The sequence below is a fragment of the Sus scrofa genome, chromosome 6, assembly GCF_000003025.6.
Source record: "Sus scrofa isolate TJ Tabasco breed Duroc chromosome 6, Sscrofa11.1, whole genome shotgun sequence".
Taxonomy (NCBI): domain Eukaryota; kingdom Metazoa; phylum Chordata; class Mammalia; order Artiodactyla; family Suidae; genus Sus; species Sus scrofa.
Genome location: NC_010448.4, coordinates 83,628,382 through 83,768,226, shown reverse-complemented (window position 1 = coordinate 83,768,226; position 139,845 = coordinate 83,628,382). Strand labels below are relative to the sequence as shown.

Genomic DNA, 139,845 nt, shown 5'->3' with positions numbered 1-139,845 from the left:
CAGGGCCACTGGCTATTTTGTTGTTGTTGTCTTTTTATGGCCACACCCACCACAGATGGAAGTTCCAGGCTAGGGGTCAAATCAGAGCTGGCCTACGCCATAGCCACAGCAATGCTGTATCTGAGCCACATCGGTGACCTACACACACCACAGCTCACAGCAATACTGATCCTTAACCCAGTGAGTGAGGCCAGGGATCGAACCTGCATCCTCATGGATGCTAGTTGGGTTCATTAACCACTGAGCCACAACAAGAACTCCGCTGCTGGCTTCTGGTCACGGTCTGGATGAGCACATTTGATCTGCCTGGTCCTTGTTATGTGGCTCCATCTCGTATTGCAGCAAGGAGTTCGGAATTAAGCATGTGTCCATTTTGGCTTCTATAGTGGGATATGCCTTTGGCCTCCCTCCCGATTCTTGTGGGAGAAAGTTCCAGATGTTGGGCATCCAAAAAAACCTAACAAATGTCTACATGGGAAACAAGAATAAGTAGAGAGTTGTCCTTGCCCTGGAGATACAGACACAGAGGGCTCAGTTACATGGGCAAATGATGGTAGGAAGTGATGGAGGCCACAGTCGAAGTGGGTACACAACAGGGGCTGAGCTGGCAGGGCAACATGCCCTCGCCCACAGAGGAGATGTCCTTGTGGATTCCAGGCCACCTGAGTGCCATGGCCAGTGGAGTCTGATCCTGGATGGGGCTGTCAACCTGGGCAGACACTGCGGACACAGCCATTGGGCGGAATTTGAGTGAGGCCAGGGGCGAAGCCTGCTCACAGGAATCATAAAATTGCTCAGCCTAAAAAACTGTTTCTGGGAGTTCCCGTTGTGACTCAGTGGTAATGAACCAGACTAGTATCCATGAGGATGTGGGTTCAATTCCTGGCCTCACTCAGTGGGTTAAGGATCTGGAATTGCCCTGAGCTGTGATGTAAGTCAAAGATGCGGCTTGGATCCTGTGTTGCTGTAGGCCGGCAACTGCAGCTGTGATTCGACCCCTAGCCTGGGAACTTCCATATCCCGCAGGTGCAGCCCTAAAAAAAAAAAAAAAAAAAAAAAAGCCGTTTCTGGCCTAAGGAGCCTCCCTTTCGGTAACTAGTCATGCCTTACAAGCATTTTTCTATATCCTTGAATCATCTCTCGTCCAGTGGGGGCCTCTGCGTTCTATCTGAATTAGAGAAGGGATCCTGGGATAGAGAAGCCAGAGCTGGGACCAGGAGGAGGATGACACATACACCGCCTCCTGGGCCTGTGCTCTGTGGTTTCGGACTCCTGCTCTCTCTCCACTGCCTTACCCTGTATCCCCCTGTATTGCCTGCTCTTGTCTCTGCCCATTCCTGTCCCTCTTGTCACCACCGTTGTCTTCCCTGCCATCATCACTGCCCACCCCTGTCTCGGGTGGGCCCCCAGCCCCAGAAACATCCTAGCTCCAGCCTTTGAGCCCCGTTCTGTCCCTCTCCTGCTCAGACATCTGGGTTCTCAGGGAACCCGTGCTAACACCCCCGCCCCATGCCGCCTCCACAGCTGAAATTCCAGTAGCCCCAGTTCACTGTGGTCCAAAACGCCTGCAGAGCTGCCTCAGGCAGGTGAAGGCTGGTGGGTGGCCCACCCTTGTCAGGCCCCGTGGGGCCCCCTGCCTGCCCCCCTCTTCCTATTTGTGGCAACTTCAAATGTAGCGCCTTCCTGTCATCTCTCACACCCACGGGGGCCTCTGCCACAGGCAGAGGCTGGCAGCTGCCTGCCCACCTGCTTCCTTCCCCAGCCAGAGGGGCTTCTGCGGAGCCAGGTGAAGAGCCTTGCCCAGGCCACCCCTCCTCCTGGGGCGTTTTGGGACCTGGGGCCAGCTTGGGAGGAGTCAGGAAAGGGGAGAGGACCGGGCTTTGATGGGCTGAGGCTGCCAGGCTCCAAGGGGCCCTTGAGGTTAAGGGGGGAAGGGTGGCTGCGGAGGGGAAGGGCTGTGGGGCATTTGCTGAGCTAGGTGGTCCCTGTGCTGTGCGGCCTACAGTGACAGTGGCAGAGAAGCGGGGTGCCAACCGAGCAGACAGGCAGCTGACACAGGGCAGATTCCTGTCAGGCCAGTCAGGACCAGGAACTCTGGGCACCCCCTTTCAGACCAGGCCAGCTGAGGAAGCTGAGCCTGGGAAGTCCAGGTGGCTGTCCAGAAAAGCTGTGTGGATGAGCTAGGATGCAGGGGCGCCCCTCTGTGGGGAGCCTGTGGTTGGTGGAGTCGTGAAGTCATGAGTATCCCCCCACCCAACCCAAGGAAGGTAGGGTGGGCGTCAGGCCAGCTCTGTTCCTCACATCTGATTGGTTAGTCTCCCTCCTCTTACGCCTGTCGGGAGCATAAGAAGCACCCCTGGCTTCTGAACACAGCACTGAGAGGGTCCTTTCACAACAGCCAGTCCAACTCTCCCATTTTGCAGATAGGGAAACTGAGGCCAAGAGGGGGATGACTGGCTCAAGGTCATACAATGGTTTTGTGGGGGAGCTAGCCCTCAGAGCCGGGCTCCTGTTTGGAGCGATTTCACTGCTTACCTGTGACTGATTTGTCTTCCCTGCAGGCAGCCGGAACATGAAGGAGGACCGGCTCCAGAGTTGGGTTGTTGTCGCAAGACCAAGCCCGCGGGGAGCACAGGAGGCTCCCTGTCCCCCGATGTGGACTTCCTGCTGTGCCAAGGTGACCAGGTAAGGTGAGGTCCCAGCCCTGCCTCTGAGGCCAGGCTCCTTGTGGAAGGAGGGGGTGTTAGGAAGAAGTGGGGGAAAATACGAAGGGACCTAGATGCCCCTGGTCCTGAACATCCACCCCTACCCAGCCACATCGTGGGGATGTGCCCTTTGAGTGCCCGAAACCGTCTCCCATGTCCCAGGGGCCAGACTCTCCTATGGGCATGAGAAGGGCCAGGGCCAGGCAGGGAGCTGACTGTATGACCGTGGCCTGGGCCTAGGAGGGAGGAAGCTCAGGGCCAGCCCGTGGGGTATACAGTCTTTGATGAGGGTTTTCTCTTAAGTTCGTTCACCTTGGCTCCATTCAAAACTTAGTAGAGGGTTGAGACGCGGTGGGATGAGGGGGGTCAGGAAGGATGGGTGGGAGGAAGAACGGGGCTAGGCGAGGGCTCTAGGGGCAGGGGGAGGGCCATCCTGGGAGTGGACGTGTAAGTCCCTTGGGAAGGAAACGGATGAGGGAAAGGGAAGCCGTTTGAATGAGAGACGTGGTAGGGGGTGTGTGTGCATTGGGGGCGGTCCTTAGATTCTCCCCTTTGGAAACCAAACTAGGGGTGGGACCATCCCAGGGGACTTCCGGTCCCCACCAGCCTGCAAGCCGCTTCCCCCTGCCCTCCAGGTCTTCCCAGCCTACAGACCACTTCCAGACACAGCGGATGCCCACGGCCTGTCCTGTGCCAGCTGGCTATGTCCCTTGCCTCTGGCACCGGCTGGGTCTGCCCTGCTGGCCTGTCCCCAGGGCTTGGACCTGTACCTGTGTGCCCTGCAGTCGGCACCCTCGGGCACAGCCCTGAGGGGTCTCAGAGAGGATGCCTTGAGCCCAAGTAAGCCCAGGGCACCGGCCACGCCTTGGTGGAGGCTGGAGGTGGGGGGGCACTGTCAGGTCGGAGGATGAGAGACAGAGGGGACCCAGTGTCGCTGCTGAGAACAGAGCCTCGACACAGTTTACTTCCACATTCTGGCCTGGAGCGCTGGCCTGGGGGTCGGAGGGGCTTTCTGGTGGTGATACTTGAGCAGAGGAGGCGGGCAGTGGTTTTCTCAAGTGTGGGTATGGGATCTGGGGCAGGTGTAGTCAAAGTCATGGGGGTGAGCTTGGCACTGTGTCTGCCTAGAACATTTGAGCCAAAGGGTCTATATTGTAAGACAGGAGCCCTGACTGGGAGTCAGGGAGTTGGGTGGAGTCCTGGTTCTGCTCTTCCAGCTCTATGACCTTGGGCACATCACTGAGGCCAGTGTCTTCTTCTTTGTGGGATCGTACAGAAAAGTCCGATCTTACCCCACCTACGTTCTACATCTCCTGCGTGCAGTGCACCATTGTCTTTCTCAACTTGACCTGGAGGGCAGGGACCATGCTGCTGTGTCCTTTCTTTTCCCAGCACAGAGTAAAACAGCTGAGTAAAGTGGGTTGAGTGAATAAATGAGAATCCAAGCAAATCTACTTCTTCGTATTTAACATTTCTAGTATTTCACTCGACATCACTCTTAGTTTAACTCCTATCCCCCTGGCGGTTGCACTTGAGCCTCTCCTGCTGGCTCTTCTCTACTTACCTTCTAAGTCTTCCTATCCAGAGTCACCTTCTCTGTCCTAACCCCTCTCCCTCCTCTCTTGCCCACTCCCCTCTCCTAGTTTCCCCCGCTGCCTCCTCTCCTGTTACCTAGTGTAGTGTTTTGATAGAATTCCTGCCATAAGGGAAATGTTTTATACGTGTGTTGCTGTCTAATACCATGCCTGCTGAGCCTGTTTTTTTTTTTTTTTTTTTCTCTTAAGGGCCACACCTGCAGCATATGGAAGTTCTTGGGGTAGGGGTTGCTTTGGAGCTGGAGCTGCTGGCTACACCACAGCCACAGCAACTCTGGGCCCGAGCCGTGTCTGCAACCCACACCACAGCTCACAGCAATGGTGTGACCCCACACTGAGAGAGGCCAGGGATTGAACCCCCATCCTTATGCATGGATACTAGTTGGCCTCCTAACTCACTGAGCCACAGTGGGGGCTCCTGCTGAGCCTAGTGAAAGGGAGGAAATGAAATGTTTTTGTTTTATAGCCATACTCAAAGCATATGGAATTTCCCGGGCCAGGAGTCAAATTGGAGCTGCAGCTGCAGCCTGCATCACAGCCACAGCAATGCCTGATCTGAGCCACATCTGTGACAAGTGCCGCCACTGGCGGCAACACTGCATCCTTAACCCACTGCGTAACCTCAAAGAGACAACGTGGGGCCTTAACCCTCTATGCCACAACGGGAACTCCAGGAACTTTTTTTTTTTTGTCTTTTTGCCATTTTTTGGACCGCTCCTGTGGCATATGGAGGTTCCCAGGCTAGGGGTTAAATCGGCGCCGTAGCCACTGGCCTACACCACAGCCACAGCAACAGCAACAAAGGATCCGAGCTGCATCTGTGACCTACACCACAGCTCATGGCAACGCCAGATCCTTAACTCACTGAGCAAGGCCAGGGATCGAACCCGCAACCTCATGGTTCCAAGTCAGATTCATTAACCACTGAGCCACGACGGGAACTGAATTTTTTATTGTACTTATTTTAATTACCTTAAATGTAGTCACGTGTGTCTAGTGGCTACCACTTTGGCACAGCAGATCTAGCGTTGCCCTTTATAGGATCTCATCCGGGCCCAAGATACCCAAATTTATGTCTCCAGCTCAGATCGCTCCTTTTAACTCCAAACCAGTTCAGTTGCCCACTTGACTTCTCCATCTGGATGTCGAATAGGATCCTGAACTGTTTTCTCCCCCTGGAACTGTTATACGCTGCACGAGTGTAGTCTCTTTTGCTGGCTAGGGAAATCGTAGACCAGGAAAGCCTGGAGAGGGGAGGAGCCCAGCAGGCTAGTACTCTCCCGGCTCCGAGCCAGGCAGGTTAGATGCGGAGCGGAACTCTGCCCCAGGCTGTGCAGCCCTGACCATCTTCCCTTTTCTGCTCAGGGCACCAGCCACTAAGGCCATCTGCCAGCTCCTCCAATGATGAGAAACTCCGAGCCAAGGACCTTCTGAATAAGGACAAGATGGGAAGCCAGTTGGAAAAAGCTGGCGAGGGGACCCCCTGCCCATCCTTCTCTTCTCACAACAGTTCTTCCCTAAACCCCTGGCAGAATAAAAAGAACCCCAGCCCTCTGGCTTTCTGCTCCTGCCCACCGCCCACTCCCATCTCCAAAGAGCTCCCATCCCACCTCCGCCCGTTCTACCCTGCCTACCCGATTCTCCTGCCCCCACCTTACCTGGTCACTTGTGGGGGACTACCTTCTGTGCAGTGTCCCCCTCTCTTCATGCTGCCCCAAGACACCACCTATGCCACCATGGCTGTGCCCAACTTGCTGATGAATGTCAATGAGCCCAGACAGCTCAGCACCCAGGGGGAGACCCTGCCCCCCTACGCAGGGACCTCTCAAGCCTCTGGCCAAACCCAACCCTCCCCGTCCCGGAATCTAGGCCCTGCAGCCTCCAGGACCTACTCCACAGGGCTGGAGCGTGCTAGCAGGGCGGTTCCAGCAAAGCGGGCCCCGCCGGGCTCCCAGGCCAGCTCTGCCGCACTGCCTTACCCACTGAAGAAAGAGAACGGCAAGATCCTATATGAGTGTAACGTGTGCAGCAAGAGCTTCGGGCAGCTCTCCAACCTCAAGGTATCTGCCTCCAGGTTCCGCTGCTCTCTTTGGCATCCTTCAATGACCCCCCTTGCCACCTTGCTTCTAGAATCAAGTACTTCAGCCAGAAGGAACTCCTGGGCAACCTCTAGGGCCTGTGACCTCCTCTGGTTCATTTGGCCCCTCAGTTTCACATCCATAGAGAGGAGGCTGCTCCACACTAAAGGCTGTCTATGAGATCGACTCATTGAAGTTAAAAGTGGGGAAACTGAGGGAGGGTTTAGTCAAGGCTACTTTGATTTAATGGTGCAGTTAGGCTTTTCTTTCTTTCTTTTTTTTTTTTCATTTTGTCTTTTTAGGGCCACACCTGCCACATATGGAAGTTCCCAGGCTAGGGGTCGAATCGGAGCTGTAGCTGCTGGCCTATACCACACCCACAGCATTGCTGTATCCGTGCCGCATCTGTGACCTACACTGCAGCTCACAGCAAGACCGGAATCTTATTCCACTGAGCAAGGCCAGGGATCGAACCTACATCCTCATGGATGCTAGTCAGATTTGTGTCTGCTGAGCCACAATGGGAACTCTTTTTTTTTTTGGTCTTGATATCAGTCTTTCAACATATAGTGCAAACCCTGTCTTGAACAGCATTCCTCTCTGTTTCCAGTTAAGCCTCCTCTTGTTTTTGTTTTTGTTTGTTGTCTTGTTTTGGTTTTTGTTGTTTTGGAAGGTCAGGTTGGGGAACTGGCGGATGGTAGTGAGTCTAGACCACAACTCTGACAACCAGCCTTTTTCAAGTGGGATCCTACGCATCAGCACCGTGCTATCGACATTATTATAGGCATTTTCCAGCAGGGGGCGACCATGGACGCATCGCTGTGTATCAGCAGACGGGAAGCTAGGCGCAAGCTGGCACCTGCTGAAGTTGGGAAAAGTTAGGGTTATTGGAGACCAGCCCTTCTGGTTCCTTTAGAGCATGAGTTATTAATGAGCCGTGAACCACCTGGAGACCCAGAAAACGTGCAGATTCCTAGTCCCCAGCCCCAGAGATTTTAATTCTGCTGGGCTGGGCCCCGAGAATCTGCATTCATAACATGCTCCAGGTGATGACCGTGACGCTGGTCTGTGGACCCCAGTTGAGAAGCACTGTGCAAGATATATGGGGCACCTCTTATCTGACCTGCTGCTGACTACTGCCTCCCCTCTCCTGCAGGGCAGCAGGGAGAGTGAGGAGATCCTGGGGAACTGGCCTTTGGGAAGTTGATACAGAGTGGGGGGGGGTGTTGAGGGGACTTGATTTCAAAAAGGAGTTCTGTGGGATGGGGGTAGAGATTTGAAGAGGACCCCTGGCCCTGCTGGGGGACTTTGGGCAGTTGGCATCATTTCTCCACACCTGGCTCAGGTCCATCTGCGTGTGCACAGCGGGGAGCGCCCGTTCCAGTGTGCCCTGTGCCAGAAGAGCTTCACCCAGTTCGCCCACCTGCAGAAGCACCACCTGGTGCATACGGGGGAGCGGCCTCACGAGTGCCGGGTGAGAGCTTCCTCCCCCCTCCCCTGTACCTCTGCAGGCTGGTGAGGTGTCCCAGGCACCTGTAGCCTCCATTCCCCAATCAGCCGGAGCAAGTGGAACAAGACAGGAGGCAAGGGTGGGGAAGAAGAGGGAGATGGAGGGGATGGGCCAGGATGTGATATTGGAGGTCACTCCCTGGGCCTGGAGGGGAGAATAGAGCTGTAAGTCTGCGGGGGGGGGGGAGAATGATGAGGTTGGGGGTCCTGGGGAGAGGATCCCCACTACCTACTTCCCAGCATGGTTGGAGGAGTTAATGCTGTAATGTGTGCCAAGTATCCAAACGCTACTTATAACATTGGTTCAACGTTAGCTCTCTCCCGTTTTGATCCTCACCATATCCCTTGGGAGGTCGGAAGGGCAGGGACTCTTTCTCTGCTTTACAGAAGCAGAAACAAAAGCAGCATAGTTGTTACAGTCTAGGCCACCTGGGTTCAAATCCTAGCTCTGCCTCCAACTTGCTGTGTGAGCTTTGGCTGGTGGCCTCACTCCTCTGAGCCTCTGCTTTCTCACGGTATTACAGGAGTAGTACTTAGGAAGCACTTTGTCCTGCTTCTCCAGGGTCCTGGAGAAGACTGCCCGAAACAGTTCCTGGCATGTGGCAGCTCCCAAATGTTAATCATGCCTACTGAAGCTGCAGCTCCAAGCATAAGGGTTCTATGTGATTATCTCATTCAGTCCACCATACCTATGAGCTTAGATCCATGTCCCCAGTAAGAAGAGCAAGGCTCAGAGAGGGGAAGTCACCTGTACAGGGTCATGCAGGGAGTAAATGAACCAGGATCCTAACCTGTCTGCCTGGCTCCAATGTGCCAGACACAGTGGGTCCCAGGGAGAAATCACAGGGGAAAATCTTCCAGGCCTGCATTACAAGGAGGTGGTGTCGGGGGGTGTTTCCAAGATGGGGAGGGAGAACAGAGATCCTGAGTCACCCAGGTGGGCAGAGCTGACGCCAGTGCTCATTCCCATCAGATGTGCCACAAGCGCTTCAGCAGCTCCAGCAACCTCAAGACCCACTTGCGCCTGCACTCCGGGGCCCGGCCCTTCCAGTGCAATGTCTGCCCAAGTCGCTTCACGCAGCACATTCACCTGAAGCTGCACCATCGGCTGCACGCCCCACAACCCTGCGGCCTCTCTCACACCCACCTGCCCCTGGCATCTCTCGCTTGCCTTGCCCGATGGCACCAGGGGGCGCTAGATCTTGCGGCAGCACCATCAGAGAGGCAGATGGGCTGGGACGTGAACAAGGACAAGGTGTCCTTGGCATCACGGGGAAAGCAAGGGCAGCCAGCCTGAGCAGTGGTGCCAGGACTGCCCTGGGGAGGGGGCAGGGGCTGAGCAATTAAAGGATATTGCTCTGATGAGCTGAGGCCTCCTGAGCTTCCACAGTGGGGGGAAAGGTCACCGTCTATTTGCCAGACTTCACACTGCACCTGGGAGCAGGTCAGGGGACACAGGCAGGAAGAGACTGTGCTGCACACCACGTGGGGTGGGTGCCTGCAGCCATCTACCTCTGGCTGGGTTTGGGTTCCTCTCTCTGTTTGGAACTATCTAGGACCAGGTCCTCCTCCTCAGCTCACCGATGCAGGCTGTGCTGCCGAGCACGGGACTCATTGCCCTCTTTTCTGAATAGATGCTCCAGCACCCGCCCAGATGCAGATGGATCACCTTTGGGTCTCACAGTTCCTAGAGGCCACTGTGCCCACTCAGCTGGTACTCCCAGCCAGGGTCAGGTGGCACATGCTCATTCCTCTGTACCTGCAAGGGTCTGAGCCCCCTTTGGGAGGGGCAGGGACACAAGGATGTCAGTCTTATGAGCCAGAGGCATGATGTCTCCCTGTGTGTCAGGACCTGTCATCATTAGAGGACCAAGGGCTAAAGGGGTACCATGCTTAGGGAAGGGGTAGAAGTTCTACAAGGACTACAGGCAGGAAAGAACTGGCAGAGCCTGGGGAACTGGGACCCTCCTGATGATCTTTCTCTCTGCAGTCCCAGATGATCCCCTCAGATGTGCAAGGTGTGCCACACACACACCGCTCGAGAGTTAGAGAGCATCAGGTGGGAAAGGGTACTGCCCAGGGCGGCCGGAGGTCCAGGCTCTAACCACAACCTTAGCTGTTATTAAATAATAGCTGGCCAACTTCCAGCAGGGGGCGCCGTTCACACCCCTGTGGATTTCAGATTGACTTTCCCACCAGGGTACGGGGCGAGATTCCCGCTGTGTCGTAGGGTCTCAGTGACGCAGAGAGAGCGCACTCATAATAGGGGTCCAACATGCAAGGCAAGGGCAGGGTCGGCTTCGGGCCTCCCCAGTTATCAAGGTCCAGGCTCCAAACCCACTCAGTCACCCTTTTGGCCCCGCCCAACATGCCCACCACTCGGGCTAGGCCCCCGCCTCTAGGAGATTATGCTCAGTCCCGCCCCTGGCCTCGCCCTCCTTCCCCAGGGATGGGGGTTGGGAAAAAGGCCCTTTGCTCCATCCAGCCTTCAGGCTCCCACTAGCCCCAGGCTTCTCTTTTCCGACCCACCTCGTGCAGGCCCACTTGGGGGCTGCCAGCAACCCTGTGGGCCCCTGGCGCCTCTGGAGGCCTAAAGAAGTATCATGGACAGAGCCAAGAGCAGGACCACAGAGAGCGGGACAGGGGGGCAGGGGGATGCGTGGGGGGGGGGGAACGGGGATGGGGAAGGATGATCCCTGCAGAGCGCACCCCCTGCCCTGGGCGTGGGCAGCATCTGGACCGGTTCCCCGTCTCTGGTATGGACGACGGGCGGGGCACTGTTTGCTCGAGGGGGGGCGGGCCAGAGGAGGCGTTTCTCTGCAAATGAGCGGGATCCGGGTATCCCCCGCGGTTGCAGAGCGGTCAGGTGCCCTGACTCCCTTGCCTTTTCCCTGGACTTCGCCTTTGCCATGGCAGAGCGGCGCTGGGGCCTGGGGGCCCGCCTGGCTCGCCGACTGCCTGTGCTAGGCGTCCGGAGGGATCGCAAGGGGAAGAGGACCCCGGAGAAGGCCACATCCCAGGATAGGTGAGAGGTTTGGAGGAGGGCCGCGCGGGGCGCCCCTGGGCCCATAGGTGTGGGTGTGTGTCTTAGAGTGTAGTGGAGGTTCAAATTAAGTGTGTCTGAGTGTCTGGGAGCATAGAATATACCTGTCAGTGTGCCACGATTTTGGATGTGTGGACTTTATAAAGTTGCTGTGTTTTTTTTAAACTTAAAAAAAAAAAAGGTTTGCAATTTCAGAGTCTGGCAGAGATAGTTGAAAGGCAAATATGGTAGCTCCTCCTGCCCCTGTGGACTTTGATTCTCACTTCGCAGGCCGGTTTAGCTCTGCTCTTCATGTCCCTTTGTCTCATGAGTATGACAGATTCCTGCATTGGCTTAAACTGCCCTGCAATGCTTAAACCCTTAGATGCCATGAAGACCTTTTTCCCTGTCATCCCAGATTGTAACAGCAATAAACTTTTATTTGCCACTTGCTCCGTGCCTTACCTGGATTATCTCATTTAATCCTCACGGCAGCTGTAGGAGGCAGGTACTGCGTGTGATTCAGATCCGGAAATGGAGCTTCAGAGAGGTGAAGTCACCCCCCCCCCAGTCACACAGCTGGGAAGTGGTGGAGTTGGGGCACATAAGCTTAAGGAGTCTGACTCCAGAGGCCACTTCTGGAAGCACAGTCCAGTCTGTTGCCTGGGGCCAGAGCTCTGTCTTCACCCTAAGGGCCACTGGCCATGTGACCTTGAACAAACTGCTTCATCTCTCCTGGTTCACTGAGAAGAAGGGAAAAGGCTCCCAGGATGGCCACGCTGAATGGCTGGGAGGGACAGAGCAAAGAGCACCCCGGTTGCTCACAGGCCCTGTATCTGCAAAGAATGTAGGGTGTGCTTTCTGGCACGGGGTGTTTGTGTGTCTGCATAGTTACTGTGCAATTTGTTCTGATCTTATCGTGACATAGCTGTCTCCAGCTTGCCCTGGGAGGGGCAGAGGCGTCTTGGGACCAGAGTGAGGGAAGGGGTTTGTACTGCTCCTCCGCACCAAAGAGAGAAGGGAGGCCCAGCCACGCTGCGCCTGAAGTCCTGGGTACCCACGGGTGCCCACACCCTGCCAGTGCCCTGCCTGGTAGACACACCCCCTCCCTTTACCCTGTCTAGCAGGAACCTGCCCTATAGGCCTGGATGGCACTGCTCCTCCCTTTCCACATTTGAGAGGAGGCGGGGTTGGGGTGCGGGTGAGTCAGGGGTGGGGAGGGCAGGGGAGGGGCTGGGCCTGTTCCTGGGCCAGCACGATACATTCCGTGTGTGTGTGTGTGTGTGTGTGTGTGTGTGTGTGTGTGTGTGTGTGTGTGCGCGCGCGCGCGCGCACGCTCAAGCACTTGGACTTGGTTTTCCCTGGCCATGGGAATGGCACAATCACCCAATCCCTGCTGATTGCCTGGAGTGGGGGGCAGAGTGCAGAGAGCACAGCCAGGGACTCCCCATCTTGCCCCCATCAGGGTGGCGATGTCCAGTCTGCCTTAGAGTGGGACCATCCTAGTGTCTTAACTCCAAGGCTTGCTTTACCTCAAGAGTGACTACAGGCAAGTCCCTTTACCACTCTGGACCTCAGTTTCCTTATCTGAAATATGGGGACACTGATATCCACCTTTTAGGGTTATCGTGTGGTGTAAAGGAGATTATGTAGGCATAATACCTAGTGCAAAGCCTGGCATAGGGAGGGCCTCAGCAAATGGCGAGCTTTTGAATTATTAAGGTACTGTCCTTTCTCTGTATTCTGGCCTTGACACAGCCAAGTTCCCATTTTGGAATGAAGCCCATCTCCGTCTCTCTCTGTCTCTGGGGGTGGAGTGGACAGCTGCGGGAAGGAGCAGAGAGGAGGCTGCTGCTTAGACACCCCCCTCACCGTCAAGGTTTCAGGAGCTCATCATGCCTGACAGAAGAGGGAGGAGGGCCAGCAGGGGGTGGGAGGGAGGAGGCTACTTCACTTCCTTCCCTGTGCTTCTTTCCCAGGCCCTGGGGTGGCCGGAGCTGCCCTGACCTGGCCCAGAGCCAGGGCAGTGCCAGCAATGTCAGCCTTGAGGTAGGAGAGACTCTGAGGGTGAGGGAGGGGAGGGGAGCAGAAGCTCTGGGAGGAGCTGGGCTGGCCCTGGGAACCCTGACTGGCAAGTCAGGCAACTGGAGCTCTCTTGTCCTTCCTCTGCCCCAAGGGTCACGTAGATCTCTCCCTGCCTCTGAAGCTCAGCTTCCCCATCTGCAAAATGGGTACAATAATGATTGTTGTGCAAAATGAGGTAACACATGTAGAACATCCAGCATAGGGCCTAGATGCTCAGGAAACAGCTTCCTAATTCCAGGGCCCCTGGGGGAGGCGTGTAGGGGCAGGACCTGTTCTCAGGACCCCTTTTTCCGCACTTCCACCTTTAGCCTGACCTCCCCTATTTTTGACCCCCTTTCTCCACTTCCTGCATGGCCCCCAGGGGGACACTGGGCCAGTGGTTTCACCTTCCGGTCACAGTTTTGTCCTCTGCAGTGGGGACCTGAGCCATGGATGGGACAGAGACAGGCCCCCACCCTACACTGTGGAGGAGCAGAGGGTCCTCTGGAGGTGCCTCAGGCAGCTATGTGTCCGTGGTCCTGAATGCCATCGATAATGCTGGAGTATCAATGAGTACTCATTATCCGCCGGGCATTCTGCGTGGATCATCTCATACAGTCTTCACAGCACTCCCAGCACTTATCACGCCCATTCTACATATGGGAAAACTAAGACACAAGAAGTTATTGCAGCTAGGAAGTAACAGAGCTGAGGATCAAGCCCAGGTGGCCTTATTCCAGCACCCACATTAATCACCCAACCTTCTTTCTTCTTCTTCTTCTTTTTTTTTTTGAAGGCCACACCTGCGGCATATGTAAGTTCCCAGCCTAGGGGTTGAATCAGAGCTGCAGAGGCCAGCCTATGCCACGGCCACACCATTGGGTCCCTAACCCACTGAATGAGGCCAAGGATCAAACCCTCATCCTCATGGTTACTAGTTGGGTTCATTACCACCGAGCCGCAATGGGAACTCCCCTCCTGTTTCTTGAGATGTTCGGCCACTGGGGAGTAAGAGGCTGCATTTACTTCACAGATGAGTAAATTGAGGCATTTGGGGTCAAGGGCCCTTGCTAGGAGCAATTTAACCCTAGACTTGGCTCCTCTGTTGCCAAGGACACAAGCCCATCTCCAAAAAGTGGTATTTTAGGGGAGAGCGTCCATAAGGATCTGGGGTCCTGAGCCCTCTTCCCTCCCCTCACAGCTAGGCTGGGCCCCAGGGGAAGGCGGCAGACAGAGGTCAGGGTTGTCCCTGATCTTTCGGGGAACCCTCTTCCCTGGCTCCGTCTTGTCCTAAGGACATCTCCACCCAGGTAACTCCTCCTGGTGTGTTTGGGAATCTCAGGCTGGGAGGGTCCTGGGGAGGTGGCTGCACGCTCTCTGGAAGCCTGGGGTGGGCAGAGGCCATGGCACTTGAGGCAGGAATGCCCACGCAGCCCCTAATCCCCATGGCAGCTGGCACCAAAGGGCTGGAGGCAGGCGGACTCCTGGGAAATCAGCAGTTGCCCTGAGAGCAGGAGCCCTCCCTGTGTGACTTCAGTCATGTCAGTGTCTCTCTGGGCCTCACTTTTCTCATGTGTAGAATGGGAAGGGGTGAGTTAAATGCCAAAGGGCCTTTCCAGAGCTCTCGCTCTTTGTCCAGCTCTTGTGGCCCCAGCAGCCTCTCTGTAGGGCAGCGCTGCTTGGTGTCAGAGCTCTGGTCAGCTTCTCCTGTGCCAAGAAGGGCAGCCTGGAGGGTCAGGGGTGCGCAGAGAGCAGGGGAGAAGTGCTGTCACCTGGTCTCTGCTTTCCCACAGGCCCAAGCCCAGAGCGGCTCAGAATGGGACCTCTGGGCAGGGAGCCGGCCCTGGCTTTGGAAGCGAGGACACAGCTCAGGGGGCTCCGCCGAGCCTCTGGGGCGCCTGCAGAGGCCAGCTGTGGGCAGCGCCTCTGACCTGGCCAACTATGCCTCTGCGGGACCAGAGAGCCTGGCAATGGCGGTGACCTCAGCAGAGCCTGCTCGGGCCAGGTGCCCCTCATGCCCTCTGCCATCTCCTGGACATTCAGAACAGGGGTCTCCAGGCTGTGCCTGTCTGCAACCTGCATACGTAGCCCCGGAGGTTCCTCGGAGGCCTGAGCCACCCAGCAACCTGGAAGACACGCTGCCCCGCCCAGCATCCTTCCCCAGGGCAGAGGGGACAAAGGGCAAGCCTGCCAGCCTGGGGCCAGCCCTGCCAGAGACCGCCCAGACCCTACTCAAGCGTCCCTCTGCCAGGAGGACCCGCTACCACATCACCGTCACCCTGCAGGGGCGTGGGCAAGCACCTGGGGAGGAGAGTGAGGAGCCCAAACCGGCCCAACCAGCTCTCCACCCCTGCGGCCCTGAGGAATCCAAGGGCTGGCAGGAGCCTCCCGAGGGGCCCCGCCCCATCACAGGGTGCCTGACTGACCTGCCTCAGGAGCCCCGGCTGAGAGCTCCACCACATCAGGGGAGCACGGCCCAGCGGCAGGAGCTCCAGACTGGCCAGACCCCTGGATCCCCGCAGAGACGGTAAGTAGACTTCGGTCCCCACGTGGGGCGACTCGGGGAGGGGACACTGGCCTGGCTGCCCTGTCTTGAGTCTCGATCTTGTCTCCTGACCTCTTTGACTCAAAGCCCATTCATTCAGCTCCCTGGTCGTGAGCTGACTCTGCCATCCCCTGCCCTTCCCAACTCTGCCCTCCTTTCGCTCCCCTCACCCACAGGCTACCTCCTGGAACCCACTGCTGCTCTCCCCCCTCCCCCAGCTCCCATCCACCTGAGGAAGGGGGTATCCTGTCGAGGAGAGGATGGAGGAGGGGTCGCCTTATCCTCAGCAACACCCACCACTCCCTCGTTCTGTTCAGGAGGCCATATTCCCAGCTGCCGAGGTTCTCAGCCAAAGTGCTGGATGTCCTGGGGCAAGTTGCTTAACTTCTCTGGGCCTTGAGTTGTCAAGTAGATTTGGTAGCTGGAGATGAGGAAGTAAGAAGTCGTTACAGGAAAATACTTTGAACTCCAGAGAGTTGGGCTGCCGAAATGCCAGGGATGCTTGTTAACAACGCCTCAGTCGCAGCAATAATTACCCCATCTGGCTCTGTGGTGGCGGCCACAGGGAACAGGCACTGAGGTTCCCAAGCATCAGTTTTTATTTGTGTTGAAGTGATGCTCCTGAATCTGTCTGATGGGCTTGAGGTGGAAGGAGGGGACCCCTAAAACTCACCGAAGAGGGGGTGAACATGGAACCTCTCTAGAAGCACCAGGAAGGGCACTGGGCCATAACAGGGCTCTGAAATCTTCAAAGCGTGGCTGTCCTTTATGGTCTGTTTTCTAAACATAATTCTCTTTAATCCTCATGACAGCTCCATGATGTAGGACTGCTCTTCACTCCCTCACCCCAATTACAATAGAGAGGCCCAATTACAAGGCTCAGAGAGGTTTCATCACTTGCTCAAAGTCAACTAGAAAGTCAAAGGGCCAGAATTGGAACCCAGGTGCCTGTGTTCTAACTACTTCTCTCTCCTATCCCTCCCGGAGGCTTCCGTGGCCCTGTGCTGACAGTGGAGGGTTGAGTGTGGTTGCTGTGCAGGCTCCAGAGCTTTCTGTAACCTTGTGGAGGTGGACTTGGCAGCTCTGTGTTAGCAGAGGCAGCATCAGGAATGCCCAGGGCTCTGGGCAGAAGGCAGGGTAATGCTCCTGTGGCAGGAAGTGGGGATGTGGGACCCAGGTTGGCTCAGAGACCTGGGAGGTGGGGGTGTGCCCCCACTGGGGGAGAAGGGCTGCCGAGAGAGGGAGGGCGGGTGGGCAGGCAGGCCTTGGAGAGGAGAAGGAAACAGCATTAGGTTTAGCTGGGGGACTCGGGCTCCCTCTGCCACACCCTGACTATTTTGGGCACAGGTGGATAATAACAGACTCGCAGGAGGGGAGGGCCGCTTAAAGAGAAGGAAGCAGACCTCCAGGGATGTCATCCTTCTCTGTCCCTTTCTGGGGAAGGGTTCTCTGGGCCAGATTGGCAAATATGGGGGGGGGGGAGGGCGGGGCACCGTTGGGGCCACAAATGGGAATGCGTAAGATGTATATGCATCCAAGTCTGTGTGTTTGTTCAAGTGAGGGTAAATTTCAAGGAGAGGAGGGTTGGGGGCTGTGAACTGACCAGGGTGTGTGTACTGTGAATGTGTGTGCATGTGGCATTGTGGCTCTGTGTTTCTGTGTGTGTTTCTGTGTGTCTTACCTATCTGCTGTGACTCTGACTGTGTTTGTGTGACTGCGTAGGTCTGGGTAAGTATCTGTGGGTGTTTTTGTGCCCATGTGGTTCTGTGCATCTGTGCTGTGTGTGCCAGTGTGACGTGGCATGTGCCTGTGGGCCTGTGGGCCTGTGGACCTGTAGACTGGTTTGGCCTAGTTTGGGGGTGACTCACAGGTAAGCGGGGAGAATCCAGGACTTGTTGGGTAAGACAAGGCTCTTTCCCACACTCCCCCCGCTCCCAGCCTCTCCCTTTCCCAGCCTCACACACCTAGTTTAGAGGTCACAGGTTACCCTGCTGACAAATCCACCTCTGGTCCAGGGTCCCTAGAGAAAAGAGGGCTCTGGAATGGGCATTTCTGCTGGCCTAGGATAGGCCACCTGGGTTATCGGGGTGTATCTACAGAGCAAAGACAAAACCGGGGAGCTATCGGCAGGCAGATTCTAGCAGAGTATGAAGAACATTCTAGCAGTCATGACTATCTAGGGATGGGTCAAACTGTCAAATTGCGACCTCCCTAGAGGTATGCAAGCAGAAATGAATGACCACATGCCTGTGGAATGACTATCAGGGGTGTTGTTCAGGGGTTGGGTCGAGAGAGGCATAGAATTTTGAATCTGATTGTTGGGAGGTCACTGACAATATCTGATCTGATTACCAATGATTTCCTTTCTTCTTTTTTTGTTTTTGTTTGTTTGTTTCATTTTAGGGCCACACCCATGGCATATGGAAGGTCCCAGGCTAGGGGTCGAAAATGGAGCTGCGGCTGCTGGCCTACACCACATCTCGTGGCAACACAGGATCCTTAACCCACTGAGCAAGCCAGGGATCAAACCCGCGTCCTCATGGATACTAGTCCGATTCTTTTCCACTGTGCCACGACGGGAACTCTGCCCATGGTTTCCTTTCAAGCTGCTCTCCTGTTGCTTTGCAAAAGCCTTTGGGGGCCCTCCCGAATGTGGTTCCCGTTATTATGCCTAATTCTTTGCCCCCTGGACTTCTAGGATACCAACTTCAAGAGAAAATTGGCTTTGGATGAACTTAATCAGGTCTTCGGGCATCACCTAACACAATTAGTATTAAATGAATGAATGAGTAAATGAATAACTACAGGACCTACAACCCAGGCTTCACCCCTTACCGTCAATGCCATCAGAGACAGAGAATCTCAGTGAATGGCAGTTGTTATTGTTAGTCAAAAATGGAGATGCTCAGGAGTTCCCGTCATGGCTCAGTGGTTAACAATCCGACTAGGAACCATAAGGTTGCGGGTTTGACCCCTGGCCTCGCTCAGTGGGTTAAGGATCTGGTGTTGCCGTGAGCTGTGAGCTGTGGTGTAGGTCACAGACGAGGCTCTGATCCAGCGTTGCTGTGGCTCTGGCGTAGGCCAGCAGCTACAGCTCTGATTCGACCCCTAGCCTGGGAACCTCCATATGCTGCGGGAGTGGCCCTAGAAAAGGCAGAAAAACAAAAAACAAACGAACAAACAAACAAAATGGAGATGCTCAGCGGTAATGAACCCAACTAGTACCCTTGAGGACGCAGGTTTGATCCCTGGCCTTGCTCAGTGGGCTGGGGATCCCACGTTGCCGTGGCTGTGGCTTAGGCTGGCAGCTGTAGCTCTGATTTGACCCCTAGCCTGGGAACTTTCATATGCCGCAGGTGCACCCCTAAAAAGTAAAAAAAAAAAAGAGAGAGAGAGAGATTGGGGGAGGGGGGCTCAGCAAGGGGTGAAGCTCCCTGTTGAAGGAGTTCCAGCAAGGAGGAGAGGAGTTCTGTTGGAAGAAAGGGGCTCCTTGGTGCAAATAGGAAAAAGAATCAGGCCTCAGTGAAGGGCTAGGATCCAGGGCCCCAGGTATCTGTGGCTCTCAGGAATTCTGGCCTGGGGAAAGAACTGGGCATCCAGCCCTGCCCCTCCCCTCCCTCCTACACAGGACTTTTCTGGGGCAACTCAGACCCTTCCCCAGGCCAGGTCACATGTTGTCACAACCACCAGTGGTCCCCGAGTTAGGTCAGGCTTCCCTGGGCCTCAGCCCCATTCATCTCTGCCCCTCATAAAACCTGAGTCACTGCTGGGGCCACAGAACAGGGTCAAAGTTCTGGGTCCTGCCAACCTCTTGGGAGGGAGGAAAATAGAGAGGGGGGTAGGGAATTTGGGGGCATGGGTCCATTTCTGGCCTTTACTGTCCTTATAATGGTCTGGGGGGCTGGCTCACAGAGAGGAGGAGCAGACCTGAAGACAGGCTGGCACTGAGGCTGGCAGAGCAGACTCACCTCTCTGGTCCTTTTGACCTGAGAATAGGATTGCCCTGCTCAGTATAGCCTGGGAGTCAGAGTGGGGGCTGCTTGGCCCCTCCAGGACTGCTGCGGCCCCCTTTAAAAATAAGTCTCCAAACCATGGAGTCTCAGTTTACCAAGGAGATCAAGAGAGGGTCAGAAAAGAAGAAAGACCCAGGCTTCCTGGGTAAGATCCATGGATATGGCAGTTATGCACTTGGGGTTGGAGTTCAACTTTTGCCTCTGCCGCTTTGTGACTCTGGGCAAGTTTCCTAACCTCCCTGAGCCTTTTTTTACCCTCATCTGCAAAGTGGGTTGTTTGCTTGTACTGTATTAACAGTTTGTTCAAACTGTTAGAATAGATATCAAATTGTTAGAGTAGGTATCAAATGCACGGGATTCTCTTAAAGATTCAGTAGGACAATGAGCTAAAACAGTTTGCAAGGCGTTTGGCGCAGAGTAAGCTCTCAGCCGACAGCTGGCGTTGTTCATGTTATTATTACTAAAACAGAGGAATTCCCTGGTGACCCAGTGGGTTAAGGATCTGGCATTATCACTGCTGTGGCTTAGGTCACAGCTGTGGCGTGGTTTCTATCCATCACCAGTCTGGGAACTTCTGCATGCCATGGGTGTGGCCAAAAAAAAAAACCAAAAAAAAAAAAAACCACAAAGAGATTCTCTGGAGAGTTTCTAGTGAACTTAGGGGTCTTCTTGGGCAGGTGTTATTATTATCCCGCTATTTGGTAAAGAAGAGTAATGGAGATCCAGGGAGATCAAGGGAGGGTCAGAAAAGAAGTAAAGACCCAGGCTGCACTGCTCAGGGAGTAGAGGTGAGATGTGTGCTGCCCAAGAGGGTCCCAGGAATTGCCGGATGTGCTCAGAGCCTCGGCCTCCAGGGCAGGAGGGAAGATGCCTGCCTGTGGATTCAGATGTGAATTCAAACCCCCGACTTGGCAGCTTAGCAGCTGCATCACCCTGGACCAGTCATTCCTCTTCTCTGACCCTCAGTTTCTTCATCTGTACAATGGGGGAAATAATTGCAGAGGAAACAATTGAGGGAAAATACATTCAAGTCCAAAGTGCTGCATCCTGTGGTGCTTTAGCCAGACCCACAGATGCGCAGACATGCACTTAGGCTCCTGTATAGGTTCTGACCACATGCTCCTCCTGCTCATACGCTTGCGTTCACACCTGTTACTGTTTGGTCTCAGTTCTCCCAGGTGACAGTGTGAAGCTTAGGAGCCAGCATTTTAGTTTATAAAGCAAGTTTTCATTCTTTCTCTCCTACTGGATCTTGACAGTAACCCTGTGAGGCGCATATTCTTGTTCTTCCAGTTTTGTCTGGGGGCCCCGAAGCCTGACAGGAGGTGGCTGCCCAAGGTCATCCTGCTAGTAACAAGGCCTGGGGAACCCAGCCTTGCTTGAGGCCAGAGCTGTCTTTCCTTACCTTCCTTTATAATGGCCAGAAACAGCGTCAGAACATTGCTTGCCTAGTTTTCAGCTTTCAGATTTTCTAGTTTTCAGCTCCTGGAAGACTAACCTCAGGGCTCCTTAGGTAGAGTCCACAGATCCATCCACAGAGCAGTGGGCCAGACCCATATGCCTTTCAGCTTTCTCCCTTCTCTCTCCTTCCAGGCTTAAGCCTCAGCTTCACCCCTTAAAGGCATAGGAGATCACCTGAAAGTGGGGAGAGGGATGGGAGATCTGAGAGTGTTGTGTCCATTTTACAGATGAAGAAACAAAAGCCCCAAAGAGCAAATGACTTGCCTGAGGTGACTCAGCCTGACCTTGGCAGGGCTAGTTATTCTGCACTGCAGGGAGCCACCCTTCTCCATCCCCCTGACCCTGTTTCTCTTCTTCCCGCACCACCTGCAGCGAGCTGGACCACGGTGAGCCAAGGACCCCTCAGGACAGGTGGTCAGGGCCCAACATGGAGGAGGCAGGTGGGCCCCCGGCTCAGGCCAAGGCCCGAGTTGTGAGCGCCACGCTGACATGGCGGCAGCGGCCCCCTGCCCAGGAAGAGATCAAACACCATTTTCACAAGGTGTCCCTGGTGTCAGGGGCCCCGTTGGAAGCCCCCCAGGAGGAGATGTTTGAGAACAGCCACCATCGAGAGGAAGTCAATGGCTTTGCTGCACGGGAAGTGGGGACCATGAGTCAGCAGGGCCCCTGGGATGGGGCTGGTGCCAAGAGCTTCCAGAGCCACGGACCCATCTTTTCCAAGAAGTACACACTACCCCGCAAGGAGAAAAGGCCAGTGGGAAGGCCGAAGGAGGCTGTGGGCCAGGGTGATGGCAGTCCCCTGGACCCCAGGACTGAGCCACCCGGCTCAGGAGCCATGGCCAAGACTGAGTTTTTGGTGCCAGTGCATGGGCCCCGTGAGCCAAGTCCCCACCCAGGTGTGAATATCATCAGTGAGAGCCCCCCGAACCCTGAGGAACGGCGGGTGACACGCACTGTGCGGACCACAGTGATGCTGGGAGGCCACGTGGACCGACGCGTGAACTACTCTGTGACCAGCTCAGGGGGGCCAACGCTCTCGGGCGAAGCCCTGCGCAGGGGCCGCACTGTCGCTCGCACGGTGCGGGCAGTGGTGTTGAGCCCCCAAGCAGAGGGCTCTCCCAGCCGCAGTCAGGCCCTGGAGCTGCTCAGTAGCCTCGTGCCCGCTGAGCGTAGCCTGCCTGCCAGCCGGCTTCCCAGGCCTATTGTGCCAAGGAGTCCAGGTCCAGGCAGCACAGAGGGTGCAGCCCTGGGGCAGCTGCCTGACATGGGGACAGCAGAGCCAAAGGACAGATCTTCCCTGGTTCCTGCAGGCATCCCAGAGGATGCTCACCCACCTCAGAACCAGGATGTGCCGGCAGCCCACCCAGACCAAGACCAGGACAGAGCCCTGGATGCCAGGGTCCATGAGCTCCCGACGGTGCAGAGAGCCCCCAGCCCCACCCAGCTCCCTCCCCAGACCTCTCAGGGCCAGGCATCAGTACCCTCCTCGCCCAGACTCCAGAACCACAACCCCCCCTCCCTGGACCGAGTCCACCCCCCAGAGCAGCCTGAGCTACCTACTCACCCTAGGGCCCAGCTCACTCTCGAGCCCAGGGAACCCCAGGTCCTGCCCTCTGTAAAAAGGGAAGAGCTTCCAGATCCCCCTGCTGCCCCCATCCTGCCCATGGCGAAGACTGAGGTTGTTATAGTCCCTGGACAATCTCTTGCTCCACCCCCTACAAAAAAGGCTGTCACCAGCCTAGATGATCTTTCTGCTCCATCCTCCCCAAGGAATAAGGTGGTTCAGAACTCCGGAAATGTCCCTAACTTCTCCCTTCCTCAAAAAGAGGTGGTACAGGATTCTAGTGCTCCTGCTGCCTCATCCTCCAAACGAACCAAGGTTGTCCAGGACCCAGCAGGCAGCCCTAGCACCCCAAAAGAGGTTGTCCTGGGTATTGGAGGCAGCTCTGCCCCTCCCCTCACCAAAGAAGAGGCTGTTGAAGGCCTGACAGCTCCTGCTATCCCATCCCCCAAACAGGATGAGGTTGTCTGGGTCCCTGAAGGGAGCCGCATCTCATTTCCTACCCAAAAAGAGGTTGTCCAGGGCCCTGGTGCTCCTGCGGTCCCGTCTTCCACCCAGAAAGTGGTTGTCCAGGGCCCTACTGTTCCCCTTGGCCCCTCCTCCTCAGTAGGCAAGGTGTCCCTCAGCCCAGAAGGTCCCCCTGCACCAGTGCTGATGAGACCAGAGGCCAGCCGGGAGTCCCAGCATGTCCCTGACTCCGCCAAGGGCAAGACGTTCCTGGAGCCATCAAGGGAGGAGGAGGAGGTGGCCTTGACCGCTGACCTGGAGATTTTCCTGGATACCCTGCGGAGCATGGAGCCCCCTGAGATCCTCCGCACTCACCGGCTTCCACGAGCCCCCCGGTCCTCCTACCTGGCCATGTATGCCACGCTGCCTGCCATCGAGGAGGACCAGCCTGGGCCGTGGATGCCGGGACCCAGCCCCCAGGAGGTGCCCACACTAGAAGAAAAGGGGGAGAGAAGGGAGAAGAGGAGGAGGAGGAACCAGAGAACCCCTACCTGAGCGATGATGAAAAGCTCCAGCGCAGGCAGGAGAAAGCTGGGCCCAGCTCCTCCAGGACTCCCAACCTGCCCGGCCCCCCCAGGTCTCTTACTCTCCCCTAGAGATGATGAAGAAGCATGTAGCAGGTGCAAAGGGCCCCTACTCGGAACTGGGGCCAGAGCGGCACGCAAGCAGCAGGCCCACTTCCCGTCTTGGAGGCAGCCTTCTCTTTGGGGGTCTGGTACCTGCCCCCAAGGAGGCCCCTGCCTTGGAACCACTGGGCACAAAACTGTCTGCTCTGCCACCCCACGGGGCACCGGGACTCAGGAAGGTGCCAGGACAGCTGCCCCTGCTCTACAGTGAAAAGTCGCCTCCAGAGAAGCCTGCACATGCCCAGCCCCCAGAGGGGTGGGTGAGTGAGTCCTTGGGTGGGCAAGGGAGGGGGGCATGGCTTCATCTGGCCCAGGGTTCGGGTGGTGAGAGGACCATGGTGCTGGGAGGCAGAGTCTCCAGGGACCGGAGGCGTGAGTCTGCGGTCTAGTTCAGTGTAATCACATTTCTTTGGGCCTCTCTCCCTGTCCAAACAGCAGGGGATTTGCACTGTGGATTCCAAAGGGCTTGGTGGCTCTGTTATCTTGGAAGCTGGAGAAGGGGAGTGATAGGTACCTAGCTCCTGGGTGATAAGCCCCTGGGGGTTAGGAACAAGTGTCGCAGCCTCTGTGGGCCAGCTCTTCAGGGGTGGAGTCCAAGGGGGAGGATGTGGGGTCCCTGGAATGGCAGGTGGTGGGAGGCAGTGAGGAGGCAACCCCGTAAGGCACATGACCGCTCTCCATTCCAGAGCCCAGCACTGAAGACCCAGAGCAAGCCGAACACCAGGCCTGGAAAGGTAGGGGGCGGGGGGGCCAGGTGGGTGGGGCAGCAGGAGGTGGGGGCCTGGGGACAGGGCCTGAGGACCTCCTCTGTGCCTTCTCCAGATGATCCTCTTCTCAGAACCTGGCTGCCAAGGCAGCAGCAGGGAGGTTTGGGGAGACACTGCTGATGCTTCCAGCTGGGCCCGTGTGGCCTCCATACGAGTAGTTCGAGGCTGGTGAGTGCCCAGGGGGGTCCGGTGTGTGATGAATCTGGGGGATGTGAGGGCAGTGAGAAGGGCCCCAGTCAACATGGCAGAAACCCCCTCAGCCACCCGGAGGCCCCGCCTTGTGCGGACATCCTTTCCCCACCGGTCACCCTGGTCTCTGTGCCCACAGCTGGGTGCTATACGAAGAGCCGGAGTTCCGGGCCGGAAGCTGGTCCTGCCTGAAGGAGACGTGGAACTCAGAGCCCCGGGGCCGGCGTGGAGTCCCCAAGGCATCGGCTCCCTGAGGAGGGTTGTCCGGGTGAGTGGCTGGGTGGAGGGGACCAGATGTTGCCCTGTCTACCCTAAGCCCCGGGCCCTGAGGAAGAAGACAGCCTTGGAATTTCTGGGGGAGATGATATGGGATCAGAGCCTGACAAGGATTTATTGTGGTCTCACCTGTAGATGTCAACCTCAAAGCCAACTGGGGAAGAAAGGGATTCTAGGGTGTTCAGGGGCCGGGCAGAGGCCAAGCCCCACCCACGAGCTCCAGCTAGTGCTGGAGAAGGATTCAGTTTGAGCGACAGAAATGGGTGGGGGTGGCTGTGGGTGCTCACCCCTCACCCAGGGCCCAGGCTCTCAGGCCCACAGCCAGACCCAAGGTGCCATGGATGCATGTTAATTTGTTTGCTGACAGATGCTCGTCAATATCTGCTGTGTGCCAGGCTCCATGCCAGGCAATGAACAAGTAGGGGAGGGCTGCTCTCTGCCCTGCAGGACTCACGGTCAAGCTAGGGTATGAGGGTTGGGTTTGAAGCAGGAAAGCCATATGAACAGATTAGAGATTTATAAACATCCCTGTGGTTGCCAGGAGAAATAGAAAAGACTTGACGGGGATTCTGGAGGCAGGAAGACCAGGATCGGCTGTGATTTCCAGTTGAGGGGCACCTCTGAATTTTGAGGGAGGGGTATGTGGATTGAAAAGGTGTAGTCAATATCACAGTTTTATATCTGTAAAGTGGAGGGAGATAACATTGTTTTCATATCACAAATTTACAGACTACTAAAATTAAGCTTGACAAAACCATCTTGGCTACTAAGGAGATCCAGAAGAGAAAGCAAAAATCTAAAGTCTAAAATCCCAAAGCCCGGCCTAGCAGATGTTTTTATTTTGTTTTGGGAGGATTTTGTCTTCTTTGGTGGTTTTTTGTTGTTTGTTTGTTTTAGGGCCGCACCTGCGGCATATGGAAGTTCCCAGTCTAGGGGTCGAATTGGAGCTACAGCTGCCGGCCTACGCCACAGCCACAGCAGCATAGCTGCAGCAACGCCAGATCCTTGACCACTGAGTGAGGCCAGGGATCGAACCCTCGTCCTCACAGATCCTAGTCAGGCTTGTTAACTGCTAAGCCACTACGGAAACTCTTGTTTTGGGGTTTTTTTGAGCCACATCCACAGCATATGAAAGTTCCTGGTCCAGGGATTGAACCTGTGCCACAGCAGTGACCCAAGCTGCTGTAGTGACAATACTGGATCCTTAACCCACAGCACCACAAGGAAACTACTGGGTTTTTTGTTTTGTTTTGTTTTGTTTGTTTTGCTTTTCAGGGCCACACCAAGGCATATGGAGGTTCCCAGGCTAGGGGTCCAATCAGAGCTACTAGCTGCCAGCTCCGAGTCACATCTGTGACCTACACCACAGCTCACTTCAACACCGGATTTTTTAACCCGATGATCGAGGCCAAGGATTGAACCCACAACCTCACGGTTCCTAGTCGGATTTGTTTCCTCTGCGCCACAACAGGAACTCCAGTTTTTTTCTTTTTTTAGGGCACCACCTGTGGCATTTGGAAGTTCCCAGGCTAGGAATTGAATTGGAGCTGTAGCTGCTGGCCTACACCACAGCCACAGCAACACCAGACCCAAGTGGCACCTGTGACCTATGCAACAGCTTGCAGCAACACCAGATCCTTAACCCACTGAGCGAGGCCAGGGATCAAACCTGCATCCTCATGGATACTAGTTGGGTTCTTAACTTGCTGAGCCACAATGGGAACTCACGGTTTTTGGTTTTTAATGGAAGGACAAATAACTCTAGAGCTGTTGCAATCCTCCCAGTTAGAAAGGACGAGCGTCTCGGAGTTCCCGTCATGCTCAGTGGTTAACGAACCCAACTAGGAACCATAAAGTTGTGGGTTCGATCCCTGGCCTTGCTCAGTGGGTTAAGGATCCAGCATTGCCGTGAGCTGTAGTGTAGGTTAGCAGACGTGGCTCGGATCTGGCGTTGCTGTGGCTGTGGCTGTGGCTGTGGCTGGCTGCTACAGCTACACATGCCGCTGGTGCGGCCCCAGAAAAGACAAAAAGACAAAAAAAAAAGAAAAAGAAAGAAAGAAAGAAAGAAAGAAATAAAGAAAGAAAGAAAGAAAGAAAGGGCGAGCGTCTTAACTAGGGCAGTGGCCCAGCGTGCAAAGGAGGGGACAAGAGTTTTCAAAGCCTCTCCAGAAACACACAAACACTTGTGGACAGTTTATTGTGAGCTTCTCACAATAAATTCATCTTCGTGTGGGAGGTAATGAGGTACAAGGGGAAAACAAGGGCTTTGAAGTCATTCTATTCATTCAGCATTGATGGGGCACGGAGTTAGTGTGTTGCAGGCACGTAGGAGGTGCTGGGTTGCAACAGTGTATAAAAACTACACTGCTCTGTGCTCAGCTCTGCTGCTTACAGGCTGTGTGCCCTCCGGCAGGCCACTTCACTTTGCTGAGCCTCACTTTCCTAGTCTGTGAGTGGCATAATAACATCCGCTGGGAAGAACAAATGAGAGGGGCAGCACAGGCCCTTAGCATCTGCCTTGCACTCAGTAGATGTGTCAGGAACATTTCATGAAGCAGTGAGGGAATGAAAACGGTCCTGGTGAGGCAGAAACACCCAGCAGGCAGAGAGGACCTGCAGCTTCCTGGGATGAGGTGCAGGTGGAGGCCTGCCTGGAGAGGGACAGGAACTGTACCCAAAGGAAGGGTCAGAGTTAGACCTCAGCAAGTGGCTGTCCACCCCTCCCGTCCCTCCACCAGGCTGGAAATGCGGCTCCTGGAGGCAAGGCAAAGGGTATGGCACTTGGCAGGCGCCTGGCGGAGACTTTGGTCTCGGATCCCCGAAGGCCAGTGTGGGACCAGCAAGGGATTTGATCTCAGGCTGGTCTGGCTGACCTTGCAGAGAACACCTCCGTTGCCTTCTGGCTTCTGGGGAGAAGCCCCCAGGAGCCCCATCTGGACAGACTTGGGGAAGCACGTGTGGGCAGGTGTTTCTCAGAGGTGCTATTTTATGCTTCATTTTCCACCCCTCCCCTCCTGCAGGACTACATTATCCCAGAGATCAGCCTGTATTCTGAGGAGGGCCTCAAGGGGGAGCAAGTGAGGCTAACCAAGGCCTTAGAGGACCCCCAGGGCCTGGAGAAGCCCCTGCAGGTGGCATCTGCCACTGTATCCGCAGGACTGTGAGTCTGGGATGTTTTGGAAACCCTTCAAGTAACCTTCACTGTGCTGGATGCTGGGGACACAGAGGTGACAAGAAGTGTTCAGGTTACTGGCCAGGCAGGCAAGCAAGCAGACAGTGGCAATTCAGAGCTCCAGGATGGAGGAGCATGGGGCTGGGGGAGCATGGAGCAGGACCACACCAGCCTGAGATCAGAGAAGTCTTCCTGGAGGTGGAGATTCCTCAGCCGGGATGAGTCAGCCCCACAAACATCTAAGCTCCACAAGGGCAGGGACTTTGTATGTTTTGTTCACCACTGTGTCACTGATGCCTGAAGCAGGCCCTGGCATAGGGGAGAAGCCCCTAAATATTTGTTAATTGAATGAATGGAGAAAAGAGTATAATAGCAGAGAGAACACTACCTACAAAGGTCTAGAGGTGAGAGAGCTACTCTTTGAAAGTTCAGTCTGGCCAGAGAAAGCAGCCAATGGGGAGATGTGAGGCCCAAGAAGAAGGGAGGGAGGGGACAGATGGAAAGTCCTCTTTGTGCAGCTGGGCTGTATGGCGAGGCTAATGGGAAACTACCTGGGGTCTTTGAGAAGGTATGGGTGCTAGAAAGAACTCTCCAGCTGCTGTGTGAAATTAGAGAGGCTCAGATCAGAGGAAGGGAGATGGATGAAGTGGCCACTGCAAGAGATTATGAGGGCCTGAAATGTCCTTCAGAGTCCCCTTGATGGGGCCATCTCCCCCAAACCTCCTTCTCCCCTCTACATCTTCCACCCCGACCACCAATCTGTGTTCCTGGGAGTCTGGGTGCAGGTGCCTCTCTGCCTCCCCCCAGGTGGCTTCTATACCCCAAACCCTTCTTTGAAGACACCCCCTGCATCCTGGAGCCTGGAGAGTACCCCAACTCAGAGGCCTGGGGTGCATCAGACCCCAGCGTGGGCTCCCTGAAGCCCATGAGATTGGTAAGGAGCAGGTGGTCCCAAGTATCCTTGTCCTATAGTCTGAGGGAAGAGGCAGGGCTTGGGAGCTCCTACTAGGAATAGGATTAGAGGAGAGGGAGGGCTAGTCCAAGGGCCGGGGGAGAGGGAGGATATGGGGTTGGCCATTTAGTGGGGCCTCAGGATCAAATAAACCCTAGTCACCCGCCCGTGGGTCTTGTCCACCTCTGGACTCATGTCTCAGCTCTGTCTCCCCTGCAGGGCTGCCCAAGTGTGGAGAAGCCAGGTGAGCCCAAGGTAAGAGTCTGGGCTTCATGGTCAAAGAGTCTTTGGGTGGTGGGTGTGTATGTGCCATGGCTATCGTGGCCCGGTCTAGAAGGTGGGAGAGGAGACTGGATCTGGGGGGGAGTGGTGTGGAAGCCAGTGGGCTCACTGGGAGCTACCTTTTGCTGTATAAGGACCAGATCAGAGGTCAGAGAAGAGGCAGGAGTTAGCTAAGGACATGGGGCTCAGTGAGGGAGGGGGAGGGTTTAGCTCTGGGCTGATGCTGGGTCCAGCCATCCTGGGGTGGCGGGGCGTGTCTGGGTCCAGATCACTTCCCAGGAACCTCACACCACTCTCCTCCCCTCCAGGCCGTGGTGTATGAGGCCCCAGACTTTCAGGGCCAGAGCTGGGAAGTGAGCCGAGACATCTACAACCTTCAGCAGCCAGAGGACAGCCAGAGCCCCAACTTGGCCTCTGTGGGGTCCCTGCGAGTTCTTGGGGGCTGGTGAGGACTCAGGACCCTTCCCTCCACCTCACCCTCTCCACTGGCCTCTACCCTCCAGGGTGGGAAGTCACCTGGGCTGCCTAGGGGTGGGGGCAGCTGAGGGCTTCCTGTGACTGAGTCTGTTTGTCTGCCTCCCCTTCCCCCAGCTGGGTGGGCTACGAGAAGGAGGGCTTCCGGGGCCACCAGTATCTGCTGGAGGAGGGGGAATACGCTGATTGGTCACACTGGGGAGGCTATAACGAGGTGCTGACCTCCCTGCGGGTCATCAGGACGGTAAGCAAGAGCAATTGGGACATTGCCTCTGGCCACAGCCGTAGTTCCCCTGAGGAATCTGCTGAGGGAAGAATTTATGCCTCCTTTCCCTGTTCTCCAGAGCACCTGGAAGTGTTTCCCTGAGGTCTAGCCTCTCTCCCTCCGCTGCCCTTCCCCAGGCCACACTGATCACCTCACCCCAAAGTCCCTTGGTGGGCTGCGTCCTTCGGGTCTGGACACTCCCTGGGGTTTACATCCGTGGGCGGGAGAAACCTGACTGTCCCTGGGGCACAGGACTTCGGGGACCCGGCCGTGGTGCTGTTTGAGGCCATGGACTTTGAGGGGCAAGGCGTGGAGGTGAGCGAATCGTTGCCAGACGTGGAGTTGGCGGGACACGGCCCCCGCACGCAGGCCATCCACGTGCTCAGCGGCGTGTGAGTGACCTGGGCTCCGGGAGTAGGGCGGACTGGGATGGTTCCCACAGAGGCCCCGGCTCCGCCACGCTGACCCGGTTCCCCTCAACCCCTTCCTGAAGGTGGGTGGCCTATCAGGAGGTGGGCTTCTCCGGAGAGCAGTACGTGCTGGAGAAGGGCGTGTACCGCAACTGCGACGACTGGGGCTCGGGCAACAGCGCCCTCGCCTCGCTGCAGCCGGTCCTGCAGGTGCGTGGCGGCCGCGGGGGCGGGGCCTCCCGGAGGGGCGGGGCCTGGAGTCTGAGACGCGCTCGCCGCAGGGGGGCGGGACTGGAAGGACCCGGCTCAAAGCTCGTGGGGGCGGGCCCTCGCGAAACAAACGGAGCTGACACGGACTTGGAAAGTGCCAGAGCTTCGAAAAGGGTCGGGAATATTGAAACCAGAATTGAGGCTAGGGGTTGGTACCTTCTTGAAATCTCGAAATTTTGGTCCCTCCCTCCAGGTCGGGGAGCACAATCTGCACTTTGTCTCCAAGGTAAGGAGCTGGTGAGGCCCCATGCCTCCTCTTCCCTCGTTTTAAATCTTTCCCCCTCGTCCCCATTCTCTCTATCACTCCATCACCCCCTTTCACTCTCATCTCTTCCCGTCTCCGCCGCCAGATTCAGCTTTTCTCCGGCCCGGACTTCCTGGGTGACCACATCTCCTTCGAGGATGACCAGACCTCTCTGCCCTCCTCCTTCCAGCCCCAGTCTTGCCGTGTCCACGGCGGCAGGTGAGGACGTGCGTGGGGGAGGGGAAACGGGGCGCCTCTGCCCCGAAACGCTTAGCTCAGCTTGGAAATTGGAGCTGCAGGAAGAAGATCTTTATTTCACGTTATTTCCTTCCTTTGGCTTCCTTGAGATTAGCTATTCTGTCTTGAATCAATCCTAAAACAAAGCAAAATAAAGTTTTAGTGGAAAACGGAAAACTCGTAGACAGTGTAAAGAACCTCACTCTTGTTTCATCTATCCCTTTGCCTTTTTTCTTTTTTTGAGTGGAATATTTTAAGTCTCCAACCCAACATAAAGTTTCACAGGTAAATTATTCAATATGTATCTCTAATAAGAAAGGACTTCCTCCACACATAGCCTCAAATGATCACGTCTAATAAAATTAACGAGAATTTATTATTACCTAATACCCAGTCCCTGTTCAGACTCCTCCCATGGTCTCCAAAAATGCCTTTGTGAAATGGGTTTGTTTTTCTCAGGATCCAGTCAAGGTCCATACATTGCATTCGGTCCATTTGATCTCTAATTTACAACAGTCCCCTGCTCTTCCTCTTGTTTTTTGTCATTTATTCGTTTGAAGAAACCCAATAATTTGCCCAGTAAGTTTACCATCCTCTGTATTTGGCTGATTGCTTCCTGGTGGTGTCTTTTAACTTGTTCCTCTGTGCCCCATCTTTCCTTTAAACTGGTAGTTAGATCTAGAGGCAAGATGAGATTCAGAGTGTTTTGTTTTGTTTTCTTGGCAAGAAGACTATATAGGTGCTGTGTACACTTCCCACTGCATCTCATCAGATGGCTCATGTCTGCCTGTCCCATTTTTAATGATACCAAGGTCCCTACATTGTAAGATTCCTCATTTACCTTTCACCTAATGATTTTTAGCATCCATTGATGGTAATTGCCTAGACCCACTATTTCTTCACAGGTTACAAACTGATGATTTTCTAATTTTTGTTATTCTTTCTATGTATATTAGCTGGACTGCTTCTGTAAAGATGAACTTTCTCTTTTCGATTTACCAGAAAGAGTTTATCCAAAAAAGGCCGTTTGATGTTTTCCTAAGCTTTCTCTTTATCAGTTTCCAGAATTATTTCTGTATTGGTGCCCTAGCAGCTGCCAAGGACTTTTATTTAAGTATTGTTAGGAACACGTGGGGTTTTATGTATTTGGAATGCTCTGGCTCATTGGAGTCACTATTCTCTTGTGTGCTCAGATTGTTTTATCTTTGGCAAATGAGAATCCCTTCAAATTGCCTCCTGGGTACTTTTTTTTTTTTGGTGGCGCCCACAGCATGTGGAAGGGCCAGGGATCAAACCCACACCAATCAGCAACCCCACCTGCTGCAGTGACAATGCCAAATCCTTAGCCTGCCATGCCACAAGAGCTTTTATTTTTTTTAAGAGCCACACCTGTGGCATATGGAGTTTCCCAGGCTAGGGGTTGAATTAGAGCTGTAGCTGCCAGCCTACACCACAGCCACAGCAGGATCCAAGCCGAGTCTTTGACCTATACCACAGCTCATGGCAGCACTGGATCCTTAACCCACTGAGGGAGGCCAGGGATTGGACCTACGTTCTCATGGATACTAGTCAGATTCATTTCCACTGAGCCACAATGGGAACTCCTTTTTTTTTTTTTTGATAACTTTCTGTTTTTTTTCTGGTACAGTAAGATACTACAGGATAATTTTGTATTTTTTTTTATTTTGCCTCAAACCTATAATCAGTCATTTCATAAAGAACCCTGCTTGCTTTTGATGGGTGATAGAGACCCAAATCTGCATGGTAGGTGTTTCAAAATTATACTACAGATGTTTCTACTAACAGTAAAAGCCAGTGAATGCTGTTTAAGGTTTCTCTGTTCTTTTTGTCCTCAGAACATTCACCTACATCCCATTAGGTATGTACAGTTCCAAATACTGTGTTCTTAAGACATTTGAAATAATTCTTTTTTCTCTATGGTTATGCCACCAACCTGATTTTCACTTAGTTTCATTTATTTTGTTTAATTTTTAGGACTATGTCTCATTTTTATTTAATTCTGTTTTTTAGAATATTTCCTGATGTCCTTGTTTTAGTCACCTTGGGTAGTGATAATAAAATAGCATGCACTGGGTGACTTAAAATATTTCCTGATGTCGTTGTTTTAGTCACCTTGGGCAGTGATAATAAAATAGCATGCACTGGGTGACTTAAACAACAGGAGTTTGTTTTCTCACAGATCGAGGAGCTGGGAATCCTAAGATCAAGGTGTTGGTTGATTCGGTTCCCTGATGAGGGCTCTCTTCCTGGCTGGCAGATGGCTGCCTTCTTGCCGTATCTTCACGTGACTAAGAAAGAGAGCTCCCATCTCTTCCTCTTCTTATAAGGCCACACATCCCATCACAGGGGCTCTGTCTTTTTGTCCTCATCTAAACCTAGTTGCTTCTCTAAGGCCATCACATTGGCGGTTAGGCCTTCAACATTTGAATTTTGGGGAGACACAGACATTTGGTCCATAAAAGTTTTGAAGTCAAGACTTTAAAAAAAAATAATAGCTTGGAAATTCTCTTGTGGTGCAGCAGGTTAAGGATCTGGTATTGTCACTGCATAGGCTCAGATTTGATTTCTGGCCTGGGAACTTCCATATAATGCAGGCCACGGCCAAAAAAAATAGCTTTTATCTCTGTCCCTGCTGCCTTTCCCCCTCCTCCTCCTATAGGTCATTTTTTTTTTTAAGTCCCTACCTTATTCATTCATTGTTTCTTTTTGAAGAAATAAGCAAATATACACTCATATAAGTTTACATATTACTGTGGAAGTCAAATATATTTTGTTTTCCTCCTCCCCCATTTTCTTACAAAAAGAAGCATACTGCAACCTGGTAAATATACTAAAGACCACTGAACTGTACACTTTATTATTATTATTATTTTTTTCTTTTTTGGCCCTTCACGGCATATGGAGCTCCCAGGTCAGGGTTCAGATCCGAGCCATAGTCACAACCTGAGCCACAGTCACAACCTGAGCCACAGTTGTGGCAACACTGGACCCCTAACCCACTGTGCCAGGCCAGGGATCAAACCTGTGTCCCAGGGCTCCCAACACACCCCCTATCCTGTTGTGCCAGAGAGGGAGGTCCTGAACTCTACATTTTTTTTCTTTTTTTTTTTCGCTTTTTAGGGCCAAGCACCCGAGGCATATGGAAGTTCCCAGATTAGGGGTCGAATTGGAGCTACCGCTGCCAGCTTACATAACAGCCACGGCAACGCAGGAACCGAGACGTGTCTGCTACCTGCACCACAGCTCGTGGCAATGCTGGATCCCCGACTCACTGAGCAAGGCCAGGTATCAAACCTGTATCCTCATGGATAATAGTCGGATTCTTTTCCACTGCTCCAGTGGGAACTCCCCTGAACTTTAAAAGAGTGAATTCTAGAGTTCCCACTGTGGTGCAGTAGGTTAAGAATCCAGCTGCAGTGGCTTGGGCCGCAGCTGCAGCTCAGATTTGGCCCCTGGTCTGGAACTTCCATATATGGCAGGTATAGCCATAAAAAGAAAGAAAAAAAAAAAAAGAATTACATCTCAATTTTTTTAAAAGGGAAGCATACTCTAAATTCACCTTGGTTTTTTTTTTTTAACTTAACAGTTTGGAGATCACTTTATATTCTTTCATATTCTTCATTCCTTTTGACTGCTATATTATACTCCATATTCTTAGTTTATTCAGCCAATTTCCAGTGGATAGACATTTGGCTACTCTCACTCTGCCACTTCAAACAGTGTGTAGCGAGTAGCCTTGTGTATGTGTCATTTCATAGTTTTAAAGGGTATCCTTGAGATGGATTCAGTGAAATGGGAATGCTGAGTGATCGTGTGTGGGGTTTTGCTTGATGTTGCCAAATTGACCCCAAAGGGGAATGTGATTTCGTTCAGTCCTTTTTTTTTTTTTTTTTTTTTGTCTTTTTAGGCTGGCACCTGAGGCATGTAGAGGTTTCCAGGCTAGGAGTCAACTTGGAGCTGTAGCCACTGGCCTACGCCACAGCCACACTAGATCCAGGCTGCATCTGCAACCTATGCTGCAACTCACGGCATTGCCAGATCCTTAACCCACTGAGCAGGACCAGGGACCAAACCTTCATCTCTCGTGGATAACTACTCAGATTTGTTTCTGCTGAGCCATGACAGGAACTCCCATTCAGTCCTTTCTTAAGTCTGACCTTAGTCTCTGCTGCTGCACTGCTTATTCATCCTTGGCCTCCACTGGAGTGGGAGATCCCCAGCAAGTCTGCACCCACTCTGCTGTATCTTGGGGATGCCCTGGGAGGCCAAGGACAGGGTGGGCTCAAACACCTACTCACAACCCCCTGCTTCTGCTTCCTTCCCCAGCTGGATCCTGTTTGATGAGAAGAACTTCGAGGGTGAGCAGCACATCCTCTCTGAGGGCGAGTTCCCCACGCTCACGGCCATGGGCTGCCTGGCCTCCACAGTCCTGGGCTCTCTCCGGAAGGTGCCACTGGTGAGTGTCCCTGTCCAGTTCCAGGTGCCTCTGAGGCAGGTCCCCACACACAGAGCCTCTTCTCACTGCTGATTGGGTTGTGGGGCTTGAATCCAGCCTTCTTCAGAACCACCCCGGGTCCCCTTGGCCCCAGGGCTTCAAAGTCAGGTCAGTTTACTAGGGATTTATTGAGCCTCTGCTGAGGTAGGTCTTGGGACCCTGAAATAAATCAGACATAGCCCTCCTTCAAGGAACCCAGGAGGATTACAGGACAGAGTGGTATATCCTGATAGCAAGGTGGGACAGGGCCAGGAGGGGCTAGCCCTCGGGGTGGCCTGGGGGTTGGTTCTGGGAAAGGAGGAGTGGGACAGAAAGATGGCTCTGCTGCATGGGGGGTACAGGTGGGTGGGAGAAGGCAGTGGGGCTGCTGCTGTGATCCAGAACAAATTATATCCACTATATTAAGGAGCTGGAATATGTAGGACTTGGTGACCAGCCAGGTGGCCAGAAGGGGTAGCACAAACAGAGCAGCTGACATTTACTGTGCCATGCTCCGGCAGTGGATTTTGTGTGTGTGTGTATGTGTGTGTGTGTGTGTGTGGCTGCACTTGCGGCGTATGAGAATTCCTGGGCTAGGGATCAAATCCGAGCCACACTGGGCCAGGGTTTGAACCTGCACCGCTGCAGAGACAGCACTGGATCCTAAACCTGTTGTACCATAACAGGCGCTCCTCTGGGCAGTGTTTAAAAGGCTTCCCATAGGAGGTCCCTTGTGGTGCAATGGATAAACTATAATCTCCCTTTTTGCAATGTGAAAACTGAGGCACAGAGAGGTCATGTGACTTTCTCCAGGTCTCACAGCTGGTAATAGACAGAGCTACACACTGGGCTCTGAAGACAGTCCAGCTTTAGAGCCTTGAGCAAGTGGTTTACCTTCTTCAGCCTCAGTGTCCCTCTAAATGGGGCTAATAATAGCACTTACTTCTAGGGCTGTGGAGAAGTTATGATGACATCAGGTAAAGCACAGAATCTGGCATGTGCTAAGCCCCAAGTACATGAGAACTGCTGTAATGACCAGGAGTATTCTTTTTTTTTTTTTTTTGCTTTTCAGGGCCGTACCCACAGCATATGGAAGTTCCCAGGCTAGGGGTTGAATCAGAGCTGTAGCTGCCGGCCTACGTTACAGCCACAGCAGTGTAGGATCTGAGCCATGTCTTCCGCCTACACCACAGCTCACAACCAGATCCTTAACCCACTGATCGAAGCCAGGGAGGGAACCTACATCCTCATGGATAGTAGTCAGGTTCTTAACCCGCTGAGCCACAACAGGAGCTCCCACGACCAGTATAATTCTTACCACTCTTCTCAGAAGTGCTGTTTACTGGGCAGGAGGTTTTGGGGCAATGAGGCCCTGTCTGGCACACGTTGCATCTGAGAATCTAGGGGACAGCCAGCTGCGTCCAGGAGTCAGGGACCCTGTGGGGTGGAGCTCAGGAGGGACGAGGGCCTGAAATACTGATATGGGAGTCAGGGTTTTGGACCTGGGGACTGAGTCTGGGGCTCTCGTGGCCTCACCCCTTTTCCGTGCCCCCTGCCCCCAGCACTTTTCAGAGCCATCCATTTTCCTGTACGGGCTGGAGTGCTTCGAGGGGAAGGAGATTGAGCTCCGCCGGGAGGTGCGGAGCCTGCAAGCCGAGGGCTTCAACAACCACGTGCTGTCCGTGCGGATCAAGGGGGGCGTGTGAGTGTCTCATGGGGGTGCGGGGGCTGCTGATGGGGGCGGGGTCTCTGGGTCTTCTCCCCACCTCACTCCCCTCCAAGCTGGGCGGGAAGCAGGGGAAGTGTGGGCCGAGAAGGGTCCCTGGCCCTCAGGGTTTGGACCCCAGCCTGTGTGGCAGGGGTGAGGGCGGGCTCTCCAGGACCCTCCTCTGCCCTGCAAACCCCAGGGCTCCTTCCCAGCCTCCCTGTCCACCCCCAACTGGGACCCGAACCCCAGGCCGAGGAGTCATGAGAGAAGAGGAGGTGGAGAACGTTCTGACGGCTCTGCCTCCTCTACCCGTCTGTTCATCTGTCCGACTGTGTGTCTGCCTGTCTTCCTCTCTGTGTCTCTGGCACTTGTGGGACCCAGCTGGGTGCTGTGTGAGCACAGCGACTTCCGGGGCCGCCAGTGGCTGGTGGGCAGCTGCGAGATCACCAACTGGCTGACGTACAGCGGGACCCAGAGGGTGGGCTCCCTCTACCCCATCAAGCAGGTGGGTAGCGTGTCTGGTTGCTCACATCTGGACCTCCTGTCTGCCTGTGTGTCTGTGAGTTTCCCAAACTCAGCCTTTGGGCCCTTTTGTCATGTTTTCTGTCACACTATCCTTCCTCTTGAACCATTATCTCCTTAATATTTTCCTCTCATCAACACATTTTTTTTTTTACTTTAACCTTATCATAAGGGATAATATCTATATGATCATAGCTTTGATGTGTATGCATGATTTCTCCTTAATAGACATTGTGATAAATGTCTGTGAGCACGTGTCTGGACACGTGTCCCCTTTATGTGCCTATATGTAGAGGCATGCTGTGGAGGGGGTATGCGTGTGCATTTCTGTGTCTGTGATGTCCTTTGTATCCATGTGACGTCTGGAGGTGACCTTGTACAGTCCATTTGTGAGAGTGTATTTATGTCTGCCTGCACCTGTACATGGGACACTGTTGAAAGCGTGTGTCTCTGTGTGAGGATATTCGTGTGGCCCCTATTTCAGACTCTTGACGCATCATTGCTAGAAAGCTTGGAGACTATCTCCAACCCTCACATTTTACAGATGGGGAAATAAAGGCCCAGAGAAGTGGACAAGGATTTGCTCAGCAACCTTGGGCAAGTACTTTATAACCTCCATGGCGCTCAGTTTCCTCATCTATAAAAAGGGAATGCTGTGTGTGCTAGAATTGTTTTCGGGTGGAAGATAAGGATGAATGGAAGTGGTTAATTACTCAACAGACATCAGCTGTGATTAGTGTCATTGTTACGGTCACCACCACCCGAGACCCCCAGGTGATGTGTGGCAGAGCCAGGTCTGATGTCTGACAGCCCAGGGTCTGCCCTGCCATGGTACCTCTTCAGCAGCGGTAGTGCGTGCATTTCTCTCCCTAAGTCTGGGGGTGCACATCTGTGTTCCTCTGTGCATCCAGACTTTTAACAAAATAATGCATGGGGTCAGCTAAGGGAGCACATAGCATGCGTGTACATGGCTGCGTGAATCCATGCGTCTGTGTCTGCTGCGGACTCCTGTACACCCATGAGGACCGTGGGCGTATCTGCCAGTGTGTCTGGGTATCTCTACAGATGTGGAACTGTTGGATGTGCAGTGCATAAGACCTCCCGGTATATGCGTGAGACAGAAGGGGTGATTTAGGAGCAGGGTTGAGGATGGTTTGAGGCAGGAGGGAGAGCTTGGGTGCTTGGGATACTGGAGGGTCCGGAGTTAAAGGCGTTGAAGGTCCAACTGGGGAGTATCCCTACACAGAGACCCCTGACTCTCAGCTCTCCCCATTTCCCAGCGCCGGGCATACTTCCGCCTCTGGAATGCGGCACTGGGGGGATTCCTAGCAGTGCCCGACCATGTGGAGGACATGAAGGCGGGCCGTGTGGTGGTCTCTGAGCCCCGAGCCGGAGGCAGCTGCATCTGGTACTATGAGGATGGGCTGCTGAAGAACCAGGTACCAGTGTGGGGACTGGGACAAGGACACCAGGGCCCCAGAAACTTGCAGGCCCACCTTTGAAAGTCTCAGTCCAGTCAGGAAGAGGACCCACCTTGAACCAGAGAGACAGATATGCAGACACCAGGACCCTGGGGAGGTGGGAAATGCAGGCTCTGCACCCCTGGGCAATTCAGGCTCTTCTCTGGGTCTCTGTCTCCCATCTGCAAAAATAAGAGCTTTGAACCAGATGCTTCTGAGGGACCACCTAGCTCTGCTATCCTGTGACAGACTCGGATCCTATTGATAATGACAGATTCACTCCACAAACATTTCCTGAGCACCTGCTGTGTGCCAGGCACTGTTCTACGTGCTGGGAACATAGCAATGGGAAGACAGAAACAACTCCTGCCCTCCTGAAACTTGCATCCTTATGGGGAGATAAAGAAATAACATAAATGAGGAGTTCCTGTTGTGGCGCAGTGGTTAACGAATCCGACTAGGAACCATGAGGTTGCGGGTTCGGTCCCTGCCCTTGCTCAGTGGGTTAAGGATCCGGCGTTGCCGTGAGCTGTGGTGTAGGTTGCAGACGCGGCTCGGATCCCGCGTTGCTGTGGCTCTGGCGTAGGCCGGTGGCTACAGCTCCGATTAGACCCCTAGCCTGGGAACCTCCATATGCCGATGGTGCGGCCCAAGAAATAGCAACAACAACAACAAAAAGACAAAAGACAAAAAAAAAAAAAAAAGAAATAACACAAATGAGTAAAATATCTTGTATCTTAGATGATGAAAAATGCAATAGAGGGAAAATAAGAAAGAAAAATAGGGGAGTTCCCTGGTGGCCTAGTGGTTAAGGACCTGGTATTGTCTCTTCTGTGGCTCAGGTCACTACTGTGGTGCAGGTTTGATCCCTGGCCTGGGAACTTCTGCATGCCGCAGGTGTGGCCAAAAGAAAAAAGAAAAGGAAAAGAAAAGAAAATAGGGAGTATCAGTAGCTCTGACAAGGCGAGCCCTTGCTGAGAAAGTGGCACTTGAGGGAGGCACAGTCCAGCTGTCTGTGTGAATGCCTCATGTAACCCCTAGAGGGCACTGGGGGGCAGGTACTATTAAACTTCCGTTTTGTAGGCGAGGAAGCCAGAGCAGAGAAGTTAAGTAACTGGCTAAAAGTTGCACAGCCACTAAGTGTGGGAAGGCTTGTCTGCTGCTAAAGCCTGTGCTTCTGGAGTCAGTCGTGGAAGGCTTCCTGGAGGAGCTAATTTTTTCCAGCCCTTTTATGGTTTCTCACATTGAACCTTTACAACAACCATCCCCAAGGAAACCAGAGCTCAGAAGGAGATGTGCCCAGAGTCACAGTCCATAAAAGCCAGGATTCAAAGCTGGGTGTGTCAAGGGTGTCTTGGGTTTGGTGGAGTCCCTGTGGGAGGGCCAGTGCCTGATGACCTTCTGGGGCCTCAGGTGGCCCCCACCATGAGCCTGCAGGTGATTGGGCCCCCCAGCACAGGTTCCAAGGTGGTGCTGTGGGCTGAGAGCCGCCTGCCCCGCCAGATGTGGAGCATCAGCGAATCGGGCCACATTTGCAGCCAGATGTTCGAAGGCCGGATCCTAGATGTGAAGGGTAAGTGGGGCGTGTTGTGGGACAAGGCCCCTGAGGCCAGTGGTGTCCCCGGCTCTCTCTGACCATCTCCCCATCTCTTATGCCCTCCCCCAGGTGGCCGGGGCTACGACCGGGACCACGCAGTGCTGTGGGAGCCGGCCAAGGACAGGGCCACCCAGATCTGGACTGTCCATGTACTTTGAACTTCCCCCTCCACCCCCAGCCCTGGAGGCTTTCCCTGGGATTGTTTTTATAGGGTTTTTTGGTTGTAACATAAATCTGTTTTCTAATATGCTCCCAGGTATCTCATCTCTGTGCACCTTGATTTGAGGGGTGGGAGTGAGAATTTGTTCACCTGCCTTTTTACCTGCCTGCACTTCCTCCTCCCAGCTCCAGTTCTGGGGCTCAAATGTACGGCCTCCCTCTACCACCAGAGGGAGCCCTGGGACCAGACTAACTGCTGAGCATGGCCTTTCATGCAGTCACCCCAAATGACTCAGAGCCAGCTCTGAGCCAGGTCTGGCACTGGGCTGCAGGGGCGCAAACAGGAACCAAGCCCCTTGGTCCCCACCCTCAGGCAACTCCCAGTCCAGTGGAGGATTCCTGTGGGTAGGGCAATACAGTGACAGGGTAAGAACAGGAGTGCTGGAACGCACAGGGGAGGATCCTAAACCATTTAGGGGCACAGGGCAGGCTGCTCGGAAGAGGCGGACCTTCAGCTGAGATGCGGAGGCTGAGAAGGAGTCAGCCAGGCCAGGGTGTGGCGGAGGGAGGCAGGCCAGGCCAGGGATGGAAAGTTGAAAGTTCAGTGTGATGGGGGCCCAGCAGGCCCAGTGGGAGAGGCAAACAGGAGCCACACTTCAAAGGACCTTGCTCACCAGGGCGCCTCTCAATTCCCCCCAACTCTGGTCTCAAGGCTTAAAGGTTTAGCCTCAGTCAAAGAAGCCAGGACAGAGGGTCTTGGTCCCTAAACCAGCTCAGAGAGGGGAGGACATAGTCCTTAATCTAACAGACACTTGGCCCCTTGGCCAATGTCCTCCAGGAAGCGGCAGAGATGGTCAAGGCCCTGGGGGGCCACTCCAGGGTTCCCTTCCCTCTCTGAAGCTCCCAGTTCCACCATCCCAAAGGCAGGAGGGGTCAGAGTGGTTAGAGCAGCTGTTTACCCAGTGCGGGTAACGGGGGCAGAAATAGGCCTCTTCATTTTTCTCAGCCCCCAGTGGCCGGAGACATGAGGACAGGAGGATGGCTGTGAGGTCTGGAACCCCTGGAGACTGGGGGGCTTCTCTCTGAATCTGTCATTCTGAGGACACCAAGGTAGTGGAGAGGGGGTGAACTTCTGAACTTCTGCAACGGGGATGTCCAGGGTCTGAGTGGGGGTAGGGGTGGGTCTTCTGGAACCATCATTCCCAAACACCCGGGGACAGGGAAGGCAAATGCAACTAAAGGAAGGGTGACGATGGCTGGTTCTGGGCCATGTCCCTGCTAGGTGATCTGAAGGGGTTTGGCCTTTGGGGCAGGGAACGTGGGTTGCGAGATCCCTGGTGCCACCTCTCTTGCTGATGGGAACATGGGCAGCTCCTTGGTGCAGCTGCAAACCTGGCTCTGGGGGCCCAGTGATGTCCAGGGACCACATGCAGGACCCCACTCCAAGCACACATCAACTTTATTGACGCCGGGTTGGGTGGTGCTTGCCCCTCCACATCAGTACCTCCCTGCATCAGCCATCACCCCCAAGGCACTGCCTGTCATTCTCACAACCTGCTCATCTCCAGCATCAATCCCTCCCAAGGACTGGGGGGCGGCTTCTGTTGCTGGAGATGGTGGCAGCTGTCTCAGGGGCACAGGGCTAGGGCTGGGCCAGGTCACCTCAGCTGAGGTGGAAGAGCTGGATGAGGACATTGGTCAAAAAGAGAAGGATGCCGCCGCTGCCCAGGCCGCTGAGGGCTGGGGCTCCACCCTTGGGTTTCTTGGTGGTGGTTCGGTTTCCCAAGACTCCAGTTTGTATCTGCAAGAGGAGAAGTGGAGCAAGCTCAGGAGGCTTTTGAATTGCATGGGGTTTGTTTGGTTGATTGGTTTTTGTTTTTGTCTTTTAGGGCTGCACCCACAGCATATGGAGGTTCCCAGGCTAGGGGTCAAATCAGACCTGCAGCTGTTGGCCTCCACCACAGCCACAGCAAAGCCAGATTCAAGTCACATCTGCAAGTCCCATCACCACAGCTCACATCAACGCCAGATCCCTTACCCACTGAGCGAGGCCAGGGATCGAACCCATGTCTTCATGGTTTCTAGTCAGATTCGTTTCCGCTGAGCCACAACAGGAACTTCTCATGTTTGTTTAGAGACACAGTGTCCCCCACCCCAGTACTACAGTCCTCAGTTCCCTTGTCCCTATGACCACGACTTCTTTCACAAGGTCCTGTTGGGACCGTTGGCTGCTTCCTGCCTTGGCATGGGCAGGGTCAGAGGCGGTCCCTGGTCCGCCTCCCATGGAACCTTCCTTTCATGTCTATCAGGCCACCAGCTCCTCCAGCAGGTAGGAGAGAGGGGAGTCTGTGGCCCCAGCCCTTGACCTTAGCCCAACCAGGGGCTTAGCCGCTCTGAGCCTCAGCTTCCTCATCTTGTCAATGGGGAGAAGAGCCCACTCCAGTCACGAGGGTCACATGAGACAGTGCCAGTGGGTGGGTGAGGGGGGTGACTTCTTCCCCTGAGGAAATGGCCAGATGGTGATCAGGCTGTTCTCAATGCTTGATCAAGCTGCACCTAAAGCTGCCCTGGATGGAGACTGAGCTGTTTTTGGTGGTGATCAAGCTGTTCTTGATGCTTGATCAAGCTGTTCTTGATCGAGAACTTGATGGCTCCCATCTCCTATACTGACTAGCATGTGAGATGCTGCCAAAGCTGCCTCCTAGAATAGCAGTTGGTCTCAAGAGTCTAGCTGTTTCTGGAGCAGGAGATTTCTATCTTCTTAGCGTTGCTGAACACCTGGGCTCCTCTCCTGGGGGGTTCCCTGCCACCTCCAAACTGGATCAGACTCCCTGTGAACATTTTCTGGTCCCCTCCCAACAGGACCGTTTCCCCAGCTTCCCTGTGGGTTGATGCCATCCTTACTCAGGGCCGTCTTCCCAAGCCTCTCAGTTGACTATTACTCCACAACACGCTTGGGTGCCTCATTGTGCCTTGTAAGTGCTCCCCAGCCTCGGGTACAGGAGGCAGTCGGCTCAGGGGCAGCCCTCAAACAGTCTGACCTCAACCAGAAGGGCTGGAAGGTTGGGAGCCAGGCCCCCTGCTGGAGCCTCTGCTCCCATGGGAGAAGGCTGGGTGCCGGGAACCTGCATGGCCTCAGGTCTGGGGACTCCTGGGCAGTGGTGCCAAGGACTCCGAGGAGCTGCTCTTACCTGAATCATAACCAGGAGGCTGATGGTGAATAGGAGGAAGAGGAAGCCTTTCATCTTTGGAGGCTTGCGGTGGCTCTCTTGGTAGCAGCTTTTGGCGATGAACGCAGGGCTGTGTGCAGGCCCCTCTTGGCTTGGCTGCTTATGAGTGAGGAGGAGGCCGGGAGGCGGGGTGGAGAGGAAGGAGGGCCTTCGGGGTGTGGGTGGGGGTGCTGCTGCTTTACAGACCTTGAGGTTGAGGATACCGGGAGCTGGGTTCTACAGCCCTGGCAGAGGATGGGTTCTGGAAAGGCACTGAGGCAGATCCTGGGGATGAGATTTGGGCAAATTGGGGGGGGGGGGCAGTAAAGAGGGCCCTGGGCTTGGAGTCATGCACGGTGGGGACTGACTCTTGGTTTAATCCCCTGAACTCTGAGACCCTGGGCCAGAAACTGTACCTCTCTGAGCCTTTAACAAAGGAGCTGCCAGAGAATTAAATATAGTATAATTAAAAGGAGATGGAGAGATAGTGAAAAAGCTAGTAATAATTAAAAAGGTTGTAGAGATGAAGTGGGGAGTTCCCGTCGTGGCGCAGTGGTTAACGAATCCGACTAGGAACCATGAGGTTTCGGGTTCCATCCCTGGCCTTGCTCGGTGGGTTAACGATCCAGCGTTACCGTGAGCTGTGGTGTAGGTTGCAGACGCGGTTCGGATCCGCGTTGCTGTGGTTCTGGTGTAGGCCGGTGGCTACAGCTCCGATTCAACCCCTAGCCTGGGAACCTCCATATGCCGCGGGAGCGGCCCAAGAAATAGCAACAACAACAACAACAACAACAAAAAAGACAAAAGACAGAATGAAGGCTTGGGGAACATTAACATTTGCCGGGTGGGGGTGGATTTCTTGTGAAAATCTAGAAGCACTGCATTAGGAAGCCCTCGCCTCTGGGTCAGCCCATTCCCTCCAGGCCTCATGGGTCTCAGGTCAATGAGAAGACTGAAGTGGATTATTTCCAGAGTTTATTAAGACTTGGCATCTGTGATTTGGATCAAGCAAATAGCAGATACGTGGTGTGTTTCCATCTTGGATGGGTGGGAGGAGTGCTAGTGGTGGAAGCAGAAGGTGACTACACTGCCTGGAAGGGATTTGGGGTGGGGGTGGCTGTGAAGTCCCAGCTGCCCAGGCCTGGGGGATGAGGTGAATCACAAAGCCCCATTCTTTACACATCTTCTCACTGTATTTTCTTGGTGGGGCTCTGCAGTGGATTTTATAAGCATCCCCATTGTCCTGATGAGGAAACTGAAGCTTGGACATTAAGTGACTTGTCCAAGGTAATAAAAGTCAGACATGAACTTGAATCCAGGTCTGCCTGAAGCTGCACCCAGGTGTGTAATGTCCAGGGTGCCCTAGAAGTCATTGATTGTCTTGGTTCCCTGTCCCCCTCACTCCCAGAAGAGCCAGGGCTTGGCTTTGCAGCCCAGCTCCCGCCTCACCCACTCTCCCTTCCCTCTTTTATTCTGCGTCTCATTTGCATGCCAGGTAGTGAAAGAAATCCCACTCTCACTTCCCTCCTGTGGTTTTGGGCTTTGTGTTGCAAGCCTCAGAAAAACCTGAGTGGGCCCTAGAGGGGCCACTGGCCAAAAAGAAACAAAGAAAAAAGAACTGAGAATCAAGGCTGGTAAGAGAAAGCCAGGAAGTGGAGAGGAAGGGGCAGGGATCTTGTGCCCCAACACCCACACCCCCACCCCCGGGCACGAAGGGAAGGAGGTGGGGAAGCCTCTCACTGCCACACTTGCCAGCTCCTTCACCAGAGGCCCCCCCTGACATTCTGTTCAAGTCTTTGCTGCCTTTGGTGCACCTGGAGGGGTGGTTGATTCTGGGGGCTCATGAGAGTCTAGGAAGCAAAGCAGCAGATGCCAGAAGGGCACTGGCCCAGGAGACGGGAGGCCCCTAAGTCCAAGACGGCTCTGCTGGAGTTCCTGTTGTGGCTCAGCGGTTAACGAACCCGACTAGGATCCACAAGGATGTGGGTTCCATCACTGGCCTCACTCAGTGGGTTAAGGATCTGGCGTTGCCATGAGCTGTGGTGTAGGTTGCAGACTTGACTCAGATCCTGCATTGCTGTGACTGTGGTGTAGGCTGGCAGCTATAGTTCCCATTGGACCCCTAGCCTGGGAACTTCCATATGCCGTGGGTGCGGCCCTAAAAAGCAAAAAAAAAAAAAAAAAAAAAAAAAAGAAGGAAATCACTCTGCTGAAAATCAGCTCCATCACACTGGGCAGTCCTCTCTTAGGAAGAGGCAGCTGGACGGGATGAACCCTGTGGCCAGCTGAGTTGTCCTTTCTCCATGCTGTGCATTTCTGTAAGGATACTTAAATGCCAGGCTCATATTTGCAAAAATATTATTACAAACTCCAGAAATTTCATGTCCACATCTTGAGCCTCTGCTGTGGTTTGAGCTCACAATGGCGGTGGGGACCTGGTGGGTGCTGGAAGGGTTTTTTGGGTCCTCAGGACCAGGAGGGATGCTGGAGTCTCGGTACCTGAGAGAAGTGGGGCTTCAAGCCTTTTCCTCTCCTGCCCTCTGAGCAGTTTCATTCTGTTTTGACACCATCTACATAGACAGGACTCTGGTCACAAAGCTTAAAGAGCTTAGACCCCCATTTTACAGATGGGAAAACTGAGGCCCCCAAAAGGCAGGTGAATGGCAGAGCTATAGATAGAACCTGGTCTATCTTTTGATTTCATTGTCCCAGTGAACTCTTTCTCCAAACCTGACTTCTGAACCTTCACTAGCGAGATGGGAAGTCTCAGTCCATAGCATACCCCCTTACCACTCTCCCCAGCAATCAGGACCAAACTTCTCAGTGTGACATTCAAGGCCCCTGCCGTCCTCCTCAGCCTGGTGTTTGGGTTCCTTAACCTCCCTCCACCTACACCCATACCAAACCTTAGGCCTCGGCTGTACCCACCTTGCTCTCTCCAGCTGCCCAGCTCCTTTACACCCCATGCGTTTGCCCAGCAAAAGACTTTCATTGGTTTTTGTTGTTGTTGTTGGGCCGCTCCCGCGGCATATGGAGGTTCCCAGGCTAGGGGTCTAATCGGAGCCGTAGCCACCGGCCTACGCCAGAGCCACAGCAACTCGGGATCCGAGCCGCGTCTGCAACCTACACCACAGCTCACGGCAATGCCGGATCGTTAACCCACTGAGCAAGGGCAGGGACCGAACCCGCAACCTCATGGTTCCTAGTTGGATTCGTTAACCACTGCACCACGACAGGAACTCCACTTTCACTGGTTTTTTTTGTTTTTGTTTTTGTTTGTCTTTTTGCTATTTCTTGGGCCGCTTCCTCGGCATATGGAGGTTCCCAGGCTAGGGGTTGAATCGGAGCTATAGCCACCGGCCTACGCCAGAGCCACAGCAACGCAGGATCCAAGCCGCGTCTGCAACCTACACCACAGCTCACGGCAACGCCGGATCCTTAACCCACTGAGCAAGGCCAGGGACCGAACCCGCAACCTCATGGTTCCCAGTCGGATTCGTCAACCACTGTGCCACGACGGGAACTTCCTCACTGGTTGTTTTATCTGCAAACTGTTATTTGTTCTTCAAGGCTTAGCTCAGCAAACTCTCTCCCCCCACGCCCCAGAAATTCCTTCCAAGAGAGGGAGTTCCTCAGTATTCCAAGAGCTCCTTCTGTGGCCACTGCTTAAAGACTGAGTCTGCTAAGGGTATGATCTGGTCCCTTGACCCAAGACAAGATCCCTCTAGATCTTGTCACCTCTCTAACCCAGCACAGAACAGAATTCAGTGCAGTTAGATGTCTGGGACAGCTGAACAAATGGGTGAATATAAGGTGTTCATTCCCAGAGTTCCCATCGTGGCTCAGCGGAAAGGAATCTGACTAGGAACCATGAGGTTGTGGGTTTGATCCCTGGCCTCGCTCAGTGGGTTAAGAATCCAGCATTGCCGTGAGCTGTGGTGTAGGTCACAGACGTGGCTCAGGTCTGGTGTTGCTGTGGCTCTGGGATAGGCCAGCTCCAGCTCCGATTAGACTCCTAGCCTGGGAACCTCCATATGCCACAGGTGTGGCCCTCAGAAGACAAAAGACCAAAAAAAAAAAAAAAAAAAAAAAAAAAAAGATAAGGTTGTCATTCCCACCTCCAAGCCTTGCATGCCTGTATTCATTAAGCATTCAGTAAATGCTTAATATGTGGCAAGAGCAGACAAAGTCTTGAGTTTCCAATGAAGAAGATAATTAAGGGGAAGGGAGAGGTGAGCCTTTTGTTTGGGGCTGCTTCTCCCCTAAAAGTATTTGCCACTTCCAGGAGAGACAGCTGAGAATCTGAGCAGCACTTTCTACACATTTATGGGGCTGGGGGAGAAAAACTCAAGCCCTGCTAGGAAAGGGGGGCCCTGGTAAACTCTCCCACCCTCCACTCGGCTTTAGGTTGGGACCGTGAAAGGTGGTACCTGAGGAGTAAGAGCGAACAGGAAACAACAGCCTAGCCCCTCATAGAAATTAAAGACAACACAATCAAAAAACCAAGAGAGGAGTTCCCGTCGTGGCGCAGTGGTTAACGAATCCGACTAGGAACCATGAGGTTGCAGGTTCGGTCCCTGCCCTTGCTCAGTGGGTTAACATCCAGCGTTGCCGTGAGCTGTGGTGTAGGTTGCAGATGCGGCTCGGATCCCGCGTTGCTGTGGCTCTGGTGTAGGCCGGTGGCTACAGCTCCGATTCAACCCTAGCCTGGGAACCTCCATATGCCGCGGGAGCGGCCCAAGAAATAGCAACAATAACAACAAAAAGACAAAAAAAAAAAAAAGAAGAAAAAAAAAAAAAAGAAGAAGAAAAAAAAAAAAAAACCAAGAGAAACAGCAGATAACAGAAGCAGTTACACGGAAGATCCAGATAATGGAATTATCACCCAAACTTTTAAATAGCAATGCTTGGTGTCTTCAAAACATATGAGACAAGACCAAAACCCAGAAATTATAGAAAAGAACCAAATGGAAATTTTAGAGGTTAAATATACAATCATAGATATTAAGAACTCAGTGGAGGAGTTCCCATCATGGCTCAGCGGAAATGAATCTGACTAATATCCACGAGGACACAGGTTCTATCCCTGGCCTCACTTAGTGGGTTAAGGATCCGGCGGTTGCTGTGAGCTGTGGTGTAGGTCGCAGACACGGCTGGCATCTGGCGTTGCTGTGGCTGTGGTGTAGGCTGGCGGCTACAGCCTGGGAACCTCCATATGCCTTGGGTGCAGCCCTAAAAAGCAAAAAAACCCTTAAAAAATAGTGATAATTTGAGATTTCAGTAGACGTGAGAAAGTCAAAAGGGTAATGTGAGAACAGAGAAATGGGGGACGACATGGTGTGGGTTCCTGTTCAGGGAAGACCACTCACAGGGAATGCTTGGACAGAACAACAAGGACCTGGGTGTGCAAAACACCGCAGACCACTCCCCGGCCCAGTTTCACAGTGTTCTTTAGTGACCGTTCCCAGGGCCTAGCACGGCCCCACAGGGTGCAAGTGCTCAGTGTACTTGAGGTTGGTGACAGAGTGGAACACAGCAAGGTCGGGGGGTGCGGGGTGGGGGCGCATATTACAGTACGATCTGCCTGCAAGCTTTCATCCCCACTGAGAGAGGGCTGTGATCCAATAGCACCACAGAACTTTCCAAGGGAGATTTTCATCTGTTTGTCCCTCTATCTGTCCGTCCATCCACCCATCCGTTTATTTCAGGCAATTTATGGACACCTACTGTGTCAGGTAGGATGAACAAGTAAGGATCCCTGCCCTTGAAGAGTTCGTAGTCCAAGAGAGAGATGCATACTGAAAAAAAAATAAAAATTACAAAACTGAATAAAGAATGCCATGGTGGCATTAGGATTCTGAGAATGTAGAGTGTGATTCCTGGTGGGAGGAGTGGGGTATTCATGGAGGAAGGGACATTTGAACCAGTTCTTGAAGGATGGAGGGGGTTCTCCCAGGGGGAAAAGGCAAAGGAAGAGTTCCCGCTGGAAGGAGAGGCCCGAACACAGGAGAGCATGATAGTTTCTGGAACACCGAGAAGAGTGAAGGGCAGGACACATAATACAAAGGTCTTATAAGATATAGGGAGGGCTTGACCCAAGGCACCTGTGATGTGGGTGGAGCAGGGAAAGGTGAGAGAGATAGCCAGGTTCTTATTCTAAAGGAATGCTCGGACTTAGAGGACCTCTTTCTCCAGTATTAGTATTAACATTAGGTTTTTTTTCTTTTTTTTTTTTTAGGGCCGCGCAGCTGTGGCAAATGGAGGTTCCCAGGCTAGGGGTTGAATCGGAGCTGTAGCCGCCGGTCTACGCCGCAGCCACAGCAACGCCAGATCTGAGCTGCGTCTTTGACCTACACCACAGCTCACTCACGGCAACGCCTGATCCTGAACCCACTGAGCAACCTCATGGTTCCTAGTCGGATTTGTTTCCACTGTGCCACAATGGGAACTCCTCTCCATTATTATTTACCTCTCTCTCCTGAGCTGCTAAGACTTGATAAACTCTTTAGCCCCAAAGGGGTCATAACTGATAAGGGTCCTTCAGGAAATGACCTATAAGCAAAGTGGGCTCTGTCTATTCCCAAGAATAGAAACCTTGCAGTTCCTGCTGTGGTGCAATGGAATTGGCAGCATCTTGGGAGTGCTGGGATGCAGGTTTGATCCTCACTGGGCACAGTAGATTAAGGATCCAGCGTGGCCACTGCTGTGACTTAGGTTGTAACTATGGTTCGGATCTGATATCTGGCCTGGCAGCTCCATATGCCACTGGGCCCATGGGGGTGGGGTTGGGGTGGGGGAATAGAGACCTCCAGAACTCTCTAACTCCAGGCCTGGGGTCTACTTCCTCACACCACAGGTGGGGAACAAGGAGTTCCCATTGTGGCTCAGCAAAAACGAATCTGACTAAGAACCATGAGGACTCAGGTTCGATCCCTGGCCTTGCTCAGTGGGTTAAGGATCTGGCGTTGCTGTGAGCTGCTGTGGCTGTGGCATAGGCTGGTGGCTAAGACTTTCCATCTGCAGCAGGTGCGGCCCTAAAAAAAATAAAATTGAATAAAAAAAGGCACAGGTGGGGAATAGGCCCAGAAAGAGCCTCCCTCCTGTCATTCAGCACCTTCCCACCATCGTCAGGCAGTGGAATCAAGAAGAAGCCAACTGGCGGCCATCTGGGAAGTCCAGAGGGGATCCTGGGTGAGCTTGGAAGCTGGACAGATTGTCCTCCACCATCCTTCCAACACTCAAATCTTATGTGAACCTGGAGACCTTAGAAAAATTTCCAGAACCATCTAAGATGGGAGATAGAAAAATATAAGTCAGAAAAATAACTATTAGGTGAATTTAGACTCTTGTTTCACTTTTGTAACTTTTTGTTTTTGGTAAACACCTTTTCCAAAACAATAATACAACAGTGTTACAAGAAATTTAATTTGGACAGTAAGCCTACTGGGTTCAATTAGTATCTCTCTTTTCCAGATACAGAAATTAAGGCTCAGTGGAGTATCTGGAGCAGAAACAGCCAGCTAGTAAGTGACAGAGCCCAGCCCCACAGACTTTAAATTATGCTGACCCAGAATGTAGTCTCAGTAAGTCATGGCTATTATTATTTTCCAAGTTTCTATGATGAAAATGTACACTATCATTTTCATAATACAGCTCTGACTTTTCCTAATAAATGTTATTTTAAAAATAAACTGCCTGCTAGGTTAGAGGATTCCTGCCTCTCTCACAGGAACTAGATTTTTGTTGCATGTCAGCCTACTGCAGAATCTCAGGCCAGGCTCCCAGCTCTGGGTAGGAGGAAGCTATGTTGTAAATCCTGGTGCTTGGGTAAATGCCAGTTCACTCCCCAGTCTTGCTGAGGTGGGAGGCAGTCGAAGGAGCACCACAGGGCCCATGAGACCAGAGCCCCCTGCTTCCCCTGCTGTTGGTTCTTGTTTACCTTCAAGAGCAGAAGGAACAGGAGCAAGGTGACAGTGTAAGATTGCCAATCCCCTGACTATGGCTCCAGCCTCCCCAAACAGTTGGCCTAGCATGACCTCAAACTTTCTCATCTCATATATATCAGGCCTCAGAGAACTTTCTGGGAGAAGCTCAGTGGCAAGAGAGCTTTCAGTCACACCTTCCACTTGAACTGTTCCCCTGGCCATGGACCTGAACCACCTGTACCCTGGCTTATTTTTGCTTGCATGTTTTACTTAAGTGGGAGCTTCTAGAAAGAGCACAGATTCTGGAGGCAGAGAGTCTAGATTAGCATCGACTTTTGCTGCTTTCTACCTGTATGGTCTTGAACAAGTCACTTCACTTCTCTGAGCTTCAGTCTTCTCTGCTGTAAAGTTCATAATGCTGACAGTGGGCACTTGAAAGACACTCATTAATTGGTAGTTCCCCTCCTTCTCCAATTGGTGTGTAAAGAATGCCTCAAGGAGCCTGCTCTCTCCTAAATGCAGTAGATTAGAGTCAAATGGAAAATACTACGTGTGGTTGAGACATGCAGAAAAAGGGCTTTGGTAGCTGAGCCAAGGCATAGACTCTCAGAGTATCACAGGTGGAAGGTTGTGAGATAACGGTAGTTAAAAGCAGGAAATGTTTTGAAAGCTTACTCTGTATAGCTATTGTGACAGGCACTCTGCATACATTATTTCATTTAATTCTCACACAACCCTATAGGGGTGGGTATTCTCCCCATTTTACAGAAGAAATTAAGGTGAATAACTTGCCCCAGGACGCACAAGTCAGGGGCCTGGACTCCAAAGGCCAAAGTCCATGCTCTTAACTAAATCACCTTTTGTTGCTCTAATCCAATACCTTATTTTTTTCATGTGAGGCTCAGGAGGGGAAATGTCTCACCCAAAGTCACAAAAAGAAAAAAGTGTTTTATCCGAAGGCAGGGGGAATCTTACCTGAATTTTTACACAAAGGAAATAGAATCTGAGCGCCCCTTTAGGGCACCATTTGGTCAAGAAGTTAACAGAGGTTTTCAGATTTAAGAAACATTTATTAACTACTTGCATCATGTCAATTCATACTCCAAAGAACTCCCCCTTAGCACTGTACTGATCAGACGAGAAAACAGAGAAACGTAATTTCTCCCCAAATCAATTTAGCAAAACAACATTGTCGGGATTACAGCTATGGATCCAGCGACTTCTAATGGCTTCGTGAATCCAACCCCAGGCCCTCCACTTTCAGTGCCTTGGGGTGGTAACAAATAGACCCTCCGTTCCCCCAAACCCAGAGTCCGCGCAGAGCGGTGGATTCTGGGATTTGCATGTATCCCGCGAGGAGTTTAGACTCTGTGGGCCAATAGAATTCGAGTACAGAAGGCTGTACCCTCCTCCGCTGCCTGCTGGTTGCTCAGGACCCCACGTATTAGCCAATGAGAAGTGCACTGGTCCTGGTTGCCTGGGAAACCGCGTGACAACAAGATGGCGGCGCCGCGGGGGGCTCGGCCGACCTGCGTGGTGAGTTCCAGCCCCGGACCTTTCTGCCCGCAGAGCCCCCAACGCAGGCTGGGGCCCTAGCACAGAGAGCCTCGAGGACAAGCGAGCCCGGCGGATCAGCGGGCCCTCAGCGTTCTGGGAGCAGATTAGGCCCCCGCCTACTTTGGCAGCGCGTGGAGGGGGGAGGTGGCGACGCGGCTCCCTGGGCGGAGCTGGTGGTAGAAGTTGCTAGGTGAGCGCTTCCAGCTGGAGATTTGGGGAATGAAGGCGTGCAGCTGGCTGGTCTGTGTTGGCGCTGTAGAGCACAGAGGCCCGTGGAGGGACAAATTTGGGTCCCCAAAATAAAGAGGCGTAATACAAAGCCCAAATTTTAGCCGCCCCAAAGTGAAGGCAATAGTGGTGGCTCTGTCCTCAGGGTCCCCAGTCTGAGGGAAAAGACACAGCCCTGCGCTCAGGAGCCCCCAGGCTGATGGGAGGATACAGTTGTCATCCGTAGGGGTCCTCTATAATCCATGGGGAAATCGATCCGGAGTCAGTGTGTTGGGCTAGAGTGAGACTGGAAACTGGGAAGTCAGTTTGGGGCCATTGTGACAGTCCCAGAGAAGGGCAGTGAGAGCCCCACTCTAGGATGGCCAACAGTGGCCATGGAAAAAAAAGGAGCTATGTATGAGAGAAATGCAGAGTTTACCCTGCAGGGGTAGGATAGAATTAAGAGGGAAAAGAGTCAAATTTTTGCCTCTCATTAAGAAGGAGAACGTGGTGGAGTTCCTGTCGTGGCACAGCAGAAACGAACCCGACTAGGAACCATGAGGTTGTGGGTTCGATCCCTGGCTTCGCTCAGTGGGTTAAGGATCTGGCATTGCTATGAGCTGTGGTGTAGATTGCAGACGCGGCTGGGATCTGGCGTTGCTGTGGCCCTGGGGTAGGCCGGCAGCAACAGCTCGGGTTAGACCCCTACCTGCGAATCTCCATATGCCCCAGAGTGTGGCCCTAAAAGGACAAAAGCCAAAAAAAAAAAAAAAAAAAAAAGCAGGAGGAAGTGGGAGGAATTTATGTTGAGGGAAGATATGGGTTTGGCTTGGAGGCCAGGTCCCTTTTTTTTCCTGTGATAGCTTTATTGAGATATGTCACATACTATATACTTCACCCTTTTAAAATGTAAATTTCAGTTGTTTTTAGTATATTCATAGAATTGTGCAGCCATCACCACAGTCAATTTTAGAACATTTTCATCAGGAGTTCCCGTCGTGGCGCAGTGGTTAACGAATCCGACTAGGAACCATGAGGTTGCGGGTTCGGTCCCTGCCCTTGCTCAGTGGGTTAAGGATCGGCGTTGCCGTGAGCTGTGGTGTAGGTTGCAGATGCGGCTCGGATCCCACGTTGCTGTGGCTCTGGCGTAGGCCAGTGGCTACAGCTCCGATTCGACCCCTAGCCTGGGAACCTCCATATGCCGCAGGAGCGGCCCAAGAAATAGCAAAAAGACAAAAAAAAAAAAGAACATTTTCATCAGTTCCAAAGGAAACCCTATACTCTTCAGCAGTCCACACACACACATGCACACCCCACCTCTCCTTAGCACTTCCAACCCTAGGCAACCTCTAATCTATTTTGTGTCTATAGGTTTGTTCACTCTGGATCTTTAATATAAATGGAATCGTAACAATTAGTGGTCTTTTGTGATGGACTTCTTTCCCTTAGCATATGTTTTCAAGGTCCATTCATACTGTAGCATAGATTTCATCCCTTTTTCTTTTTTTCTTTTTTTTTTCTTTCCTTTTTCTAAAAGGGCCGCTCCCACGGCATATGGAGGTTTCCAGGCTAGGGGTCTAATCTGAGCTGTAGCCGTGCTGGCCTACGCCAGAGCCACAGCAACTCGGGATCCAAGCTGCGTCTGCAACCTATACCACAGCTCACAGCAACGCCGGATCCTTAACCCACTGAGTGAGGCCAGGGATCGAACCCGAAACCTCATGGTTCCTAGTCGAATTCGTTAACCACTGAGCCACGACGGGAACTCCTCATCCCTTTTTCATTGCCAGATAGTATTCCATTGCAAGGATATATCACATTTGTTCATTCATTGGTTGATGAACACTTGGGGTTGTTTCCAGCATTATGAATAATGCTACTTATTGAACTGATATACAAATTTTTGTGTGGATGTACGTTTTTATTTCTCTTGGGTATATACCTGGGGTGTGGAATTGCTGAGCCACAAGATAACTGTGTTTAACCTTTAGAGGAACTGCCAAACAGCAGCCGTGCCATTTTATATTCAAACAAAGTTTCCAGTTTCCCTGCTCATCCTTGCCAGTGTTGGTTAATATCTGTTTTTTTGACTAGTTTCTTTTGAGGGGTCATTATGGTGACTAGAATTTAGAGAAGAGAAAGATAATCAGGTCTGGTGAAAGTTCATGCAGGGCAGTCTCAGCCACTAAAGGCCCAGTGCCTGAGACTTGAGTGTGGTGATTGTGATGGGGGTTTCATGACTCGGAATACACTAAGGACCAGTGAATTATATACTTTAAAAGAGTTGGAATCCCTGCTGTGGTACAGTGGGTTAAGAATCCAACCATAGTGGCTCAGGATGTGGCCATTAAAAAAAAAAAAAGAGTTAAGTATGTGAATTATACTTCAATAAAGTTGGGGGTTTCTTGCATTTTTTATTTTTATTTTTTACCTTAAAGTATAGTTGATTTACAATATTGTGCCAATTACTAGTGTTTAGCAAAGTGACTCAGTTATACATGCATATCCCAGGAGATTGGGTATAGTTTCATGTGTTGTACAGTAAGACCTTGCTGTTTATCCATCTAAATGGAATAGTTTGCATCTACTAATACCACAATCCCTCTCCATCCCACTTCCTCCCCCCACCCCCTTGGCAACCACAAGTCTGTTCTCTATATCTGTGAGTCTGTTTGTTCTATAGATAGATTCATTTGTGCCTTATTTATTTATTTATTTATTTTTGCTTTTTTTAGGGCTGTCCCTGTGGCATATGGAATTTCCCAGACTAGGGGTCAAATCAGAGCTATAGCTGCTAGCCTACACCGCAGCCACAGCAACACCAGATCTGAGCTGTGTCTGCAACCTACACCATAGCTTAACGGCAATGCTGGGTCCTTTTGCCTACTGAGCAAGGCCAGGGATCCAACCCACATCCTCATGGATACTAGTCAGGCTCGTTACCGCTGAGCCAGAACAGAAGCTTCCTCTGCCGTATTATAGATTCCACATGTAAGTGTATCATGTATTTGTCCTCTTTCTGGTTTTACTTAGTGTGATAATCTCTCATTGCATTCTCATTACTGCAAATGACATTATTTTGTTCTTTTTTATGGCTAGGTAGTATTCCATTGTATATATGTACCACATCTTAATCCATTTGTCTGTTGATGGACTTTTGGTTTGTTTCCATGTCTTGGCTATCATGAATAGTGCTGCAGTGAACATAGGGGTGCAACATAGTTTTGTCCACATATATCCCCAGGAGTGGGATTTCTGGATCAATAAATCTGTTTTTTTTTTTTTTTTTTTTTGCCACACCCAAGGCATATGAAAGTTCCCTGGCCAGAGATCAAACCCACACTGCAGCTGTTACCTGCACCACAGCTATGGCAACACCAGATCCTTAACCTGCTGTTCCATAGGGGAACTTCCAATAAAGCTGTTTTTTAAACACATGGATTTCCCTGGTGGCTCAGTGGGTTAAGGATCTGGCATTGTCCCTCCTGTAGTATGAGTTCAGTTCCTGGCCTGGGAAATTCCATATGCCTCAGGTGTAGCCAGAAAAACAAAACAAAACAAAACAAAAAAACTGGGGGAAAAAAAAAGGAGTTAGCCAGTCAGGGGAAGGTTATAGGTGGGAGTAGGGAGACCTTTTTGTGGGGGCAGCTTCCAGGCCTGGCGAGATACGCGTGCAAAGATCTGGTGCACTTCAGGGCTGACAGTTCAGAGTGGCTCGAGGGTAGGGTGGGGTCCAGCGACACAGGCTGGGACCAGATGATCCATGTTAAGGAATTTTGAATTTTTTTTCCGTGGGTGTGAAGGAGCCACTGGGAGTATTTAGCAGGCAAGTGACATGTCAGCTTTGTGTTTAAGATCCCTCTAGAAGCGTGTGGAGACTGGCGAAGGGAACCACAGGGGCTGTCTTGCAGGTTCACATGAACCCTGAGATGGCAGGAACGAGGCAGGGCGGGGGCAGTTTGGGGAGGCTGGATGCTGGAGGACAGGGGTGAGGAAGCTCTGGGCCTGATCCTTGGCTGCACCTCTGGAGAAGGCGTGGGGCACGCGTCCCAAACTCTAGAATGAAGACGGGAAAGCTGCCTCCTGGCAGCCCAGGTGCCCTTGCTGGGCAAATTCAGAGGCAGGGTAGAGACCAGTGCCACGCATTTCCAAAGTGGAACAGAAGACTCCATTCAGGAGATCCTGCTGTGATGCAACAAGATCAATGTCTTGGGTGCCTGGGATGTTGGTTTGTTCCTCTATGGGTCACAGTGGGTTAAGAATCCAGCGTTGCAGCAGCTGCAGCTTGGGTGGTGACTGTGGCTTGGATCTGATCCATGGCTCGCGAATTCCATATGCTTCGGAGCAGCCAAAAAAGAAAAAAAAAAAAAAAAAAGAGAGAGAGAGAGAGAGACTTGATTCAGGCCCTGATAGAAATCCTTTGAGTCTAAGGTTTCTAGATATTAGCCACATAATATACCTAATTCACTGAAGAGAGCAGTGGCCTTTAACTGCATCCCCAATGTAACATTCATCTTTCCAGAAGGAAGAAGAAAGGAAGGGAAACCAGCATTTGTAAGTGCCTTCTGTGTGCCAATAACAGCCATGGTTCACATTTTAAAAAAAATTTTATTGGAATATAGTTGCTTTACAATGTTGTGCCAATTTCTTCTGTACAGCAAAGTGACGCAGTCCTATATATATGCCAAGTCCCCCTTGGCAACCACAAGTCTGTTCTCTATGTCTGACAAGTCAGTTTCAAGTACTCCCTTTGAGCGTGACACTGGCCTAGGTGCTTTATGTGTGTTAACACTACCTGGCTGGTCCTGTTTTCATTTCCCCTTTACAGTAGAGGAAACTGAGACCCAGGCCACGCTAGTGGATGGCAGAACCCATCCAGAGCCTGGACTCTTGACCTCCCTTCCATGTAGATGGTTGTCTTGGTGGAATCCTGCCTTGGGGTTCCTCTCTCTGCCTCTGAGATGTTGGGGGTGGCACCTGGGTTCTGGTGGGAGAGAATGGGACACTTGCACTTTGTATTGACCAGCTCCTGGGTGGTCTTGTGCCCGGGTTCTAAGTCTGGGTAAGCCTCAAGGAAGCTCCCTCTGCACCCCATCCCACCCCCGTCACCCTTTCCCGGGCATTACTAGGCCCGAGGCCTCCAGGAGCAGAGCAGAGAGCTGAATATCCAGTGGAGCAGGTGGACATCAGCACAGGGATCCTGAGGCCAAACTGCCTCCAGAAACTTCTGCAGGGGCTGTGGGAAGAAGGGAGGGGGTGCCACTCCCCGGACAGTGCTCCCTCCTGGGAAAAGTCATCAGGAAAGAGAAAGGCTCAGGGCACATCCTGGTCCTGAGGGACGGATCCCAGGAGTTGACTTCTTTCTTCTTAGGGAGTTCCTGACAGCTAGAATCTAGACGTAGAACTATGAGCTCACCTCTGGCCTCCCTTGGCAAGACCCGGAGAGTGCCTCTGCAGTCGGAGCCTGTGAACCCGGGGTAAGGAGCCCGCCTCTGGGGTCTTTGTGTCCGTGCCCCTGCCTCCTCCTGGCCCTTCCCGTGGACTCGGAGATTGACTCCTAGTGTCTTGGGGAAAACAGGACGCAGTTATGTAGCTTTTCCCTGACAAACCTTATCCTTGTACCCTCTTCTGGGAGGCTCTGCCTGTGTCCAGGCACACACTGGGCAGTGCCCTCTAGTGACGTGTGGGCTGGGGAGATGGGGTGGCTCAGCATCCAGCTGTCTATTCATGAATTTAGTTCTGCACACACTGATGGTGCACCTATTCCAGGCCCTCAGGAAAGGGAATCCTCTTTCATCTGTCTATCACTTTCATCTTTTCAAAGCATTTTTTTTTTTTTTTTTTTTTTTTTACTTCTCTCCTTGCTCTTCTGAACCCTGCTTTGAGTCATAGGCATCATGATAGGATCTCAGGGGGATCAAGAGAAGTTAAGGGGAGTTCCCGTTGTGGCTCACTGGTAATGAACTTGACTTGTATTCATGGAGACTTGAATTCAGTCCCTGGCCTTGCTCAGAGGGTTAAAGATCTGGCATTGCCATGAGCTTTGGTGTAGGTCGCAGATACAGCTTGGATTGGGTGTGGCCGTGGCAGTGGCTGGCAGCTGCAGCTCTGATTTGACCCCTACCCTGGGAACTTCCAAATGCTGTGGGTGTGGCCCTAAAAAGACGAAAAAAAAAAAGAAAGAAAGAAAAAGAAAGTTTAAGTGACAGGGCTGGGGTGCTACAACCTTTTCAGAGTAGAGCTGGGGCTGGGCTCCTGGGCTTGGGGACTCTTGTAGTCTCCTCCCTGAGCCCCTGCCCTTCAGCTCTTCCTCATCTTCTCTGCTGGGAGGAGCTGGGTACCCCGAAGCATGCCCCTGCGCTCACCCCTGGGCCAGGATGGGATTCAGGGGTAGGCGTCCTTAGGAGGTGGAGGCCCAGCCATCTTCTTTAGGCTCAGCTGGGAACCTGGTGCCAGAGCCTGCCCCTGATGGTGATCCAGGGGGTCCTAACTTGTCTGTGTTCCTTCTCCTTCCTGCCTCAGGCGGCGAGGGATAAAAATCTACGGAAATGGTAAGTGCAGGCCCCGCCCTCGTGTCCTCTTCGCCCACCTGCCTAGCATCCTTGTGGTTGGGCGGATGGAGGAAGACTGCCTGACTCCCCTGACAGCCAAGTAGCTGGCCGGCCACAGTGCTGCCTGCAGCTCTCGGATGGGAGACCCCACACCCTTAGTAGAGGTGTCCTCACTAATGTTTGAACCCCTCCCCCCACTGTGCATTTGGCCAGACCCCCGCCCTCCTTTCCCTGACAGCCACCTCCAGCCCATTACAGCCCAGCCCTCATATTGCCGCCCTGCCTCCTGCAGGCTCAGGCCTTTGCATCCCATCCCCACTCTAGCCTCCACCCTGGTGCTGGCATTGCCCACCAGATCTCCCCAGGAGCCGGGCTGGGGGAACTCCAAGAAGAGGCCTGGTTGGATCCTTGCTCCCCAGCACCCTAGTTTTCTGCTTGGGGACAGAGTCAGGCTGCTTCATCTTGGCTGGGGCTCGGGGCCCCCTTTCCCCTGGGCCTCAGCCCCAGAGCAGTGACCCACACGTCCCTGTCTGCAGAAGATGAGGTAGACATGCTGAATGACGCACACGGCTCTGAAGAAAGGATCTCTGTCCCTTCCTGCTATGGCAGCGTAGGTGCCCCGGTGAATAGGCAGGTGAGAGCAGAGGCCCAAGGGGTCTGAGTTTCCGGTGGCAGCAGAGGCCCTGGGGAAAGGGAGGCCCTGAGAGGCATAGCACCTGCTCCTACCCCTGGCTGACTGTGGCCATGCGCCTGCACCCCAGACCTGTCTGGAGCCTGGCTTAGCATAAGCCACACCCTTAGCTGAGGAGGTCCAGCCAAGCCCCAGGCCAGGCTGTGGCTGGCACCTCTGAAGTGGACCCGGCTGGAGTCACCATTGAGGGTGATGGCAGCGGGTCCAAGATTCAGGGTCTGAGAGGAATGAAGGGCCTGAGAGTGAAGCTCAGCCTCTAGGTATCTGTTACCTGCTTCCACGGGGCTCAGGTCCCCTACACAGCCCCTGGCCTGGCCCACAGCATCTCCAAAGGGCTGTGGCAGCACTGCCCTCAGGGAGGGGCCCCTAGTAGGACGGGGCTCCCTAGGGCTGCTTCCCAGACGAGGTAGGACTGAGCAGGCCTGGGCAGCGGGGAGACGGGGCCGGGCGGGGTAAGCTCCGTGGAGGGCTGGGCCGGGTCTGAGCTGGGAGACCGGAGGAGCTGGGGATGAGGTTAGGATTCCCCGTTGGCTGTGCTGTCGTGGGCAAGCAGCTCCCTGTCTCTGTGTCCATTCGCTCCTGTGTGAGGCGGGAACAGGAACACCTAGGCCAGCGTGTTGAGGTGAGGATTCTCTGAGGCAGGCCATTCTCCACCACCCACTCTGCCCGCCGTTCAGGTAGGGAGGGGGTTGAGGGGGAAGAGGCAGCGGGAAGAGCCTGGCCCAGCACTGTTGGGCCACTGAGCCAGCGTCTCCCCTCCCCCAGCTGGGGACACTTCCAGCATCAACCCCAGCCCCCGGCTCATCCCCATATCCTTCCACCGCTCCCCTGTCCCTGCTCCTCAGCCCACTCTCAGCCAGGGTCTGAGGTCACAGGCGAGGACTTGCCTGTCTTATCTCGCTTCCCTCATGGGAACATTCCACACGGTTCCACGCTCCCTCTTCTCAGAACACCCCGGGCTCTTGGCTTCCACGACACGGCCTCCCTGGTGTCCTCCTGCCCCTCAGGCTCCTTCCTCTCAGCTCTCTGCTCGCTCTCACTTTTCCATGTGCTGTGCCTCCCACCTGGCTTCTCTCTCTGCCTCGTCCCTGTGCTGTCATTTACCTGCTGACAGTCTCCAAATGTCTAGGTATCAGTTAAGAAGGTTTAGACTGCAGTCAGAGAAAACCCTGACTCAACCAGTGACCCTCAGGGAGGTCTATTATCCCACATACCAAGAAGTCCTAGGGAGGCAGCTCAAAGACATGGTCAGAAGTTCAGGTTTCTCCACCTTTCCACTGAGCCACCCTTGGGCACGTCAGCCCCACATGGTTGTGTGGTGACAGCTATGTTTCTGGCTTCACTCAGACGACATCCGGGGGAAGAAGGGGTCTGTTTCTTCCTATGTTTCTTATCTTCTTTTCTCAAACTTTTTCATTTGAAAATTTTTTAGGAGTTCCTGTTGTGGCTCAGTGGTTAACAAATCAAACTAGGAACCATGACGTTGCAGGTTCGATCCTTGGCCTTGCTCAGTGGGTTGAGAATCCAGCGTGGCCTTGAGCTGTGGTGTAGGTCGCAGACTCAGCTCAGATCCCACGTTGCTGTGGCTCTGGTGTAGGCGGGCAGCTATAGCTCTGATTAGACCCCTAGCCTGGGAACCTCCATAAGCCATGGGTGCGGCCCTAGAAAAGACAAAAAGACAAAAAAAAAAATAATTTTTTTTTCAGCAAACAGAAAAGCTGACATAATAGCACAGTGAAGACTCCTCTGTCCAACAGTTGGTGACCTTTTGCCATATTTGCTTTCTTTCCCTATACACACATAATGAACACAGATGTATTTTTTGGATGAGCCATTTTTTGTTTGTTTTTGTTTTTGTTTTTTTGTCTTTTTAGGGCCCCACATGCAGCATATGGAGGTTCCCAGGCTAGGGGTTGAATCAGAGCTGTGACCACTGGCCTACGCCACAGCCACAGCAACGTGGGGTCTGAGCCATGTCTGAGACCTACTACACTGCAGCTCACAGCCATGCCAGATCCTTAACCCACTGAGCGAGGCCAGGGATCGAACCCGCATTCTCATGGGTACTAGTCGGTTTGTTAACTGCTGAGCCACGACAGGAACTCTGGATGAACCACTTAGAGATCAGTCACAGGTACCATGACATTTCACGTCTAAATATTCCACTGTACATCTCCTAAGAGTAAAGAAATACAGAGCCCCCATACTGTGATCATACCGAAGAGCGTGAGCAGTTTCACTGTTCCCAGATATCTCCTAGCTTTTCATTTTTTTGCCCCGATTTAGGTGCTAATTGAGGATCTTGCACTGCATGTGATTGTTACACCTCTGTAGAGCAGGGTCCCTGCCTTTTTAAGAAAATGGCACTGCCTTTTTGAAGAGTCCAGGCCCCCTGAGCTGCAGGATGTCGCACGTCTTTTGTCTTGGTGCCCTTTAACTTGTCCTCTATCCACCGTCTTTCCTGGGAATGAGGGCTGAGATTAGAGAAGTGATTCAACAGAGGGTGACCTTGCTGAGAGTGCTTCACGGTGATGTGACCCGATGTCGTACTGCTTCCTTGTACATCTTAGGCACGTTACTGAGTCTCTGTGCCTCAGTTTCCCGAAGCAGTTCATTCCCTCAGCAAAGCTGATCTATGAGCACTGTTGTAGGCAGTCCCCGTTATCTAGGTGGCAGCGGTTGTAACCAGGCTTATTTCTGCTGTCATGGAGCCCTCTCCCCCAACCCTGGACCCCCATACCCCCACCCCCCCACCCAGCTCTAGGCCTGGGCTCTAGGACTCTGTCTGGTTGGCAGTCCCTGTGTCCCACGACTCGGAGCTGGTGGCCACCATGATGAAGAAGTTGCGGGATCTGGAGCAGCAGGTGAAGGCCCAGGCTGACGAGATGCTGTTCAAGGTGAGGCCCCTGCCGGTAAAGGGCCAGAGTCCGGTCTAAGGGGCAGAAGGGCCTGGGCTGGGGAGGCTACTCATAGTGAGGCTACTATTGCAATGGGCCAGGGTGGACAGGTTCTAGAACCATCTCCCTGAACAAACCGCCCAACTCAAGGGCTAGTCTGACTTGGAACTGATCTGGGTCCCCGTGACCTGAGCAGAGGGGCTAAGGGGTCTCCTCCACATCTGAGCAAGTCCTATAGACCTCAGATTGGGTGGTAGCAGTGGCTACGGAGTACTGGGCGCCTGGGGGTGCTTCCCACCTCGGTGGAACCACAAGGGTCAGTACAGGAGTGGTGGCGGTACCAAGGCGGGCGGGGACTTTATGCTGCATCTCCCCATCTGCAAGGGGCTCCCTTGGGCTCTGGGAACCACCATGCCTGCTCCCTCCCGCCTTGCTGCAGGATCGGAAGATACGGGCCCTGGAGGAATTGGTGGAGACCCTCCAGGAGCACCAGGGTAAGAGACCCTCACAGCGGGCTGGTCAGCCCTCCTGTTGTACCTCCCCTGGGCCGGTGATCCCTGGGCAGCAGGGCTCCAAAAGCATCAAGCTGAGTCCTCGGTGGGTTTTGGACAGCAGAGCCCAGAGGGGAGCCGTGACACACCCGGGGCGGTGCTCTGCTGTGTGGGACTGAGTCCTCTGAGCTCAGGGTTTGCCATCAGAAGCCTGGAGGAAACCAGCCCCCTCAGCCCCTCGCTCTGGGGGGAGCGGGGAAGTGAGGCTGGCGGCCTCCTGAGAGTCAGTCAGGGCACCCCTCTCCAGGTCAGGTGGAGAGGCCAAGAGGCGGTTCTCAGGGGACCCCCTCAAGTTCTCAAGGGGCAGCTTCTGCAGGTGACCCTCAGGCCAAAGCTCTGGTCACGGTCAGAGGTGGCCTGGCAGCCTCCGAGCTGGGGCAGAGGAACCCCTCCTGTCTTTCCCTGAAGGCTCAGTGACCCTGCGGCGGCAGGAGGAGCTGGAAGCAACGTGCACTCAGCTGCAGCGGCAGGTCGGGGAGATGGAGGTGAGGGAGGCGGTGGCCAGGGCCGTCTGCCCCCAGGGACTGGGTCAGAGCCCACCTCACTGGACCCCTCGCCCCACCCCACACAGGGTTTCCCCAGTCAGGACTCCCCCAGAGCTCCAGGAGCCAGGGCAGGGCCGGGGCCCACCCCCACTTCAGGCTTTGGCTGCCCCCCCCCCCACCCCGTCCTGAACCATTCTCCCCTCTAGTCCTGGGGACCTGCCTCAGGTTTTTGACTCCATCAAGCCCTTTCCCACCTCGGGACCTTGGTCCGTGCTGTTGCTTCCACCCCAAGTATTTTTTTCCCCTGGTGAACTTTCACTCATCCTCTGTGTCAAGTCCAAGTAGGGGGTCCTTCCCCGGGGGACCCCCTTGGACCCCTGACGAGGGCAGGGTCTCCATCATGGGCCTCCTTAGCACCCCAGCTCTCTTCCCCTGGGCCTGTGGGCTCCGTGAGGGAGGGGCTGCTTTTCCCGTGTTCACTGCCCTGTGCCCGGGACCTAGAGCGGGGGCCTGGCCATACATGTTCACTCCATTGGGCAAAACCATTCCCTGCCTCTGAACGTGGAATCTCACCCATTGTCACCTTTCTTGCCCCCATTCACAAAACATGGCTTGAACCAGAGGGTCTCCAGGCTCAAGGGAGGGTGCTGGGTAGGCCCCTTCCTCAGCGCCACCCACACTCCCTTACTGGACCCCCGCCCCCGCCAGAAGCTCTTCTTGGGGTCTAACCTCTCCTTCACCGCACAGTTGGTTTTCAAAGCCCCAACCTCGTTTAAGACCACAGAAGCACACCGCCCCCTCGGCCCCCCACGGCCCCCCAGCCCCAGCTGCAGCCGAGGAGCCCGCCCACCCAGCCTGTTCCTACCGGGGCTGTGGGAAAACAGCTGCTCCCCGCTGGCAGCCAGTGGGGCTTCTCTGAGCAGCTGCCACAGGGCGTGAGGGCCGCCCCCCCAGAGCCTCAGGGCGGAGGGCATTGCAGCTCCTCCGATCATATTGTTCACACACTTAGGGCGGCATCGATTTAGCAAACGCATACAAAGTCTCCTGTGTGCCCGGCACCCTGCCAGGCCCTGGGATTAGACAGGGTTCCTGGCTTCAGGGGGCTGACAGGCTAGAGGGCCAGTACAGAGGAGGACACACAAGTACGGAATATGGTGAAATATTTAAATGGGTGACACAGCAGAGACTAGCCTGGGCCTCTCTGTGGGGTGACATTGGGCAAGAGAACTAGATGAGGAAGGAGCCAGGGAATGAGGATCCAGGCTGAAGAGATGAGCCTCCACCTCCTGCCATGCAGACCAGGCTTGGGTGGGTGGGGTTGTTGTGGGGAGCGGAAGGAAGAAGAGGCTGCAGGGACCACATCCTGGGGGGCAGGGCAGGGGGCAGAGTCCCTGAGAATGAGAAACCATAGGAAGCTCTCAGGTAGGAGAGTGCCGGGGGACGAGGCAGGGAGCAGCGCGGTTTGTCCAAGATGGAGGTGACCGTGGCCCGAACCAGGGGAAAGGGAAGAGAGTGGACAGATTCAGTCTGCTTGGGAGCTGGTGTCACGGGCCCTGTGGGTCCTGGGGTGCAGGGAGAGGAACAGTCCTGGATGAAGCTCCGACGGAGGCAGTGCCTCTCCGTTGATGGCGACAAGGGAGCCTGGGGGGAAGAGGTGTGGGAGACGTCGGGGCGAGGAGTCATGACTAGGCCGGGTTCACTTTGAGATGCCTGTTAGCCATGTACGTGCGGATGGCTGGGGATTTGAAACTGAAGAGGAAGAACACGTGTCGCGGGCGATGAAGGCAGACTCGCGCCCACTGGAATAGGCACGAGGCAGGTTGCAGGTGGCTGCGTGTATGCAGTTGCAGTGAGCTGTGGAGTTGGAGGCTGGGTTGAGGTGGGTCGAGGAGAAGAATGGAGATGAGGAAGCTGCAGCAGGAAGTGTAGACAACTCCGTTTTCCTGGGAGTGGCCGTGGTGGCTCAGCAGGTTAAGACCGCAACTAATCCACGAGCATGTGGGTTCCATCCCTGGCCTCGCTCAGTGGGTTAAGGATCTGGCGTTGCTGTGAGCTGTGTGGTGTAGGCTGCAGACATGGCTCAGGTCCTGTGTGGCTGTGGCTGTGGTGGAGGCTGGCAGCTACAACTCCGATTCCACCCCTGGCCTGGGAACTTCCATATTCTGCACCTGCAGTCCTAAAAAAGAAAAAAAAGTTTTCCTGTGGCAAAGGGGCTGTGAGGCCAGCCCTAGAGGGGCCACATGTGAGTGGACATGTCCCCTCAGACCTGCCAAGTGGGGTGTCCCTGCCCCTCCTGCTTCTCAGGCCAGACCCACCTGCCTTCAGCGAGCTCCTGCTTGTGCCAGGCCCGGTACTAAGTACATGACATGAATTATCTTAGTCTTCCTCACAAGCTTCATTTCACAAGGAGCCTGAGGCTCTAGGCAGCGAAATGGCTTCCCAAGGTCACAGCCAGGAAGTGGTTCAAGACCCTGGGGCCCATCCCCCCGATCCAGTCAGCTTTGGGAGCCCAGGCTGGAGGCTGGGCTGGTGCTGCCTTTTCCCCTGGAAGGGGCTGAGCTGACAGGGCCCTGGACACCTCCCTTCTCTCTCCCCGCAGCGGTTCCTTGGGGACTACGGCCTGCAGTGGGTGGGTGAGCCCGTGGACCAAGAGGACTCTGAGGATAACGAGAGGGACTGGATGACAGCCAAGAAGTTCTGGAAGCCAGGTAGAGTCAGGGTCTACCCCAGCGCCCCCTGCAAAGGGATTTGTCCAGCAGCTTCTGATGGTGCCCAGCTGTCCAGAGGCCATCTCATTCACGCCCCTCCTCCCAGCACGAGGAGGTGCCCCGAGGCCTCCCACGCTTTGCCACTGACACAGGGACAGGAGGGAAAGGCCTCAGCTTTCATCACTGAGCACCTAACCTAGACTCTGTTTGCTCACCTTTCTAAGGCTCCGGGGACCCAGAGATACAAGATGTAACAAGATCTCATTTGTCTCAGGCACCACAGTTCACAGAACATCCCCCCTCCCAAAGCTGTGGCCTTTGAAAGCAGTCCCTCTGCTTTGGAAGTGTCCTGTGGTCCCAGGGCTTGGCCTCCTCTTCGGACTCTTTTTCCAGGTTCCCTTACAGCAAACTATTGAAATCTACCTGCTTTTATGGGACGCCATCCCCTTTTATTCCTAAGTCGAGTGCTGATATCCAGAGGGATGCACTCCAGAGATTTGGGCCCATAGAACTGGCCCCTTCTGAAAGCCGGGTCCATTCTCCACAAAGAATGGAGGTCATTGCCCTGAAGGTTCTTCTCTGGGCTCTGGAGATGGTCACGGCTGGGTCCTCATTGCCACTCTACCCCCAGGCGTGACTTGACTCGGGTTCTGTTCTCTGAGCCTCCAGGTCCTCTCCAATAGATGGGGGTGTGTTCTCGCCCACGCTGGGCTGGACGCAGCACCTCCCGCTGACCTTGCATGCCTTCAGCCCCACGAGTGGGAGCTCTCATTGGTCTCCACAGTCAGAGGCAGTGACAGTCCCGTGGGAACATGAGCGTGGCTCCCGGGCTGACTCTTTGGAAGATGATGGCACTCTCTTGGTTTCACAAGTTTCCAGCAGGGTAAAAACCGAAACCGAAAACATGGGAGTCCCACCTTTGGCCGGATCCCCCTAAATCTCCAGGCACAACCCTCTCATCCTTGTTCCAAAAACATTACTTCCCATTTGGACCACACTTAACTTCCTTTAAAGCATTTTCATAAATAGTCTTGACATGAGCTGGGGTTATTCCATTTTACAGATGTGGAAACTGAGGCACTTAAGACGTCCGAAGCCTGTTGAGTGGAGGGGGCAAGGCTTAAGGCTGAGAGCCCATTGGGAGGTGGTTACAATCATCTGGGCAGAAGATGAGATGATGCCCAGCATAGGGTGATACTGGTGGGGCTGGTGAGCAGGGGCAGAGCAGAGAGATTTATTGGAGATCGCTTGTTCATTAGGGAGGGGGCAGGAGGAACCTGGGCTGACCCTGGGGAGCACGAGTGGGGGGACGATGCTGAGTCCACTTGGGACATAGCAAAGCTGGGGGAGCTTGGTGGCACCTGGGTCATGCCCGGAGCTGAACCCTGGGCTGAGTCCTATGGGAAGTTCTCCAGGGACACCTGCCCAGATGAGAGGCCAGACCCTGGCAGGTGACTGCCAGAAGCTGTAAGAATGTCTGTTCCTGGGCTCTAGGGCCAAAGGCCTGCCAGCACTGCCCCTCCCCTCCCCTCCTTGTCCCTGAGCTGGGCTCAGGCCTCCTTGTTGGAGGAGAGTCATCCTCTTGGCCGGAGGGGGCTGCCCTGCCCCTTTGGGGAAGGAGTCAGACCAGACAGCTGCTTTCTGGTCCTGGCTCTGTGGATTCCTACCCTCTCCCTCCAAAACAGAGCAGCCCCCCTCCCCCCGGCTCTGTGCTTTACACACAGAGTACGGCCAGCTCAGAAGCCACTTGTAAAAGCCACCCAGCCACAAGCTCCCTCTGTGTGTCGTCTTCCTTCTTTTGCTTTTTGATTCTTCCACACGGAGGGACCTTGATTTCACTCTCCTACCCGATGAACAACATGTTTTTCACTTCCAGCAGCTTTTCCTCCTGGAACCCTCCCACGCTCTTCCCTTCCTTTCCCCATGGCCTGGTCCCCAGCTGCTAGACTGCTCCCGCCCCAAGGACCCTTGGGCCCATGGAGGTAGCCTCTGGCTGGCCCTGATGCTCTGGCTCCTTTCTTTGGCTCTCCCTCTGTTGGGTACCACTTCCCACAGGCCCTGGGGCAGCAGGCCAGGGGATAGGTGAGCTGGGGCGTCTGTATTGGGCAAACTGGGGCTGATTCTAATGTTCTGGAGCCCGGGAGTCCTATCTTAAGGAGGAGGCCCCTGCAGGGGCCCAGGGGAGAGGAAGCTCAGCCCCTCCCACCCTTCCACCAGCGGGGTGAACATCAAATCGGGTGCCGGGTGCCAGGTGCCTCAGGGTACACGCAGACCTGAAAGGGCGGCTCTGCTCTGGCCATGCTACTTTCAGGTCAGATGTTGCTCTGGCCATACCACTTTCAAGTCAGGTGTCGAGCCTCAAGGCTGAAAGCTCCTGCCAACTTTGAGCTCCTGACCCCTCTTCCCCATCCTCTCTGACCTCCTCACCTCCCTTCCCCCATCCCCTCTGTGCTTCCCTCCCCTCCCCCATCAAGTTCCTGCCCTCCTTCTCCATCACCCTCCCCTGAGTCCCCCCACCTCCCCCAGCCCTTTCCCCCAGGCCCAGGCTCCTGCCTCTTCCTTCCACTGCTCAGGATGCTACCCTGACCCCTCTGTGGGCTGTAGCTGGCTTCACTTGTCCCTGGGCTGCCCTTGAGCCCCTGGGACTGGCCTGGCCTGGACCCCTGGCAGGATTAGCTCCTTCCAGCTGCATTCCCATTAGCTCCAGCCTGTGCTGTGTCCCCTGGGTGCCTTGTCCCCTTTCCTCCCCTCCTTTGGAGCTCAGCTAAACCCGACTTGCTGCAGCTGCCCCGGGCGCGTGGTTAGGGGCTCTGGCTGAGGAGTGGGGCCTGGTCAGATCGGACCCTGCACCGTGTGTGGAGAAATTGCTTCACCTCTGAGTCCACATCCTTATCTGCGATGTGAGGAGATGCTATCTTTGATCCCTAGGCACTGAGAGCACTGAATGCCCCAGCATATGTGGAATGTTCTCGCCGGCTGTGTGGTCAGTCAATAGTGACCATGTCCATTTGCTTCTTGGCGCCTCCTGTGCTCGAGTGCCCGGCACAGGGCTTGACCCAGAGGCCAGCGCACGTGCACAGGCAGGTGATTGGCGGGCGGTGCCCGGGTGCCCTGGCCTGGATGACCCGAGCCTGCCGGGACATCCTCTGCGCAGGATGACGTGGGGACGAGCAGCGCCGTGCTCAGCAGCAGAGGCCGGAGAAGGCAGATCCTGCCTAAGTCACAGGCTGGAGCTAATGGGGGGCCTGTGTTCTCTCCTCTGGCTCCTCTGAGGGGCAGAGTGAATGTAGGTGAAGTCCTCAGAGCAGGGCCTGGCTTGCAGGTGGATGGAAATAGTGGGTCTGTTTCCTGGTCTACAGCCTTTGGCTGCGGTACCCAGTGGCCGGGTACGGCCTTGAGGTAACTAACAGCAGCAGGTGGGCTTCCTGTGACAGTGCGAGGAGCCAGCCCAGGGTGGGCTCACCACTCACCTGTGCCTAGTGGCAAGGTCTGGCCCTCCTCTGGGTCCCTGGCCCCCCCAGTGGCAATTACCACATGCCATTGTCACTGTTTGTCACCCTGTCTCCTTCACTCAAGTAGGAGCTCTGGGCACAGGCATGGCCATGCATCTCAGGGCGTGGCAGGGCATGGGTGCTCCAGGCATACTTGCTGAAGGGACGGATCCACTGCTTCTTGAGCCCCCACTGTGGGCCAGGCCCGTGTCTAGCCTGTGTTCAAGGCGTGCCCAGTGTACTTGGTAAGAGAAGTAAGCAAACACAGTGACACCAGCCTGTGACAAGGGCCCAAGGGCTCCAGGAACCCAGCAGGAACAGGGCCCCAGGCCCAGACGGAGGGGGCTCCTGGGGAGGCCTCTCCAAGGAGGTGATAGGAGAGGGCGCTGAGCCCTGTGATGAACAAGGAGGTGGGCTGTCAGTGACAACAAAGCCATTGTTTGCCAGGCATTTCCTGTGAGGCTCACCAGCCTGTGAAGAAGGGGCTGTTATTGTTCCTCTTCCATTTTACAGAAAAGGAGGTTGAGGCCCAGAGACGCTGGCCCACATGCCCAGGATCACACAGCCTGGAAGTGGTAGCACTGGCCATGTGGCTCCAGAGTGTGAGCAGAGGAGCTTGTTGAGGGCAGGCTGGGGAGCTGGTGCTCTGAGGGTCCTGAGAGTTGGGTCAAGGAGCTTGGACCTGACCTCTATGCCTTGTCACTCCCCTTTTAAGTAAAATCCTGGGCTCTCAAAAGTTGGATGAGGCCCCAAAGGTGATCTCCCTGCACTGCACCCCTCCTTGGAAAGGAATCCCAATGAGCAGCATCTGAAGAACCAGCCCTGAGAGGCAGCCTGCGTGGTCATGAAGGACAGAGGCTTAGAGTTACCTGGGCCCTGCAAGCTGGGTGACCTGTTGCACGTCACCTTACCAGGCCCAATTTCTTCATCTGTTAAGTGGGAGCAGCAAGACCTATTTCTAGGTGCCTGGCACGTAGTAAAGACTGAGTCGGCATCACAGTCAGGTCACCCCAGGGTCTCGGCGGCATGAAGTTTCCCCGGAAAGGAAAGCTGCTGCTTGGAGAGGAAATGCCTTGCTTGACCTCTGCCCTGCCTCCTCGCAGGCTGGCTGTGCGGCTGTGCGGGCCAGGCTTCTGTTAAGCTTCCCTGCTGTGAGGTGGCCATGCCAGGCTCTTCCTGCCTCATTCAGTCCTGGTTTGTCCAAAGATGCTCTTCCTTCTCTTGGGCCCTTTGTCTTGCCTCCGCTCTGCTGCCTCTGATACCAGCCTGACCTCTTGTACCCCACCCCCCCTTTCACTTCTCCACACCCGAAGCCTGGCTGGGAGCCTTTGGGGCTGATTTTCTCGGCACACTTTTCTTTTCCCTTTCTTTACTTCCTGGCATCCTCCCTCGCGCTTCCACTTGCCCTGAAAAAAGCCCAAGCCTGGGAGGCAGCTGAATTAGCAGTCCATGCATCTGAATGGTCCTCTTGGCTCTGCTCCGTGTGGCCTGCTTGGGCCAAGTCATCTGCCTCTTTAGGCTTCACTTTTGTCCTCTGTAAGAATGGAGGGATGGGGGCAGTTGTTGAAGGAGATGAGCCTTTTCTTTCTTTTTTGGCCACCCTGCGGCATATGGAATTCCCAGGCAGGTATCAGATCCGAGCCGCAGTTGCGACCTGTGCCGTGGCTATGACAACACCGAATCCTTTAACCCACTGCCAAGGATTGAATTAGTGTCCCAGCGCTGCAGAGACATTCCAAACCTGTTGCACCACAGCAGGAACTGCGAGATGAGCTTTTCTGTTGTTATTTTTAGGTTTACCAAGGTGTTCTGAAAGTAGTTAGTTGCTAAAGGAAAATAGTGTCTTGGTATCATTTTAACTCATGCCAGGGATGCCCAGGATGTGATGATCTGTGAGTTTTTCTCGGGGATCTCAGGGACTCCAGGGGACTCCAGGGGACCCCAGGGGGAAGTGGGAGACAGGTAGGAAATGTAGCAGCAGGGAGGCCAGCTGGGCTTACTGTTTCAGCAGCCACAAAGGCAACAGGAAACCCACATCTGTACTTCCCCAGTACAACCACTGCACCGGTGTAGGGAAAGGAATTGGGTCCCCAGAGCTCTGACCCACATCCTTCCGCAGCCTGGCTGTTCTGGTAAAAAATAGCTTCCATGAAGGCCCAGGAAGTCACTGGTGTTCTGTAGGGTTACACCCTTGTAGATTCTGGCTTGGGGGCCAGATCCCTTCAAGGCCTGAGAACAAGCCCCTGGCCTGTCTCCCATCAGCGTCCCACCTGCTCTGTGCCCTTTCTGCTCTGGCATCTGCCCTGGCTGTCTCCACCACCCCCTCTGACCCCCTGAAGCTTAGGAGCAGCTGTATGTACAACACATTTTTCAGAAGAGGAGCCCACAGCTGCCAGTTTGTCAAAGGGGTCTCTGACCCAGAAATGCATGCACAACTCAAGGTCTGTCCCATATGTGTTCTGCCTAGCAGCTTCCCTGACATCCTCCCTAAGAGCCATCTGTCCCTGCCCTGACCTCCCTCTCCTGATGGTGCAGATGGGTGGGAAGAACAGGCTCCAGGATCAGTCCCCTCTTCTAACTTGCCAAGTGGCCTGGGGCCAGTCATTTTTCATCTCTGTGGGCCTGTTTGCTCATGTGTGAAATGGAGATAAATAGCCCCTGCCTCATGGCCTCCGGGTTAGCTCGGGGCCATGTGTGCACGGTAGAGTTGGTAACGGTAACTAAGGTGGAGAGATGCTTGTTTGAACCCTTCCGTGGTCATCTTGGACCCTCCCAGCCATCGAGGAATTATCACCCCCTCCTAGAAGAGAATGTCATGCAGAGCATTAAGTGACTTGACCAAGGTCACATATGTAGAAGCAGAGGAGCTGGAATTTGAACCCAGACAGCTGGCAACTCTGCACTGTGCTCTTCAGCTGCTAACCCAGCGCCTGGCACATCTAACCTGGGGCCCTGCTCCTGCCACTTAACTGCATATGCCCCTAGGCCAGCCGTGAACTGCTCACCCTCAGTGCCCTAATTTGAAAAATGGGGACGGTTATAGTCTCTACAGCATAGGGTTGGTCTGAAGAGAGAATGGGGTAGCATAGCAACCACCTGGCACAAAGTAAATGCTCAATAAAGAGACAGCCATTAGTATTATGTGGTGGAAGTTGCGTTCCTCCCTGGGTGGTTGCTTAAGGAGGTGCTGGGGCGCATGCCCGGCTCTAGAGCACACAGCAGCCAGGAGGAGAGGCTCATGGGTGTCTGTTCTCTTTGCCAGGGGACTCATTGGTACCCCCTGAGGTGGACTTTGACAGGCTGCTGGCCAGCTTGAAGGATCTCAGTGAGCTGGTGGTAGACAGTGACACGCAGGTGACGCCAGTGCCCAGCAGAGTGCCACACCATGCTCTCGAACCCATCCCACTGAAGCTCTACCGGAACGGCATCATGATGTTTGACGGGCCCTTCCGGCCCTTCTACGCGCCCTCCACACAGGTAGGAGTTGTGGGAGGGGAGACAGGCCCGTGCACCTTCAGGCTGCTCTGGTGGCCCACCACCTGCTCACCATTAGTTGGAGATAATGGGGTCCCAGCACACCCCTGGCACCCGGGCTCATGCACAACTTGCAGAGCACCCCCTGTCCAGGCCCTGGGGCTCTCTTTCCAGAGTGTGATCCACAGAGTCAGCCTAGGGCCCAGGGCCTGCCTTCTAGGCAGCAAGCAGGGTGGAGGGTGCCGCACAGATCCAGCCAGGCCTCACCCTACCTCTTCCCCTGCAGCGCTGCCTTCGAGACATATTGGATGGCTTCTTCCCCTCAGAGCTCCAGCGGCTGTACCCTGATGGGGTCCCCTTTAAGGTGATGGGCTGCTCCTCAAACCACTCGCTCCTGGTATGGGGATTTTGGAGGGGATGGCGATGCTTCCTCAGGCATCACCCAGTCTGGGATGGGAAGCCACTGCCTCATCTCAGGGGATCCCAATCTGATGACCTCCAGGAGGAGGATGAGCCTGAAACCAGGCTGGGAAGGGAGTGGGGAGGCTGCGGTGGCCATAGCTGCTACATCAGCAGTGGGGGAGACACACGGCTGAGCAGCAGGCAGCGCCCCCTGCTGGTGTCCTGAAAGCACAGTCTTCTGCTGCGTGGGACCCCTGGCCCTCTTCCCCAGCACTCAGGACACCGGGACAGGCCTGAGAACAGGGCACAATGAGGAGTCCATGCGAAGGTGGCCTGGCTTCCCCCAGAGCCTCCTGGAGTACCTGGTTGGGGTGGAAGGCAGTGTCACGCGGAGGGCAAGTGTTGGGACTAAAGGACGCTAAGTGGAGTCAGCCCCCTGCTGTGGGGGCGGTGGGCGGTGAGGAGGGTGCTGGGCTGGGAGCACATGAGGCGGCGTCCCAGAGGGTGGTGAGTTAGCTCCACAGTGAGGGCATGCGAGGGAGCGTGTGCCACCACGGCTTGGAAAATAGCATGAGTCATGACCGGGGGTGTTTGAGGCGGTTCATGCTAAGCTGGGCTTGGCCCTCTCCTGACACCTTCACCCCTCCGCTCCCGCTCTGCTCCTGTGAGGAGGGGCTCTGTGAGGAGGAAATCAGTACTGTGGCTCCAGCTGGCATGATGAGGGGAGCCTGCGGCAAGAGCAGGGCCCAGGTGGGTGAAGGCAGCGTGAACTGTAGCTCTCTTGCTTTCTCCCTGGGCCTCAGTTTCCTCATCTGTAAAATGGGGATTGCATCAGACCATCCCTTGGGCCTATTCCTGGGGCCTCTGTTTGGGCAAGCAGGTATGGGGCTGGAGCCCAGGGCTGAGGAGCTGTGTCAGCCGCTGCTTTCCTTCCTTCTTGCCAGGTGAGTGACCTGCGCGATCAGGTCTACCCAGAGAATGGGCTGGACCCATTCCCAGGTGAGGGCCGCGTGGTAGGCCTGCAGAGGATTCGAAAACCCTGGGACAGGACGGAGCACCCAGGTGAGCTCAGCCCGAAGGCAGGTGCTGGGGTGCCCTGAGCTCCAGGTGGCCTCCTCCACTGTCACTCACAGTCCCTGCCCTGGCCAGGCTCCATTGCCCTCCCTGCAGGCTCCAGGATGACTGCAGAGAAGTTTCTGAACAGGCTCCCCAAATTTGTGATCCGACAAGGCGAGGTGATTGACATCAGGGGTCCCATCCGGGACACCCTGCAGGTGAGGCCAGCCCTGGCTCCCCCAGCCTTTTTGGGGGGCTTTATCATCATCCATGCCCAGCCTACCAGAGTGGCAGCTTATCTGGAGGCTCAGGTTTGGGGTCCTGAAGACGACCTGGATGGAGAAGTGAATCCCTCAGAGCTATTCCACTGTCTCCTGGAAAGGATGTTGCTGGTGAGGGCTCTGAGCTGGGACCAGAGAGCAGATGGCCAGTGCAGGGGTATGGCTGGAAGAGGGGAAAAATCAGAGGAGTCTTGGCTGGGAGTTAGCTCAAGTCCAATCTGAAATACTCCTTCCTGGCCTTCACAGAACTCATCATCCTCTCTCCTCACTCCCTGTCCTGCTACTCGCCCCCCCATCCCCCGCCCCGGTCTCCACCTGTGAAAGGTACCAAACCCGTCTCTCAGGACTCTGCCTTCACCGCACAGGGCTGAGTCCTGTCAGATCTGTCGATCCCCACAACTTCTCCTGAATCCAACTCTTCTCTCCATCTGCACCACCTACCATCCTAGTCTGGGCTCCAGAGTGTTTCCCAGACAACTGCAGTGGCCCATCACTGGGCTCCCACCTCCACTCCTGCCCTGCCATCATCCTCCCCCAGCAGCCTCTGTGCACTTTTAAAAATAAACTGGGGAGTTCCCTGGTGGTGTAGTGGGTTAAGGATCTGGTGTTGTCACTGCTGTGGCACTGGTCACTGCTCTGGCGCGGGCTCAATCCCTGGCCCTAGAACTTGCGCATGCCAAGGATGTGGCTTAAAAAAAAAAAAGTATAAACTGGATCTTGGCTCTTCCCTGTTGAAACCTTCCAGTGGTTATTAGGTAAGGCCTGTCATACCTTTCTGGTCCTCTTTCTACCTCTAACCTTTTCTTTCTTCCAGTCCAACCTGATTCCCGGTTTCAGCCACTTGAACTGCTGACCCTTTCCCAAATATTTCACCTCTTCTCAGAAGCTTCCCTGAGCTATCTGGAATATCTTTGCTTCCCATTCCATTTCTAAGGACTCCTCCTCATCCTTCACTCACTGCTCAAGTGTCATTTCCCCAGGGAGGCCCCCCCTGACCCATGCTGGGTTGGGCATCCAGACTGGTCACTGTGTGGGGTTCTGTCTCCCTCACTAGGATGAGGGAAGGGAATGATGGGATTCCCAAAGTTTCCCTTCCACTTTCTCTCCTTGGGCCCCAGTTTGCACAGAACAACCCCTCTTCTCCTGGGCTCATTTGTCTCATCCATCCCTGGTTAGGGAGAAGTCCCTTGTAAGGGTTGGGGGGAGGGTATGACTCTGGCAGGGCCCAGGGCTCTGTCCACACCATCTATGATGCTTTCCAGAACTGCTGTCCATTGCCTGCCCGGATCCAGGAAATCGTGGTGGAGACGCCTGCCTTGGCTGCTGAGCGTGAGAGGTAAGGACCCTAGGATTGGGCCATTGGGAGTGGGGGTAGGGGGAGGCATTAATGGCCTCTGGGCCTGCAGGAGTCAGAAGTCGCCAGAGTCGCCGGCGCCCCAGCTCTCCATGCTGCGCATCAAATCTGAGAATGGCGAGCAGGCCTTTCTGCTGATGATGCGGCCTGAGGACACCATCGGAGATGTGCGCGTCCTGCTCGCGCAGGCCAGGTGGGTGTGGGGCGCGGCTGGCAGCCCGAGGGAGCGGTAGCCCCGCCTGATCCGTTCTTTCCTGTCCCCAGGGCCGTGGATGCCACCACCTTCGAGATCTTCAGTACGTTCCCGCCCACAGTCTACCACGACGCTCTCACTCTGCTGGCCGCAGGCCTAGTGCCCAGCGCCACACTGCTGCTTCGGGCGCACCGGGCCCCGCGGCCCGCCCCCCGCCCCGAATAAAGCACCCGCCCAGACACTGGCTGCTCCCGAGAGGCTCTCTGGGCGGGGCAGCCAGGCTTCGCCAGCTCTGCCGGGGGAGGGGGCGGTGCCGACCCGCCCCCTCCGTAACTCGAGCCCAGCTGCGGGCTAGGCCGCTGGGTCTTTGTCCTCCAGGTTCCTCTTTCCGCCCAGAAGGGCTGGCTGATCCTGGGGAAGGAGGGCCAGCCCCAGCCCAGCCTCTGTTGGGGTAGTAGCGCCTCAAGTGCAAGCGTGCAGCCAGCGTATCCCTGCCAGACATGCACAGAACCACCGGCACATGGGGACAGTTCCTCAACACTGTGCACCAAAGCCACTGCCCCCACCCTGGCAGAACTGCAGCTGGGCATCCATTTCCATGACACACCCACACCTAGCTGGTCCACTGGGACACAGGCAGCTGGCCACAAGGCACAGCCATGTTACTGACTGGCATACAAACATGCAGTAGACATGAAGGCACACACGTGTCATGGTCACCATTGTATGCATGTGAACTGGTGCGTGACCCACACTGTCTCTAGAAACCATTGGTCCACACAGGTATGTATGTGCTGGACACATTTCCAACACATGCCTTATCACGCACGCAGGTGCCACACAGAGGACAGCCAATTGACCTGCCCACAGGAGCACAGCCTCAGCACAATCACATCTACCAGCCTTGCTCAGGGCAGGGACCCAGAATGCCCAGGCACACCAAACAGACACAGTGCCAATGGAATGGGACATTTAATTGTTTCTGCGGTGCTCCCAGATGGGGATTGCGGGGCATTTGGCAGAGCCCTGGCTAATGGAACCAGCAAAGGTGCCCATTAGCCAGTGCCAGGCAGGGTGGCAGTCTCAGGACCTGGCTGACAACAGCCAGCACTTGGGCTGTTAATTTCCGAGACTAGTGGGTAAGGAATGTTGCCTTCGAATGGAGGAGGGGGCTACAGTTAGGAGAGGGGAGAAAGGTCATGGGTTAGGGGGAGGGGCTCCAAGGTCAGAAGGTTAAGAATACCAGGCGGTTGGTCACAAGGTCCTTCGTGGCTGGGTGATTGCTAAGGGGAATGTGGTGACGGAGTCCGGGCGCTGGCTTGGTTCAGGACAGTTTCAGGAACTCCTGCAGTGTGTTTTGTTCCACAGCCTCCACGAAGAGCTCATAGTCCTGGGGGAGGGGAGGAGAGGAGGTCACCTGTGTCCTAGTATTTTGTCTCAGGTCTGACTCTGGCTGGCAGTCCTCTTACAACATTCCCTTCACCCCCAACCCCTGGGCCCGTACCCCACAGTACTGGTCCCCGTTGACAATCTGGGGTGGGGTGGCCTTGGGGTTGCCCGCCAAGGCTCGCATCTCATCCCGCAGGGCGTTGTCCTGGGAGATGTCCACTAGTTGGTACTGGATGCGCTTCCCATCCAGGATGCGGGTCACCTCGCTCTGCTGGGACTTGATCTGGGGGCAGAGGGCGGGCAAAGGTTAGTGAACAATCTGGAGGTTTTGGGACAGTGGCCAGGAGCTTTTGTTTTCTTGTCCCCCTCCATACCCTAGGGGAGGGCTCTGGCCATTAGGAGTTGGGAGGATGAGTCAGGCTTGTGGTGGTGTGGGATGAGAGAGGGACCACCAACCGTGGGGAGGAGAGTCAGAATGAAGCTAAGTGGGATAAATTCAGGGTGGGGAAGCCAGGAGCTCAGCAAGAAGAAAGCAAGGCATGCCTGAGTGGAGGCTGGTAAGGGGCCACCCCGGCCCCAGGTACACACATAGTGGAGAGGGAGGGCAAGATGAGGACATGGTCAAGGATCAGCCTGGTAGTGGGGGTGCAGAGGACCCAGGAGGCCGGAAGGAGGTGTTCAGTGTTCAGGAAGGGGCCGCGAAGCCTGCCCCCGCAACCCGACTTAGGAGGCCTTGCCCAGCACCTCGCCTCCCCCGCCCTGGGGGCGGGTCCCAGGCGCTGGTCCCGAGCACCAGGACCGCCGCCCGCGCTCTCCCCCAGCGCCGGGCCCACGGCGCGCACTTACTTCGCGGGAGCCGGTGACCGACGTGCTGTAGACGCGCAGGCCGCTCATGCTGCGGGTGGACCGACAGGCCGAGAGACAGGCAGACGGGTAGCGGTAGCAGCAGCTGCACGGCCTGGAGACGAGGCCGCCGCGCTCGGGAGCGGTTTCCTTCCTGCTCAGCCCGCGAGTCACCGCTCTCAGGACCAATGGGCGGCGCAGACAAGCGCGCGGCTGGGGCGGGGCCTGCGCGACCCCGCCCCGCGCACCAGCGGGCCCCTTCCCCTCCCCTTCGGGGTCCCAGAGCGCGGAGGACCCCAGCCCCACGCAGGGCCGTCCCCTCCACTCCTCCCGGTTCTAGGGCTCACAGTGTGAGGCTGCGGATCAACCTGACAGTAGGGTGGGGCAGGGGCAAGGGTTTGGCAAAGGCCTCCTCCTCCGCCTCGCCCGCATTTGCTGCACCCAAGTAGCCACCCCGTGCCACGACAGCGCTGCTCAGGTCCGGGCTTTGAAGTCTCAGCTGTTTTCAAACCTAAAACTCTCCAGCTAGAGGCCTCACCCCAAGGGACCACCGCCCCATTCCCCCAGGGGCCACCCACACAGAGCTAACCCAGCAGGCACACCACAGCAGGGACAGCCCTTGCTTAGACATTTTCCCCAAAGTTCCTCTCTGCTCAGATAGGCAGGTTTAGACGGGTGTAGCAGCAGATGGGGCCACACCCTCAAGGAGCCAGACGGAGATCAAGGTAAGAAAGAGGCTTCTACTTCTGGACTGGGTGGAGGCAGAGGTTGGTGTCAGGACTCCTAAGTCTGGGACCTTGTTAAAGACCCACAGTTGGTCTTGGGGTGGCCCCAGCTTCACCCCAACTCCTTGCTGTAGGTGGTACTTCAAAACTCCAACTCCCAGCAAAATGCAGGGAGTTCAGAAGGAGCAACCAGCCCCACTGGGGTGACTCAGCCATCTGTCTGGGGTTGGACATGACTCCACTCTGAAGTCCTCCCAGGTCCAGGGCTCTGAGAATAACCCAGGAAGACAACCCTAGCTCCTTGAGGCAAACACAGTGCCACTTCCTCAGAGCGACCCACAGGCAGCAGACTTCCTCCTCAGAGGATTACTGAAACTCAATGACAAACTTGCTTCAACTCAGGGCAGCTTCACCCAATCAGAAGTGCCATGGGGAAAGATCTCATCTGTCCCCACAGAATGAAAGAGGAGCAGAAGCAGTAGAGATACAGACACGAGAGGCTTGATCTGCCAAAGTTGCCTCCTTGCTGCTGTTTGGAGAACTTGGCTAAAACCCCATGCTTTGGCTCCAACAAGCCAAAGTAAGGGGTGGAGTACGAGATGATGGTAATAGAAGGCGATGGAAAACTGAGGACTTTGTTAAATTTTTATTTTGTAATCAAAATAGGCAATACAAACCAGTTGACATAACAAGGGTTCATATAAATAACTGCTTATAAATTCTGAGGAAAAATACCCGTGAGCATGGTGGCTGGGCTCCCAATACAGGGTGGAGGCCAATCAGGCAGCTCTGCTTTTAGGAGGCAGAAGTCCAGAGACGGCTGGGTGGGGCTGCTCTAAATGGAAGGGATAAGTCACTCCATAAATAAAACACAAACTTGTAAAAACATTTAAGAAGGGTCTCATTCAGGCCCAGGAGTGAGGTCCAGGACGCTGCCCCGCCAGCCCAAAGCCCAGCAAGAATCCACTGGCTAGATCTGAACTCCTGAACAACTCAGTGCCACCCCACCCACCTATGGCTCTGGCTTGGCCTGGTTCCAGATCTAAAGGAGGCCTGGGGCTGGCCCAACAACCAGATACAAACAACTGCAAGATGCTCCCTCAATGAGGAGGCAAGAGAAATCAGAAAGCAGAGGGTCCAAAGACCCCAGAAAAACGAACAACAAAAAACACTGAAAGCTGTACCTTAAAGCTGACCTGTACTGGGTACTCTGAACTCTCAAGGAGCCCAGAACAGGAAAGGACCCCCATCCCCAAACACAACAGAGGCACAAATCAGAAGGCTGGGCACCGCACCCAGCCCTAGGGGGAGGGGGTAAGCAGCTTGACAGTTGCCCTGTGGTATCCTGGGAGAAAATCCTGCCCAAACCCAGAACCATAGAGTAGAGTTTGCACTTAAAGCCCAAAGAAGGGGGCTACCTGGCCGGCCTGAGAACAAAGAGGAAGGGGGCTCTGCTGACCTTATGATCAGGGCCCCAAGGACACAGGGCAACTAGAATGGAGTCTCCTGTAAAAGAGCATGGTAGCACAGATGAAGGAGCTCTGGTTATAATCCCTAGGCCCCCAGTTTTAGTGAGTACTTTGCTAATGAAGAGATTACCCTGAGGCATCTGTGAGAACAAGAGCCCTGAGGAAGCAGTGAGATTGGGCCTAAGAAAACCCAGAGCCAGCTCAGGTCCCAGGAAGGCTGGCACATGGGGCCTAGGAATTCTCAAATGGCCATTGCTACTGGTACTCAGCCTTTCTTGGGCCCTCTAAGGAACTCTGGGCATCAGTAGGACCAAGATGTGGAGTGGGAATGAATGTGGATCCAGCCCAAAGGATGGAGCAGGAGGTGAACAGCCTGTTTGCCTTCGACGTCAGCCTACAGCTGGAAACAGTCTATGAGGACTTACCAGTCTACCTGCAAAAGTTAATTAGTAACTCACCCTCAAAGGGTGAATCAGGATGACAGAACAAATGCAATCCAACAAGGCAAAGCCAGTGCGGGGCAGGGCAAACAAAACTCTCTAATCAGCCCTTGGCCCCAGATGCAGGCTCACACCTCCCCTCCACTCCTCTCTGGGAATAGCAGCAAATAGGAGGCAAAAGATTGTCAGAGCAGGACCTGCTGGACCGGGCTCTCAGCAAACCAGATTCTCCCTGGGGGAACACAACCTGTCCCACCCCCAGCATTCCTCACTGTGTGACACAGTTTTCTCCCATGTCCTGGGCGTATCTGTCTGACATGGTGGTCCTTAAGTCTTCAATATCTCGGCGTAGCTGTTGAACCTCTTCTAGTTTCCTTCTGATCACATCCGGCTTCTGCAAATCTAGCTGAATCCCTGGGTGCTGTGCAGCTGGGGAAGAGAGCATTTCAAGAGAATAGTAGTAAGTCAGTCAGGGGATGCTTTCATGTGGAAGGGGCAGTATGGATAGGCAGTACTCTAAGGCCCGTGGTCTTGGAACATGGCACTTTTTTTCTTTTGGCCTCACCTGTGGCATGTGGAAGCTCCTGGGCCAGGGATCGAACTGGCACCACACAGCAACCTGAGCTGCTGCAGTGACAATGCTAGATCCTTAACCCACTGAGCCATGTGAGAACATGACACTTTTTAAAAAACACCTAGTGATAATGGGCTGAAAACTTGTGCCTAAGGGCCACTTTGTCTTGCATTCAGGTACCCCCATAAGAATGCCTATTTCCAAAACAGATTTACTGAACATCTACTTTGCAAAACATAAAAACTCCCAGATGGTGGTGACCAGGCCTAAAGAGCCTAGTTCACACATTACCCTCAGGATGGGAAAGGTGAACAGGGGTGAAAGGAGAATGAAAGCCACTCTCTCCTGGGTCCAAAACTGGCCTGAGGACTCACAGTGAATGCCTAGGAGCAGGGAGAGATTGGGGTCATGACCCTGGGCCCTCTGGGTCACAATGCTACAGACAGCCTGCAGATCCTGAAGGCAACTGGCCAACTCCTGGTGCAGCTCAAATGCCAGCTGAGCTGTGTCTGATGAAGATGGGGACCCTGGTTGAGCCTGGCGCAGGTGTTCTTGGAGTGTCAGATTCTTCTCAATGAGGTCCTGGTTCTGTACTGAAAGCTGAGCAGATAGATAGGCAAGCACATTAACCAAGGCCCAGGGAAAAGTAGAGTATCTGTGCATGAGTGTGGGTATATGTTATATATGTGTGTGGAGGGGAAGCTATGAGTCAAAGGAGATGTCCCCCTCTCCAACCCTACCAAAAGGCTTTGCACACCTGCCCTTCCCCCTCAGTATCAGGCCTAGTTTCTCCTGCAGGTAGGTTGTGCCCACAGGGCTGCAGCACTGGAGGGTAAACTTGCTCCCCAGCAGCCTGAGTCATCGGCTTCCAGGTTTCTGTTCAGGAACCAGAGAAGATACTCCTGCCCCTCGGAACTCTATCTGAAGCCAGTCCCTCAGCCAACTCTGTTAGCCAGGCTATTAGAGAAGGCTTAACGTGAACTGTGAAATCTGAGGAGACACTGGTTTCAATCTCTCCCTGCCACCCTGACAAAAGTGGCCACCAGCCAGCCTGATCAGTGTGTGTCAGAGGAATAAAGCGGGCAAGAAAGACAAAATGACCCTAGTGGGCACTGGAGAAGCTGGAGATCTGGAGGACACAGTGCTGGAATGTGTCCTGTCTTTTCAAACCATCACCTAGGTGGAGCCAAGCTTCAGTACAGAGACCAGATATTCATGTATATTTGTGGCTCTTTCCCTTTCTTTCCCAGAACAGTTTAACGCACTCTCCTTTCCTTCTTACTTCTATTCTGTTTTAAAGACACCAAACAGAATTCCTCCTCCAGTCTCAGCCCTTCACCCACACTGGGCCATGTTACAATCCTAGGTCTGGGAGACTCCTCCTTTAGCACTTGGCCACTGAACTTGGCAGCTCTGTTTACTCCATGAGGATCACCAAACCTTTAATCTTGAAGCCTTTATCCCCAACCCCAAAAAACTGTGGCTGCTGAAAGACAAAATGAGAATGATTTTCCATATCCAAAAAGCATTCCTAGATAATTATGGCCACTCAAAGACAGGCTTAGGACTTTTAATATAAAGGATGATACAATGTCCCTCCTTATTCCTCTACCAAAAAAGTTTAGCAGGGACCTCTCAAACATGGGGCTCTCATGGGAGGAGGTATGGGGAGGGTACACAGAGAAAGCAGGTTTGTAAAGGCAATACCAAGAGGCCTAGTTGATGCTGCTCACCTCTTTCACGGCTGTGCGAAGCTGCTGCAGGGCTGTCTCCCTCTTTTGCGCCTCTTCTTTCAGGGCCTGGCTTGTTCCTTCTTCTTGAGCCACTTCCTGCTCTAGGCTCTGAATCCGATGGCAAGGAGTATGGGAGAACACACCAGGAGTAACAAGTCTGGTTCAGACCACATTGCCTCTGGTCCGAACTATATACATAGTAAAGCTCCCCACACCCACATACCGCTGCTAAGAGATTATTTTAGAACAGTCCTGATCTGTGACTTCCCATCAAGACTCTCCTCTAGGCCCTGACCATGTACCAATAGAGGCCTGCTCCTCAGCAGAGCATTCCAGGCCCTTACCTACTTTTCTATCTATACTCTTTTTACCCTCCACACAGCCTCCCTCCACTCCAGTCATACCAAATGACTAACTGGATTTCTCTCCCAAAGTTTCCAGGTTCAATGTTGTTGCTCCCTCTTCTTCTCTTTTGCTCAGAATGCTCCTCTGCTCTGCTGGTCGCCTGGGAAACCTCCACCTGAGCCTTCCTCAATCCAATTAATCCTAATCTTGCCCTGATACTCATATATCCATCATGGCTCATGAGCACATTTGTTGGTTATGCACATGATTCCTCCCTCCACTAGACCATAACTTTCTGAGGGCAAGAACGTTTCTTGAGTTTAATTATTAATTGACCACTTAATGCTAACAGGCACTGGGGATAATGAAAAAGAATACCAGACAGTCCCTATCTTTTGAGAAGCTCACAGCCAAATGCCCTCAACGATATTGTATATTAAATGCTTTTGACAGCAGAAATTATCACAACATTGTAAATCAACTATACTTTAATAAAACTTTAGAAAAAAAAAAAAAAGATCATACAGCTAGTAGGCGAAAGGGCCAGTATTTGAACCCAACCAATCTGGCTCCATATGTAAATATATATGTGTGTTATTAAAAGAGAAACAGAATCTCAATAAATAAAAGGTTTTTTACTGGAATTTACACATATACACATAAAAAATGCTTTTGACAGAGATGAGCAGGGGCCAGAGAGGACTCTCACAGGCACCTAATCAAGTTATAATGTGTCTATATGTATATGTGTGTGTTGTGTGTAGAGGTAGTCAGGGTCAGGGGAGGGAGGTATTTACAACTCTTATCTTCTGCTCCTCATTCTGTTCATTCCAATTTCCCAGTTTTATTTCCCCCCCTTTTTCAGCTGCACCCAAGGCATATAGAAGTTCCCGGGCCAGGGATCAAATCCGAGCTGCATCTGCAGCCTATGCCACAGCTGGGGCAACACTGGATCCTTAATCCACTGTACCGGGTTGTGGATCAAACTGGCAATGCCACAGAGACAAGCTGGATAATTAACTACTATGCCACAGTGGGAACTCCTCCCCCAGTTTTTAAAATTGGAGTATAATTGATTTACGACATTGTGTTAGTTTCTGGTGTACAGCAAAGTGAATCAGCCATACATATTTCCCCCAGTTTTGAAACTAATTTGAACAAATCAAGTATAAGTAAATTTCTGTATTTTTCCATTTTGTATTAATGAAAAATTTTAACAGTCAGGGAGAACATCTCACCACCATGCAATACCCGAAGTGACCGTTCTGAATCCACCTAATTCCACCAAATTCACCTGATATTTTAATTTGCAAAGTCTCATCACAGGTAAATGCACCATCTACGATGTTGTGGAACCTCAGGGTTCTAGAAAACATACTTTGAGATCCATTAAAAACTACTAAAATCTTGGGATTTTAAATGGATATAAACACTCACTAGGCTTGACTATCTCCTTACAAGACTTGAAATACATGAACTAAATAGTACAGACCCACATAATAACAAAGGTAGGCCTGCGGCTTTCAGCTGTTCCTCAGAAGGAGTGCATTTCACCTGTTTTGGGTCCAAAGAGTACCTGAGTGAACCTACTGATCTCCTGGAGAATCCAGTTAAGGACACTCTCAACTCTGGCCCAATCTAGAAACTAGGAGTTATCTTTGGTTTTTCCTTATTCTTCAAGCCCCTACACTCTGTGAGTCACTAATTCCTCTCAATCTTACCTCCTAAAATTCATTTAAATCTACCCCCTCATATCTCCTCCTTGCTATGATGCATCATCCTTCAACATCTCTCGCTAGGATTTCTGCAACAGTCCATTGGCCTCCAGCTTGGACTTGTTCCAAGTGTCAATCTTCCACACTCAAGCCTGAGGTGCAAACTGACCACATCACACCCCAATTAAATGTCACAGTAGATTCCCATGGTCCACCTAAAGATTGAAAGCTAACTTAGCTGGATAGTCTGACTCCTTCCATAGCCTAGTTCTTCATTTACCACCTCACTTCCACAATATCAAACTGCTTACAGCTCCATACTGTTTCATGCCTTCATGTTCCTACCTATGCTGTTCCTTCTGGCAGGTATTCCAATATCATCCTATCTCTCTCCTCATCTTTGCCTGGCTAACTCCCTCCTTCAAGGCTCATGATCTCCGGAAACACTTCCTCGGCCTCTCTACTTCCACTGGCTCTTTTATACTCCCCCAGGGTAATATGGACATTACTCTCACAATACTGTGCTGAAACCTCTTCGCAATAAGACTGTAGTCTCATCTTTGTACTCCTAACATGAGCAAACTGCATAGCAGAGAAAAAAAGGGTTGGCTGAATTCTAGAATTCCACCATGAAGGCCTTCCCACCATGTCCCAAGGACTCAAGCTCACCTGTACTTGTGAATGCAACTGATCAATCTTCTGTTGTTGCTTCTCCACAATCTGGAAGGCAAAGTTATCAAAGACGGCTGTTAGCACATGCTGACAATGAGGTCAGAGGGTGAGAAGTTGCACTAGGATCCGTGGTCTGACTATTAGTCAGTAGCAAGAACAGGGTAAAGACAAGTTAGTTCTACCTACAGAAATATAACCCAGACTCCCCACCCTGGCTAACTAGCTTCACACTCTTATGCTCTAGTCACAAAGAGGTTTAAACAAAAAGCAATGTAGTGTGGACCTATGACCACCATGGGGAAGTCAAGTGGAGAGATAACCTCATCCTGATAAATGTAGACCAGTGGAATCAACTTCATACAAAGTTATTGAGCATTCTGGTTCTTTGGTAAAGGACATGACTAAAAATTCAGTTTAATGAATCCTGCCCTATCTAGGGTTATGATAGTTATCACATAGCTTTGGTCACACTGACATTTCAAGGAGATGGAATTCCCTGGCAGCCTGGTGCGTTAAGGATCTGGTGTTACTGCTGTAGCCTGGGTCACTGCTGTGGCGTGGGTTTGATCCCTGGCCTGGGAAACTTCTGCATGCTGTGGGTGTGGCCACTGAAAAAGAAAAAAAAGGCGGGGGGGGGGGGAGAACTTAAACAGGCTCAGTTTCCTGTACTTTGAGAACTCAGGTACTCTCTGGACCATTTCTGGGTCTTCTTTTTTGCTGACCTTCAACCAGTCTCACTGGCAGGCCCTGAGCTGCTGCTTCTCTGCTCGATTAAGGCCATCTCACTGGTGAGAACTCTGCCTAATACAAGAAGTTCTGTAGAAGACCTGAGCCATGAATGAAGTGCACCAAGCCTCAGTGTGCCATTTTGGAGCATCTAGTTTGGGTGTTCAGAGGCATGTCCTTCCCTAACTTTGCTTGCCTATCATAAGGATGAATATACAAAATGCAAAATGCTGGTGCAGGGGAGACTTCTTGGAAAAGAAAGAAAAACTCGAGGTGGTAGATCCTAGGGGGCTCAGGGCCAGAAATTCATGGTTCCTTATACACAATCTTCTCTTTCCTCTAAGCCTACCCCATTACAGCGCTCAGTCACCTTTCGAAGAGAATCACATTCCTTCTGCCAGGACTCCATTTCCACTTTGGAACCTTCTCCCTGTTGAGCTGGATCTTCTCCAATGGTCTCCTCCACACACTGCTTATTCTGCAGGCTGAAAGACAGTGGCTTTTTCAAGTCTAAAGTCAGAAAGATGTGGCTTTGACTCCTGATTCTGCAATTTACTGTGTGTTTGGGGGCAAGACACTTAGGCCCTTCCAAGCCATAGCTTGGAATAATAGCCATAGCTATTATATCTGTTTAATGTCAGGAGTGCCACACGGAAGCTGCTTGCTCAGTCTAGGTTAGTTCCCTTCCTTAGAGGCCAGCATCTATACAATGTGCCACCAATTCTCTACCAGCCCAAGGCTCTTTTATTCTTTGTTTTGATATTTAAAAAAAAATATTCATCACATGTATTTAAATTATAAGTCACACATGTATACGCAAAAATTCTACAAAATACCAAAAGAAAACTTTTTTTTTTTGGCACATATAGTCTGGGGCAAGCCCAACTCTGTCCCCTAACCTCACTTCTGACTCCAACCAGTGGTCCCCTCCCATGGATTCCCAATCTCTTTCATCATGGCCCATCTGCTGAGATAAACAACAGGGTTGCTGTGGTTGAATATAGGATGAGAAATCCAATCCATCCCATTAGAAACTGGATTTTGTCCAAGAGGCTGCTGAAACACAGCCACCACATTTTCAGAAACTGCTATTAATATGGAGGAGGCTCCCAAGACACCCTGAGAGTACATTATAGCATCTTGTTTTGTTCTCAGAACCTGCTGTGGCAATCGAGAGCAATCCCTAGGGCTGAAGAGAAACAGATGCTCCTGGTAGCCTTTTAAAACGTGGATAACCCCCAGTTCTCAGCACCAGGATCTACTTTTGCAAATATACAGATACTCATTTACTAGTTTATAAAGTGTCTGCACTCATTAAACTGTTTATACTCAAGGATTATTATCCAGTATTATTATACCAGGTCCTGCGTTGTATTCCAAAGAATACAGCAACAACCCCCACTGCACCATTACACTCCCCACATTCCATGTCAAAGACACGGTCCTTGCCCATAAACAGCTTTCCTATTACTTAAAATCCAAAGAAAATGAAGCTTAGAGAAGTAAAGGGATTTGCCCCAAGTCACAGAGGTAAAGAGTCGGGTAGCCAGGACCAGAACCTAGTTCTCCACTCCTTTCCTCAACCCCACGGGGATATTTACCTATGTCTAGCAGGGGAGAATTCTGCTTCCCTCTGTTTCAGGCTTTCTAGTTGAACCTCCTTCTCTCTGTAGGCTGCCTGGGTCTCCTCCAGCAAACTCTCCAGCTCAGTCACTCTCTCCTGCAGCTCTGTGCTCTTCAACTCAGAATCCTTAAGCTGAGAGACAGGATTTCATGCTTAGGTCAACAAGCCAAGGAAGACTGTGTATGAGTATCTCAAAAAATCTGTAGTTCAGTTGTGGTGTGAGTCTGGGCCTGACTCTGTTGGGATATTCCTTTCAGGAAGCCACAAGGTAACTGCATACAGCAGAGGCTCAGAAGTCCTCCTGCTTGCCAGGTTTGCCTAGACATCGCTGTTACCTGCTGGCTCTGCTTCTGATGGTCTTCCAGAGTAGGCAGATCAGCCAGGTAGCGCTCCAAGGTCTCGATACGCTGTTGCTTCTCCCGGTTCTGCTCTGACTCCTTCTGACATTTCTTTTTCAAATTATTGATATGTTTATCACGACCCTTGACCTATTGGAAAGAAATGTCAAGAATCTGTCTCCACTAACTCCTCTATGACCCTGAACATTAACTTTTTTTTTAAAGTAACCACTGCCTTTGCCCTTAGGGCTATAAATGTTTTCTACTACAATGAAGGGAAGAAGCTGATCAAATTTTGCCATTTGAGATTGGGGTATAAACTGGAGAGTTAACCCACAAGAACTTTTCAATCAAGGGCAAGGAAGAAGGGCTCATTGGGCAGTTTTTAAAAACTGGTAGCTCTACTGTATAATAAAAAATTTGTCTGGAGTTTCCTTGTGGTACAGCGGGTAAAGGATCTGCTGTTGCCACCGCAGTGACCCGTGGCCTGGGAACTTCCACATGCCTCAGGTGTGGCTGGAAAAAAAAAAAAAGAATTTGTCTGGTCTTTGTCCAGGTTCCTGGGAGGTAACTTCTAAACTCTAATTATTTCCCAAATAATAGGAGTGTTTTTGTTATTCATTTTGGGCCACAGCCCACCATAAAAGGACTTATGCTAATGAGGATGACTCAGAATGGAGACTGGTCACCTAAAAGACCAATGAAGTTGAGCCCAATTACCTGTGAGGAGACAAGGACGGGAGACTGAATTCAATCATACCTACATAATGAAACCCCAAATAAAACCCTGGACACTGGAACTCAGTAGAGCTTCCCGGTTGGTGAACACATAGATGTGCTAGGAGGTGACAGGCCCTGATTCTAAGGGGAAAAAATTATGGAAGCCCGGCTTTCAAGACCTTCCCAGACTTTGTTCTATTTGTCTCTTTGTTTCACTTGTCCTGATTTATATCTTTAAAATAAAACTGTAATCCTAAGTATAGGATTTCCTGTATTTCCTTGAGTTCTGAGTTGTTCTGGTGAATTAATGAACCTGAAGGGGTCATGGGAACCCCTGGATTTGTAGCCAGTGGGTCAGAAATATAGGCGGTCTATCTAGGGAGCTCAAAATTTGTAGCTGGCATCTGAGGTAATAAACATAGTCCTTGTGGGGACCACACCTTTAAACCTGTGGAGTTTGATGCTAACTCTGAATAGTCTGTATCAGAACTGAATTGCAGGAGTTCCCATCGTGGCGCAGTGGTTAACGAATCCGACTAGGAACCATGAGGTTGCCGGTTCCATCCCTGGCCTTGCTCAGTGGGTTAAGGATCTGGTGTTGCCATGAGCTGTGGTGTAGGTCGTAGACGCAGCTCGGATCCAGCGTTGCTATGGCTCTGGCGTAGGCCCGTGGCTACAGCTCTGATTTGACCCCTAGCCTGGGAACCTCCATATGCCGCAGGAACGGCCTTAGAAAAGACAAAAACAAACAAACAAACAAACAAAAAACTGAATTGCAATAGTATATGTAACTTCCTTGTAGACATATAGCTAGTCTGTTCTGTTGTGGTAAGATGGGTATTGCATTCTTCCCTGAAAAGCATATATAATATAAAGCTAAGCAATCATCTGGAAGGGCTAATGAAACTGAACTCCTTGAGGAGGGGCTGTGTCCATTTTGCTTATAATCATACCCCCAACACATAGCACAGTGCTTAGAACTAAGTAGGCAAATCAAGATTTGGTGAATGGAAACTTTTTCTTCACTATTACGGCTTTTTCTCTGGCTTATGAAAAAGGAAGCTGGAGGAAGTAAAAGAAAGCAGGGAAAATGTAAGGCTCTAGGATATGAGTCGAGAGAAAGAGAGGGAGAGCGAGGGAGAGAGAGAAGCAAGGGGTTAAAAATAAGTATAAGTAAAAATCTATGTATAGAACTGTGAGACTCTAAACCTAATCTCCTTATCAGTACTGAGAACCCAAAGGCCAAAAACATTCCTGTCCCCAGTCTCCCCACCAGGCAGCAGCCTGAAGACTTTTTCTAGAGAGAGTAAAATAAGACATTCAGAAACCGACACTTGAGGGTTCCCAGGTAAAGAGGGCCGCTGAAGTCTGATTATCCTACAGGGAAACCTACCAGGCAACCACCATGAACCCAGAGCTTTTGTGCAGCTTTAAAATACTACACTCTTGGAGTCCCTGTTGTGGCTCAGTAGTAACAAACTCGATTATCCTGAGGATGTGGGGTTGATCCCTGGCCTCGCTGAAGTGGCTTAAGTATCCGGTGTGGCCATGAGCTGTGGTGTAGGTTGCAGATGTGGCTGAGATCCTACATGGCTGTGGTATAGGCCTGCAGCTATAGCTCCAATTCCGTCCCTAGCCTGGGAACTTCCATGTGCTGCATGTGTGGCCTTAAAAAACTAAATAAATAAATAACAAATACTACACTTTTTTTTTTTTTTTGGTGGAGGGGGCATGCCTACAGCATGTGGACTTCCTGGGCTAGAGATCACACTCATGCCACAGCAGCGTCAACTACTGCAGTAACAGTGCTGGATCCTTAATTCACTGTGCCACAAGGTAACTCCTAAAATACTACATTCTTAAATAGGAGCACTCATTTGTTCAAGGATCACCAAGCCTCTAATATGAAAGATACTAAAACAAAATAAAAAAATTCAAAGCAAACAAAAAACAACACTATAAGCAGACACAGATATCCCCAAACGTATAATCAACATAATCAGAGAGATGTTACATCCATGAAACAAAACTAGCAAAAAACACAATAAAAGAATACTATTCAGAAATATAGAGACATACATCAGGAGAAAGAAAAGAGTTGAGAAGAGACAACCCTGTGAAGTAGGACTGGGCATAAAACCACTTATTTTTGACATTTGATAAAAAGATTTGATAAGTTTTGATATTGTTGATATTTGATAACATGTTAGTTGTTTAACTTAGATACATGCATTATTTCGAGAAGAAGTTTCCTTTTTAACAAGGCTTTAAGTCTGTGCTATACCAATGGCACCAACATCACCTGTGAGTTTACTAGAAATGCAGGATCTGGAAGTTCCTTGTGGTACAGTGCGTTAAGGATCTGGCATTGCTGCAACCATGGTGCAGGCTGAAACTGCAGCAACAAGTTTGATCCCTGGCCTGGGAACTTCCACACACCACAGGAAGAAAGGGAGGGAGAGAGGAAAGAAGGAGGAAATGAGGGACGGAGGGAGGAAGGAAGAAAGATATGCAGGATCTCAGGCCCCCTCCCCTCTGAGAACTACTCAAACCAGATCTGCATATTTACCAAGATCTTTTTTTTTTTTGGCCACACCCGTGGCATGCAGAAGTTCCTGGGACAGGGATCAAACCCATTCTATAGCAGTGACCCAAGCCACAGCAGTCATAATGCTGAATCTTCAACCACTAGGCCAGCAGGGAACTACTCCTCTGAATGATTCTTAAGCATACTGAAGTTTAAGAAGCACTGCTTTAAGAAGTGGTGTTAAGAAAGTTGGACAACTGGAGTTCCCGTCGTGGCTCAGTGGTTAACGAATCCAACTAGGAACCATGAGGTTTCGGGTTCCATCCCTGGCCTTGCTCAGTGGGCTGAGGATCCGGCGTTGCCATGAGCTGTGGTGTAGGTTGCAGACGCTGCTCGGATCCAGCGTTGCTGTGGCGCTGGCGTAGGCAGGTGGCTACAGCTCTGATTCGACCCCTAGCCTGGGAACCTCCATATGCCTCGGGAGTGGCCCTAGAAAAGGCAAAAAGACAAAAAAAAAAAGTTGGACAGCTGCATGCAAATCAATGAAGTTAGAACACACCCTCATACCATACATAAAAATAAACTCAAAATGGCTTAAAGACGCAAATATAAGACATTACACCATAAAACTCATAGAAGAGAACAAAGGCAAAAACATTTTCTGACATAAATCTTACCAACATTTTCTTAGGTCTCCCAAGGCAACAGAAATAAAAGCAAAAATAATGGTTTTTTTAATGGGACCTAATCAAACTTATAGGAGCTCCTGTAGTGGCTCAGCAGGTTAATGATCTGGCATTGCTGCAAGCTGAGGCATAGGTCAGATGTGGCTTGTATCCAGTGTTGCTGTGGCTGAGGCACAGGCACAGGCACCAGCTGCAGCTCTGATTTGACCCCTAGCCCAGGAACTTTCATATGTCACAGGTGCGGCCATAAAAAGAAAAAAAAAAACTTCTAAGCTTTTGCACAGCAAAGGAACAAACAAAATGAAAAGACAATCTACTGGGAGAAAGTATTTGCAAATGATGCAACCAACAAGGGCTTAATTTCCAAAATATACAAACAGCTCATATAACTCAGTAACAAAAAAATTAATAACCCAATTGAAAAATAGGCAGATGACCTAAACAGACATTTCTCCAAAACAGATATACAGATGGCCAATAAAGCACATGAGAAGATGCTTATCACTAATTATTAGATAAATGAAAATAAAAACTACTATAAAGTACCATCATATTTAATTCTTTAATGATGGCTATCATTAAGGAGTCTACAGGAAGAGTTCCTGCTGTGGTGCAGCAGGTTAAGGACCTGGCATTGTCTCTGCAGCAGCTTGGGACGCTGCTGAGGTGCAGATTTGATCCTGGGCCTGGCAGAGTGCGTTAAGGATCTGGCATGGCTGCAGCTGTAGGAACTTTTCACATGCTGTGAATGCAGCCAAAAAAAAAAAAGCCTACAAATAATAAATGCCGGAGCACGTGTGGAGAAAAGAGAACATTCCTATTGGTGGGAATGTAAATAGCATGGTGGAAAACAGTGTGGAGGTTCCTCAAAACTGAAAATAGAGTTGCCATATGATCAATCCCACTCCTGGGCATATATCCGGATAAAACTACAATTAAAAAAGGAGCATGCACCCCATGTTCATAGCAGCACTACTTACAACGGCCAAGGCATGGAAACAACCTAAATGTCCATCCACAGAGGAATGAATAAAGATGATGTAGTACGTATATACAATAAAATATCACTCAGCCATAAAAAAGAATGGAATAATGCCACTTGTGGCAACATGGATGGACCTAGAGATTATCATATTAAGTAAATCAGAAAGAAAGATAATCCTCAACCACCAGACCAACAGGAAACTACTCCTCTAAATGATTCTTAAGCTTATTAAAGTTTAAGAAACACTGCTTTAAGTGGTGTTAAGAAAGCTGGACAGCACATGTAAATCAATGAAGTCAGAACATGTGGAATCTAAAATATGACACAAATGAGCATAGCTATGAAATAGAAATAGACTCACAGATACAAAGAACAGACTTGTGTTTGTCAAAGGGGATGGGGACAGAGGAGGGAAGAACTAGGAGTTTGGGGTTAGCAGAGGCAAACTATTATATATGGGATGGATAAACCACAAGGTCCTACTGTATATAGCACAAGGAACTATATTCAATATCTTATGATAAACCACAATGGAAAAGAACATGAAAAGAATATACATATGTATAACTGAATCACTATGCTAAAACTATACTTCAATAAAATTTAAGAGAACAAAAAAGAAGCAGTATGACTTTAGTTGTCTTTGATGCAAGTGGTCCAGAACTAAACATTATTATTAAACTTGTCCCCCAGGAATATTTGCATTAGAGCAACCTGTGAACAGAACCAAAAGATTTAGTTCCATTTTTTTCAAGGGTCGCACTTGTGGCACATGGAAATTCCCAGGTTAAGGGTCTAATTGGAGCTACAGCTGCTGGCCTACGCCACAGTCACAGCAATGCAGGATCTAAGCCATGTCTGCAACCTACACCACAGCTCACGGCAACGATGGATCCTTAACCCACTAAGCAAGGCCAGGGATCGAACTTGCATCCTCATGGATATTAGTTGGATTCGTTTCCGATGCAACACAACAGGAACTCCCAGATTTAGTTCTTTCTATGATAACCAATCTCACCCTGAGGCAATTCTAAGAGCACTGCTCAAAATGTAAAAACTTCCCCAAATAGTTGCAAATATGGGATTCTTCTCTACGTTTTAGGTAGAGTGAGGAGAAACCAGGCTGAATGATGTACCATAGGTACATCTTGCAACAGTACCATCTGGTATGACTTGCCCAGGCTGCTTTTCTACCCAGGCCAGCCAGTGGTCAATCACAACCTGAGACAGTGAGAGATTATACAGCTTTCTCTTTCTTTCCCTGTTTTGTGGGTGTAAAGAAGAAAGGAGGGGTTCCATTTCTAACAGACCAGTCCTGCGTAAGAAGTCGATGTAGGATGTTTTATCCAATTGGGTCCTCTAAGTTACAACAGGCGCCAGAAACAATTTAGTGTTGGGCAGAAGACTGACTGCCTACTCCTCTGTGAACCAGAAAGCTCCTTAGCTCACCCTTTCTTCTTGTTTCTTCCCCTCCTCTGAATGCTTCTGCAATGCCACTTTGAGTGACTCTCTGATGAGCTGGACTTCAACCTCTGAAGCAGAGAGTTTCTTTTCAAGTTCGATCTTTTCTTTGCTCAAGGCTTCTGTCTTCTGTGCAAACTGTGCACGTAAGAAAGTGTTCTCTCGCTGCAACTCCTGCAGAAAGATTCTCAATATATAACTGTTTCTTACCCTCATATCCCCAGTACTTTACTTATACCTATTTGTGGTCAAATATCATCTTTCTCTAAGAATTTCTTCAAGTAGCACTTCTCAAAGTGTGGTCCTAGCTTTAGCACCACCTGGGAATTTGTTAGACATGCAAGTTTTATTTTGTTTTGTTTTCTGGCTGCACCCACAGCATATGAAAATTCCTGGGTGAGGGAATGTACCTCTGCCAAGGCAGCAACCCAAGAGGCTGCAGTGACAATATCAGATCCTTAACCCAGTGCTCCACAAGAGAACTTCCTAGAAATGCAAATTCTTTTGTTTTTTTTGTTTTTTTTTTTTTTGCTTTTTAGGGCTGCACCTGCAGCATATGGAGGTTCCCAGGCTAGGAGTCCAATTGGAGCTACACCTGCCGGCATACGCCACAGCCACAGCAACAATCAGATCCAAGCTGCATCTGCGACCTACACCACAGCTCATAGCAACACCAGATCCTTAACCCACTGAGCAAGGCCAGGGATTGAATCCGCAACCTCATGGTTCCTAGCCATTTCTGCTGCGCTACATCGGAAACTCCTAGAAATGCAAATTCTTGAGCTCAACTCCCAGGCCCAGTGAATCAGGGGGAAACTCTGGGAATGGGTCTCAATAATCTGTGTTTTAACAAGCCTTCCCGGTAATTCTGATACACACTCAAATTTCAGAACCACTGGCTTAAAGCAATACTTGAGGAGTTGTAGTATAACAAAGGAACAAAGAACAATATATCAGAAGACCTGGGCTCAAAGTCTGGTTCTCCTCTATTCATTCTCTATATGACTTTAGCCAAATTCTTCCTCCTTCCTGGGCCTCGATTTTTTTCATCAGTAAATTAGAGGACTGAACTAGATTTTATCTAACAGCTCTTCTTACTCTTAATATTCTGATTCTACAGGGTGGAACACTATCTTAACAAGCCCACTAAGTAGCAAAGCCAGTATAGTACCATAATCTGTCTAATACCCATCACTCGAAAGCTCAAACTGCAGAAGAAGCTTGGTCAACTTCTTTTAGAGATATTAACCTAAGTGGGAACATGGTTTCCTTCAGTTGCTCCTAGACAAAGACGACTAAAAATGGGAATGGCTCTAAATCCCACATTACCTCTGCTTCTCCCTCCATCTGGCCGGGGCTGGTAGATTAAGACTTCTCAGAGCATCACTCGACTCTGGGATCTTACTATATACCTTGTTGTTCTTTCCTTTTCTCCCAAATATGTCCTGATACCAAGGCACCTGCTTGATTCTACCCTCAAGCCTTTTCTGCCCCTCCAAGTACACAACAGGGGATGCTTTATAATTAGTATGTTTACCCTTTAAGGGCAGGGGCACCTTACATCACCTGATCCATTTTCTATCTCCTGGATACCTAACAGTGCCAAGCACAGGGAAGATAATGAGTTATGACAAGGAGAATATCATCCTGGCTGGCAAGGCTTACCTGTAGCCTCAGCAAGCAGACATCCCCAAAGGGGGGAGGACGACCCAAAAGAGCACTGTGAACTTGTAGTTCGCTCTCTCGCACTTTCTGCTCCAGCTGAGAGATATGTTTCCTCTGCCTGCAAGAGCCAGAAAAGAATGAGGCCCAGGGTTCTGACACAAACCCATTTGCAATAGGAGTCCCTACTTTCCTTAGATAGGCACAATCCATACTTTATAAGCAAAGACCTTGGATTCTGGGCAGTACTGTTTCACTGAAGGAAGAACAAACCAGAAAAGTGACTGAGGGGAAATGAAAGAGGATCAGCTGCAAACACAACATTATAAATCAACTATACTTCAATTAAAAAATAAAATAAAATTTAAAAAGATCAGCTGCAAAGAACCAGCTGCTTCCTTTAGGCACTGCCCACAGCCCCTGCAGAGATATGTAAACTGGCTTCTCATATTAGTCATATACATGACTAGGCTGCTTATCAACCTAGCTTTACCAAAAGGCAGGGCAAGGCAAGGGCCTAAAGAGGAGGATGTGCTGCCCTTGGGAGACCTCCTGAGAGGGGGCTGGGAGAACAAAGGCTGGCCCTATGACCCCCCTTACCCCCTTACTTGTCAATAAGGAGCTCCTTTTCCTTTAGAAGGTGTTCATTACTGTTCAAGATGCTGATCCACTGTGCTGGATCTAACGTGGGCAATGAAGGAGCAAAAGCAGCAGGATGGTGGCAGATGGCTCCATTCTGAAGCTGAAAGATAAGCAGGCCCAGAGGGATTTGATCTTAACCTATAGGTACTTGAAAACACCTGAGCAGTACCCGGCTGGGTCTGCAGTCAAGGCTTACTTTGGCTTAGTCTGAGAAGGCCCAGTGTTTATGAAATAATTTTAGCTCTGATGCATGACTGGAAAGAACCTGCCAGGGAGACTTTCTGCCAACTGGACACTCCCTGTTGAGAAGGGCTCTAGTTTCTAAGAAAAGGTCAGTTATCTTTCATTATCTGGCAACAGAAGCAAACCAGAAGCTAAGATGTCCTCACCAACCAGTAAAGGAGAATGTGTCCTACTTCTTTCTTCTCATTCTTAAGCAGCACAAGGATTTTTTGTTTTTTCTTCTAAACACAAAAGTGACAAAGTGGAAAGAACATGGGATTCAAAGATAGTCTTTGAACCCTAGAGCTCTGCCACTTACCAGCTCTGTGAACCTGGACAGATTACTTATTCTAAGAACCTGGTAAATTTCTACATTTACCTCATCAGAGTTCTATAAGGATTAAATATGATTCTGTATGTTAAAGTAGTCATCATCTAGTGACTGGTACATAAGCATCTATACACACAATCAGTATTGGTAACCCTCTACTTTGGAGAACATATCTAGTGTTTAATTAGACCACCAACAGATTTGATGACATTCACAAGACTTAATTTCCTATCTACAAACGTCTTCCCTCATTCTTACAAATTTTTTTTTAGAGTCAAAATAGGACAAAACCTATACAGTTCTAAGGTCAGCACAGAAACTGCAAAACCTAAGGAAAGAAGGGCCTCTACCTGCATCTGCTCCATTTGTAAACGGATCAATTCCAGCTGCTGCCGACAAGTGCTGAGTTCACAAGATCGCTCACGGGGATGCCAAGGATCAGGATTCGGCTGCCACACCTGAGAAGGTAGAGGCTTGGAGAGCCCAGGAGCAGGTTGAAGCCCCAAAGGGAGAACCCCACTGCTGCTAGGGTGTGGTCCATTCCGCTCACATACTGCCCCACTACCTGGTGCCTTCTTGGCCTCAGGCAACACTTTGTATAACTCCTTGTTTGTATCAGTTCTTGGGTTGTGGAAGTAGACTCGGTAGTGGGGATCTGAATAAAGTGTTTCCATCATCGCCGACTGATTGAGGGTAGACTCCATATTGGGAATATCAAACTTCCTCACCTCCTCTTCTCTTTCATGGCCCACTGCTGGAAACCAGGACTGCTCAACTCCATTTTCTCCAGCAGCCCCACAAAGATACATGAAATCTCTAGATAGGCCTGGAGAACGTTTCATTGCACCAAGGTCTCCATTTCTTGTCATCCCCACACTTTCAGCCAACCCTGACAAAGGAAGTTTGGGAGAGGGTCCAGCAGGAGAATTTGGCGTGGCAGGAGAGGTCCCCAAAGTAGACGGCATCACATGAGCTGTTGGAATGGTTACGTGGCTTTTGATGGGCTGGAAAGAAGGGCTGCTACTTGAACTGCAAAAATCTGTGGAGAGAATAGTCTTCCATGAGTCAAAATTGAAGCAGCAAGCTTTCTTGAGTTTGGCTGCTACACCAGACATTCTTTGCTTGTCCTGAGACCAGGCAGAGAGGGCACTGTCATCACGAGTATCAAAGAAAAACACAGCAGTCTAACTGTGAGACGTGTTCACACGGCAAACCAACAAAAGGCAACACTGGTTTCACTTTTAATTTATACTCTGTCCCTTGTATTTGCATAAAAAATCCTGCTGTCAACAAAGCTGAAAACTGAACTTAAAAAAAAACAAACAAAAAACCACTTACTTAAGGGAAATGGATTGGGTCCTATTCTTCTAAGAGCTGGGCAACTCTAAGCTACAATCCAATTGAATAAAAATGTCTTTTCCAAGCGCTGCCAGAATCCTCTGTGATCTCCAAAAGCTCCCCAGCAAAGGTGAGCGTGAATCTAAATTATCCGAATAAGGCGACTGGACAGTGCTGCTTTGTATCCAGGGCAGGGAGCATAGCATCTGAATCAGGATTCTGTTCTCTCCCACACACACTAGACCTGACTGCCAGGATATGTGAAGTTATTCTTAGTAACTCTCAGGTTTCATTCTAACACAGTGAGCACTCCCAAGCGGTAAACACTGAAATCCTCTATTTTATAGTTTGCCTTTTCTTTACCCCCTTGTTTGTATACAACTATGATTTTTCACTTGTCCTTCAGACTGGATTTCTTTCCTTTATCTCCTGCCTAGTCTCAGGAGACAATTCTCTGATTAGCCCTGCTGCAGATTCACATTTCTACATACTTCCAACTTTGAAGTGCTACTCTGAAGAAGACTACAAGGTCACAGAACTAACGTGGGGCAGTGGGCTGCAAGCAAACAAGACAGGAATATGAAGAAACATACCTGTTGCCTCCAACAGGCAGAAAACTGAGTAACGGGAACAAGGAATATAAATGTCTTCCTTTTTCAACTATTTCCAGTAAGTAGTCTTTTCCAAACTAAGTGCACCTACCATGGAGAAGAGCAGACCTCCAATCTGTTTCTTTTCATTTTCCATCAACCAACACAGAACACACTCAGCTAGTAAGGACAGACACTAACTTCTCCCAGAATTATATGCATATAGATCAGTTATCATCTTCTCACATGGGTTTGTAATAAGATCAAGACAAAGACCATGGTATATAACAAAAACATGGCAGAAAAGACACTTTGGATCCTTAAAAATAAATAAATAAATAAAACTTCTAGTTAAGTCCCCTCATGGCTCAGTTAGCTAAGCATGTGGCATTGTCACTGGAGAGGCTTGGGTTGCCGCTGTGGCACAGGTTAGAACCCTGGCCCGGGAACTTCCACATGCCACAGGTGCAAACAAAAACAAAGAAATAAAAGCCGGATCCCATGTTGCTATGGCTGTGGTGTAGGCCAGCGGCTGCAGCTCCGATTCGACCCCTAGCTTGGGAACCTCCATCTGGGAGTGGCCCAGAAAAGGCAAAAAACCAAAAAAACAAAAATTTTTTAAAAAGGCCTATTATTTACTCAAAATGGAAAAGATCCCATGATTGCAGATGTAGATAAAATCTTAACAAGTCATAACTCCATTGACAGTAACATTTGATTACGCAAGTGATGGAAAGAACACTACAGGAGTTCCCGTCGTGGCTCAGTGGTTAACGAATCCGACTAGGAACCATGGGGTTGCGGGTTCGATCCCTGGCCTTGCTCAGTGGGTTAAGGTTTCGGCATTGCTGTGAGATGTGGTGTAGGTTGCAGACGCAGCTCGGATCCCAGGTTGTGGCTCTGGTGTAGACCGGCGGCTACAGCTCCGATTCGACCCCTAGCCTGGGAACCTCCATATGCCGCGAGAGCGGCCCAAGAAAATGGCAAAAAGACAAAAACAAAACAAACAAACAAAAAAACCCAAAAAAACACTACAGATGGGTGACCTGAATCTCAAAACTAGCTGTGTGACATTAGGCAAGTTACTTAACCCCCTAGGGATTTGTGTTACCCACAAAAAACTGGATTAAGTGATTTTTAAAGTCCTGTTTACCTTAAAATTTATGATTCAATTCTACTCAATATTTACTGAACATTGTGTCCATGTGCACACAGCTATCAAACTAATAAAATTAAATGCCAGGGGAGTTCCCATCGTGGTGCAGTGGTTAACGAATCCGACTAGGAACCATGAGGTTGTGGGTTCGGTCCCTGGCCTTGCTCAGTGGGTTAAAGATCCGGCGTTGCTGTGAGCTGTGGTGTAGGTTGCAGACGCGGCTCAGATCCCGCGTTGCTGTGGCTCTGGCGTAGGCCGGTGGCTACAGCTCTGATTCGACCCCTAGCCTAGGAACCTCCATATGCCTTGAGAGCGGCCCAAGAAATGGCAAAAAGACAAAAAAAAAAAAAAAAAAAAAAAGCCAGATGTCCAGGAATCAGTATTAGTAGTAGATATATTTTTCTTTTCATTTTTATTTTTTCCAAACATTTCTAATTTTTAAAAGCTTTACCAAGATATAATTCACCCACTTGAAATAATTCAATGGTTTTTATCATGTTCATAGAACAGTGTAAATCACCACGATCAATTTTACAACATTTTCATCACCCTCAAAAAAAGCTTTTTTATTCTTCAGCAGTCATGCTCCATTTGCTCTAATTTCCCTAGCCTTAGGCAACCACTAAATCTACTTTCTGTCTCTATAGAGGCTGGCCTATCCTGGGCATGTCATATAAATGGAATCATACAATACATGGTCTTTTGTGTCTGGCTTTTTTTACTTAGCATAAATTTTTTTTTTTTTTTTTTTTTTGTCTTTTGTCTTTTTAGGGCCGCACCCATGGCATATGGAGGGGTCCAACAGTAACTGCAGCCATCAGCCTACACCACAGCCACAGCAATGCCAGATCTGAGCTACATCTGCAACCTATACCACAGCTCGCGGCAACACCGTATCCTTACCCCACTGAGCAAGGCGAGGAATTGAAACTGCATTCTCATGGATACTAGTCAGGTTTGCTACCACTGAGCCACAATAGGAACTCCCTAATGTTCATTTCCTTTTTTATTGATAAGTTATATTCTATTTTATGGATACACCATACTTTACTAATCTACTTGTCAATTGATAGACACTGGGTTGTTTTCATTTTTAGGCTATTATGAGTAACACTGCTATGAACATTTGTATCCAAGTTTTTGTGTGAATATATGTTTTCATCATTTCTCTTGGGTATATATACCCAGGAGTAAATCTGTTGAGTGAAAAGGCAACTATGCCTTTAAAGAAGCGCCTTTTCAAAGCAGCTCTGACATTTTACATTCCCACCAGCAATATAAAGCTTCCAGTTTCTCTACAGTCTCACCAACATGTTATCCTTTTGATTACAGCCACCCTAGTGAGTGTGCCATCTGATAAAGTACAAAGGTAAGCAGTTTTGTGACTTTAATCAACTCACTTAATCACTTTGAATTCAGCCTTCTCATATGTAGAATGGAAATAAAATATTTCATAGCGTTCTTAAAGGTATTAAATGAAAAAGTTGAAAAAATTTAGCACAGTATCCATCATAAAGTATTTGATAAATAGTAATTAATTATTATCATTAGGTTTTCTGCCCTCCTAGGAACCCATCACCTAAATTTAAAAAAATACTTTTATAAAGTATAGTCTGACACAGTTATTGCTTAATTTAAGTGTGAAAATAAGTGGCAAAAAATAAAGATATAAAATTGCAAAAAGGAAGATCAGTAATGGGAGAAAGGGATGGGAAAAGTCTTGTCAGATACTTTATTAAATCATAAAAAATAAGATCAGCATATCTGGGATGGGCAGGAGGAGATGGGAACAGCACAAATGGGCCCAGATTAAAGAGGGAAAGAGTTCAGGTATCAAACAAAGGTTCTGTGCTTTCATAGCAAGGTTAAGACGACAGACCTGGTGACAGTAAGAAATATGTTTAAATGGGATAGGGCCAGATCATAGAATTGAGGACTCTAACCTTTATCCTCCAAGTAATAGAAACAATTGAGGATTTGCAGGAAAGGATTAATCTGGCAAGAGAGGGAAAGACCTGAGGCCAAGAAACCTATCAAAAGTTGTTTCAGGCTGGACAAACAGTAGAAGCCAAGAGGAATGAACTAGCTCCAGAGGTGTAAAGTAAGAAGAATCATGTAGACTCCTTGACTGAATGGAATGACTTATGAATATTTTGGAAATGACAATACACTTGGAATACAATTTGAAAACATCAACACATTGGTAATCAAATTATGAATCCAAACTTACCCTCTGCAAGGTCTGAGCATGATGTGCCAATGGCTGTGTCCCCACTGTCAGCTACACTTGAACAGCGGCTGAAGCGGCTCCGAAAGGCCTCTGAGATCACTGGGGTCTGCCATTCAGTCCCCAGGGAACTGCCTTTCTGAATCACACTGGAACCTGAAACAAGCGGCATTTCCCACCTTTAGTGTGAACTAGCTCATATAACCCCACAGGAGTGTTTTTTTGGTTTGTTTGTTTTTTCTTTTAGGGCTGCCCCGCAGCATATGGAGGTTCCCAGGCTAGGGGTCTAATCGGAGCTACAGCTGCTGGCCTATGCCACAGCCACAGCTACAGCAACGCCAGATCTAAGCCAGGTCTACGACCTACACCGCATCTCACCACAGCTCATGGGAACACTGGATCCTTAACCCACTGAGCAAGGTCAAGGATCCAACCTGAAACTTCATGGTTCCTAGTCTGATTTGTTTCCACTGTGTTACAATGGGAACTCAAGGAGTGTTTTTAAAAAAATCATTTAAACCGATGAGAGAAGAGAGGCACCCCCACCCCCTTTCTTTCTCCTGTGCCTATTTCAGCTACTCTGAATTAATTTTAAATGGAAATAGCATAAGAGGTAACAATGCTCAAGGACAGAAATAAGACCAAGAATCCAGGGGTAATTAGACAGTAATAGTTGACAGCAGCTCTGTTCTTGGATATCTAGAAGCCACAGCACTTTACAAAACATGATCTCATCTATCTACTTATCATCCCTGTTTTACAGAGGATAAGGGCTGAGATTTGAACCCAGAATATTTTTTTTGTTTTGGCCACACCCACAGCATGTGGAAGTTCCCAGGCCAGGGATCAAATCTAGGCCACTGCAGTGGCAATGCTGGATCCTTAACCCATAGTTCCATAAAGGAAGTCTGAACCCAGGTTGTTCTGATTCCAATACCCACATTCTCTCCTCTTACACGTTTCTCAACAAGTGCTTTTGACATTCTGGATACAACAATTCTTCAATGTGCATCTATATACTTCTATATACTACAGGATGCTTTAGCATCCCTAGTCCCTCCCTACTCACTAAGTGCCAGTGAGCAGCCCTCACTCCATCCCACCAGCACTGTGAAACCTGAAAATACCCTCCTGTATGTTTCCAAATGCTCTGCAGGATAAGAAGCAATCTAGTCCCATACTGAAACCATTGCTTGACTGAATCAGGGTACCCTTGTGGGCAGAGTAAATCCAGATCAAGGTGAGTCTTATAAGTTAATCTGAAGAGTTTTGAGGAGCAAGGGCATACATACACAAAAAGCTACTAAATTTTCTAAGCAGTTAAGATGAAACAAGATTAATGAGATTTATTTGACTTGATCAGCTTGCCATTTGAGGGCTGGTAGGTAGGAAGTGTTCAATAAATACTTGACTTACTAACAAACTAGCAAAGATTTAAATTCAAATTAATTTTGAAAATCCACTATAATTTTTCTAAACTTTATCTGATGATCCATGTATACAAACAAAAGGGTAATGTCAGCTACTTATCCATTAAAGTATCAGACTTGAGAAAACACAGTTCTATAGACTATGATCTAGTGGGAAGCAAATGATATTTAAAGACAGATCACCTTATTCCCTCCCTTCTTCTGAATTTAATGCTTCTCCCATCTTTTGAACCTACTGCCTTCTACTTTTGCTTCTTTCTTTTTTTCTGCCACCCTTACTTCTGCTTTCTATTTAAGACAACCACACTTTCCCCCAGAACTTCTTTTATTCTTTGAGTCTCAGTGGACTTTCTTGTGAAAGCATCTATATACAAACAGTAATCTGTAACAATCTTTAATTAAAAAACATAGCCCCAAATCAGAGGTTCTGATCATCATAAGATTAGCCAGTGTTATGATACTAAATTAACATAATTCTAGCCATAAACAAAGAAATTTGACCTCTGGTGACTCTAAATGGCACTACCTCTCTAGTCAGTATACAACTTATCAGGTCTTTTGAAATAGTGAAAATCAATTGTGGCCCTCTATTATTATGTTCCTGGCCTCCTACTGGAAACCACTCCCTGTTTCTACCACTAATCTTCCATTCTTCACTACTGCTACTTTTCTATTTACTCACTCCATAAACAATTTTAAAAGAGATATTTGTTGTAGTCCTCACTGTGGTGCAATGAGATTGCTGGTGTCTTGGGAGCGCTGGGACACAGGATCGATCCCCAGCCCAGCACAGCGTGTTAAAGATCTAGCGTTGCCACAGCTGTCGCTTAGGTTGCAACTGTGGCTCAGATTTAATCCCTGGCTCAAGAACTCCATGTGCCATGGGTCAGCCAAAAAAGGAAAAAAAAAAAAAAAAAAAAAGAGAGAAAGAGAAATCTGCTTTAAAAAGTAAAAATAGGAGTTCCTGTCGTAGCTCAGTGGTTAATGAATCCAATTAGGAACCATGAGGTTTCGGGTTCCATACCTGGCCTTGCTCAGTGGGTTAAGGATCCGGCGTTGCCATGAGCTGTGGTATAAGCTGCAGATGCAGCTCCAATCCTGTGTTGCTGTGGCGCTGGCGTAGGCAGGTGGCTACAGCTCTGATTCGACCCCTAGCCTGGGAACCTCCATATGCTGCGGGAGCGGCCCAAGAAATGGCAAAAAGACAATAAATAAATAGTAAAAATATGTTTTGGAATAGTTATAGACTTAGGATTACTTCAAAATTCAAGTGTGAAGTTTCCGTCGTGGCTCAGCGGAAAAGAATCTGACTAGCATCCATGAGGATGCAGGTTTGATCCTTGGCCTTGCTCAGTAGGTTAAGGAGCCAGCGTTGCCATGAGCTGTGGTGTAGTTCACAGACATGGCTTGGATCTGGTGTTGCTGTGGCTATGGTGTAGGCCAGCAGCTGCAGCTCCAATTTGACCCCTAGCCTAGGAACCTCCATATGCCGTGAGTATGACCCTAAAAAGACAAGAAAAAAAAAAATTCAGGTTTGAAAGCTGACACTTTTTTGTGTTATATCCCATGTCCTATCAGAAGCATTCTTATCAAATATTACGACTATTATTAATCAAATGAAAGACTACTGAAAACAAAGCCACGAGAAAAGAACAGGCTTTGTTAGGGATTGCTTTATTCCAAAAATTTGCACTATACACATAACTGTCGTAAGAAATTGTCCAGTTCAGTTCCGAGATAGTGCATGGCACATAGATGATGTTCAATAAATACTTGCTGAATGAATCCTGAATTGCCTTCCGAAGTGCTTACTGTTTCAATTTTTTTTGTTTAGGACCGCAGGTGCAGCATATGGAAGCTCCCTGGCTGGGGTCAAATCTTAGCTACAGCTACAGGCTTACACCACAGCCACAGCAACACCAGGTCCAAGCCATGTCTGTGACCTATACCACAGCTCATGGCAATGCTGGATCCTTAACCCACTGAGCAGGGTCATAGATCAAACCTGCATCCTCAAGGATATCAATTGGGTTCATTTCCACTAAGCCACAATGGGAACTCCTCAAATGCTTTTCAAAGTGCTTATTATATGCAAGGGAACATGCTTAGGAGAATGTAACATATCTACCAAATGTCTGCTATAACGCACCTCTGAGGGATTTTTAAAGTTAAAGAAAACATACCATTAGTTCACTAAAATATACCCCTTTCTTCATAAATGCCCCAGAATTCAAGTTATTTTTCTAAAATGCTACTTCCTTTCTGAATATACCATCTCTACTTAATATTGTTTATTGAGTATGTGTATTATGTTTTAATATATATATATTAGAAGTATATACACACTTTTCATATGTCAACTTAGGCTATCTACTGAGATTTCAAAATTTTGTAAATCTGTTCTAGAGATAAATTCCTGAGTCTCTAGTGACAACACAAGTGAGACCGTTGGCATCCAAGAAGAATTCCAATCTTTGTGGGCTAGCAGATGACTGACCCACCCACGGGACTACAAAGACAACATACAACACAGTAATTTATGCTGTGTTTTTCTGATTTCAAATGGAACTATGTTCCAAAGCCATTCTGTTACAATCCTTTATGTGTCCTCTACTCCCAATCAATCACATGTCTTGTTGGAAGCCATATAGGACCAGAGATAAATAGTTGTTCTTTCAGAGAGACCTATTTTACTATTCAGGGTCTTCTGAGAAAGACCTATTTTGCTATTCAATGTAGCATCATGTCATTTTTGTTCTCTGAGTACCAGCATTTCAGTGAATGCTTGTTGCTTAGTATGTTCTTTAAAGGAAATGTCGGAGTTCCCGTCGTGGCGCAGTGGTTAACGAATCCGACTAGGAACCATGAGGTTGCGGGTTCGGTCCCTGGCCTTACTCAGCGGGTTAACGATCCGGCGTTGCCATGAGCTGTGGTGTAGGTTGCAGACGCGGCTCGGATCCCGCGTTGCTGTGGCTCTGGCGTAGGCCGGTGGCTACAGCTCCGATTCGACCCCTAGCCTGGGAACCTCCATATGCCGCAGAAGCGGCCCAAAGAAATAGCAAAAACAAACAAACAAACAAACAAAAAAAAACAGCATCTAAAAAAAAAAAAAAAAAAAAAAAAAGGAAATGTCTGTTATAACAAAGGGAGTTTCCATTGTGGCTCAGTGGAACTGAATTTGACTAGCATCCATGAGGGCGCAGGTTTGATCCCTGGCCTCACTCAGTGGGTTAAGGATCCAGCACTGCCATGAGCTGTGGTGTAGGTCACAGACTCGGCTTGGGTCTGGTGTTGCTGTGGCTCCAATTCGACCCCTAGCCCAGGAACCTCCATATGCCAAGGTGCGGACCTAAAAAGACCAAAAAAAAAAGGCTTCTGCACATTTGTGATGATCATTGTACAACTACAAAAATGCAATAAAGTTCATTTAAAAAGATCAGATCCTCTTTAAAAATAAATAAATAAATAAATAAAATAACAAAGGTCAGAATTTAATCCAGAAAACTGACTACTCACCTGGTGATGTGGCATGAGAGATCCTCTCACTTGGGTATTTATCCTGCATGGTCATCAACACGGTTATTGGAGCTAGCTGTGGAATGAAGGAACAAGTCAGATCTCTCCACTATCTTTAATTCCCTGTAACTCATTCCCATTCAACTGAAACTGTCAAAAACATAGAGTATTCAAGTATACTTCTATATGTTTTACTCTACTCCTAAGGATATTTTTTGAGGCAAAGCAACTCTCAATATTCTACTCTACTTCTCTTCCTAAAGCAAGAAGAAAAAACCTAAAAAAAAATAAAATAAAATAAAAAATAGGGAGTTCCCGTCGTGGCGCAGTGGTTAACAAATCCGACTAGGAACCATGAGGTTGCGGGTTCGGTCCCTGCCCTTGCTCAGTGGGTTAACGATCCGGCGTTGCCATGAGCTGTGGTGTAGGTTGCAGACGCGGCTCGGATCCCGCGTTGCTGTGGCTCTGGCGTAGGCTGGTGGCTACAGCTCCGACTCAACCCCTAGCCTGGGAACCTCCATATGCCACGGGAGCGGCCCAAGAAATAGCAACAACAACAACAACAAGACAAAAAAAAAATAAAAAATAAAGAAGAGAAATCCTATAATCAAATAGGGATTCCCAATACTGAGCCTAGAACCCCTCTGACTCTTGCAAAAAAATAAAAATGTTACTTTTAATTAACATACATTGTCACGGGTCTTCCCATCCACTGGAACAGGATGGAAGGTGGAGTAGAAAAAAACTAAATAGACAAACTAATAGTGAAGTTTTATAGCTTCAAATATGATTAACATAAAATGAATTGCCAAGTTTCTCCAGTAATGAAAGTTAGTCATATGATGTATAAAGATGGACAGAATTCTTGGTCATAAGCAGAACCCCAATCCTCAGCTGGGAACATGAGCTTTTCTTCCCATTTCTCCATTCCTTAAAACACTTATAGTTACACTTGAAGTTTCCTAGAGGTTCAGCAGGTTAAGGATCTGGTGTTGTCACTGTCACTGCTGTGGCCCAGGTCACTGCCGTGGCATAGGTTCCACCCCTGGCCCAGAAACTTTCCCATGCCATAGGTGTGGCCAAAAAAATAAATTTAAATTTACTATAATGGTAGGTTCCGAGAATTTAGCAGAAGTCTGATTACTACATGTATAAACAAAAGGTTTAAATGTAACCATTAACTGCAAATAATAATAATACCTTGGATAGGCATAGTATTTGAGAGGCAGTACACAGCAGTAGACCAGAGTATTAACTCTTAGTCAGATAGTTCAGGTTTAAAGTCTGACTTAGCAATGTGTTAGCTATGTAACCTTGGGCAAATTTCTTAATATCTCTGTGCCTCAGTTACTTCCTACAGAAATAAGGATAAAAACATGAACTAATTCATTACAATTTTTTTTTTCCTTTTTCGGCTGCTCCCACAGCCTATGGAAATTCCCAGGCAGGGATCAAGGCTAAGCTGGAGCTGTGACCTACCTACACCATAGCTTCTGCAGTACCAGATGAGATCAAAGAGTGCCTCCAAAGAGACAAGTTGGACCATTAACCCACTGCACCACTGTGGGAACTCTCCACTTTAATTCATTTAGAATTAACTTAAAATGGTGCCTGACACATCTAAGTGCTTAATTAATGTTTTTATTACACATGACAGGGTGGCTCCCCCCCCAACTTTTGGCTGCCCACAGCATATGCAGCTCCTGGGCCAGGGATCAGATCTAAGCCACAGTAGCCACCTAAGGCACAGCTGCAGCAATGCCAGATCCTTAATCCACTGTGCCCGGCAGGGACTGAACCTGGGTTCCAGTGCTCCCAAGAGGCTACCAATCCTGTTGTGGCTACAGCAGGATCTCCTATACTTGGCAGTTTATATTAATAAAAAGTCATACAGTACAGTCCCTGGAAGATAAAATATAAATTTAGAAACTGCATTTTTGAGTGCCCCAAAAGAGTTTGGGACAAACCCTATCAACAGAACCCAACTCTTACAGGAGAAATTTAACTTTGGTGGGCCTGGCCCGGGGCCTGGGGCGGGGGGGGGGGACTACAGGGACACAAACTCTATGGCACTGTGTCCCTAATGTGCTTTACTGACCTCTATAGTTTTCTTTCGGTAACAACAACCCAAACCCTCACTAATTCACTACTTCTACAACAGAAATTGTACCATCCCCTGAAACCCCAGGTCTCCACATACTGGGTAAGAGAAACTTTGTTCAGTTAAAAAAAAAAAAAAAAAAAAAGCTTCCACTCAGTGTTTTAATGGTGATATAGAAGGATTACCTACCTACTAGTGATATCAAACAGTTAACATCAAAACACTTTTTTTTCACCCTTCTTTAATATATAACAAACTAGTAGGCCCACTGGATTCTGAGACCTTTCCAAATTCAGAGGAGTTGAAAATGGGATGAAAAAAGAACTCTCAGTTAGACATGGGAGTTACCCTATGACTCAGTAATTCCACTCCTAGGTATGCATCCAAGAGAAATAAAAACATGTCAACACAAAATCTTGTACATGAATATTCATAGCAGCATTATTTATATACAGCCAAAAAGTAGAAAGAACTTGAATGTCCATTAGCTGATAGATAAATAAATTGTGCTATATCCACACAATGGAATATTATTAGGCAACAAAAAGAATGAACTACTGATACCTGCTATGATATGGATGAACACTGAAAACATTATACTAAGGGAAGGAAAATAAACAGAAAAGGCCACATGGTATGATTCCATTTATATGAAATATCTAGAATTGGCAAGTCCATAGAGAAGGCAGATTAGTGATTGCCAGGGATTAAGGGGGGGGAATGGGGAGCAATTGCTAATAGTATGAGGTTTCTTACCAGGGTGATCAAAATGTTCTGAGGTTAGATAATGATGATGGTGCACAAGCTTGTGAATATACTAAAACCTCTGAATTGCACACACGTACAACTGAATTTTATGGTATGAGAATTATACTGCAATTAAAAAAAAAAAACAAAAAACTCCCAGAAGGTGTAACAGTACAAGATAAATAATTCTTAACTTCTTACTTAAGTTCAGAAGGAGATGGGCTACTGATGGAAACTATTAGGACCATTTGAAGGAGACAGATTTCTTGAGGCAAAAGTGAGAGAAATGAATACATAAGAAGTAACACAAATAACCAATTATACAGCCAAGAAAGGTAGGAACCAATGGAGGCATACAGAAAAAAAAGCACCCAACTTTTATAGTTTCTATTTTCAAAGCCCTTTAAACTAGAGAACTACTCCTTCATTCAACAAATTTAACATGTATTCAGTACAAGCATAAATATTTTTCTTTTTCCCTTTTTTTCTTTCTTTTTTTTTTTTTTTTGCTTTTTAGGGCTGCGCCTGAGGCATATGGAGGTTCCCAGGCTAGGGGTCCAATCAGAGCGATAGCTGCCGGCCTACGCCACAGCCACAGCAATATCAGATCCCAGCTGTGTCTGCAACTTACACAACAGCTCACGGCAACACCGGATCCTTAACCCACTGAGCAAGGCCAGGGATCGAACTTGCAACCTCATGGTTCCTAGTTGGATCTGTTTCCACTGCGCCATGAGGGGAACTCCAAGCATACATATTTTTATTGCACTTCACAGATAATGCCTTTTTTTTTCTCCCCAAACTGAAGACCTGAGGCAACCCTGCCTAGAGCAAGTTTATGGGTGTCATTTTTTCCTACAGCATTTGCCCATGTTGTATCTATGTCACATTTTGGTAATTCTTGTAATATTGCAAGCTTTTTCATCACTATTATGTCTGCTACGGTGATCTGTGATCTTCGATGTTTGTACAGACATGGTGGAAAAAGCAAGAGAAATACAGGTGGAGCCTTTAAGATGTGACTGAATTGCTACAATCTCATGATAAAACTTTAACAGATGAAGTGTTGCTTCTTATGGATGAGCAAAGAAAGTGGCTTGAGATGGAAAATTACCTCTGGTGAAGATCCTGTCAAGACTCTCAAAATGACAACAAAGAATTTAGATTATTACCTAAACTTAGTTGATAGAGCAGCAGGGTTTGAGAAGATTGATTCCAATTTTTTTTTTTTTTTTTTGTCTTTTGTCTTTTTTGTTGTTGCTATTTCTTGAGCCGCTCCCGCAGCATATGGAGGTTCCCAGGCTAGGGGTTGAGTCGGAGCTGTAGCCACCAGCCTATGCCAGAGCCACAGCAACGCGGGATCCGAGCTGCGTCTGCAACCTACACCACAGCTCATGGCAACGCCGGATCCTTAACCCACTGAGCAAGGGCAGGGACCGAACCCGAAACCTCATGGTTCCTAGTCGGATTTGTTAACCACTGCGCCACGACGGGAACTCCCTGATTCCAATTTTAAAAGAAGTTTCACTATGGGGAAAATGCTATAAACAGCACTGCATTTTACAGAAAAATCATTCCTAAAAGGAAGGTCAACTGATGCAGCAAACTTCATTATTGTCTTATTTTAAGAAACTGCCACAGCCACCCCAACCTTCAGCAACTACCACCCCAACCGTTAGCAACCACCACCCTGTTAAGTCATCGGCCATCAACACCAAGGCAGGATCCTCCACTAGCAAAAAGATTACGAATCACTGAAGACTCAGATGATGGTTAGGAGCAATAAAGTATTTTTAAATTAAGCTGCGTACATTTAAAAAAGACATAATGCTATCATATACTTAATACTCTATAGTATAAACATAACTTTTACATGCACTGGGAAACAAAAAAATCTGACTTGTTTTATTGCTGTGGTCTGGAACTCTACCCACAGCATCTCTGAGGTATGCCTGTCCTTACTACCCATCAAGTACTGCACTAAAGAGTCTATAGTATGTCTTATGTTTAATGCTCACGTCAAACCTATGAGGTAGTTACTATTACTATCCTCATTTTATGGATGAGAAAATAGGAGTTCCTGTCCTGGCACAGTGGAAACGAATCCAACTGGGAACCATGAGGTTACAGGTTCAATCCCTGGCCTCACTCAGTGGGTTAAGGATCCAGCACTGCCATGAGCTGTGGTGTAGGTCGCACACATGGCTCAGATTTGATGTTGCTGTGGCAAAGACCGGCAGCTGTAGCTCTGATTCAACCCCTAGCCTGGGAACCTCCATATGCTACAGGTGCAGCCCCAAAAAGCAAAAAACAAACAAACAAACAAAAGAAAGAAAGAAAATAAAGAAGTGAAGGGTGTACAGTTGGGAAGAGGTTTCAAAGCCAGGACTGTGCTCTAAAGCTACTGGAATCCTATCAGCATTCTGTGTGTAACAAAAAGAAATAAAAGAAATTACTAGGGCACCACAAGCTGTAGTTTCTACCTCAGATATAGCCACAGCTGCATGTCCCAAAACAGTTAGAAGTGGGGGGGGGGGGGAAACAGTTCATAAAATTTCTTCACTTTCCCCTTGGTCACCACCCAGGCTCTACTTTTCAAGTTGCTATCCAAGAATTAGACTTTGACTTTGACAACTATTTCCCCCCTTGAAGAATTACAACCTTGGTGGGGAACACACGTGGCAGCTGTTGCTAGAACCACATCAAGACAGGAGAGGATTTCAAAAGACACACAAACAGCTGACAAAGACACATTAAGAATCTCACACCATCACACTCTTTTCATCGCCTTGATCATTCATTAAACCAGACCTAAAGAAAGAGAAGCCAGATCCTTGCTAAGAGGTTGCCTTTACAAAGAACTGGTCTTGAGACACTTAACACCACTGATCATTACAAAACAGACAAGGCCTAAAGGTAAGTAATGAGGCATGGTTATCTTAATGGTCTTTGTACTACTCCTCCTCTCTTCCTAGCACACAGTATTCAATTCACCAACCAAAATTCACTGAGTGCCTCCAATCTGCCTGGCTCTGTGCCATGTGGTGGAAGCAGATGGGTATAAAAGACAAAAAGGTTCTGATTCCCCCAGCCCCGTGTTACTGTGATGAAGTAAGTGCTGAACACCCTCTACTGCAGAAACAATTTTTACTACACTTTGTGTGCATGCAGAGAACCTCCCTGTCTATAGCAGGCTTCCTCAATCTCCGTGCTACCGACATCGGAGCTAGGCTAAGTCTTCCTTGTGGGGCTGTCCCGTACACCGCAGGCCGTTTAGCAGCTTTCCCGGCCTCTACCCACCAGATGCCAGGAGTAAACCTCGAGAAGTGAGGGCTAAAAGTGTCTCCAGACACTGTCAAATACCCTGTGGGGGGCAAAGTCGCGCGGGCTGAGAAACTCCAGCCTAGCGCCTGCAACCGCTCTGTCCCCCGACCTTCCTTCTCTATTCATTCTCCAAATCGCGGCTCCAACTTCACTTCCTCCGCGCCCGGGTCCTGCTCCACCTGCTCTACTGACAGTGCTGGCCGAGCAACCACCCGCCGGACGCCTACTCCTCTCCCGGGACTGTGCGCTCCCGTAGGGTAAGGAACTTGGTACCGCCGTACCCCGGCGAGCGGGCACAGGGCCTGTCCTTACAGACGTCCCGCGATTACTGTGGAGTGTGTGAAAAGGGGCAAGGCGATGAGGGCGGAGGCGACAGAGACCTGAAGAGGCGTGGGGTGGGGTGGGGGCATTATTTCAAAAAGCCGGGGCAGTGAGCAACCCGAGAGGGACGGCACAGCTGCTCTGCGCATGCGCTGCGTTCCGCCGCGGCCCCCTCACCGAGGCAGGTCGAGCGCGCCTGAGGCTCCGCCTGGGCTCTCCAAGGCTGGGACAGGGTCTGTCAGTCCGACCGGGCCCCCGAGGGGAGGAGGACTTACGTGGGCCTGAAAGCGGGCGGCGAAATCCCTCACTCAGGGACGCCAACTGCGGCCACCACGTCAGCCGCGGGCGGCGCTTCGGTCCCTCAGTTCGGGTAACGGCCGTTACCCACCCGCCAGGCCGCGCGCCTCAGAGCGCGCGCCGTCCTGGCCCCGCCCCTTTCTGCCCTCCTGCAGCCAATCAGAAGTCGGGCCGCGCGGGTGTCCCGCCCCTGCACGCCGCCCTCCGCGCTGAGAACCGACGGTTCTCTCTGCGCATGACCTCGGCGCAGCTCTCTGCAGTCTCTCCCCCTTGCCGGTTCTAGCCTGTGGGCCGAGCCCTGGTCACCTGAGCTTAAAGTGGCTGCTTGGGCCTGGTGCGGAACAAGCTGGAAGCCAGCGCAGATAATTCCAGGATACCTAACCTGTCCACCTTCCTCCCATTCCCCACCACTCCCACTTGAAGCAGGGCGTCGCGTCGTGACCAGAAGTTAGAGTGTAGCCAGGGTCACTTGTCAGGGTCGGAACTTGGTCTGGGTTATAAAGTCAGTGGTCAGTCTGTGACCAGGACTCAGGTTGAAGGGTAAGGGATCGATCTTGCCTCCCTACTCAAACTTGGTCCCTAGGAAAAGGAACTACGTTTATTTGCATTAATATATACTTGAAGAATCAGCTGAAATTATTTAAAAGAGACCAAGACATCAGCCAAAGTATAGTAAAATTCAAGATATCTGGAAACCTGACTTGGAAGGGAGAGGCATTAACAAGTTGTGTGGATATAAGAAAAGAAATGTATGTATATATATATGACTGGGTTGGTTTGCTGTACAGGAGAAATTGACACAACATTGTAAATCAACTATAATTTTAAAAACTAAAAAGTTGTATGATAAAACGTGGTAACTATAATTGTTACTGACCAGGGTTCTTGGACTCCATAGAAATTGATAAAGAGGCCAGATACATAATTCGGGCAAGGATTGGGGAGTTCCCGTAGTGGCTCAGTGGTTAACACACCCAGCTAGCATCCATGAAGACTTGGTTCGATCCCTTGCCTCGCTCATTGGGTTAAGAATCCAGCATTGCCATAAGCTGTGGTATAGGTCACCAACACGGCTCAGATCCCACGTGGCTGTCCCACGTGGCTGAGGCATAGGCAGGCTGCTACAGCTCAGATTAGGTCCCTAGCCTGGGGACCTCCATATGCCATGGGTGTGCCCCTAAAAAATACGAAAAAGAAAAGAAATTTAGGCAAGGATTTATTGGGACTACAGAACAAGTAACAGTGGACTGGAGGGTAGGAAGTAGGCTTGGTGGGTTGTGGGAACAGCCACTTAATGGCTTCTATTTCTTTGGTGATAAGCTTCTATAAGGAGGGAGGGAACAGGGGTGTTTAGAGGACTGAGAAGAATGGGGAAGAGCTGATGTGGAGAATGCAAGAGAAACCAGACTGGAAACTGGAAGTGCTGAGATTTAAATTTATAATTGGCAAACAGTATGTTTGTACAGCTTTCTCCAATGGGTAGCTATATTGTAAAAATAACTCCATTATCATCTTATAGTACTGTTACTGTTTGTCCAGGGCCCTTGGCCTTCTTAATCAATGGAAATTGCTGAGGCCAGACAGGAAAAGTCAGGCAAGTTTTTACTGGGGAGTTCCCCTTGTGGCTTAGTGGTAACAAATTCGACAGGTATCCAGGCAGACCCAGGTTGGATCCCTGGCTTTGCTCAGTGGGTTAGGCATCTGGTGTTGCCTTGAGCTGTGGTGTAGGTCACAGAACAGTTCGGATTCCAAGTTGCTGTGGCTGTGGCGTAGGCCAGCAGCTGTAGCTCCAATTCGACTCATAGGAGCTTCCATATGCTGTAGGTGTGGCCCTAAAAACAGTAATTTTCCTTGCTTGCTCTCTCTTTGTGGGCGTTGGGCACCGCCAGCTGCTTCCTTATATGGTGTGAGAGTACGGTGGGTCCAGGGGTCGGGCCAGAGGGGTGGCTTAGGTGATCTGCCTCCTCTTTGGTGGTGGTGTGTGCTGGAGGCACATATAGTACCCTGCTTCTGCTCCCGATGCCCTGCTTTTGCTCTCAGCTCTTTAGAAGTGGCAGTTGGGTTTTTAGTTTTTTTGTATCTTCTTGCCCATGATTTGCCTCAACTTCCCATGCATGCAGTTATTTTTAGTCCCTTATAGTTTCTTTGTATTTTGTTGCTCCAGGAGATGTTTGTCTAGATGCAAGCATCACAGCTACTGCAGCAAATGGACCTCGGTCCCAGGTCCTGGTCTCAGTATCAATTTTCACTTGTGAATGACTCCTCATTTATATTTTATCAAAGACTTTGGGTGCTAATTTCAGAGACTATTCACAATTTTTCATTATGAGGTCATCTTTGATCTTCAGTTACTTTATTATTTTAAAAGATTTTGGTGCATTTTAATAAAATATATAAATGGAACTATCATTTGACATTGAGGTAGGAGGTGGATGGGCCCCCTGGGCTGAGAACAGCTGGGACTTGTTAGGCTGAGTAAGTTGGGCTTTGCTTTGACACCTCAAGGAAAAAGTTAATGGCAGGAGCTGACTTCTGCTGGAGTAAATGATAAGGTGATCACTTCAATCACTTCTGGGGTCAAGACCTTCCCAATTACACATGCACAGTAAGACTCAGGGGTCAAAAAGGGAAGGGGCACCAGGTCTGATACCATCCCAGAAACCTTTGCTCTGGAATCCATCTTGGCCAAAAGGTGTGCATGCGCAGGTGTGCACACACACACACGGGAGGTCGGGAGATGAGGGGAAGCAGTTAAATGTGAAAAATAAAACAAGATAATTGGTGAGTTCCTGTCGCAGCAAAGCGGAAACAAATCCAACTAGGAACCATGATGTTGTGGCTTCGATCCCTGGCCTTGATTAGTGAGTTAAGGGTCCGGTGTCACCATGACCTGTGGTGTAGGCCAGCAACTACAGCTCTGATTCGACCCCTAGCCTGGGAACCTCCATGTGCCGCGGGTGCGGCCCTAAAAAAAAAAAAATTAAATCACCTCTCTGGCACAGTCCCCACTGAGGAGGACTTCCGCACCCATGCTCTTCTTTTTGCGTATGTATTACTGCCTTGCTTCTGTCTTTTCTTTTCTTTCTTTCTTTCTTTTTTTTTTTTTTTGGCCTTTTCTTGGGCTGCAAATACAGCATATGGAGGTTCCTAGGCTAGGGGTCCAATAGGAGCTGTAGCCACCGGCCTAGGCCAGAGTCACAGCAGTACGGGATCAGAGGTGTGTCTGCGACCTACACCACGGCTCACAGCAACGCTGGATCCTTAACCCACTGAGCGAGGCCAGGGATCCAACCCACAATCTCGTTAACCACTGAGCCACAACGGGAACTCCTGCCTTGCTTCCGTCTTAAATAAACTACTTCTCCATGTTCTCTTCCACATGTTGTACTGTGTCTCTAAGAATAAATTTTATACCTGTTTTTACCGTCTTTGCCTCCTTGAAACATTCTTGCTTACAACAGGGGGCAAGAATCAGGGCAATTCTGCTTTCAGCCTCTAGTTGGTCTAGTGGCTAGGGTTGCTGGTTTTCAACCAGGCTGCCCGGGTTCATTTCTGAGCAGAGAATTAAGATCTTGTTCCAAGCTGTGGCATCAGCTGGCAGCTACAGCTCTGATTTGACCCCTAGCTGGGGAACTTCCATATGCTGCATGTGCAGCCATGAAAAGGGGAGGGGAAGGGGAGGGAGGAAGAAAAGAGAGAAAAAGAAAAAGAAAGGAGACTTGGAACCAGCTGGCCAAGGCCCAGGAACTTATTACCCCAGAACAAGTCATAAGAGTCCCCATGTTGAAGCACAGATCATCTGGTCAAACTCTTAAGTGACCTCTCACATGTACAGACACACACACACAGCCCATTATCCATAAAGCCTTGAAACTTTGTGGTCCAATAACACAGAAGAGGAGTCAGACAAAGTAGGAAAATTTGCTGTTTATTAGTCATTCCCTCTGCCCTGTTTGGAAGAGTTCCAGGGATAGGAAGGGAAGGTGGGATGAGGAAGCCTTGCCCAATGCTCAGTGGCCACACTCCTTACCAGATGGTAGTTGGGTCACATATGGATTCCATCTTCACCGCAACCTCTCTGGTCCATAACAAGAGAACAGACTATTTGCCTCTCCCTAAATCTTCCTCTACCCCACCCTTGCATCAGGCAACTAAACTAAAGGCTAAGGGCTAGATAGAGTTGGGGAAGGTGTCTGGGCAGGATTTTATCCTAGCATCCAACCTATCACCATCAGAAGAAAGATGGCCATCCAGGATCCTGCAGGAAAGAAAGAAATGATCATGAAGCAGGATTAGGTGGATTTGAGAGCCTAGGAAACTTTTTAAGCTTAGATATTCCACTTTGGGGATTATTTAGTAAATCATTCATGCATTCTTTCAACAAAGCTTCCAGGACTGTGTGCCAAATCCTCTTTTAGATTGTGGGTGAGGTGGATGGAAATACAGAGGTGAACTCTCTCATTCAGTGTGGACGCTCCTCTATTCCCCTCACTTGTTGTTACCTGTCTGGCTTCGTAACTTGACATTTCAACCCCTACTCTAAATCATTTCTGGGTAGTCTCAGGTTCTGATGAGGGATAAAACTCTGTGACCACCAACAATGCCACAAGGACAACTCTGCAATGTACTGCAGAGGAAGCTCAGACCTAGGATAACTGACTTCTCCCAGGACACATATTGTTGAGCAGAGACAAGATCCAAGACTACCACCTGCCAGAAGCCAGTGTGCACCCCTACACCCTGAGGCAAACATCAGAATTCCATCACAGCAATCTCTGTGCACGAACCTGTCGAACTCCTGCTGCTGGAGACACTGGGCTCTGAAATCACAGAGGAAGAAAGAAAGATTAAGCTTAAGCACAAGACCAGCAGACTACCATCATTTCAAGACTGAAATAGGAACTCAGAAGAGTGTGATGACAAACCTTCTGCCTTTAATTAAGAATAGACTTACTAAGAAGGCAGGCTTTCTCCTGAGGGTCAGAGCTTTGTAAGATTGTCACGGAATAGAAAAAGAGATGGTTTGAGACCAGCAAGGAAGATTTATAAAAGCAAGCTGGCACAAGGGACAAACAGATTGAGAGAAGAGTGACCTGGTGTGATAGAAAAGACGAGAATGGGAGAGGAGAGAAATGTAATGAGTGAGAACAGGACCAGATTGGGTGAGAGGAGGAGACCACAGCAGAGAAAAAAAGGAACGGAGGAAGATATGGGCTTGGGAAGATATGGACCTAAATTGAGGAAAGTCTGAGGACATATAGATAGGAGGGGGCTCAGCGTCTTAGATCAGATTAAGTGGGGGGGATCTGGAGGAGGGGTCAAGGAGGCCCCCAAATGATCTCATTACCACCTAATCGGATGGGCCCGAATACCATCCAGCCGGCGCCGCTCTCCAGGCCCTCCCGAGCTGGGATCTTCCAGGCTCGAATCTTAGGTGGACTCTTCTGACTACAGGTCTGTGGCGACACAGCAGAAAAGTAGCGAGTTCTTCCCCCCACCGCCAGCCTGGATGGGCCTTTGCCTGAGACCCCCAAGGATCCCCACTAAGTTCCCTAAAATCCTGCATGAATTGAGGGACAGTCCTCAAGCCCCTCGGCCCCGCCCCCGGAAGGATAGGCCAATCCCCAGCACCGCCGTCCTCTAGGCCCCGCCTTAGCCCCGCCCCCTAGGATGCCAGAATAGCTGGGGTCGGGCTCCCCAGCTCTCTACCCGAGCTGCGGCGGACTGAAGCCGCAGCGACTGCCGGGAGCGCCTAGGGCTGTCCACTCACCGGCTGACACTGACGTCCCGCACGCTTGTCACACAGGGTCACTCGGCCGTGTAGGTAGACCGTATCGCTGGTCGAGAAGCGGAACAAGTTGAAGGCGAGCTTCACCTCCAGAGAGGCCCCGTTGGCCTGCACGCCTCTGAGCAGCCGGTTGCTGACTGGGCAGCTGCGGGGAGAGGCAGCATCACCCACTGTTAGGACCCCCGAAAAATATTGATTTCCCCGTTTTTGCTTTTCCTGTGTGGATATAGATGCTCGGTCTCTTACTGAGAACTTACATGCATTATTTCACTTCATCCTCACATCAATCGTAGGAGGAAGGTGGTTCTTTTGCACTCCTGCCCTTTCCTTTTTTCTTTCTTCTTTTTTTTAAAACATCTTTTCTCTCCCACTGTCTTTTCCTTTCTTCTCCTCTCCTCACTAATATTATTTTGGTAGTAAATTACTGCAAGATGACCTTTTATTTATTTATTTATTTTCTAAGGTCTTCTGCTTTCAGTAAAGGAAACTGGGCATAGCTTATCAGGAACCTCCTATTGGCAATAACTGCTTCACACTTAAAAGGGAAATGTTAGTTACTGGTGGCAAAGTCTGGTAGATGTAGAAAATTGTGAGCTAAGGAATTTGGAGACAGTGGCCTGAATTGTCCACACTATTGTCATGGTGACGTTTATTTTGAGGCAACAATAACCTAAATGTAGCCTGTTTATTATAACTGGTAATATTTATATAATTGGCCCATGGGCAGAAAGAAATTCTTACTGTGCATAAGTTCTGTTCTAGGTGTTTAGGAGAATTAGAGAACATGAGTAAACAAAACAGACCAAACCTCCTATTCGCTCGTGGGTGAGGGGAGACAGACAACAAATAACTTTAATGAAAAAGGGAATGATCTCATGTAATACAGTATAGAGTAGGGGGTGATAAGAAGATAGAAGGAAAAAATAGGGATCTAGGTTGGATGAGTGGAGGGCAGTTGCAATTTTAAAGAGCATGACGGGGGAGTTCCCATTGTGGTGCAGCAGAAACCAATCTGACTAGTATCCATGAGGATGCAGATTCAATCCCTGGCCTTGCTCAGTGGGTTGAGGGTCAGGGATCCAGCATTATGATGAGCTGGGGTATGGGTTGCAGATTCGGCTGGGAACCTGTGTTGCTGTAGCTGTGGCATAAGCTTGCAGCTGCAGCTCCAATTTGACCCCTAGCCTGGGAACTTCCATATGCTATAGGTTCGGCTGTGGAGAAAAAACACACACACACACACACACACACACACACACACACACACACACACACACACACACACACATATAGCATGGACAGGGTAGGCTTCATTGAAATGGTGACTTTTTAGCAAAGACTAAGGAGATGAGAATTTTCCATATGTGTATCAAGGAGTTGAGGATTCCAGGAAGAGAAGTCAATGCAAAACCCTAAGGGACAGCAAATTATCTTCCCACTAAGTTACCTGCCCAAACAGATGCTACCTCCTGTGGACATTAGGGAGTCACTTCTCTGAAATCTCTCTTGCACTTCCCAAAGCCTATGTAGTTTTGTTTTGTTTTGTTTATTTATTTATTTTTTTACCCTGGGATCTTTATTCGAGGACTCAAGGTCACCATCAATAAATCCATTCTAGTTTTCCCCCCTTGATCGTCCCTTTCTTTTTTAAAGATGAGTAAACCGAGACTCAGAGAAGTTAAGTAAGTTGTCCAAGTTTCTTCAGGTAGCAATCTGGCCGCAGGCTCCCCCCAACCAAACCTTTAATCACTAGGTTCTCTTTCCTTCTGACAAAGAAGAACCGAATGCTAGGATGGATTTGGTGGTGCCTCAGAACCTGGACTCTAGAGCATGAGTAGACTAGCACCTGGGTCTAGCCATTTAAACTCTGAACCCTCATCTTTAAAGTAGGGGAAATAATACCTCACAGGGTTGTTTTCAGGAATAAATGAGGTAATGAGTGATTCACTGGGCTCTGTGAAGACCTGTTAATGTTAATGAAATACAATCAGAAGGCAGGATCTCCAGCTCCTTCCCTAGACCTTGAGCTGTGGAGGGTAAGGACTTGGCCCAGCAGTTAGCAAGGTCTGCCACTTAGCAGTTGTGTGAACTAGCCTAAATTTCTCCATCTATAAAGTGGGAATGAAAACATAACTCTGTCATACAGTGTGTTGTGAGGCTTAAGTCAGTTAACACATGTGAAGTGATTCGAACCATGGAATAAATGTCAAATATATTACATAGTGTATAGCACCCTGAAATGTCAGTTTTGGTTTTGATTTTTACTTTTTTTAGTCTTGCTTTTTAGGGCCACACTTGTGGCATATGGAAGTTCTCGGGCTAGGGGTCAAATCGGAGCTATAGCTGCTGCCCTACACAGCGACAGCAATGTAGGATCCAAGCCATTCCTGTGACCTACACCACAGCTCATGGCAATGCCAGATCCTTAACCCACTGAGTGAGGCCAGGGATCAAACCTGCATCCTCATGGCTACTAATCGGATTCGTTTCCGCTGTTCCACAACGCAAACTCCCTTGATTTTTTTTTTTAACATTGGGAATTTATTTATTTATTTTTTAATTTAAAAATGATTTTTATTTTTTCCATTATAGCCTTGATTTTTACTTTTATCATTGTAGGCCTCAATAATTGAGGAAAGAATAAAAGGAATGAATGTCATTGGATGTAATCTTGGACAGGTCTTAATCTCCTTGTGCCTTCATCTACTTATCTGGAAAATGGGAGTGATAATAATATTTGCATTTTTTTCAACAAACATTCAGCCAGCACTTACTTTTTCTTTCTTTCTTTTTTTTTTTTTTTTTTGCCTTTTTGCCTTTTTGCCATTTCTTGGGCCGCTCCCACGGCATATGGAGGTTCCCAGGCTAGGGGTCTAATTGGAGCTGTAGCCACCGGCCTATGCCAGAGCCACAGCAACACAGGATCCGAGCCACATTTGCGACCTACACCACAGGTCAGGGCAATGCCGGATAGTTAACCCACTGAGCAAGGGCAGGGATCGAACCCGCAACCTCATGGTTCCTAGTTGGATTTGTTAACCACTGCACCACAATGAGAACTCCTTTATATATATATATATATATTTTTTTTTTTTTGTCTTTTGCCATTTCTTGGGATCACTTACTTTTTCCCACTGTTTATGTAACAGGGATACAGAGAAGAAGAATGACAGGATCTTTGTTCATGGGTACAGATGCACCCAGCGCAAGCTACAGTCCAAGAGCCAGGGTGACATTGAGAGGAGGTTGCCAGGGCCCAACAGATACTTACCTCTTCTTCACAAAGTAGTAGGTGGCCTTGGCAGCACCAGTCCTGGAGATGTTGGTGCTGGCAAAGACCTCATTGGCCACCAGGGCAAATCTGTCTGGGTCACTGCTTGTGGCTCTGAGGACCACATAGAGAGGCTTGCCAAGGGGAGCTGGTCTGTTTTCAAGTGGAGATGAGGACGCAGAGTCCGTGAAGATGGCCAGGATGACAATGGTGTCCCCAGTGCCAGGAACATGGATGGTGATATATCTGGAGAGGGACAGAAATGAGACTCTCACCACAAAAACCTAGAGGCAGGGGTTATCACTCATCTTCTGCCTTGTACCCAAGGTCACTGAGCACAGGGAGCCATAGAGAACTAGGGGAGAGGAGGAGGAAATCTGCTAACCTGCCTCCTGGACCTCCTAAAAAGTGAGGGGCCACATCATCAATCCCCAGACCCTAGGACCCTTGAAGCCATCCAAGCCATCCAAACTCAAGGTAATTTACATAGACAACCCATAATGCATTACTTCAGAGAAGTGTCTTTTTTCCACTAATATTTTGAGTTTCAATCTAAGAGGTACCTGTGATTGGTGGAGGGGGCTTGGGGGGCCAGCGTCCTGAGGGTGTTGATTCCTTTTGCCTGAATTAGAGGCAAGAGGCAGCTGACAGAAAAGAACTCACGGGAAGGAGACCACTGGGTGAGGGTGGGCCTGGCTGACGTTCACCACCAGAGGGTACATGCACTTGAAGCTGAGCACTGTGGAGTCATTACTGACGGAGTCAGGGAGCACCTTCAGAAGCTGTACCTCCAGAGAATAAAGGGCGTGGCTGTTGTTGGTCTAGAAAAAACAGAGAGGCAGCTATTACCTTCAGATCTCCAGGGGAATCACCTTCTCCATCTTCGTTTGCTGCAAGCTGTTTATTTAAATACGAGTCATGGCTAAAGTTTATTGAGCATGCATTGTATTCCAGGTACTGTGGCCTGGACACAACTCTCTGAGGAAGGTTGTTATTAGTCCCATTTTACAGAAGAGTAAACTGAGGCTTATAAAGTTAAAACATTTGCCCAAAGCAAGTAACAGAGCCAGAATTCAACATCTTTCTGATCCCAGAGCTCCCCCCCCACCTTTTTTTTAAATGGTTACAGTCTTGGCCTATGGAAGTTCCTGGGCCAGGGATTGAATCCTAACTACAGCTGAGACCTATGCCACAGCTGTAGCAACACTAGATCCTTTAACCCACTGGACCAGGCCAGGGATGGAACTCTCACCTCTGCAGCAACCCGAGCTGCTACAATCAGATTCTTAACCCACTGCGCCACAGCAGGAACTCCCCAGAGCCCATGTTCTTAACCTCTGTGCCAGTGATTCTCAGATTTCTATGTGGGAGTATCCATTGTGGCTCAGCAGGTTAAGAGCCCAATATTGTCTCTGTGAGGATGCGGTTTGATCCCTGGCCTCACTCAGTGGGTTAAGGATTCAGCATTACCACAAGCTGCAGTGTAGGTCACAGGTGTGGCTCAAATCTGGTGTTGCTGTGACTGTGGTGTAGGCCTCAGCTGAAGCTCCGATTTGACCCCTAGCCTGGGAACATCCGTATGCTACATGTCCAGCCATAAAAAGAAAAAAAAAATTTCAATGCGTATTTTAGAATCTCTTGCAAAAGAATAAATGAAACAATCACTGTGGAGCTTGTTAAGATTGCCAAGTCCTGGTCCCTTTCCCAAGATTCAGGTATCTTTTTGGTATTTCATTTTTTCTATAGGATTTTTAAAAGATATAAAATGATTTGTTGCTATGAGTGAAGCAGCTTATCAAAAAGAACACTGATAGAAATTTTCACTGTGGGTGTTCCTGCTGTGGCTCAGCGGTTAACAAACCCGACTAGAATCCATGAGGACTCAGGTTCGATCCCTGGCCTCGAGGAGTGAGTTAAGGATCTGGTGTTGCCTTGAGCTGTGGTGTAGGTAGCAGATGTGACTCAGATCCTGTGCTGCTGTGGCTGTGGTGTAGGCAGGTAGGTGTAGCTCTGATTCGACCCCTAGTCTGGGATCTTCCATATGCTGCAGGCGTGGCCCTAAAAAGACTTTAAAAAAAGAAAAGAAATTCTCGCTATGGCACAACAGGATTGGTGGCATCTTGGGAGTGCTGGGACGCAGGTTCAATCCCCAGTCCAGCAAAGTAGATTAAGGATCCAGCATTGCTGTAGCTGCAGCTTAGGTCGAAACTGTGGCTCGGATCGGCTCCCTGGCCTGGAAACTCCATAAGCCTCAGGATGGTCAAAAAAACAAAACAAAACAAAACAAAACAAAAAAAAACAGTGATAGAGAATTCTAGGGGCACAGCCATGAGCTTAGCTAAACAAGAGACTCCATGAATTTTTGGGTGGTAGAATTAGACACCAGAGGAACTAAATCACCCACCCCAACCATTTGAACAAACTCTAGTTTTCAAACTGAGCCCAGGGAGCCCCGGAGCCTCTCTGAAGTTGTGTTAAAGCCCCCCTGTGCATTGAGAGGAAGCTAACACAGCAGGGCACACTTCTACCCTGTTCAATCAGAGCTGCCATGCTTTTAAATTGTTTATTTTTATATTTGGTTTTTACATAAGATCCCTTCCAAGGAAAGGAGGTAGCAACATGTAAAAAAAAAAAAAAAGATTTTGAGGGAGTTCCCGTTGTAGCTCAGTGGTAAAAAACCCAACTAGTATCCATGAGGACGCAGGTTCAATCCCTGGCCTCGCTCAGTGGGTTAAGGATCCAGCATTGCTATAAGCTGTAGTGTAGGTTGAAGAAACAGCTCAGACCCCACATTGCTGTGGCTGTGGTGTAGGCCAGATGTTGCAGCTCCGCTTCAACCCCTAGCCTGGGAATTTCCATATGCTAAGGCCCTAAAAAGACCAAAAAAATTTTTTAATTAAAAATAAAAAAAAAAAAGATTTTGACACACAGCACATGACACATGGTAAGACATTAATAAATATTGGTTGTGTTGGTTATTATTTTAAAGGATTCTGTGGTTGACAAATTTGGAAACCAATTTTCAATCCATTGAGTCTGGTACCATTTATAAGGGCATTCCCAATTTGATGGGGGACAGGGCCTCTTCCCCAAAAAAGACTTGTCTGATGGCTAAGATGTGATTCCATTTCAGAGAATTATTCTTCAGTTAAATGGAAAGAAAGTTAAGACTGGTACTCAATCATTCATTTCCCAGTTCCTCCCCCAAAATACACATAAAGCCCAACTTCCTATCAACTGGCGCCTGCCAGCTTGCTCACAGAGAGGTGGAGTCCACAAGTTCCATCCTTCTTCTCCATTGTGAAGACCTGGACACTGCGCCCCTCCGCTATCTTGCTGACACTGGAGCATCTTGAAAAGGCGCCTTCCTCCAGGATCCAGCGGCGAGTCTTCAGGAAGCAGCTGCTTAGGATCACCTCAATTTTCTGCGGCTGGCAGTGCAGGGCCACCAGCACCCTGGATAGTTCTGCGGGACAAGAGCCAGGGCAGAGGTTCCTGGGTTGATGCCAAGGGCAGGGACCGAGTTCTAATGGGTGGCAGAGACTTTAGGGGGGTATTAGTCCAATCTCCAACCACTCCCTTAAAGGATGACTCTCCCTTAGAGGAAGTGAGACCCCTCTGCTGTGATTACACTGGGGCACCCTGATCCCTGGCCTCTGCTGATCCACTCAGAATCTCTTTCCCTGGAACTGAGCCTTAAATGAGGTGGTGTAAAGCTTGAGAGTGGTGAGGCAGCCATCTTTTGCCACGTGGGCTGAGAGGCAGGAAAAGCCAGTGTGTGGAAAGAGGGACAAAGAGGTGCAGGTGCAGAATGGGGGAAGCAAGATTGAGAGAAGAGAGAGGTGACTCCCTGCTTCCCACCATGTTCACAGTTCCAGGTCCCTAGTGAACCAGGTCAGAGTCTGCCCTTGGGATCCTTTTTTTTTTTTTTTTTGTCTTTTTGCCATTTCTTGGGCCACTCCCTTGGCATATGGAGGTTCCCAGGCTAGGGGTCTAATTGGAGCTGTAGCCGCCGGCCTACGCCACAGCCACAGCAACGCAGGCTCCAAGCCATGTCTGCAACCTACACGGCAACGCCGGATCCTTAACCCACTGAGCAAGGCCAGGGATTGAACCTGCAACCTCATGGTTCCTAGTCGGATTCGTTAATCACTGAGCCACGAGGGGAACTCCTGTCCTTGGGATCCTTGACACACCCTTGCAATAAATCCTCCCCTTCCCCTTCACCAGCGCCATTGGTTTCTGTTTCTTGCCTAACAAGATTTTTTTGGAGATATTAAATTGTTTTCTTTGGTTTCCTTCTCATTCCAACGTAGCCTGGGCCTTGGGTTTTTTGTTTTTTTGTTTTTTTGTTTTTTTTTTTGAGGGACCTAAACTGCTTGAAATCAAAGGCTCTTTCTGTCTTGTGAAAGCCTAGATCCCTGAAGAGGTAACGCTGAGGGAAGAGAGGGAAGGAGCGCCTTCGAGGGAGAGGGGTCAGAGTCTTCAAGTCCTTTCCAGGATTTCTTCGTTTCATGAGACAACACATTTTGTTTCATTTTTTTTCATATTTTCAGTTTTTAAAATTAGTTAATTGTTTTTCTTCAAGCCAATTAGCATTGATTCCCCCCCCACCCCACCCCGGCACCAGGCGGTGCCCTGGTAGGTGTCACATACTCACGGTCCTGGGTGATGAAGGAGAAGCTGATATTTAACCCTTCCCTTCTTTCTATGTCTGCTCTTTACACACTTTCAGATGAAAGTCATTACAAAGTAAAATGTTATGGAAATACCAGTATAAAATATTTTTGGGCTTGGTTTATTACTTTGAATTTAAAGATTCTGTTTTCCCTTCCTTTTTTAAAAAGCTCAGTGATTCTGGGAGTTCCCTGGCAGTCTAGTGGTTAGGAATCCATGTTTTCACTGTTGTGCCCGAAAAAGCTCACTGTTGGCAGGATCGTTTGGTCCAAGGGATGGGCTGCAAGTTAAGAGCAGGTACTTTGTACCAACATGAGCTGGTAAAAGGGGAGCAATTTAAGTCAGTCACATAACTTTCTTCTCCTGCAGTCAATAATACACTGTGATATGACATGCCAAATAATAATGGTAATAGCTAACACACAAACACTGACACTATGAAGTAAATGTGCTCTTATCCTCAGAAGAAAATGAGGCATAATTCAAACCTAAACAGTCTATCTTGCAAAGTCCCTGTTCTTACAGGGAAGAAAATTAACACAAAAAGAGAAGCTGTTTCATTCTCAATGCATGAAAACACAAAGATATGCTGCATATTTTCTATGGAGTGATACATGTAGCATTGTACAAGTGAGCACATAACCCCAGGCTCCCCGGGAGAGATTGCTGAGATGGGGACAACCCTCTAATGAGCTGGCACCTACTTAGAGTTTGACCGAAACAGCCCTGGGTCAGACTTGTCATCCAGGTCACTTCTACCTTGTCCAGCTCTTCTCAGCTCTCATCTAAATTCCCTTCTTCTGCAACAGAGTATATGCCAAGGTGCCACATAAGTGTTCAGAGTGAGGATTCTGGGAGAGATGCTCTTGGAAAATGCATGCCATAATCTGCTTTGAAATCTGACTTTTAGGAGTTCCCACTGTGGCGCCACAGGTGTGGGATCTGGCGTTGTCAATGCTGTGGCTCTGGTTACTGCTGGGGCACGTGTTTGATCCTGGCCCAGGCACTTCTACATGTCGCAGGCATGGCTCTCCCCATCCCCGTCCCTGCAAAATCTGACTTTTGAGGGAGTCACAGTGAACAGTGGAATACTAAACATTAAAGGCTCTGAAAAATCCTGCATTCAAGAAATAGTTTTCTTAATCTGATATTTCCCCAATACATTTGACAGTAGAAACTTTTTTTTAGTGTAATATCTATTGAAATCTTTAGCATTAGTGTCCCACAAAATACATTTTGGAAAGCACTGACCCATAAATTAAGCACTGCCTAGTTTTACATATAATAGAAGTTTCATCCCAAGGCTGGATTATCCACTAGACCAAAATGGGAATGCCAAGGAAATATTTTTTGAAGAAATTTGGTATTTTTTAAAAGCAGAGTTGTCATTTTAGGAGAATCAGAATTTTGTTTAATTGATATGTCTGGGGGGGTTAAATTTATCTTGACTGTGGGGGCATATGTTTGGGGGACACCATCACCTTTCTGGTTCCAGGAGCCAGTTTCAGCCCTGCCAGAGGGTAGGCCTGGGACTTAGTTGCACAAATACTCACACAGGAAGATCCTGTGAACACAGCCTTTCTAAACTACGTGCCACACTGAACATGACTCGACAACAAGATTTTGAGTTTTTTTTGGCTGTGCCCTCAGCATGTGGAAGTTCCCAGGCCAGGGATCGAACCCATGCCACATCAGTGACCCAAGCCACTGCAGTGATAAGCCAGATCCTTAACTCACTGTGCCACAAGAGAATTCCAATAAGATTTTTGCCTCAGGTTCCCTGCCTAGCCCTTCAGGCCTTTGCTGGGTGGGGCTACAACCGTTTTCTTTAATGGATCATCATCCATTTCCCCCACCACCACCGAAATGCTTTATCTCTGGTTATTAGTTGGAATCCTGGGGGCTGGAGGTCGAAGAATTATCCATTTTACCTCTGCTGTAGAATGAATGGTTGTATGCCCCGCAAGTCCATATGTTAAATCCTAGTGCCCAGTGTGACAGTATGTAGAGGCGGGGCCTTTGGGGGTGATTAGATCATGAGGGTGGATTAGCGCCCTTGTAAAAGAGACCCTAGTGAGCTCCCTTGCCCCTTCCATCATGTGAGGACACAGCACGAGGACAGCTGTCTATGAACCAGGACATGGGCCCTCACCAGATACTGAACCTGCTGATGTCTTATGGTCTTCCAGCCTCCAGAAATATGAGAAATAAGTTTCTGTTGTTCATCAGCCACTTAGTGCGTGGTATTTTGTTACAGTAGCCTGAATGAAGACAAATCCATATGCCCAGCTACCTTTCTTCTCACTAGAAATCACCTCTACCCGGATGGACACTTAGATATCAAAGTCCGACCAAAGCTCGCTGGCCCTCCCATACCCCTTGGATATGCATTCGTCCAGAACTTCACAGACCTGTGAAGAGCTCTTTGCTGTATTGATACGAATTTCTCAACTTACCTGAGTGGGCGTAGTAGCTGTCATTGCACATACACCCTCCAGTATCAGCTGGGTACTCATCTAAAGCACAGACTCCTGCTTGGGGACCACTGCTCTGGGTGTGTTTAGGGGAGGCTTGACTGGCTCCAGTCATGGCAGATGATTTTGTTGTCACTGAAGAGCTGGGGATAAGGGCTGCTGAATGAGCAACTGATGGCTCGGGTGACTGGGCGGTCGCAGTGTCAGCACTGGGGGCTGATTCCTCTGGATGGGAAGGTGTTTGTGTCGTGGTGTTGTGATGTCTTTCAGACAGTGTACTCATCGTGTGGGCTGTTGTTGGGGTTGGGGAGGCAGCTACAGTTACCCCTTCCTGAGTCTCAGAGACGTTTGCTCTAGGAACAGTTATTTCTAGGGTGGTCATGGTTGGTGAAGTGGTGTGAGTGAGTGCCCTGGTTGTCACAAATAAAGATTCTTTCCCATCAGTGATTTCATTCAGTGTTGCCAGAGATACTGTTGGAGCTGACTTCTGAGAGACAGTGGTTGTCATGGACTCCAACGATGTAACATCATTGCCTGGTGTGTTTAAATCTATTGGTGATGTGGTCATGGCTGACTCTGGAGAGTCTGTGGACACCAGTGATTCCAACCCACTGACTATGGAGCTTGATGGCAAGGAGGCTGTGGTTGGAACACTCTGATTCTGTTTTGAGGTGTAAGCTGAAGTGGCCATGCTGGAGGAGGTGGTGCTTCTGGATGTCCCTCCCTGGTCCTTCAAAGTAGAAGTCATTAGAGAATCTGACAGTGTTGTGCTCTCGGAGCTTGTGGTGAGAGCCGTGTTTAATCTCTCCTCCTGAGTCTCCTGTATTGAGGTTGTCTGCTCAGTGGACCCAGCAGAACTGCTGGGTCGTGGTGAAGATGGTGGGGTGGCAGGTGTTGCATGCTTCTGGGATTCAGATGGTGCTGGCCTCCTGGCTGTCAGTGAGGTGTTAGGTGGAGCTGCAGGGCTGTTGTCTCTCCCATTGTTGGATGGAGCTGGAGTTGTGAATGAACACTCAATAGTTCCTACAGTCGCAGGGTCTTTTGTGGAGGATGTTGCATCTGACCCCCAGCTTGTCATAATGCCTGTAAAACAAACAAAAAGAAACCAATATACCTGTTCCCTCCACCAATCCAGAGTTCTTCTCAGATGTTTGCATTTATCAAGTATCCATACTGGAAAATTCAATAAAAATATCACCACCAACTACATTATTATGGGCTTGCATTCATTTGTGTGCCAGCTCTGTGCTAATAGGTCTCCACTGATGCATGCTAGGGAGCAGGGATTGAGCTAGTTCTGGGGACTCTGTCTCATTCCACTTGAGGACTATTCCAAAGACAGTCAGCAAGAGATGGAAATCTATAATCATGATCTTTGATTTCTTGATAACTTTTTTTCCCTGGCCTCACCCATGGCTTGTGGAAGTTCCCAGGCCAGGGATCAAACCTGAGCCACAGCAGTGACAATGCCAAATCCTTAGCCGCTAGGCCACAGGGGAAGCCCTCCTGATGCTTTTTTTTTTTCTTTTGTCCACGCCCTTGGCATGTAGAAGTGCCTAGGCCAGAGACTGAACTTACACCACAGCAGCAACCCAAGCTACTTCAGTGACAATGCCAGATCCTTAACCCGCTGGGCCACAGGAGAACTCTGATGTCTTTTTTTTTTTTTTTTTTTTTTTTTTTTTTTTTTGCTTTTTAGGGCCGCACCTGAGGCCTATGGAAGTTCCCAGGCTAGGGGTCAAATTGGAGCTGCAGCTGCCGGCCACAGCCACAGCCACAGCAATGCCAGATCCGAGCCATGTCTGCAATCTACACCACAGCTCACAGCAACGCTGAATCTTTAACTAATTCACTGAGCGAGGCCAGGAATCAAACCCACATCCTCATGGATCCTAATCGGGTTCGTTAACCACTGAGACATGAAGGGAACTCCTCTGATGCCTTTTTTGCTCTAAGTTTGCTACTGAATTGAATATAATTCTGTACTTAAATAATTTTTTTTTACAACATGACCCCTAAATGAAAGTCAAGTTCTTTGTTTACTGCAACAGCAGTCTAGGACAGTTGTTTTTATTTTGTTTTGTTTTGTTTTTGGCTGTGCCTGCAGCATGTGGAAGTTCCTGGGTCAGGGGTGGAAGGAAGCCGTGCCACTGCAGCAACCCTAACCACAGCAGTGACAATACCAGATCCTTAACCTGCTGAGCCACCAGGGAACTCAAGGATAGTTTTGACATCATTCAAATGATGTCTGAGAAAGGTGCTGTTCCAATGAGCAAGATTTGCTGCCTTGAATCCCCTCCCCAACTTGAGGTAAGGACTATTATTTCTACCAATCAGGTGAGGAAACTGAGGTTCAGACAGGTGAAGGCATCCGTGCAAGGTCACACAGCCAGGAAGTGGTGGCACTGCCTCTGAAACCAGATCCATCAGACCACAGAACCCAAAGTCTTCCCTACCATGCTGTACTGCCTCACAAAAACAAAGCTTCAGGAGTTCCCATCGTGGCTCGGTGGTTAACGAATCTGAAGAGGAACCATGAGGTTGTGGGTTTGATCCCTGGCCTCGCTCAGTGGGTTAAGGATCCGGCGTTGCCGTGTAGGTTGCAGACATGGCTTGGATCCTGAGTTGCTGTGGCTGTGGTATAGGCTGGCAGCCTCAGCTCCAATGAGACCCCTAGCCTGGGAACCTCCATATGCTGTGGGAGTGGCCCTAGAAAAGGCAAAAAGACAAGAATAAAATAAAATAAAATAAAAAATAAACAAAGCTTCATTCTCAGGCCTGAGCCAGCCACGCTCTCTAGAGAAAAAGGCCCACATCAGCTACACTGAGCTGGATCCCTTGGAAACCTCCCTCTTTCCCCTGGGCAACGGGCAGAAATAGGTCCATCACCTGATGCCCTGTCATTGCAAACTTGGCAGTTGTCAACGGACCAATTCAGAAAACTGGAGATGACCCAGCACAGCTGATGGGCTTGTTCTTTCCAAAACCTAGCTCCAAAGAGGTACTGACCCTTCTCCCTAACTCCGCACCCATCTGGCATCCACTCCTTCCACCCCTTTCTTCTAGCCCTGTAAGGGGTCACAATAGGGCAGGAGTGCTGGCCAGGATGCCCAACCCCTCTCAGTGCTTCTGTGTCCGCTTTGGGGCAGTGAGGGACTTGGGGCTTAATATCCCAGGAGTCTGGAGTTCCCATTGTGGCGCAAAGGAAATGAATCTAACTAGAAACCATGAGGTTGTGGGTTCGATCCCTGGCTTCGCTCAGTGGGTTAAGGATCTGGCATTGCCATGGGCTGTGGTGTAGGTCGCAGATGTGGCTTGGAGCCTGCGTTGCTGTAGTTGTGGTGTAGGCCGGCATCTGTGGCTCCGATTGGACCCCTAGCCTCAGAACCTCCATGAGCCGCGAGTGTGGACCTAAAAAGCAAAAAAAAAAAAAAAAATCCCAGGAGTCCTCTAAACTCTAGTGATCCATGGATCTGTTTGCAACAAAATCTAGGCTGCAAGGAACACATGTCTTGCTATAGGGCCTCAAGTGTTTATTTGCAGGGAGAGATGTTTCCACTAGATCTGACTTTGTTTTTTCCATGTAGGTTACCAGCTATCCCTGCCCTTATGGAAAAGTCCATCCTTTCCCCACCGATCGATTAGTCATGCCATCTGTCATTATGCATCCAGGTAGATTTCCAAGCTCTTTCATTTCATTGGTTTGCTTGTCTGTTGACCAACACCGAGTTATCTTACTCTTCCTTTAATGTAAATTTCAGTATCTGGTAGATCGAGTCTCCCATCTTGCTCAAAATTTTCTTGGGTATTGCTGGCCTTTTGTTCTCCCTTATATGTCTTAGAATCTGCATATCAACTTCTACAAAAACCCTGTTGGGATTTTGATTAAAAGTGTGTTGCAAGGAAAAAAAAGGTGTGTTGCAATTAGAGATTTGGTGATAATTGACATTTATATGATATTGAGGTTTCCTGCCCACAGCAGCTACTTTGAGAAGTAAAGAAATTTGTCCTGGGAGTTTCCGTTGTGACTCAGCAGGTTAAGAACCTGACTAATATCCATGAGGATGTGGGTTCTATCCCTAACTTTGTTCAGTGGATTAAGGATCTGGTATTGCCACAAGCTGCAGCGTAGGTTGCAGATGCATCTTGGATCCTGCGTTGCTGTGGCCGTGGCATAGGCCAGCACCTGCAGCTCCGATTCAACTCCTAGCCTGGGAACTTCCATATGCTGCAAGTGCAGCCCTTAAAGAAAAGAAAGACAAGAAATATGGCCTGGTCACCTGGTCTCTAAAGTCAAATCTGGGACAGAATCCCAGCTCTGTGATGAGGGGACAACTCACTTCATGTCTAAGTCTCAGTTTCCTCAACTGAGAAATAGTGATGATAACAGCACCCACCTCACTGAAGGTCATGAGGATTAAATAAAATAATGCACACGAAGCAGCAGGCAGTAGGTGCTCAATAAGTAGAACCTCCTATTGGTAATGATAATCCCCATCTTTGCTTCTCACCCAAACTGGGATCAGTTTCCTGGGTGTTTTGCCAAGGATGCTCCTGTCCGTGGAAATGTCATGACTCAGGGGTTGATGAGACATGCAGTTTCCTGCCGCCTCCCAATATCTTCCCCCACGCTGTCCTAGGAGCTCAGAATCCAGGGCTGCACTCCTACCTTGGGCTCAGTGAGGCATTGGGGTGGCAGATGATCTTTGCTGGAGTAGGGTGGGGGAGGGCAGTAAGGGTCCAAGCTCCTGGGCCCTCAATTCTGGGCCAGATTGACAGGGGATCAGCCTACTGAAACCTCAAGCTATTGGCCCAGCACAGACAGAAAGGACAGACAGAAAAGGGAGATAGGAGTTCCCGTTGTGGCACAATGGAATCAGTGGCATCTTTGGAGTGTTGCAGGTTCAATCCCCAGCCCTGCACAGGTTCTAGCATAGGTCACAACTGCAGCTTGGATCTGATCCCTGGCCTGGGAATTCCATATGCCATGGAGTGGCCAAAAAAGGAAAGTTTTTTAAATTAAAAATTTTTTTTCAGTTAAAAAACAGGTGCTGAGGAGTTCCCATCGTGGCTCAGTGGTAATGGACCTAACTAGTACCAGTGAGGATCCGGATTAGATCCCTTGCTTCACTCAGTGGGTTAAGGATCCGGCATTGCCGAGAGCTGTGGTGTAGGTTGCAGATGCGGCTCAGATCTGGTGTTGCTGTGGCTGTGGCTAGCAGCTATAGCTCCGATTTGAACCCAGCCTGGGAACTTCCATATGCTGAGGGTGCGGCCCTAAAAAGACCAAAAATAGGGGTGGGGTTGGGTGTCAGCTGAGATGACAGACAAAATGTAGGAAGCAGACAAAGACAGCATCCTGAACGAGGAAGGATGGACAGAGCCAGAAGCCCTTTGTTCTTGCCTCTAAACTCATTGGTGCCCCAAACCTTTCAGACAAGTTAGGGGCGGGGTGGGGGGATGGCTATGCTCACATTATAAGATCTTCTTGGGGACACTACCTCATCTTCCACCACACTTCTCCCCTCCCTGGAAAGCCAGAAGAAGGGCTGCGAGAGCCCCGAAAGAAGGATTGATGGAAAGGGTATATGTGCATACTCACCTGGAAGATGGACTCCATCCCCAAAAAACAGCAGCACCAGCAGCAAAAGCCTCTGGCTGCCCATTGTCCTGCTGGTTGATGATCCTGGAGGGCACTGGGAAGAAGTCCTGGCACGAACAGGGGGCACAGAGAGTGGCTCCAAGACAGTGAGGCACTGTTGGCACTGGTGCCACCTCTCACCTGCCTGCTGAGTGTACCACCCTGTCCCCAGTTGTCCAGACTCCTTCCCAGCAGGCCCCAGGGGGCTTTTCAGGGCTGGAACCAATGCTAATGGGAGCGGATGAAGGGTGGAGTTTCCCATCAGCTGCAATCAGTGTGGGCCTCTGAGGACTTCCATTCCAACTGGTGAATATCCCCAAGGCCCGTAATTGTCAGTTTTTGCTGAACAGCTGGGCAGAGCTCTGGGCCTTCCAGCCTCCCTCTCACGCCACATCAAGGCACCTAAGTCTCAGCCATATGGCTGATCTCATCCATCTCCTGGCTCAGGGGCCAAGCGTTGGCCTTGTGATTTTAGGGCTGGCGATCAATCTTATCCTTTCACCACTGCATGGATGGGCAAAATGAGGCCAGTGACTTGCTCAAGGACAAGAATCCTCCAAGGCAGCTCTTCATAGTACTCACAACTGCTGTGGTTTTCTCAGACGCTGCACTGCCTTGCTCAGGAACCTGCTGTGGCTCTCAATGGTTTTTCCTGTGAAGGTCCCAAAGAGATCTCGCAGGTACTAAATTCTCTACCAAACTTCATTCACCTGAACCTTACATTCCTCCTGCTCTATTCCAGGAAGCTTCAGTGCTCTTCTCCTCCCAGGAGCCTGCCAGGACCGACACTTTGTCTAGTCATTCTCCATTGTATGAGAATGGAATTTCCTAGAGCCGTGAGACTTGGCAGTGGTGACCCCATCCGACTAGAACTCCCCAGAATGAGGACCAGCCAAGTCTCCTTCACCTTCAAAAAGAGAG

At 50.4% G+C, this 139,845-nt stretch overlaps 6 protein-coding genes across 18 annotated transcripts; 3 read left to right on the top strand and 3 right to left on the bottom strand.

Annotated features, from left to right (window-relative positions):
* ZNF683 (zinc finger protein 683) lies at positions 2,322-11,362 on the top strand. Its single transcript, XM_021095629.1, is given in 7 exon segments — positions 2,322-2,463; positions 2,562-2,685; positions 3,341-3,545; positions 5,666-6,360; positions 7,724-7,852; positions 8,861-9,155; positions 9,158-11,362. Coding segments are annotated over 7 exon segments (1,539 nt in total). The 5' UTR covers positions 2,322-2,449; the 3' UTR covers positions 9,235-11,362.
* On the top strand, positions 10,766-41,263 carry CRYBG2 (crystallin beta-gamma domain containing 2). Its single transcript, XM_021095628.1, is given in 25 exon segments — positions 10,766-10,912; positions 12,889-12,958; positions 14,767-15,500; positions 21,365-23,504; positions 23,507-23,606; positions 23,609-23,946; positions 24,373-24,420; positions 24,509-24,621; positions 24,782-24,807; positions 24,810-24,910; positions 27,939-28,078; positions 28,898-29,024; positions 29,262-29,297; positions 29,633-29,769; positions 29,916-30,042; positions 30,316-30,455; positions 30,557-30,683; positions 30,937-30,969; positions 31,094-31,206; positions 35,572-35,701; positions 37,282-37,421; positions 37,809-37,932; positions 39,230-39,388; positions 40,823-40,982; positions 41,076-41,263. Coding segments are annotated over 25 exon segments (5,568 nt in total). The 5' UTR covers positions 10,766-10,796; the 3' UTR covers positions 41,165-41,263.
* On the bottom strand, positions 42,608-44,465 carry CD52 (CD52 molecule; the record flags this gene model as incomplete). Its single annotated transcript, NM_001257355.1, is given in 2 exon segments — positions 42,608-42,966; positions 44,357-44,465. Coding segments are annotated over 2 exon segments (192 nt in total). The 3' UTR covers positions 42,608-42,828.
* Positions 53,711-79,518, top strand: UBXN11 (UBX domain protein 11). Of its 11 annotated transcripts, none has more exons than XR_002344944.1 (15): positions 53,711-53,835; positions 59,435-59,540; positions 60,586-60,614; positions 61,151-61,247; positions 64,100-64,202; positions 64,642-64,696; positions 65,162-65,238; positions 67,838-67,946; positions 74,700-74,914; positions 75,198-76,063; positions 76,258-76,375; positions 76,484-76,587; positions 77,913-77,986; positions 78,057-78,197; positions 78,269-78,431. XR_002344944.1 is itself a non-coding variant. In XM_021095621.1 (15 exons), exons 2-15 carry the CDS (start codon positions 59,470-59,472, stop codon positions 78,420-78,422), a joined length of 1,443 nt encoding a protein of 480 aa, XP_020951280.1. In that variant the 5' UTR covers positions 53,712-53,835; positions 59,435-59,469; the 3' UTR covers positions 78,423-78,438. The 11 variants fall into 11 exon arrangements, 9 of the variants coding, with proteins under 9 accessions (XP_020951280.1, XP_020951281.1, XP_020951277.1 ...); XM_021095621.1 differs by having other exon boundaries at positions 53,712-53,835; positions 61,154-61,247; positions 75,198-75,275; positions 76,463-76,587; positions 78,269-78,438; XM_021095622.1 differs by having other exon boundaries at positions 53,712-53,835; positions 75,198-75,275; positions 78,269-78,438.
* Positions 79,151-80,754, bottom strand: SH3BGRL3 (SH3 domain binding glutamate rich protein like 3). Its single transcript, XM_021095627.1, has 3 exons — positions 80,433-80,754; positions 79,702-79,869; positions 79,151-79,587 (listed from the first exon to the last, which is right to left on the bottom strand). Exons 1-3 carry the CDS (start codon positions 80,478-80,480, stop codon positions 79,522-79,524), a joined length of 282 nt encoding a protein of 93 aa, XP_020951286.1. The 5' UTR covers positions 80,481-80,754; the 3' UTR covers positions 79,151-79,521.
* Positions 79,153-117,216, bottom strand: CEP85 (centrosomal protein 85). Of its 3 annotated transcripts, XM_021095616.1 has the most exons (16): positions 117,052-117,205; positions 110,284-110,359; positions 105,341-105,493; positions 101,958-102,062; positions 100,377-101,065; positions 99,440-99,573; positions 98,835-98,952; positions 97,158-97,343; positions 90,788-90,940; positions 90,430-90,584; positions 89,199-89,313; positions 88,100-88,150; positions 85,371-85,478; positions 84,012-84,237; positions 80,433-83,492; positions 79,153-79,587 (listed from the first exon to the last, which is right to left on the bottom strand). In XM_021095616.1, the coding sequence occupies exons 5-15, from the start codon at positions 100,989-100,991 to the stop codon at positions 83,332-83,334; spliced, it is 2,022 nt and encodes a 673-aa protein (XP_020951275.1). In that variant the 5' UTR covers positions 100,992-101,065; positions 101,958-102,062; positions 105,341-105,493; positions 110,284-110,359; positions 117,052-117,205; the 3' UTR covers positions 79,153-79,587; positions 80,433-83,331. The 3 variants fall into 3 exon arrangements, with proteins under 3 accessions (XP_020951275.1, XP_020951274.1, XP_020951276.1); XM_021095615.1 differs by lacking the exon at positions 101,958-102,062 and having other exon boundaries at positions 117,052-117,216; XM_021095617.1 differs by lacking the exons at positions 101,958-102,062; positions 105,341-105,493; positions 110,284-110,359; positions 117,052-117,205 and adding an exon at positions 101,365-101,609.

Coding starts and splice junctions, on each gene's coding strand:
- CEP85 (XM_021095615.1), bottom strand. CDS start 110,338: ATGACCATGCAGGATAAATACCCAAGTGAGAGGATCTCTCATGCCACA. Junction 101,066..105,340: donor ATGCTCAGACCTTGCAGAGG/GTAAGTTTGGAT, acceptor TTCTCTCCACAG/ATTTTTGCAGTTCAAGTAGC. Junction 84,238..85,370: donor TTCGCACAGCCGTGAAAGAG/GTGAGCAGCATC, acceptor CTATCTGCTCAG/CTTTCAGTACAGAACCAGGA.
- SH3BGRL3 (XM_021095627.1), bottom strand. CDS start 80,480: ATGAGCGGCCTGCGCGTCTACAGCACGTCGGTCACCGGCTCCCGCGAA. Junction 79,870..80,432: donor CGGTCACCGGCTCCCGCGAA/GTAAGTGCGCGC, acceptor CTCTGCCCCCAG/ATCAAGTCCCAGCAGAGCGA. Junction 79,588..79,701: donor ACGGGGACCAGTACTGTGGG/GTACGGGCCCAG, acceptor CCCCTCCCCCAG/GACTATGAGCTCTTCGTGGA.
- UBXN11 (XM_021095618.1), top strand. CDS start 59,470: ATGAGCTCACCTCTGGCCTCCCTTGGCAAGACCCGGAGAGTGCCTCTG. Junction 59,541..60,585: donor TCGGAGCCTGTGAACCCGGG/GTAAGGAGCCCG, acceptor TTCCTGCCTCAG/GCGGCGAGGGATAAAAATCT. Junction 76,376..76,462: donor GGACAGGACGGAGCACCCAG/GTGAGCTCAGCC, acceptor TGCCCTGGCCAG/GCTCCATTGCCCTCCCTGCA.